Here is a 144,179-nt window from a genome sequence, read left to right on the forward strand (position 1 = left end):
TGTATATAAGAGCATTGAGAAGGGAATAACTTGGGATTCAAGGATGCTGGAAGGTTCAACTGTATAGTTACTGTCACTAAGAGTGTTGGCAGTGAATATGTTGGAAAGAGGGCTGTGCGTGAACTGTGGAAATTTCCCATGGAGGTGAGAGAGGCATGGGCAGATTTGTGAACAAATACAATAGAGCTGATTTGTCCCCAAATATTACTAATCAGATTGTCTATATCAGAAGCATCTGGTGGGTGTTTTAAGAATGCGGATTCCTGGGCCAGAATCTTAGAGGTTCTGTTTCAGCAAGTTTCGAGTGGTTTTGAAGAATGTTTTTGTTTTAAATCTCCCTGTTTTTGAAATCACTTGTACAGATAACATTGGTAAGACTGGAGAGAAGGTGGTCAAGATTTGTCAGGGACTTAAGAGAAGACACGTCGAAGAGAACTGCAGGTGAAGAATAGAGAGATGGCAATGGGGAGCAGAGAGAATGCAGACCCCTCTGTCCCACTCCATTGTTTGGAAGGAGTGGCAGGAGGCTTCCCAAGGCTGAAGGTGAGAATAAAGTGGAAATCAACATGGGAAGACAGGTTTAAAATTTTTGTAAGAGGAAGAAAATAGGCTAAGATAAAAGGAGTTAGTTACTCACATGGAGCCTTCTCACCCAGGACTAATTGAAAGATGACAGTGGAAGGCAGGTAGAGTGTAGGGAAGGTTGAGACTGACCCATCGAGATATTAGTTTATGCAAAGTGAGAGCAGGACAGGATAAGAGGGATAAAGGAGACAGTGGTTTTGCATACTGGTTAGTGACAGCAGATTAGGATTGTTTATTTCTTTGGGGCTGAGTGTGGGGTGTGTGCTGGCAGAGGCTGATACTTATCGGTCGGTAGATCTACGTCCCCCAACAAAGCCCGAGGGGACTGTATGATAGAGTGATGTGGTGTCTTTCTGATCTTCTAAAGGTGATGAAGTCTAGTATTCACAGAAGTTCTAGAAAGACTGGAGGGACAAGGGAAGGGGGTAGGGAAAGAGTGGTTACTGAAGGTAGATAAGGTATACTGCCAACACATGTTTAATATGATAAATTTATAAATAAGAAGCTAGTTTTGAAAGCTGACAAACAATATCAAAACTTGAAAGCAATAGTCCTAATAGGCCAGGACTTCTAGTTTTTGAAATCTCTAATTACTGAGAAGAGGAATCAAGTTTTCCACTAGGAAAGGGTGCTTTGTTTGTTTGCGAATTCATCTTTTGTAGAGTCACAGCCAATTCATTCTTTCTAACATGTACACCACATCTCCTAGGCATGACTGTCATTTACTCATTAAGAAAAACATCCCCTACAAACCTCTCTCTGATGAATACATATTTACATTCCCCAGTCTAGACAACAAAAATGGCTCACTCAAGGACCAGAACCCCACACAACCCCTCGGCCACTGCTCTTCCTTCTCCAGCTCATCACCTCCACAACATAACAAATGTTATTTTCTGGGAACTTGTGTGCCCCTTGAAAAGATAAGGGGTGATTTATGGTAATTTCAGGTTGCATGGTTTGGTTTGTAAAAATGCCATGGGTCACAGCAATCTCAGCTTTTGGCAGCAGAAACCTGTACTTTGTACCCATTCCATTTTGCCATGGTTATCTCTAACAGAAAATCCTGTTACAAAACATCAGACTCCATTTGCAATAGAGCTTGTGACACTGAGTTCCCGTCACAGATCCTAAAACCCAGCCACCTGGATGTGGAGGCAGCGTGGCATAAAAGTTAAGAGCCAGGCCCTGGATTCAGACAGACCTAGTATGACCTCAGCTCTGCCATGCACTGGTACTGTAGAAGAGCACTTGATGACCTGCAGAAGCATACATAATGTCTTAAGGGACAGAGTACAATAGAATATGATCCCGTTATTGTTCAAAGACATGTTTCCATAGTGAAACACCACCTAGGAATTTGTACATCAAATGGTGTCTGTGTTTCTAGGGAGTGGGATGTATTCGTATTATTCTGGGTTTTCAGAATTTCCTGCAATGACATATTCACTCATTTATTCATTCATCAAGTGTTCAGTGCTGCTTTCTATGCAACAGTCACAGCAAGAGATATTGGGCATACAACGGTGGGGGGAACAGGCATAGCCAGATCCCGGTGTGCCTTCATGAAAAATGAGACTTGTAGGGCCGAGCCCGTGGCGCACTTGGTAGAGTGCTGCACTGGGAGCGCAGCTAACGCTCCCGCCGCGGGTTCGGATCCTATATAAGAATGACTGGTGCACTCACTGGCTGAGTGCCGGTCACGGGAAAAAAAAAAAAAAAAAAAAAAATGAGACTTGTAAATGGAAAAAAAAGAATAATTATACATGTAAAGAGAGAAACCTCATACTTATTTGATGACAAATCAGCAAGATTCTAATGAATAAATGGGAAAGGTTACGTGTATAAAAAGTCTGATGAAAGAAAAGAGAAAGCAACGTGTCACTAATCATCCTCAGATCGTTGTCTCCTCCAAAGAACAATCCAAGGGACCAACATCATTGCTCATTCCATCTGTGCCATTAAAATAAACAAAATCAGGAATGGCTCAACTGTAAAATTCTCCTGCCACTTCACTTCCTGTTCTCCAGCCAGCGGGCTGTCACTTACTGCCATTGGGTGAAAGGAGAAAACAATTCCTTCCTGTTTCCTCTACTTAGCAAGCTGATCATCAGGAATGTAAAAGAACCAACTATTTAATTAAGGATAAGGACCCCTAATAGTGTTTGGTGTGTGTCCCTTCTTACAAAGCCTCTACCCCTCATAAGAGGAGAACGCTTTCCTCCTAGCTTGAAGTTTCCAACTTGCATTCTCAGGCACCAGGAAACCCGGAATTCAAGCTTGTCTGCATTTAGTTCTGTATCTCTTCCCCCGAAAGGCTGTTGGCTGAGGCTTCTTGCCTATCATTTACCATCTCTAGGAACTGGCTAGCTCTGGGAGAGGCAGTTTCTGCAGGGTGAACAAGGCCCCAGGAAGTCAAAGCATCTGCAACTTGGAATGAAAAGAGATGATTAATAGAACTTCTGAACGTAACTTGGAATGGCCCAAGCATCCTACTTAGATAAGTCAGGCTTCTTGAGCTCTTGCCTGTCTTAGTGTATGTCGCTGCAACCTCCACTCTCCTACCCTGCTTAGATATGTCAGCCTGTGTGCTCTTGTCCATGCCTGGCTTGCTTTATCTTGTTGAATGTCCCTGCATCTTCCACTCTCTTACCTAAAACATATCCAGTCTCAATTCCTACCTGGTAAGCTGTTCTTCCTCTCTCTACAGAGTGGTCAAGAACCTAGAGATCTTCTCCATGAGAGGTTCCACTATGTCCTATAGCTCTTGGTCAGTCAAGGGCAAGTACATCCTGTTTTCTTGGCTTTTTACAGATTTTTGCCCTCAACCTACCATTCTACAATGACCACCTGGAGAGCAGCACCGTCTAAGCCCTCCATAACCTGCCTGCATCCATCCTGAGACAATTCATTCCTACAATTGTCCTCAATGTGTTCCATCACTGTTCACGTTTCTCTTTTCCTGGTGCCTGCTGCACACCTCATGCAACAGTCCTGTCACCCTGGTGCCACAGAGCACAGGCTGCACTGGGTATTCTGGGGCAAATAGGGTGAGATCTGTTGCCCATCGAGTCTCCACCTCCTCTGCCAGGTTTTTTATGTACCATCAATCCTTCCCTAGCTGCAATCCAACATCATTTAGAAGTTCCCAGTGACATGGGGGGTGCAGTACACACACTTCTCCATGGGCCCCCATTGCCAATCACGGCGCTAACAGCTTTCTATCAAATTGTTTCATTCAGGCCCAGAGTAAGGTGGATCTTCAAAGCAGTGTAGCGCTGCTTTTCTGGTGCCTGTTTTGGACATTAACTGTTGCTGCAAACAACTCTCAGTTCTCCTGCCCTCTGTGAGACGCCCCCTGCCCTAAAAACTGAGGCAGGAGTCACAGAAGTCTCCCACTCATAGGAAAGCCCACGCTTAACACGTCTCAGAGATAGTGTATGTGTCCACCTGGCTCTTACTTTCTTAAATTAACTCAACTTTTTTATTTATACAGAAAGTATTTGTTGCATTCCTTTAAAAAATTCCAGTGGAAAGTATTTTTATGAACACTGCTTTGGAGAGACTTCCAGTCAGAATAGTGGAATAGACAATACCCAGCATCACTTTTCCCCACATTCAATGAATTTACAACTAATAAAAAAGCAACAACTGCCAAGCTGGGGCCTCTAGAGCCCAGAGAAAGAGGAAGAGTCACCTTCATGAACTCCATAGCTGCAATGAGAGAAAGAAAGGACCTCTCTGACCATTTTCAGCCTTGACCACTTCAAGGTTGGCCCTGGTGAGCACACGGAGCAAGAGCTGTGCCTTTTGTATGAAGTTGCTTGGAGGCTGCAGGGGAGAAGAGGGCCTTGGTGTCCCCCAGGCCAGCTAGATAACTAGCAGGGTTCCTGTGGGCCCACATAGGAGCAAGAGGTCACAGACAACTGAAAAAAGGAGCCACTCAGAGGCTGGTAAGTCTTTGCAAGGGACAGACATGTGGCCCATCTTCTGGGAAGTGTTTAAAGTGTGGGCAGTGGGGGAGACGGACCACCAGGGGAACATGGGGCACAGCATGGATGGCTGATTTTCCCTCCAGTTAGCACAGGACCACTTGGTGGAGACTGGTCAGGAATATAGAACTGCAGGGGGTGCAGTTTGCTGAAAAAACTCAGGCCCAGACCAGAGTTTCTATACAACCCACATGTACCAGTCCTCACAAGTCCTGGAAGTACTTACAAAGTCATCAGTTAAAACCCGACCTGCACAAAAAGCCTTCCCCAGAAAATGAGCAGCAAAGCATCAATTTAGCTCAACCACAGGGCTCAAGTGTTGGTCCCCAAAGGAAGTTCTCCCATTTTAGAAGTAAGCAAAGGACAATAAATTAGTTCCAGTGCACAGTTTAAGTAGTGGGAATAGTGAATAATCCAATACAGAACTGAAAAAAAAAACAAAACCCACAGATCAGATACAAAATTTTGATATTAACCAATAACAGTATAACACCACCAAAGAATACCTATAAAACCTAGAAGGACCGGAAGCTCCCCAGGCTCTCAATCTGGGATGGGGAGAGGGCTGATGGACTCAGCCATGCCCCCACAAGGTCTGAATCCAGCCCTTGGATGACCACCAAGCCACCGCCAGAAGTGCCCATGGCTCCCAAGCCAAGGTGGTTTGGGACCAAGGGTCTCAACTACACCTCCCCCTAACGTCCACATCCAGCCCAGCAGTGATCACTGAGTTGCTGCTGTAAGTGCCCCAGGCTCCTGAGACAGGGAGGTGGGGGGCCAAGGGCCTCAACTATGCCCCCAGACATCCACATCCAGCCAACAACGAACTCTGAGCCAGCAACGACCACTGAGCTTCCACCAGAAGCGCCCTGGGCTCCCAAGGTGGCGGAGGAAGGCAAGGGCCTCAGCCACGCCCCTCAACATCTGCATCCAGCCCAGTGAACAATACCGAGCCATTGCTGAAAGCATCCCAGGATCCCAAGCTGTAGTCAAGGGGGCCAAGGGCATCAGCCATGTCTCACCAACATCTGCTTTTAGCCCAGCCACAACCACCAGTCCACTGCCAGAAGCACCCTGGGTTCCCGAGCCAGGATTGTGGGGGCTGAGGGCCTCAGTAACACCCTCTGACATTCACATCCAGCCCAGCAATGACCAACAGGCCATTGCTAGATGTGCCCTGGGCTCTCGAGCTGGGGTGGGGAAGGCCTAAGGCCTCAGCCATGTCCCCCTGACTTCCACATCTAGTCCAGCCACACTGAGCCACTGCCAGAAGCCCCCTGGGCTCCTCTGCTGGAATGAGTGGGGTGCCATAGACTTCAACCATGCCCCCCCACTTTCCTCATCATCCCCCTTCACACCAACTGCTCTGCAACAACATCTTAGAATGCAAAAATAAATAAATAAGTAAATAAACATTGCATTGCATATCATCTCCTAGACAGATGCTTGGACACCAACATGGCTCTCTTCCTACATGGCTACTGTAGATTGAATTGTGTCCTCCAAATTCCATGTATCTGAAACTTAACCCCCAGTGTGACAGTGTGTTAAGAGGGTGGGAAATCCTATTATGCTAATTGAGAGGTGGGGCCTTGAACAGGTCATGATTGTGAGGACTGTGCCCAACTAAATGGATTAATCCATGGATGATTTAATGGTGGTCATGGGCATGTTCTCAAGGCTTCAAAAGGAGAAGTGAGGACTTAGTTCTCTCTCTGTTTCTGCCATTTCACCATGTGATACCCTGCATTTCTACAGAGTTACCACCAAGAAAAAGCCCTCACCAGATGTGTTCCCTGGACTTAGGACTTCCCAGCCTCTGAACTGTAAGCAGTGAATATGGTTTCTTTACAAATTACACAGTTTCAGGTATTTTGTCATAAGCAACAGAAATGGACTAATACAATGGCTCGAGACAGCTCTCTAAACAAGACTCTGTCAACAAATTGTAGGCACAGTCACACCAGATTCACAGAAGATCAATTGAAAATTCTCACCAATGCCTTCAACCAAAACCCTCACCTGAGTTATGCTACCAAACAAAAATTTGATTTAGAAATCAACATTGAAGAGTCAAGTCCAGATTTGGTTTCAGAATCAAAGAGCTAGGCACTGACTTCAGAAAAGACCAGACCTTAGCGACACTTTAGAATCAAGCCAAGGCCATGAGAAAGATCACCTGAAGAATGTACTGAAGGTAGAGAAGCCAGATGGTGTCATACCAATTACACCCCTCTCAACCACGCACCCTCATCAAGGCATTTTTGAACAACTGTTACCCTGGGATTGATTTCAGAAGAAAACTTGCCAAAGAAATTGGAATTCCAGAGTCAAGAGTACAAATATGGTTTCAAAATTAAAGATCCAGAGAAAAAGAAAACCCAATGAGTCCTTAAAGCAAGAGCAGGGACGAGATATCTGAAATAGAGTTCAAGGTACAGAAGGAACACAAAGTGGCACCAACCGCACTAGCAACTCTCTTATTTCTTTGGAGCCAGAACATGGTGGACACAGAGACAAGATCAGTGTATTTGATATCATCAACCTGGGCCCCAAATCTTTCACAGTCTTCCTGAGAATCTGCTCTTCTGCTGAGACTGCAAGTTAAGTTTTCTGGAGATAGTAAACAGGACTTGGGGAGGCAGAGACTGGGACAAGAGGCACCACAGAGCCCTACTCACGCAGCCTGGCTGCAGAGTTCACCAGACCTCGAGACAATGAAAATAAACTCAGTCATAATAATTTTTTAGGCATTACAGTAATGATTATTCAGGCAGAAATCATCAATTGATGTTAAAACCTTACAGTAAAAGTCTGATGATGAAGAAGAAAGATATATATCATGTCAAAGAACCTCCTGACACATACTTATTAATTACAAAAAGAAAATTTGTAATTTTGCAGTTGGGATACCTCGACTCTACCTTAACTGAGTGGCTAAAATTCATTTCGACAGTAATGGCCCAAATCAATGTGAGATGCCACCTGATATGATACACAAAGAAGGATACAATATCTCTTCTGTAGCATTACTGACAAAAAGTAAGTAACCTGAAACTTATGCAGAAGCAGGAAGCAAACCCAAATTGACTGGCAGTCTACTAAGTAGAATCCCTGTACTCTTCAGCAGTGGATTGAATAATAACAATGGGAATGGAGAAAAGGTAGGCTGGCTCATAAAATATTTAAAAACTAAGTCTCCTGAAGAATTCTCTTATATATGTATCATGTGCTACCATTTATGTTAAAAAATAACATATTCAGAGACCTGTTTGTGCCTGACATTATGTCCATTTTCCTTAGAGAAAATAGGATTTTTTATTTATTATTTTTTGTTTGTTTTGTTTTTTGTTTTTGCAAATCACCTTTATTTATAAGTGGCAATAATTGAAGTTAAGGATACAAAGAAACCTGAATTTGTAGCCCAGAGTTTTCAATTGGTCCATAATACAATGTATGGAAATGTTAAAGATAATTTTGTATCTTTGTTACTAACTCAGATTATTAAAGTTAAAATAATTTTTAAAAAAATAAAATCTTTAATCCATTTGATTTTTGTATATGGTGAGCAATATGCATTTAGTTTCATTCTTCTCATATGGATATCCAGTTTTCCCAGCACCATTTATTGAAGAGACTGTCCTTTCTCCAATGAATGTCCTTGGTGCCTTTGTCAAAAATCAGTTTGGACTCCTGTCATCTTCCAGACATTGATGCAGCCTCTATGCTGCTCCTGAGATTCTGTGTCCTTAAAGGTGAACAAAAGCTGGTTCTAGAAGCTCTGCCATTGGGGATCAAGACCAAGATGGTGTCAGGTCTGGCCTGGGGGTGTTTGAAGACAGCATGAGTCTGGGAGGTGCATTATTCTGCCAGTATGCTCTGTGCATTTCCAAGAGCAACAAAAAATGAATAAATCTTGGGGGTTGGTTTCTTTTGAGGATGTTGCTCTGGGCTTCACCTGGGAGGAGTGGCAGGACCTCAATGATGGTCAGAGGACTTTACACAGGAATGTGATGCTGGAGACCTACAGCAACCTGTCATTGGGAGACAGCTGAAACTTCAATGCACAAAATAAAAGCCTTCAGAAGCAGTGAATTATAAAGCAGAGTTGTATGCATCAGAAAATGTGGGGAGAATGCCAGTTGAAAACAGAAGGAGCTAGAAAAAAATTTTCAAAGATTGTGGGCACAGCCTGGGTTGAAAACTGAACATTTTAGGCTTCCAGTCAAGATGGTGGAATAGACAGTCCCCAGCATCAACTCCCCCCCCCCCACACACACACAAAAATCAACCAATCTACAATTATCAAAAAGCAATGACAGCCAAGCTGGGGCTGCCAGAGCCCAGTGGAAGAGGAGGAGAGACCCACGGAGTGCATGAAGGTGGGATAAGCCACGATGAGAGAAAGAAAAAACCGCTCTGACCACTTCAAGCTGTGGCTGCCCCAAGGCTGGAGCTGCTGAGCACACAGAGCAGGAGCTGGCAAAAAACCACAGCTGTGCCCCTCAGACAAAGTAGCCCAGAGACAGCAGGGGAGAAGAGGGCCCTGGTGGCCCCCAGGCGAGCAGCACCACCAACAGGGCTCCGATGGACCCACACAGGACCGAGGAGCCACAACAGCTGAAAAAAAGGAGCCACTTAGAGGCTCAAAAATAGGATTTTTAACATTTCAGTAAAATATACGTAACATAAAATTTTTAATCATTTTAAGTGTGCAGTTAAATACATTCACACTGTTGTGAAACCATCACCACCATCCATCACCAGAGCACTTTACATTTTGCAAAATCAAAACTCTGCCCATTAAACCATAAATCCCCTAGCCACTGGCAATCACCATTCTACTTTTTTTTTCCTGATTCTTTTTTCTTTTTGTGTTTTCTTTTTTTTTTTTTTTTTTTTTTTTTTGCCATTCTACTTTTTGTCTCTGCAAATTTGACTGTTCCAGGTTCTTCATATAAATGGGCTCATACAGTATTTGTCCTCTTGTGTCTGGCTTATTTCACTTAGCATATTGTCTTTAAGGTTCATTGATATTGCAGCATGTGACCGAATTTCCTTCCTTTTCAAGGATGAATAATATTCCATTGTATGAGCATGCAATATATATAATATGTAATATATTTATATGTGCTATATAACGTATGGGTTGTTTCCACCTTTTGGCTATTATGAATAATGCTACCATGAACATTGATATACAAGTATCTTTTTGACTCCTTTCAATTCTTTTGGTTATATTCCCAGAAGTGGAATTGCTGGACCATATATTAAGAAATTTTAAAATAAATAGACATCATGAAGCAGTATGTGGCCAGAGTTTCTTCAAGTAAAATGATGATTTTAATATTTAGTAATTTATCAGTTGACCAAGAAGGAGTCAAGCCTTCAGAAAAAAAACAAAACACACACAAAACAAAACAACAGAATCATCTTTAATCTAACTTTTTATATGATGTCTCAGTTCTCTGTAACTGCACACAGCTTCTGTGTTCAATTGAATCATAACTGCTTTTTGTACTTGGAGAGAGTGCAGCTATTGAGCTTGAAACCTTTTATTCCATGCACCTTGGTAGTTTCTGGTGGGATTAAGCAGGTAAGAGGGAAGGGGTGGTGAGAGTAGTTCCTTCCCTGCAGAATATGGTTTCTCCCACTGCCTCCTCTCAATGGTCTCCCTAGTGCCAGAACTAAAATTTCTTTCTACACTGATCCTCTTTCATTATTTTGACTTCTTCTGGACTCATATATTTTAACAGGATTTTAACAAGTTGCACTTATTAAGAAATGGATTTGCCTTGTTTTGTTTTGTTTTATATTGTTTTCTTTCAGTAAATGACACAGCACGTCCTAGCAGGAAGAAAGAAGGGCTGAAACCCTGAAAAAAAAAGTTAATAATTTAACATTTCTTACCCAGGTAAACAAATAAATGGATTTTGAAAAGTGGTATATTTACACAATGGAATACTATTCAGCTATAAATAATGAATTCAACAGTTAGCTAGGAGGAATAAGTTCTAGTAGTCTATTAAACAGTAGGGTGACTACAGTTAACAATAATGCATTGTATATTTTAAAATAGCAAGACGTGAGGATTTTTTTTTTTTTTTGGTCGTTTCTCGTGACCAGCCCTCAGCCAGTGAGTGCACTGGTCATTCCTATATAGGATCCGAACCCGCGGCGGGAGCGTCGCCACGCTCCCAGCGCCGCACTCTACCGAGTGCGCCACGGGCTCGGCCCAAGACGTGAGGATTTTAAATGCTGTCACCACTAAGAAATAATAAATGTCTGAAGTGATGAATATGTTAATTACTCTAATTGACTATTATATATTGTATACATGTATTGAAACATCACACTGTACCATATAAATATGTACAATTATTATATCAATTAAAAATGAATAAAAAATAAAGTTACATTCTACAAAAATAAAAAAATTTAAAACATTGCATTGACTTTATCAATTAGTTTTAGCAAAATTGATATCTTTACTAAGCTGAAACATCCTCTCCAAGAACATGATATATTGCCATTTTTTAAAATCCCTTAACAGACTTTAAAATGTTCTATGTAGAAGTTTATATATTTTTAAAGTTATTTCATAGATAGTTAATATTTTTGGTACTATTTTGTGTTGCATTTTTTAACTGTGAAAATTTGTTGCAGAGATATCCCGCTGATTTTTAGAATGTTACTGTGAATATAGCAGTCTTACTGCACTCTCTAATAGTTCTAAGAGTTTGCCATTTGATTCTGATGAGTTTTCTATGTAAAAGGTTGTATCATCTTGAAATAATGATAGTTGAGTTTCTTCTCTTCCATTTCTTTTTTTTTTTTATCAGAAATTATCATCTTTAATACCCAGGTTTTGTCCATATTTTTGAAGGAAGTGGGAAATAAGGGGGACAAGAAGAATGTTAACATATTATACTTTTATGGTTATTCTATAAATTCAAGTTCTAGGTCTTCTACAAGATATACATATTTTTAAATTTTTATTGAACCAAAATTGATTATGCATATTTTTGGGATTCAACATTTAGATATGTTGATCAAATCAATATTACTAGCATATATATTGTTACAAATCGTAGTTATTCTTTATGGCCTTTGTCCAATCTCTCCCCATCCCCCTTTCACTCCCCCTCCCCCCTCTAATAACCCTAGATTTCTTCTCTCCTTCTGAAAGAATAATGGTTACTCTGTTCATTTGTTGCCCAAATGATCTGTCCAAAGCTGAGAGGTGTGATCAGGCCCCCCAATATTATCATAGAGCAGATGCTTCTTCTGTCACTCTGAAATGAGCTTTGTGGAGAGAGACATCCTCTTCTTTTCTTTATCTCTTCTGGTGACTCTCCTTGTGTCAATGCATGCCAGTGGCTGGCGGACCATCTGCATGGTGGTTGTGGCATCTAGCCACTTTTGCAGCAGCCACGGTTATTGTGGTGGTTGTGGTGGACCACCCACATGGAGGTGATGTTTTTGACATGATCCTTTGTGCTGGTGGTGTGCCTGGTTGTGGGGAATGTCTGGTTCCCGGATCCATGCCTCAGGCCCCCTGGCAGGCCCTGGGCACTGGCAGTGTGCCTGGTTGTGGGACAGAGGTCTGGTCCCCTTCTCCATGCCTCGGGTCCCCAGGCCAGCCCCAAGGCACTGGCACAGTGTGTCTGGTTGTGAGAGGGGGGTCTGGTCCCCTTCTCCATGCCTCCGGTCCCTGGGTGGGCCCTGAGGCACTGGTGCAGTATGCCTGGTTGTAGGAGGGGGGTCCGGTCCCTGGCTCCATGCCTCAGGTCCCTGTGTGGGCCCCGAGGCACTGGCGTGGTGTGTCTGGTTGTAGGAGGGCGGTGCAGTCCCTGGCTCCAAGCCTCAGGTCCCTGGGTGGGCCCTGAGGCACTGACATAGTGTTTCTGGTTGTTGGAGGGGGCTCCAGTCCTCTTCTCCATGCCTTGAATCCCAAGGCAGGCCCCAAGGTGCTTGCGCAGTGTGCCTGGTTATAGGAGGGGGGTCATGTCCCCGGCTACAAAGCCTCAGGTTCCTGGGCAGGCCCTGAGGTGCTGGCAGTATGCCTGGATGTGGGAGTGGGGTCTGATCCTCAACTCCAAGCCTCGGGTTCCTGGGCAGGCCCCAAGACGCTGGTGGTGTGAGTGGTTGTGGGTGGGGGTCCTCTCCCCAGTTTCATGCCTCATGTCCCCTGGCAGGCCCCAAGGTACTGGTGGTGTGCTGGGCCAGAACTAATTTTTTGTCCTTTGCTAACTTCTAACGTGGGGGAGCGTCCTAACAGTACGTGAGCTGTGTGGTTGTTTAAATTGCTGCTTTGCTGCTATTTCCCTAGGAAAGTCTTCTTGTGCAGCTCAGGGTTTAATGGTTGACCTTATAGGTACTTCCAGCTCTCCAGAGACCAGGTGCACCTGGGTTGTGTAGAAACTCTGATCTGGACCTGAGTCTTTTCATCAAACTGCACCCCATGCAATTCTGCATTCCCGATCAGTCTCCTCTCAGTGGCCCTGTGCTGATTGGGGGTCAGATCATCTGTCCTTGCTATGTCCCAGCATTCTCCTGGTGGGCCCATCTCCCCAACTGCCCATGCTCCACACACTTCCCATGGGACAAGCCCTGTGCCAGTCCCTTGCGATGACTAACTGGCCTCTGAGCAGCTCCATTTTTTCAGTTGTTCTGGCTCCTCACTCCTGCGTGGGTCCATGTGAACCCTATTAGTGGTCTTGCTGTCTTCGGGGCCACCAAAGTCCTCTTCTCCCCTGCCACCTCCAAGTAACTCCATCTGAAGGGCACAGCTGCGGCTTCTGCTGGCTCCTGCTCCATGCGCTCAGCAGCTCCAGCATTAAAGCAGCCGCAGCCTGAAATGCTCAGAGCAGTTTTTTCTTTCTCTCATCATGGTTTCTCCCACCTTCATGAACTCTGTAGGTCTCTCCTCCTCTTCCCCTGAGCTCCAGCAGCCCCAGCTTGGCTGATCTTACATTTTTATAGTTGTAAATCAGTTGATTTGGGGAAGAGAGTGACGCTGGGGACCAAGTATTCTGCCATCTTGACTGGAAGTCCTTCCTTCTATTTCTTACCTTCCACATGTTTTTCGTCTTTAGCATTGGCTGGGCCCTCCAGGAGTATGTGAAACAGCAGCAGTGAGAAGAAAACATCCTTGTACCATTTTTCATCTTCTTGAGTATGCACATGAAGTTGCTTCATTACATACGATGTTAGCTGTAGAACAATCATTCTTAAATTTTTTGGTCTCAAAATCCCACTACACATTTAAAAATTATTGAGGACCCCAAAGAAGTTTTATTTATGAAGACTATCAATATTTACCATATTAGAAAGAAAAAAATTTAGTCATTTATCAGTTCTTTTAAACACAATAATAAATCCATTACAAATTAACATAATAAATATTTTTATGAAAATAACTATTTTTTCAAAATAAAAAATTAATAGGAAGAGTACTATGGTTTTACATTTTTAAAAAAATTTGTAATGCTGCAATTAATAGAAGATAGCCGGATTGTCATGACTGATTCTGCATTCAATCTGTTGCAATACATTACTTAGGTTGACATACATGAAGAAAATTCAGCCTCACACAAATACATAATTGGAAAAGTGGAGAGTATTTTAAGAAAATTATGGCAATCCTTTGATAGTACATCAAAACTCAACAAGTGGTACTTTCTTAAAGTTCGATTGCAATGTGGAAATCCAAATCATATCAGGGCTGACTGGTTAGCTCAGTTGGTTAGAGTGTGGTGCTAATAAATAACACCAAGGTCAAGGGTCCAACTCCTGTACTGCCCAGCAGACAAAAAATATATATACATTTTAAAAATTATATATATTTTTCATATCAATGAACTTTTCTTACCCTGTACACTCATAAGGAAATGAGAATTAAAAAGGAAAGCAGAGGGCTGGCCAGTTAGCTCAGTTGGTTAGAGCGTGGTGTTACAACACCAAGGTCAGTGGTTCCAATCTCCATATGAGCCAGCCACCGAAAAAAAGAAGTTTTAGTATTATTATAAAAAAATTTCTGACCTCACAGATCCCCTGAAAATGACTGGACAGATTTTTTAGGATTCCCTGGAACACAGTGTGAGAACTGATGCTGTAGCCTTTAAGTCAAAAATTCTCCTCTTATTTTGTTACACATTTTTCTTTATCAATAGATGCTGACCATAACAAAATGAACTTTCTGCATTTATCAAAATAGATATGCAACTCTCCTTCAGTTATTGAAACAGTAAGTACAAAGGTATATTTTACTGATGTTAAACTATTCTTGAATCCCTGAAATAAACCTTACTTGATCATGCTGTGTTGTTATTCTCTATACCCCATTAAAGTAATTGAGCTTCTCGCTGTGGTCTCTTTCTCCCTGGGGATGTCAACCACCCTGCCTAGAATGTGAGTGAGTTTGTGTATAGACCGGTTCTAACATGTAACCACTCCCAGTGGTTTAAGGTGGTGGGATGCAGTGAGGGGTGAGGGGTGTCAGTAAGTGAGCTCCAGAACAGAGAGGCTTGAACAACACTGTTCAAATTAGAGCTTAGTATACCCCTACAGAGTGATGGACAGGGCTAGCCTGTCAGTTTTGAAGCTGAGAGACTTTAGACATGAACTCAAAGGGACTTCCTTTCTGACACATCCACCATCTGGCCCAGCAGGGCCCCTCCTGAGGAAATGACCTGTGAAGCAAGGTCCTGGCCTGAAGAGCCGTCCTCCATCCACACCTCCCAGCAGCCCTGTGCCCGCCATCATGGCTCCCAGCCTTCCTCTCCCAGCCTCAGCTCTCCCAACCCTGATGAGCTGAGCCGAGCTCCTGACTGACGGCTGCCAAGGCAGAGCAAACCTACCCTGTTTCCTCAGGTTGCACAATTGGGACAGTGACCTGTGGGTGAAGAAAGCAATGGTTTCCAATAGGTTTTCTTCTGCAGTTTTCTAGGGATATGACCTGCAGGGACTTTCCCCAGGCACCAAGTCTGGCTTTTCTGCCCTCCCCAAGATGCCAGTAGTGGCTCAGTATAAATACCAGCCACTCTCCCTGGCGGGCAGGGACCAGCAGCTCTGCTCCACCAGAAATCAGGTGAGGAACTACTCCAAGGACTGATTTTTTTTTTTTTTTAACTTACTTGTTTTCTCTTTCCCAACAAGATAGTAATATCCTTTCAAAAATAATCATCCCATTCTGTATTAATCCATGTGAGGTCTGTTCTGGACAGAGAGAATGCTTGGCAGAGGGTCAGTGGTGCATTTCAAGCTACTTTAGGGAGTGACAATCTAGCTCTAAGCCTCCTCTTCCTCATTGTTGCCACTTTGGTACTGCCTTATACAGTCTGGGGTTCAGGGCTGGTGGGAGCAGAACTGAGGGCTTGTGGCTCTGAGTGAAGTCACACTGCAAGGTTTCCTGGATGAACCACTGAGATTCTGATAAGAACCAAGGGAATAACAACCAGGCTCTCTTTTATGTCTGAATCCCAAGGGGACGTGCCCGTCTTGTCTGTGTCTCTCTGACCTTCTGCTTTCATTTCAGCAGGACGAAGCTTCTCACAGGCCTGATTTTCTGCTCCTTGGTCCTGGGAGTCAGTATCCAGGGCAGGTTTTCATTCCTTGGTGAGGCTACTCGAAGTAAGACTGCTGGAGAGAGGACAGCACCCATGGGCCACCAGGACTCCGAGTAGAGTCCATGTGCCTAGTGGATGTGGGTGATCACTAGAGAAGCCACAGTGAGGCAGAGCAGGAGCGTGGCTTTCCCATCAGTATTTCTCAGAATGGCCAGGGAGTCCCTGGCGCTTGCTGGTGTCCCCGGACCCTAGGTCAATAGCACTTAAGTGTTCTGAGGTCAGACCAGTAGTTCTGGGTTGGCCTGTGGTGCTGTGCTGCCCCCTGGTGGTTCCGTGGAAAAGCACGCAGCCCTGGGATGTAAGGTCCTGCGAGGCTGACTCAACAGCATGTCTGGGATCGGTGTACAGGATTTCTGAAGAGAAACACCAGCCTGTTTCTGGTAAAATGACAAAATTATGCTTTGAGAAGGCTGTCTGAAACATACAGGGATGTTAGTGTCTGTTACTACAGGACTGTAATTGAACTGAGGGTGGGCTGGATTGCCCACTGAGGTGGCCCTTTAAAGTTGCTGGGAATATCTCCTTTCCCCTCAGACCAGAGTTTCTCAGGGTGTGTTCAGTGGACTTACCAAATGTTCCAGAAACTCCTGCCATGTTAATCAAAAAATGCAGACTCCTGAGCAATAAAGGGGATTGGGGAGTGGGGAGGGGCAGGATCCAGTAACAACACACAACAGAATATTTTGTGCATTTTTTTAAGGTCTGAGCCACTGTTGTGCTGCCCAATGTGGCAGAATGTGCCAGGTGTTTTGAGAGCTGGCAAACAGATTAGGAAGTTTAGGATTTACATCCATCAGTTACTCAGTGAAAGAACAACTGTCATTCCTAGGTGAAGCTAAGGTATCTGTTTTGAGTAGAAGACAAGCAGTAAGTCTTGAAATTGGTGTGAAACGTCCTTCAGAACAAACCACACAAAAGCACGATTAAAGCTATCTATTCACACTTATCTCTTCCTTCTTCCTTCCTTCCATTTCCTGCTGGGATAATATAAAGAGGACTTTAGCTCCTGGTTTAGTCTGTTTCCCACCCTTTTCCAGCCTTCTTGACAGGAAATGGGAAGTAACATACATGAAGTCCTCACAAGGAACTTAGTCTTTTCCCATTTACTTTCAGAATAACTCTGTGAGGCAGGCGTCCTCCCCTACATTGAGGTGAGAAAACAGGCTTACAGCAGCAGGAGGCAGAGCAGAGCATGAGCCCAGCTGTGCATGAGGACGTAGCTCTTCCAGGTCGATGTGTCTGCTCACCGCTTTTAAACCTCTGTGGCTTTCAGTCTCACTCATGCCTGAAACCCCCCTAATAGATAATAGAGGAAAATTGGCCTGGTGTGTGGCCTGGCCATGAGGACTTTCAGTATCTCCCCAAATGATCAGAAATGCAGCCACGAATGGGAACCCTGGCTCTAGCACTTCCTCAACAACTCTCAGAATCAGTACAGCCTATTTAACAAGTTTTTAGGGACACCTATGCCTCTAATGATCAGAGGCTCTCAAGTCACAATTATGTGCATTCAGCTGGCAGGAATCACTTTTTCTCAGGCGTCAAAGCAGAAACACCATTTGTCTGCAGCCTTTCTCAGAATCTGTCTTCCATGTCACCACCTCACTCATGTAAGGTCCTGGATCTTACCACATGTAGCTTCATTCTATAGCAGTGGTTCTTGACCAGGGCAATGAGGTGGTCCAGGGGACATTTTGCAATGTCTGGAGATGTTCTTGGTTGTCTCACTGGGGGAATGTGCTGCCAGCATCCAGTGGGTAGAGACTAGGGACACTGGTAACCATCCTACAGTTCCCAGGACAGCCCTGAGAAGCAAAGCATTATCTGGCCTAGTATGTCAATATTGCTGAAAATGAGAAATCCTGTTCTCTAGTGATATCTCCCTTCTCTGCTTGAATGCATCCCATAGAGCCCTAAGTAAGATGTAGCTCATAGCATCACGTGGGCAGACAACCAGATACAACAGAGAAGTGCCCCCATCTGAATGACTCTCATTCCAGTAACCTATAGAAGCCCACTAGGATTAAGAGTGTTCTTCTCACCCCATGGTACCCAAGGCTGCTGTGATCACAGGCTGAAATCTTAAAGTCCGTGGAAGCTTTTTCATTCTTTGGTTCCTCTCTAGGATGTTGTCAGAGTCTCTGTGTTCAGCTGATTTCATTTTTGCCTTTTCCTTTTCTTATCAGGAGCTGGGGACATGTGGAGAGCCTACTCTGACATGAAGGAAGCCAATTACATAAATTCAGACAAATACTTCCATGCTGGGGGGAACTATGATGCTGCCCAGAGGGGACATGGGGGTGCGTGGGCTGCTGAAGTGATCAGGTAACTTGAGCTCCTGGGGATATCAGGGATGGGTGAGCAGAGCTTGACTGCCTTGGGGGATCAAGAGGTGATAAGCCCCAGAGCAGGTCCCTTTAGGGCTGTGACCCCTCATCTCCATATCCATCCTGTCCACCTTCTTCATCCACACCCGGTGCAGAGCCTGGGCTCTTGGCAGAGCCAGAGTATGGCTGGTGAACATGTGTGAATCTGAGGGCCAAGCAAGCATCCCCAGCCTTCTCTCTCTCTGGGTTGCTGTTCATCTGGCATATAGCTGACCAGCCTGGGCTGAGAAGGGCTGTGCCCAGGCAAGGTCAGTTTTAACCCCTCCTTCCTTTACTTTCCTGGGCTCCTCTCAGAGAAACCCTGGAAAGGGGAGATCCTGGAGGGTGCAGCTGTTGCTCACCTGTCTGGTGATTAATCTCCTCCCTGCCTGCCTCAATTACAGCGATGCCAGAGAGAATATTCAGAGACTCACAGGCCACAGAGCAGAGGATTCACTGGCTGACCAGGCTGCCAACGAGTGGGGCCGGAGTGGCAAAGACCCCAATCACTTCAGACCTGCCAGCGTGCCTGATAAGTACTGAGCTTCCTCTTCACTCTGCTCTCAGGAGACCAGGCTCTGATCCCCTGGGGCAGGGGCATGAAGTTATTGAGTTCTGTGTATACAGAAGCTGGTAGAGGGCAAACAGGTGTCTAATAAAAGCTTAAGAGATTGAATTTGTTGAAACTGATTTTTTTGTGTGTGATAAGGACTGCCTGTTTGGCATGAAAGCGTGATCAATGAACACCAGTGTGGAGGTGGATCCTGGCCTGTGTGTTTGGGTGTAGGGGAGACAATCTCACAGTCACACAGGGTATCCCAAGGCTGGGGCAATTTCATGATGAGTTCAGTAGCACCCCTGGGATTCCGAGGAGGTCAGCAACATCCTAGCCCTTGCTCCCATGTGAGCAGCTTCCAAGTAAGTTTGCAGAAATCCCAGCTGCAGTCCCAGTGAGTTCAACCACATCCCTGGCAAGTTTTGTCAGCACCTCAGTGGAGGGTTTCTTGCTGTCGGCTTTGGCTTGTGGCACCCTGCAGACTTTCTCTGCTATCCAATGGACTACAGCCACATACTCTCCAACAAGATCTAAATCTCAGCCTTGTGAGGGGTCCTTTCCCAGATTTATTCCTTTCTGTATTCTCTACCCCTTAGTAGTGAATGTCCTGTTATTAGTTAATAATTCTTTATGTTAAACCGTCCCTCTTAAAAGAACTGCCTGGTTTCTGTCTCCTGACTGATTTATGACTGACAACAGGGTCTCCAATATGCCAGGCATTTTACGTGTGTTTTCATGCTATATCTGTGGCAACACACATCAAGTGTCTCACACCTCTCACCCACCTACTTCTGATCCTGGTCATGCTGAGGCCTTGCCAGTTATTTTGTTGCTGTCCCCAGATGCCTCAGTGTCCAGATCTCTACACTGCCCAGTCTGTTGTGTCCTTTTCCTTTCTCTGCCTCCAGGACTTGTCCCTCAGTTGCCTCTTTCCAGTAGGCTTCAAGGAGCCTCATCCCAAATTTTCCTGGCACCTGACACATAGGTCTCACCAATACCAGCCCTTATCCCGGATCCCATTTTTAACCTGTTCCTTTTCATTCTACCCAAAGTACAGCTCTCACATTAGTTTCCCTCATCTTTATTCTCACTGACTTTGAATTCAGATCCAGATAAAAATTCTACTTCCTCAAAGAGCCTTCCCAGTAGCCATGCTTCACATTCTGGGGCAGACTTGTGGCTCCCACTTTGTTCATACCCGCTTTACCCCTTCCCCTCAGAGCTGGTTGTACATGTGTCAGTTCCCTGCTGGACTGCAAGCCCCTCTAACATAATTAACATTTGAACAGTAGTTTACGCAGTTCATAAAACACACTGGTGGCAATTGAAACTCTGCTGAAGGGTTGGAGGCTGGTGAGTAGTAATTATAAGAGCTGCCATTTCATTGTAAATGCAAGACTGTGTTCTATATTTACATGCTTTATTTAATTTAAGCTGCAAAGAAGACCTAAGTTCTCAGCTGAAGACACTGTAGTTTAGAGGAACATGCTTGTAACAGGTGCACAGCTGGGATTGCAGGCTGGTTTGTCTGCCTGCACAATGTGTGATGTACTGAACAAGGACTAGAGGTTCAGAGTGGAGACTCCCTCTCTCCTTCTGGGTTCTCTAGAGCTTGGTTTAAATGTCCAGGAGAACACGCATGCCTTTGGGGGATGCCTGACTTGTTCCTCATTGTATGCAGAGCACCTGGCAGGGTCCAGACACTCAGTAAGTGCTTTCTGGATTGGAGGACCACATTGAAAACCATACTTCTATCCACATTAGTCTTCACTCTTGCACATTTTCCTCTTTCTCTTAATAGTCAAGCTTGCTGAAAGAGTTGCCTGTTTACACTTTCTGATTCCTCACTTCTGATTTACACTTAACTTACCCCAGCCTGATTTCTGTCCCCACCACTAAGGCAAAATAGCTCTTGTCATGATCGACCTGCATGTTGCCAACACTCCAGTATGAGTCGGCCTCTAACCAACGCTGAACACAGTTGCCCTCCGTCTCCTTCCTGATGGAGTCTGTCTCTTGGCATCAAAATACTGTCAAAGCAAAACACTTCAGTCTGTGAGGAAATTTAAATGAGGCTTTTATTTAGGTTTGCAAGCCAGGGAGACCACTTCTTAGTCTGAGAAGTAAGTATGCCCAACAAGCAGAAAAAGCAAGAAGGTTGTACAGTGTAAGTTCAGGAGAGTCTAAGCAGTGTTTACTTTCCAAACTCTGTGTGAAGACAAAATGGATAGCTGACTGTGACATTTTGAACAAATGGTTTCTCAGGCCTTTTTACAAAATTTATGTCTACTCTAATCTAGACTATTCAATTTGTAAGTAATTCCCCGTATGTTTAAGAGGTTTGAGACAGGAAGCCAGATAGAGACAAGAGCAGGAGGAGGAAACCTGGTTATTTGCAAGTGGGAAAACTGGTTCCCCAAGAACATAGGCATGCACATGTGCATGCACAAAAGCTGTCACAGGAGAAAAGACAATTCCAGTCAGGGAGCCCCGCCCCCACCTTGGGTGTCATTTGGTTGGACCAATGAGCTCCCACCAGCAAGGGTGCCAATCACTTTAACCAATAGGACAGAGACTATATTCAGGGCTCAACCAATGACCAAATGACACAAATCCAGCTAAGAGGACTTAAACCGCCAGAAATGTAACCATCAGGAGTTTGAGCCACTCTCTCGTTTGATCCTGCTCCATCCTCTCCAGATTTTATTCTCGCTTTGCTAAATAAAACTGTTCTTTGTTTTTCACCTCTGGTGTGTCTCACCCAATTCTTTGTTTGAGACACCAAGAACCCAGATTTTGCCAGCGGAACCTGGAATTTCCTTTAACAGGTTGACATATTCCCTCTTCACAGGATTTCTCTAAATAATGTTATCTGATTTTTTAAATATATACTCCACTTATCTACACAAGAGTCTGTTTGTCAAGCAGTAAATTCTAATGAAGAATCAGCTTCTTGGTCTAGAAGCTTCAGCCTGTGCCATGGAGTTCCAGACTGCTCATGTCTTTCTTTTCGTGCCTGCCTGTCCTTGGGACTTTGCACTCACTTAGCAAGCTCCCACAATTGTGCAAGCCAATTCCTTAAGATAAATCCCTTAACATAGACATATATATCCTATTGCTTTGGCTTCTCTGGTTGAATTCTGTCTGGTATTGTTACCAGAACCCCAAAGTTCCAGGTTCGAGTACCCTATGTTCCTCTAAATCAAACACTGAAACAACGGTGCTTGGAGATAAAGAAAGTTTTCTTCAAATTGACCAAAGTGAGAAGACAGGAGAGCCCAAGTTTCTCTGATCCATCTTACCAAAGAAACAGAAGGCAAGGAGTTTTATAGGGCTAAGAGGTAAGGGACAGGGAGTCTCAGGGAAGTTAAGGGAAAATCTGTGTTTTTGCCAACTCCAGATAAGATCTTAGGGGCTGGGTCATCTAGTGGTTGCAATTTTTTTGAGAGCCTTCCTTCTCTTCTGCAAAATAAATTCATAAATTCTCCTGGTGATCTTTGGGTCATCTCTTCCACTTGATGGTAAACCAGACATCAACTTATAGTTACATTACAGGAACAAGGGGTACTGGGAGGGAAGTTAACAGCTACCAGCAAGCAAAAGTTTAACTCAACTCTCATCTTATTGTTACTTGGAATGTATTGCTACTCCTAGGAATTCAGCCCATCCTGCTTGACCAAACAGATTTTTTTGCTATCTCCCCCTATCCCTAGCTGAGGCCCACTCTGGCAGGGGTCAGGGGTGCAGCCAGGGGAAATCAGGGGGTCTGTTCCCCCAGTTTCAATTCTGACTACAACACACAAGGTCTCCAATGATGATAAGTTCCAAGGGCAATGACCAGCAACTTTAGTGTTAGCTGGGCTCCAGACTTCAAAGCAGAACTCTGATAAGCTGGGCTGCACTGAATGATCTGGGCTAGAAGTCTGTATTAGTTTTCTGTCATTTATAACAGAATACCTGAAACTGGGTAATTTATAATGAAAATAAAATTTATTTCTTGCAGTTTGGGAGGCTGGAAAGTCCAAGGTCAAGGGGGCACATCTGGCAAGGGCCTTCTTCCTGGTTCGGACCCTCTGCAAAGTCCCAAGTTGGCACAGGGCATCACATGGAAAGAGGGGCGCAAGAGCATGTTAACATGCTCACTTGCAATCCTTACAAAACCTCCAGTGCCCCTCCCATGATAACCCATTTATCAACTAACCCATCAGTGGATTAATCCATTCATGAGGGCATAGTCCTCATGATCCAATCACCTCTTAAAGGCCCCACCTTTCAACACTACCACATTGAGAATCAAATTTTCACATGAGCTTTGGAGGAGACAAATATTCAGACCATAGCAAAGTCTAAGAGGTTTTCTTCCTGTTTAATTCCAAACTTAATCTCTTCCAATTTGAATGCCCTTTATTTCTTTCTCTTGCCTGATTGCTCGGGCTAGTACTACCAATATTATGTTAAATAGGAGGGGTGAGAGTGGGCATCCTTGTCTTGTTCCTTTTATTAAGGAAAAAGCTTTCAGGTTTCCCCCATTAAGGATGATACTGATGGTGGATATGGCTTTTATTGTGTTGAGATACTTTCCTTCTATACCTAATTTGCTGAGAATCTTTATCATAAAGGGATGTTTAATTTTGTCAAATGTTTTTCCTGCATCTATCTGAGAGAATCATATGGTTTTTGTCCTTAATTTTGTTGATGTGTTGTATTACATTTATTGACTTGTGTATGTTGAACCATCCTTGCATCCCTGGGATTTATCCCACTTGATCATGGTGTATAATTTTTTTTGATGTGTTGCTGTATTCTGATTGTTAACATTTTGTTAAGGATTTTTGTGTTTATGTTCATCAAAGATATTGGCCTGTAGTTTTCTTTTTTGTTGTATGTATCTTTGTCTGGCTTTTTTTTAATCTTTTTAAATTTTTATTGAATCATAATTGATTACACGTATTTTGGGGGTTCAATGTTGACATATGTTGATCAAATTAATATTACTAGTATATATATTATTACAAATCATACTTATTCTTTATGCCCCTTGTCCAATCTCTCCCCCTCCTCCTCTCCCTGCCCCTTCCCCACTCTAATTACCCTAGATTTCTTCTCTCCTTCTGAAAGAGTAATGGTTACTCTGTTGACTTGTTGCTTAGATGATCTGTCCAATGCTGAGAGATGTGCTCAGGTCCCCCAATATTATCATAGAACAGATGCTTCTTCTGTCACTCTGGAATGGGCTTTGTGGATAGAGACATTCTCTTCTTTTCTTTGGTCTCTGCTAGTGACTCTCCTTGTGTCAATGCACTCCAGTGGCTGGTAGACCATCTGCATGGCAGTTGTGGTGTCTAGCCGCTTTCACAGCAGCCATGGTTATTGTGGTGGCTGTGGTGGGCCACCCTCATGGAGGTGATGTTTTTGGTATGTTCCTTGGCACTAGCAGTGTGCCTGGTTGTGGGGGGGGGGGGTCTTGTCCCCAGCTCCATGCCTCAGGTCTTTGTCTGGTTTTGGTATCAAGGTGATGCTCGCCTCATAGAATGAGTGTGGGAGAATAGCCTCTATTTCAATTTTTTGGAATAGTCTGAAGAGAATTGATATTAATTCCTCTTGAAAGTTTAGGTAGAATTCAGCAGTAAAACTCTCTGGTCCTGGGCTTGTCTTTGTTGGGAGACCACTGATTACTACTTCAGTCTCATTGCTTGTTATTCATCTGTTCAGGTTTTCTATTTCTTCTTGGTTCAATGTTGGTAGTCTGTATGTGTCCAGAAATGTATCCATTTCTTCCAGATTTTCAATTTGTTTAGTGTATATCTGTATATAATAGTCTCTAATGATTCTTTGTATTTCTGTGGTATTGGTTATAACATCTCCTTTTTCATTTCTGATTGGATTGTTCTTGTTTTTCTAGTTCTTTGAGGGGTAGCATTAGGTTGTTTATTTGAAATATTTCTATTCTTTTGATTAAGTGTTTATTGCAATAATCTTCCTTCTTAGCACTGCTTTTGCAATATTCCACAGGTTTTCAATGATGTGTCTTATTTTCATTAGTTTCAAGAAATTTTTTGATTTTATGTTTAACTTTTTCTTGGACCCAAAGGTCATTCAGGAGCATGTTGTTTAATTTCTACATATCTGTATGGTTTCCTGAGTTTGCTTGTTATTGATTTCTAGTTTTAATCTATTGTGGTCTGAAAAGGTATTTGAAATGATTTGTCTGACCTGCCTGTTCACACACCAGGGTTCTGTCCCCTCAGGTTCTATGTGGCATGTGGAGGAATAAGGAGCTGAAATATCCCCTCTTGTTGGAAACAGTAACTTTAGATCTAGATCACAGCTAAAACCAGCTTTTCCCACCTCTTCGTTTAGCAGAAGTCTGAAACCACTGAACTTCCTGAATAACAATGCAGAACAACACAACAGCACTACTGTACTGACATGAGGAGCCTGTAATTTTAAGTCAATCCTGTTCCAGTGGAACAAATAGGAATAGCAAGAGAAGCCTGGAGAATTCCTGCTTGGTAGTTCTTCCCAGAGGGCTCAGCACTACCATGTCCTTAATACAGAGGACGTACTCCCAGATTGTCATTTTCCCATCTTTCCCAGGTAATAATACATCATTTCAGATAGGTGATTCTCCACTTACTATCAATCTGAATATTCAGGTTAATACATTTCTGATATTAGTGGGCAAAGTCCGAGTTCAGTGACATTTTATCAGTGTTTTCAATCCCGTGGCTCTATAGCTTTTCCTAGTAAACTGTCTGGCTGCATGGACGTGAGGCCTGTGCAGTTGTGCAGAGCCCTGAGCCTAAAAGGGCCCTGCTCTTGGTTTAATACTCTGCTTTCACTCTCTTGAAATTCTTAATTTCTGGACAAGGGTCCCCACATTTTTATTTTACACTGGTTCCCACAAATTGAGTAAGTGGTCCTGACTGCCACAGTAGATCTAGGGTGGAGTCTGAGGTTTTGCATTTCTGACAAGATCCCAGGTGATGCTGATGCTTCCAGTCCTTGGATCATGCTTTGAGTAGCAAGATTCAGTCTAAAGTATAGTAGAGCAACAACTTGGAAGGAACATAAAAGACGGTGCCAACCTAAATAGAGAGAGGATCTCTAAAAGAAAATGATATTTATTCAGGAATAGGGCATTGCAATGTGAATACATATGCCATAGTAAACTACGTGTGTATTCAGGGGGGTAAAAGAAGACAAAGGGTTTTAAAGAAAAAATAATGGAGGATTACATAACTGTTTGAGGATAATTATTCTTGGCTACAAAGATCAATAAAAGGGTGATACCAGTCTGAAGCTGGACAGGCAGTTGGTGGGCAGATGTCCTTGCAAAAGTAATTCTAGTTAAGGTTGCGATGACCTTTGAGCAAGGTTGTGGCCTTATACTGTCCTTTGGGATAGTTCTTATTATCAGGAGTAAGTGCATTAGAACTCCTCCCCTTCATGGCCTTTCCTTGGCTCTATTTTTCAGGGTTTTTAACAAAACCAACTCCATTTTGATTCTGAAAACTTTCACAACAGTATGGAGTTGAAGACCCTGGCAGCTGGAATACTCACCACAAACTAAGTAAGACATAAATTTGTATAGTCCTTGAACTTCTGCATTTTGGAATATCTTTGTTACACAGGTTAGCTCTAACAATAGGAAGTGCAATAGAGTGGGTCTCACAGCTTGTTTTGTTCTCACTTAATTATCTTAAACAATTTTGGGAAAAGTCTTCTGTGAGGTGTGCAATGAGGACTTGGCTCCGAGTGGGTCAAACACAAGCTCAGGCTCTCTGGTTCCCTCCTCCATTGCTGGTGGGTGCTGATTGGAATGGACTTTCTGAGGAGCACAGGGACCTCATGAGCCGAGGGTAGCCCCTGCCTACAGACAGCAAGAGGGAAGCGCACCGTTGTGTGGCCCACTGCTGCTACACACACCACTGCTGTGTGGGTGGTCTGCCACAGCCACCACTGCCACAAGGGCAGACTGCCGCCATAGCAGCCATCCCTGCTGTGCACTCAGCCTACCTACCACTCAGCTGCGTTGACACAAGGAAGATCACCAGCAGAGCCTGGGAAAAGAGGCGAGTGAGCACAGACCCATGACCCAGTGGCCCCAAAACAGGGGGAATTAAGCTGTAGTAGTGCACCTGGGGGTGGGAGGTAAAGGTACAGCCCACGCAACTGCCTTGATCTTGTAAGAGACACACACAGAATCCCTGGAGAGTCCAGAAATCCAGGATAGCCAAATAAAGTAAGGAAGAAAATTCCCAACCACCACCAATCCATCCACCAACCAGGGGAAGCAAGGACCCAGGAGGCACCTCTGCCTGCAGGAAAGAGGAAAGAGAAACCCCAAGTAGGGTCACCCATTCAAACTGAGCAGCTCCAGTATATCCCAGTGCCCCCATCAGGGTAATGGGGCACTAGCCAGGGTGCCAACAAGCCTGCCCAGGGTCACCCACCCCAGCCAAAGAGTGATAGAGCACCAGGTGCATCTCCCAAGAACTTGAAAGCTCGCCCATGTCCTCGACAACTTGACACAGTGTCACTAACCTCAGCAAGGAATCACTAAGTGCCCCAGTGCCCAGGCCACAGAGGCACTCACATGCAATTCCAACAACAAATACAGATGAAGTACCCACACAGAGACTACCCTACTGCACCTGTCCAGAACCAATATTAAAATACCCTACTCAACAGTCAATATGAAATACATCTACAGGAGGAAGTCTCTCTCCTCAAAGCCCACTCCAGATGACCAGACATCAACATAGAGATAATAGAAATATAAAAAACCAAGAAAATATTACACCACCAAAAGAATACAATAATTCTCAAGTATCAGACCCCAAAGAGCAGGAAACCCTTGAAATGACTGAAAAGGAATTCTGACCAACAGTCCTAAGGAAACTCAATGAGATACAAGTAGAGTCAGATGACAAAACAAAATGAGAAAAACTAGCCAGGATATGAAGGAGGAAATTTACAGAGAGATTTATAACTTTAAAAAAATGTAGCAAAACTCCTGGAACTGAAGGATTCATACAATGAAATAAAAAACACAACCAAGAACTTAAGCAGCAGGCTAGCGCAACTAGAGAATTTCTGATCTTGAAGACAATCTTTTCTAAATAACCCAAGTGGATAAAAAGAAAAAGAAAAAAATTTTTTAAATGAAGAAAATCTAAGAGAGCTAGCAGAAAACCTTAGGTACACAAACATCCAAATCATGGATATTCTGGAAGAGAAGGAGAAAGGAAAAGGCATTGAAAACATACTCAATGAAATAACAGCAGAAAACTTCCCAGGCATAGGGAATCCAATCCCAAAATTAATAGATGGAAAGAAATAATTAGGATCAGAACAAACTAAATGAAACAGAGACACCAAAAATGTACAAAAGATCAATGAAACAAAAAGTTGGGTTTTTTTGAGAAGATAAACAAAATAGACAAACCATTAGCTAGGCTAGCTAAAAAAAGAAAAGACTCTAACAACAAAAATCAGAAATGAAATGTAGAATTTAAACTGCACTTTAGACCAATTGGACTCGGCAGATATCTATAGAATATTTCATCCAATAACTACAGAATATACATTCTTCTCATCAGCACATGGAATATTTTCCAGGATAGACCACATATTAGATCACAAATCAAGTCCCAACTCAAAAAAAATTTTTTTAAATCCTGTGTTTCTCCAATGACTTGGGTGTTTTAAATATATTTTGTTCCTTCCTTCCAATTTTATTGTGTTTGGTTTTTGCTAGTTTTTTGAGGTGCTAAGATATAGTTTCTCTTTCTCATACGCATTTTTGTTCTACCAGAGGATTTTGTTCTTTCTTGTGTATTCATGGTAGTGATTATAGTTTTTTGGATTCCGGATGCAGGATTCCCTTGAGGAATTATTGTAAGGCTGGTCATGTGGTGTTAAACTACCACAGTTTTTGTTTGTGAAATAGAATATTTCTCCCTCATTTTTGAAGGACATCCTTGCTGGATATAGTATTCTTGTCTGGCAGTTTTTTCTTTTAGTATTTTTAATATATCACCCTCTTGTCTTTTGGCCTTTAGAGTTTCTGCTGAGAAGTCAGCTGTTAGTCTGATGGAGACTCCCTTACAGGTGACTTGGTGTTTTTCTCTTGTTGTTTTTAGGATTCTCTGTCTTTGAGTTTTGCCAGTTTGACTATAATGTGTCTCAGAGAGGACCTTTTTGAGTTGAATCTCTATGCAGATCTTTGAGCCTCCTGGATCTGAAGGTCCTTGTCTCTCCCTATATGTGGATGAAAAGGAATGTCAGGGTTAAGCAGGAACATAACAAGACAGGGTAAAGTGTAGCATGTATTCAAGAAACAGAGGACTCAGGATGGGAGACAAACTTGGGCTCTGAAACTGAGAAAAAGTTTGGAAACAAGTTATAGAGGGCCTTAAATGCCAAGCCCAAAAGTTTGGGCTTTACTGTGAAAGCAGAGGGAGCTGCTGAAAGTTTGTGATTGGGAAGTGGCATGACCAAGGCTGTGCCTCAAGAGGAACAGGATCCTGGCAGTGGATCTGCAATTTCCCATGAGACCAGGACAATAGCTCTTTCTCAGGGGCCTTGGTTTATCTATAAACTAGGATAACTCTATATCTAAACATAGAGCAATGTGGGGCTGGGCAGCAAGTAGAGGGAGGTTAAATTAGTCCCTAGTCTACAGATTCCAGGTTTGGGGCAGAATCCCTGGCATTTGTATTTTTAACAAGCTCCTGTGGTGATTCTGATGTGTATCCAGGTTTATGAATCATTTAACTGGGTAATAACTAAGGTTGTTTACATTTTAATGTGCTGAGACTGATTAGCGGCAGTGGGGATGTCAGTGTTTAGAAGTGAAGAGAGAAAAGTCACTTAAAGACCGTTGTGATGTTGTAGGCAAGAAGTAATGGGAATGTGGGCTTGTGCGTGGCAATAGAGGACGGGGAAACAATGACTAATGGAAAATACCACTGACAGAATTGAGAGGATTTACCTAGTAATTAGAAGTAAGGGTATAATAGGAAGCAGAGGCAAGGATGACTACAAGGTTTAGAACCTTGATCAAGACAGTGACAAATTTCATACATACAAGGAAATCATTAATTTCAATTTTGGTCTTCTTGCTCTCTCTGGTTCATATAAATTCAATTTCTATGGATCTGATCACTACTAGGTGAAGCAATGACAATATTCCAAACCTTTCAAACAACAGCTAAAAACACCTATGCACCATGTCACAGGCACTGTGCTGTACAGTTTGGTCTCATTTAATTCTAATAGGTAGCTCTCTAACCTCACTCTATGTTCCAGGCACTGTGCTACCTGTTTCACATTCATTATCTCATTTAATTCTCAAACTGCCCTAAATGAGTGCTACTATTATCCCTGTTGTCAGATGAGGAAACTAAAACTTAGAGAAACAAAGTAACTTCCCGAAGGTCATTTAGTAAAAGAGCACACATTCAAACCCAGGCAGCCTGCCTCAGAACACAAGTGCTCAGCCACGTGCCACCCTGTTGCCCTGTTAAACAGTAGTCAGATCTGGAAACAAGAAGTGAGGCAACTAAGAACCACAGTCTGCCTAGAATTTTCAGGCTAGTGAAATATACAAGTTGTACTTTAAAAAAACTGCCTTGTATCCAAATAGACTTCAAATTTAAATGTTTAAAGGGGATTTTTGTTGTTCTTGCCTTGGAAAATAAATTCAAGTGATGTGATTTGATTTTGTTTTTGTTTGTTATGCTAGAAATTTCTCTCTGTACCCTTTGGGCAAATGAGGATTGCTGTATGTGCCCTGGGAAGGGCTGTCAGGAAATGACTGCACAATTGAGCAAGTTCTGCAGTCTGCTTGTCACGGGATTTCCCCTGGGCCCTCTTTTAGTCACTGTTGTAATGACTAAAGCTGACAGTGAAGGGAGGGCTTTCACCCTTTACCTCAGTACAGACTCACAGTCAACATAATCCAATACAGCCAAAATCCAACTCATAGTAGTGGGAAGGCTTTCCACACTTACAAAATTCTAAGCAGCTTCGTGAAGTCTCCTTTCTCTGACAATCTCTAAAACTATCTGGTCACATCATATCTAGGTGTCATGTGTAATAAGTATGATAGCAATTTGTGTCTCTGTTCTCTGGTTGTGTTATTTGAATCATTCAATGTGTCCAAAACTTTCCTTAGTTTACCCACACCTTTCTGCAAATTGCTCCACAATGAACCTCATGTTTATATTCTGTTCAGACAAAAATTTTAATCATATTTTATGTTTATTATTAATATAACATGCTATGTAAATGTACAGAAGCCTGACAAATAACAATCTAGTTACACAGCTTAAATAATACAAGCACTCACTGCAGTCTTTATTAGTACTCAGCTTTCTTTTATTTTGGCTTTTTAAAAAATAATTTTTAAAAGTGCATAATTCTTTAAGGCTACTCAGTTTAGGAAAGATTAAAGATAACACATTTCCAGTAATGAGTTAGTCAGTTGTATATATTGCTTCAGATTAGAAAATGTCAAATAAATACTAAGAAAAAAATATTTTAAATTAGCTTAATTTAGATATAGGAACATTTTATTCAAATTTCTAATTTGAATCTTCAGTGTTTCACCTATTTTATGCGTTAATTCCATCATACCAGGTCTTCTTTCAGTAATTTCTAGACTGCCTCAGACAAGATATAAAAAGAATTCAATTCCAGTCAATAACATTATCTGTCTTCTTCTCACCAGGATGAGAAGCTTCTGCTCCTAACATGGGAGCCACGGTAGGAAAAGAACTCCCTTTAATCCACTGGGGACGAGCAAATAATACTGCTGAACTGCAAGAATAAAGACCACACAGCTGTGAACATGCACACTCTGATTCCAGCAAACAAGGACTGACTCCTTACAAAATCTAACTTTGGTTGAGAAATACTGAGGTTGCTAAGCCACAAATGCCAAGGTTATAGACACTGACAAAAGTAGCCCCAATAAAGTGGCAGGGTTTTGGGGTGGGGCCTTTCCTTCAATAACAAATGCATTCAGAAGGTTCAGGATTCAGTTTTTCTCAAAATGTCATAACATCTTGCCAAATCTTCTCCCACTAGGCCTGCTGAGACCAGAGAAACCGATCACACTTTTCAAGCATACTTTGTATCAAGGCTCTGAAATTGCAAAGAAAGAAACAAACAAATTTAGTTGTCATTGTTCATTCTTCACAGAAAACTTAAAACCTACAGAAACTTAGAGGATTTGAAAAGTCAACTAATTCTGTGCATCAAAAGACACAATCAACAGGGTGAAAATGCAACCTATAGAATCGGAAAAAAAAAATATTTGCAAATCATCCATCTGAAGGGGAGTTAACACCTGGAATACGAGAGAACTCCTACAAGAACAAAAAACAAATAACCTGATTTAAAAATGGGCAGAAGACTTGAATAGGTATTTCTCTAAAGATGATATACAAGTCAATAAGCATATTAAAAGATGCTCAACATCACTGATCAGTAGGAAAATACAAATCAAAACCACAATCTCACAGCCAATTAGGATAGCTACTTTAAAAAAAAAAATTGAATATAGTAAGTGTTGTCTAGGATGTCAAGAAATTGGAACCCTTGTGCATTATTGGTAGGAATGTAAAATGGTGCAGTCTCTGTGGAAAATAGTATGGTGGTACCTCAAAAAAATTAAAAGTAGAACTGCCATATATAATCTAGTAATTCCACTTCTGGAAATATACCCAAAAGAATTGAAAGCAGGGTATTGTAGAGCTATCCGTACATCCATGTTCATAGCAGCATTATTCACAACAGCCAAGAAGTGGAAGCAACCCAAGTGTTCATTGACAACATGTGATATATGCATACAATCGAGTATCATTCAGCCTTAAAAAGGAAGGCTAAGCAAAATAAGCCAGTCACAAAAAGACAAATATTGTATGATTCTACTTAGATGAAGTATCTAGAATAGTCAAATTCATAGAAACAGAAAGTAGAATGGTGGTTGCCGGGGCTGGGAGAAAGGGGGGAAATGAGGAGTTGCTGTTTAATGGACATGGAGTTTCAGTTCTGCAAGGTGAAAAAGTTCTGGAAATGGGTTGCACAACAATATGAATATACTTAATACCATTGAACTAAACACTTAAAAATGATTAAGATGGCAAATTTTCTGTCATGCATATTTTACCACAATTAAAAAAAAAAACTTGATTGAGAGTATTAGGTATCTGGTACCAATAATATCCTTAAAGAATTGAGTACACATCAAATTTGAGTATTCACATTAATCCAAATAGTCTCTTGGTCATGATTGTGAATGAAATACTGCTTTAGCCTTTTCCCACAATCACCATATAAATTTCAGTCTCCTCATCTGTTAGTGAGGGGTCAGGACTGGATGATCTCTACAGTCCCATCTACCTCTGAAAGTCTATTCTCCAAGCACCTCTGGCAAGGGCATGACAGACTGGTATTACCTCTGCCTTTTCTCAGCAATCCTCAGGATATCACAGGTTCTGGTAAACTTCTCTGACAACTCAACAGCCAGACCACATTCCTGTAGCAGTGACCAAGCCCGATCAGGGCCCATGGCCTTGGCTAACAGGAGTGCCACATTCTCCACATTGATGGGGGAAGGCCCATCACTGAGGTTCCCATTTAGTGACTCCTGGGGGGCTGGCCTTGTGCTCTTGTTCTGTACAAGACGTAGGAGAAGCTTCCATTCCTCCACAGTCTCTGGGATCCAACCTACACACATACACACAGAAACAATGTTGGCTCTAACCACTCTAAGCACACTACCTACATACAGGAGATGGTCAAAACTGTTTATAAAAACACTCACTACCAAAACATAAAATATTCAAGAACACAATCTCATTACCCTAACACAGAGTTGTTTTCTGAACATTTGTTGCATAAACAGTTCATGATAAAGAAAAACCACAAAATTAGCCTCAAAATTCTTTCAATAACTCAGTAATTACCCAATAGAATACTCTATGCTAGGCACTGGATATGCAATGATGAACAAAACAGATACAATCCTTGCACTCTTGTGGAGCATATCACCTAGTAAAAGAGACAGAACTTAAACCCATAAATAAATATATACTTATAAACTGTGCTAAGTACTATGAATAAAAAGAACAAGGAACCATTAAAGAGAATGGCTGATTTTGTTTGGAGGATCTGAGAAGAGCTCTATGAGGAAGTGACATTTAAACAGCTAAAAGATGCAACAAGCTTAGAGGACATGTGCATGTGGCCCACATAATATACAAACTGAGAGTAGGGGCATCAGGAATGCAGGGGAAAGGAGCCTGCATTTCTGACAAAGAAAACATGGAATACGACATGACATAAGAAAGAACCTGCTGAGTTCAAGGAATTTTTAAAAGTCTAGAGTGCCCAAAGGTAGCAATGAGTAGTGAGGTTGAGATGACAGAGCCAGGCCTTGAGGACCAGCTTAAAAATCCGGATATTATTCTGAGTTAAGTGCAAGGAGTTTCAAGGAAGGAAGCTACATAATCCAATTTCTTTTTTTTTAAGAGAAATCATTCTGGCTGCTGTAAGGAAAATGGATTAAAAGAGGGCACAAATGGAAGCCAGATGACCAGTTATGAGGTTACTGCAGTAGTCTAGACAAGTAGCTAGGATCAGAGTGACGGTGGTGGAGCAAACTAAAGTAGATAGATATATGTGGCAGTGAGATCAACACGCCTTGGAGAGTGACTGACATATGTCACAAGGAGAGAGAAGTGTCAAGAAAAGATCCCTATTTAACACACCAAGAATAAGAATAACTCATTATTATTAGAACTTTTGTCTGAGTGGGGAGGATTTTAGGTGATATTTATTTTCTTTATGCTTCCTGAATTTTCAATTCTTTTTCTATAACAAACATATCATGTTGTAACTTTAAAAACACAAACCATTTATATCTTAACTTTTCTGGTTATTTTTCAGAAGTATATAAATATCTATAATTCTAGTCCTACAAAATAACCTGGCCCTCCTCTTTCATTTCTAAAACAAAGATGATCTCAGTAATCATAACTATAGCTGTTACATCTGAAGCTAAATGTTGCCAGTCAACTGGCTTTTTTGTTCTGGTCTGATTTTCCCTCTCCCAGACATACAGGGCTGAAAAAAGCTGTAGTGAAGGACTCTGGGTTCTTCTGCTGCTGAGGGAAGGACCCTGATGGCATGCCGTTGGTATCTCTGCACTGAGATGAATACAACAGCAATATAAAACAGACCAAGACCACCTCTCCAAGCACAGGAATGGACTCTCAGACTTCAGGTATCAGTGTGTCAAAGTCCTGCCCCTCTGATCGTCATTTTATCAGTGTTGGATTGATAAAAATTTCATTTTATTTTATTTTATTTATTTATTTTTAAAGATGACCGGTAATGGGATCTTAAGCCTTTTGGTGTTGTCAGCACCACGCTCTCCCAAGTGAGCTATCCAGCCATCCCTATATAGGGATCCGAACCCGTGGCCTTGGTGTTATCAGCACCACACTCTCCCAAGTGAGGCACAGGCTGGACCCTAAAAATTTTATTTTAAAAGTATCAAAATATCTCTAAAGGCTTAGGAAGTCTGATTGCTATTCCACTTTAAGTTCATCTTAATGATCTCTAACTTTTGACTGTGTAAAAGGCAACATGATGCACTAAAAAAGAACCTGAGCACAAGTTCTGGAGATAAGCCTGGGTCTGAACACCAGTTCCAGCATTTACTAGTTATCTGACTTTGGGCCAGTTAATTGTCCTTTCTGGGCCTCAGTTGAAACATCTGGAAAGTGGAAATATCAGTAACTATCCCAAGAGTTTATTTTCTCATTTAAAACAGTATACGGAAAGCACACAGTATGATGCCTAATACATACTAGGCATTCGTTATATTAAAAAATTGTTGTAGTTTATTCTTAATTATGATATCATAATATACCAAAGAGTACAGATCAAAAAAACTCCACAAATTTGACAACTAGCTAGAATTATACATGATCATTAAAATGTTCACCAAATTTATTGACCAGTCTGGAGTGACTTCTAAAATAATACAACCATGAGTAATTAGTTGGAATTTACATACCACTGTCCCCTTCCATCAGGCTCATATCATTCAGGTACACAATGTTGGTGAAGGCCTCTCTTCTTCTCTCCAGCTCCAAACAGAGAGTAAGATATCCAGGCCAGAAACTTTAAAGAAACCAAAATTGCAGAAAGAAGTAAAAGGCAGTGAATTTATCTGGATCTGCAATACAGTAGATACTAGCCACATGTGGCTATTTAAATTTAAAGGAAAACAAAATTTAAAAATCCATTTTTCAGTTGACCTATGCATATTTCAAGTACTCAGAGGCCATGTATAGCTAGTGGCTATCATATTGGAAAGTGCAGAATAACATTTCCATTATCACAGAAAGTTCTATTAGACAACCCTGATCTTAATAAAATAAAATAAAATAAAGACAAAACCTAGTGATAAATACTGACATTTGAGGCCAAGCACCAATTATGAGAGGTTTAAGCTTTGTGTACTTTATAAACTTTAAGATTCAATGCAAAACCAGCATATTTCTTCTCTAAATATACAAACCTTGGAAGTCCTCCCTGACTCTTCCCCCTCCTTCACTTGCTATATCCAGTATCAACAAGTCCCACTGCATTCTCCTTTGAAATGTCCCTTGGACATGCTCCTTTTGCTGCCCTACTAATCACCAATCCACTCACACCTGAATTACTGCAACAGCTTCCTACCTAGTCTTTGTCTCCAATCCTTCTCACATATGACACCAGAAATGATCTCTAGAAAGCTCCACTTTCATTATGTAATTTTGTATCAAAAAGTCTAAAAGGGTCTCTACTGATAACTAAGTTAATTCTTCTGACCAGCTTTGAAGGTCCTGCATGATCTCATCACCCACGACTTGGCCAGTCTCATCCCTCATTATCAATGAACAAATGTGTGTCAAGTATTGACCACTGTATGGACGAGACACTATATGGGGGAAAAAAAGACACAAGTCCCTACCTCCAAAAGATTTTAATCCAGGTCACGCCATAAGACAACATCAACAGGCAATAAATAACTAATGTGTGATGTAAATAATAAGCAGTGTCAGTTTTTCACGCCCTTGCTCTTACTGTTTCTCTCACCTGACCCACCCTCCTCCTGGCTCCTATACAAATACAAATCCTACACAGGTTTCAGGGTTTACCTTCAAAGCCTCACCTTCTCCCTGAGTCCTTCACCAGCAATTCTATTTAGCCCATTCTGATCCCTCTCTTCTTGGATATCCCATGTCTATTACAACTGATAACACAGACAACCTGGCACTTAATTAAATACTATCTACATGCCTGAGAACTAGAGCTAGCAACTAAGCAGAGAGGATGGAGAGGAATTAGCAAGAGCCAGTCTTTCCCACACAAAAAATATGCACGAAACTTAAAAGGAAAAAGATGTTTACTTTACTATCACTTAAAACAAAAAGGTACCGTGGGACTGCAAGCAATACTGACTCTATGTTAGGCCCTTACCACTTTGTTATGTCTTTGTGGGAGCTTTGCCCATAAAGTTGTACAGTAACTAGGGAAAAGGCAGTTAGAACAGATAGGAACAACCTGCTGACTGTAAAGGAATGATTAAGTACCAGAGTGATGATAAGTCAGCCTGGCCACCTGCGTCAACATTTGGAACTAGTTACTTAAGTTAAGCTTGCTTAGGAACTGCCTATACAAACCTGAGCTCAGACTTGAGATAGTGTGGAGAAGTTTGGTATATGCCTTTGGGCTGCCATCGGCCTGACACATTACTCTGTAAGTAAGTTACTCTGTAATAAAGTTCTTTGTTTTATCACATAGAATGGCCTGTTACATTGTTTGGCCTCAAGATACCTTTCTGGTTAGGTGGACAATCTGCCCTTGGTCCACTTTTAGACAGACACATTTACTTTTATGTAGCAAAGAGAATTCCCAAATGATGAAACATATCAATTCAGGCCCTTAACTACAAGGTTATTAAACTGAAATAATTCTAATCTTAACTTTAACAAATTCTGAGAAAATTCTCACCCACAAGACCTACAGATGTCCGTCATTTTCTCTTTGGTTGTAAAATCTGCAGGAAGTTTAATTAGATGAAGGATCAGCTGACTGTAACCCCAGGAAAGCAAGTGTGAATGAGGCCTGTGAAATTTTAAAAAATTAATTAATTAAATAGGAAATAAACTCTGGAAAGTGTTTATTAATCATCTAGCAGGTAAGAATAGTTTAATTATATTACATTATTATTATATTTTCAAACATTTCTGTTTGGCTTTTGAAAAATTAAAAATAGCTACTTTTCCTATAACCTATTCATTTTTTTTAAATTAGATATTTTAGGTAATCAAGAGTAAAAGAAAGAAGCCCATAATTCCATCATTCACAGACAGCCATTGTATATCCTTCCAGACCTTTTGTCTAGGCATATAAGACAGGCACTTTGGGGACCTTTAAAAAGCTTCTCTTGGAGGAAAACACAAGGAATATTTCTAATACATTACAAGTATCAGTGTGTATTTTTTGTAAATTCTACTTTTACTAAAAAAACCCTAAATCAGGTTGTGTCTAGAAATCCCTTGACAAATTTTTAGGAAGAAAACATACATACACATGCACTATTTTCTCCCTTTAACACAGGTTTAATCATCAAGGGCTCCTGAGAACTTGTTTGGAGGTTCTAGCTGCAGAGCTATTCATATACCCTTGACAGAGGTCCTCTTCTCTGTCGGGGAAGGTCATCCTCTTCGATGAAGCACACAGCTTCGAGAGGGATGCACATAGAGCAGTGAAGGAGGAAGGGGACACCCACCTAGCCAGCCAGATCAGCCAAATCAACCCTAGTGATCAACAGGGTGAAAGATGTCACAGCCAGATCGCCCTCACATCCATCAAGGGCTCTTAATGTGGGTCCAGGAAAGAGCTGAGGGAATGTTTAATTCTCTGAAGTCATGTGCAAAATTTTGCATGCATATGCATTTTTCTGAAAAGAACCATCAGATTCTTACAGGGTTGGTGACCCAAAAATGTTCAGAACCACTAAGAAGTACATTCAATCTCATTACTACCATGAGTTGGGTCAGTCTCTTCCATAGCTATTCCTAAAGTGAGCCCAAAATGCTATAAGTGAATAATATGGTTCCATTCCAAAGGAACTTTGGAGGTTAGTCCTTAGAAAGGGGACTCCTACCTTACCTGGGGCATCCTTCATCATCCATTGTGCTTGTGCTTGGTGGAGCATCATGAGACACTGCCAAAAGCAGCCAATCCAATCTTAAAGATTCTGGTTGTAGAAAAGACTCAAGGAAGGACGACCTAAGAGAAAGTTTGGCAGAAAAGTCACCAATCTTCATGCTGAGAAAGGAAACATAAAATGTGAGAGTGTAAAGAAACATAAAGTATGGGAGTATTGATTCAGGAATCAACACAATAGATGAATTAACTTGAAAACTTTCTGCTACAAAATGTCTAGAAATGCTGGTGAAAACTTAGTAGTCCTCTAAATGAATAACTGAACCCCAAAATAATAAGAAAAATGCCAAAGGACCAAAAAAAAAAAAAAAAGAGGAGTAATAAAAACCAGTGTGGCAAGTATGAACCAATTAGAGGAAGAAAAAAAAAAAGGAGGAAGTTGCCAGTCTAATAACCAAGGCGCACAGAGCCATGGAGAGATAGAAAATGACACACCAACCTAAAAAGAGAAGAGCTAGAACTGAGATCCACATACAAAAAGCTGGGATATCGTCCATAAAAAGGTAACAGTAAATCCATTCACTGGCAGAGAAAACAAACTTACCTGTCTTAGCCTAGGCCCTGAATCAAGGGTTTAATTTTACACTGATGATCTGAGAATCCCTGAGAGAGAGAGAGAGAGGGAAGGAGGGAGGTACTAGAAGTATGGTACATGCGCACTTGTGATGTATGCTATGAAGTGTGGCAGAATGGTACGAGATTGCCAGAATCCTCATCTTCCATAATAAGTGCCTCAACCCTGTGGTAGTTAACTGTAAAAATGTTACACCTGCTTATAAAAGAGAAACAATGCCCTATCAAAAGAGAGTCTGAAAATATGCTCTCCTTCTTACCGCTGATCTTCGGGCCTTGATTTCACCAGACTGTCTAAATAGGCCAAAAACTGAGCAGGATGATGATGACAAAGTTGCATGATATCCGAAGGCAATATGGATGGATAAAACCTGATTAAGGATCGAAGAGCAGATTCCCCAAACTTCTCATACAACCTGCATTTAAAAACAAAACACTTCAGTCTCCAATTTCAGTGAGATGATATAATTTGTATATTAAGTACTTATTAGAAATGAAAATAAATATACTAACAAGAAGCTGCCTGATATGCAAATGAGTACAATTTTAAAGACTAAGACACAAAAAAACACATGTGCTTCAGTTCATATAAACAACATACAAGACAACCTACCGGGTAGCATAAGCAATCAACAAAGGACTATCAAAAGGAACTGAGTCATCTAATAACTTTAATCTCGTTGGTAGGTCTCCTTCTTCCATCTGCGTACACGTAGGATTGGAACTAGTCATTTCTGAAAGATAAAGCACATCCTTTCCCCTTCATCTCTTAGCTGTAAATATTCAATTCATGAACATATTCTTTCAACAATCATTAATCACGCATCTACCATGTACACCTACTATGTATAAGGCCCAATGTTTGTTAAGCACTATAGGAGACAAAAAAAACCAACATGCAATCTCTACTTTTAAAGGACTTTAAAATCAAATTGGGATGCAAAGCATATTGAAAGTTTTAAACAAGACAAAGGAACAGATAACAAATACTTCGGTGGCTATTACTCTTGAAAAAATAAGTATCTGGGGTTATATATGTCTACCATCTATGTACATACATCACAAGCTATATATATCTACCATCAATATCAAATTGCTCAGTCTTTCCTAGTATCCCCTACTCCATCTTTTAGAATTAAACTAAATTCAATGAAATTAATTGTAAACACATTGTATATTGACAAAATAAAATTAAATTAAAAAAAAAGAAATTAATTGTAAAATATTTGGCCTCTTTTTAAAAACATCAGTGTAGCAAATATTCATCCTCTGAAGGAAGATCTGACTTTTGGGAATAATCAAAAGTCATTTTAAGCCAAGTCCAGTGAATACAGTAAGTGATGATCTAGTTAAAATTATGTTTTTTTTAAAAAAGAAAACAATACTAATCTAAAGTAAAATGTGTTTTTTTCAAGTAGTTTTCAACTGACTCTGAAGATAAATCCCAAAGAATAGTTCCAAATGCTGTTTTCCATAATTACAACACCATTAGAAGGGTGGGGCCTGTTCAACAGACCATTTCTAAAGGCTCAACCTTCAATTTCTGATATATTTGTTGGAAAAAAAGGTCATTTTTTGCCCAGTCCCATTGTTTCTCATTTCACTGTCAGGCAATAAGTACTTAAAAGGAATTCAGAGAAGGAAGCCATCATTTAGAGCTGGAGAAGTAAGGAAAAGCTTTATGACTGGGTGGGAGCTAAGCCAGATGTAACCACCTAAATTCAAGCAGCTACATCATTTCAAATTGCCCACTATGCTTGTCATAGCCAGCACTGGTAGTAACAATCATCACTCTGGCTTACTGAGACTCTTTCTGCTATTCTCCTGTGCCCAGGGTTGGGTATGATCACATAATAAAGATGATACAGAAAATTTCCAATAAGTAATGATGTCAACACACTTGAACCTATTTGAAGAGAAATAACCTGTTTCTTATGCTTTTAAGTGCTATATGCTGCTATATGTAAACTGAAGCACAACTGTAACCATAACTTCCTGAATGCTAAAAGACCTCTAAGTCAGATAATACAAAAATGTATCCCTACCTGTGGCTATTCACTTTTGGTAATGAATCAAGTTTGCTTAAAGTCTCAATCAATTATTAGAAACATGGCATCTGTTATTGGAGCAGAATTTTGAATTAACATTCACCTCTTCAAAAACATGGAACTATGGCAGTAGAAACGGCAATGTTGGTTTTAAGGGTATGAGAGCTGGTTTCTATATCAGGAGGACAAACAGTGTGACCTTTGGTCAAGTCTGAGGTAGACACTACTGGCTATGCACCAAAGTCTCCTGAGGTAGACATGCAAGCCTTTCACCCATATTCGTTCTCTTCATCTTGGACACCAGGATAAGTTACATTTCCCAGTCTACTTTGCAGTTAGGTAGGGCCATGTGATAGAATTCTCACCAATGGAATGTCAACAGAAGATATGTAAGCCATTGCCAGCCAGGCCTATAAAACAAGCATGTTCCACATGCTTTCCCCTGGACATAGCAACCCAGCCTCAACCTCAAGCCCTAAGGAAGGATGGAGCCTAAAATAGTGAAAGGAACTTGGAATGCTGAATTACCACATGGGAGAGAGCTGCCCATTGACTTGGAACACCTGTCTTGACTATTATGAGCAAGAAATAAACTTCTATTAAATATGCATTATTATAAGATATTTATTACAGTACTTTAGCCTACCCAAATAGTAATATCTCTCTGTGTGTCCTTTTCCTCATCTATAAGATGGAATAACACAATCTACTTTAAAAATTGTTATAAGGATGAAATGAGCTGATGCCTGAAAAGTGTTTACCATAATATCTGGTACACAGTAAGTACCCAATATATGATATATATTATTTCTATATTAATAAGTTACATGAGGGATTTTCTTGTTTTTATGTATCTGCATTCATGAACACTTTAACTCCAACTTCTCCAACACTGCCATATAATTCTCTGAATGTGATTGTGAAAGAAATAAATCTAATTTCTTATAATACAGTTTCAAATTAAACCAATGTTTGAAGAACTATTAAAAATTAAAATGAGTGGAAAACAGAATGGAAGTTGACCAGAACAGAGGTGATTTTCTACTTAAATTTTTTTTTAAACCAAAAAATTCAAAAATGCTACTGCCCTCTATACTAATTTCTATATTTGATAAGGCAATCTGATTGTTACCTTGCAATCCTTCAATAAAAGTATCCCAAACACAAGGGCTGTTAGCATAACTAAGCTTGATACTCTCCTTTGCTCTTTTCAAGTCCAGGAGAAAAAAGTACTTCTTTAGGAACCGACAAGCCAGAATTTCAGGAGAGCAGAGTTGAAAAGTGTGGTCCATATGTCTGCTTGTGCTTTTCATCTCAGAATTCAATACATTCAATTCCAAACACAACGTTGTCAATTCAGCCAGGTCCTTCTGAAAACCATTTGCTATGGTACATGGAGAACATACTTGAAAAAGGTCATCTGAGGACTCCTTCAGACTACTTACAGATTCACATGTTGTTTGATCAACAGTTTCTTCATTGCCTAAAGTGTCCCTTTTTTCCTTTTCATTATTTTCATCTAATATTCCCTTTTTTGATTCATTAAGCAATAGCATATCCTGGTTTGATTTCATGGATAAGTTGCCAGTATCTGAAATGCCTGAAAAGTCTTTCGTGGCAAATGTTTTTTCTAACTGTGAAAGCCACTCCTGTAAAACCATTCTCAGAGAGTTGGGTTCAAATAAAACCAGAGGGTCCTGTAGCTTGGTCCTGTACAAGACAGACAAATATAAAATTTACATTTAATGTGATTTTTTTAAAACAAATTATTTCATTTCTAAATAAACCTAACTAATACAGCATATTCATCTGGAATAAATGTTTCTTTTCAGCTCTTTAAATAACTACCATCTCAGCAAGATGACAAAACAGAGAATATCAACTTTGTAGTATTTTACTAATTCTTGAATTTCAATTCCAAATGAGGCTACTTCTGCCCCAGACTGTCTCAGGACCACTACTGATGACCTCAAAAAGTCATTTCCATTCACTGTAAAACTTTCTCATTCATACTCACATTGCTTCTGCTGTTGCTGCTTTGAGCGCTTGGAACCTGTCTTCTTCTAGAGGTTGACTAGTTATCTCTTTTCTCCCCCTAACAAAGTGTGAAAAATAAAATAATATTCACAAGAGTTAGAGGGGATCAGAGCTTTCTTAGACAAATATTTCTAAGCACTTACTCAATAGCAGGTATTGTGCTTCATGTTACCTGAGACAAACAGATGACTATAAAAAGTGATCCACAGCACTCAAACAACCTTACAAGAAGAAAACAAGCAACCCAATTAAAAAATGGGCAAAAGAGCTAAGTAGGCATTTCTCTAAGGAAGATATACAAACGGCCAACAGACATATGAAAAAATGCTCAACATCACTCAGCATCCGGGAAATGCAAATCAAAACCACATTGAGATACCATCTAATCCCAGTTAGGATGGCTAAAATCCAAAAGACTCTGAACGATAAATGCTGGTGAGGTTGCGGAGAAAAAGGAACTCTCATACATTGTTGGTGGGACTGCAAAATGGTGCAGCCTCTATGGAAAATGGTATGGAGGTTCCTCAAACAATTGCAGATAGATCTACCATATGACCCAGCTATCCCACTGTTGGGAATATACCCAGAGGAATGGAAATCATCAAGTAGAAGGTATACCTGTTCCCCAATGTTCATTGCAGCACTCTTTACAATAGCCAAGAGTTGGAACCAGCCCAAATGTCCATCATCAGATGAGTGGATACGGAAAATGTGGTATATCTACACAATGGAATACTACTCAGCTATAAAAACGAATGAAATACTGCCATTGGCAACAACATGGATGGACCTTGAGAGAATTATATTAAGTGAAACAAGTCAGGCACAGAAGAGAAATACCACATGTTCTCACTTACTGGTGGGAGCTAAAAATTAATATATAAATTCACACACACACACACACACAAAACCGGGGGGGGGGGGAAGAAGATATAACAACCACAATTATTTGAAGTTGATACGACAAGCAAACAGAAAGGACATTGTTGGGGGGGAGGGGGGAGGGAGAAGGGAGGGAGGTTTTGGTGATGGGGAGCAATAATCAGCCACAATGTATATCGACAAAATAAAATTTAAAAAAAATAAAATAAAATAAATTAATGTCAAAAAATAAAAAAAAAAAAAAAAGTGATCCACAGCCTCGAGTCAGAGTAAGTTTAAGTCAGAGTAAGCTCTAATTAGGAAGAAAGGCATGCAAACAATTAAGTATAATATAAAAAAGAATAAAATAAATGCTAAAGAGCAGCACTTTAAAGAGCATTGTGCTATGGAAACACAGAAGAAGGAATAATTATTCTGACCAGGCAATCAAGAAAAGCATTCCTGAGGAGGTAATATTTGTTACAAAAAAATGGTGGAACTATACTACACATGGAAGACACAGAATGAAGAAAGGTGGTGAGATGTCAGAGTACACACCCAATTCTCTAACAGGACTAGAAGTTAGAATGATTAGCGGGATGTGACTGGAAATGAGGCTAGAAAGGTAGGCTAAGGTCAGGCTGAGGGCTGCCTTAAATGCCATGTCAAAAAATCTGTACTTTTTTTCTACAAACATGGATTCACTAAGTTATCCAGAGAATAATGCACCTTTTTTGTCCTCTGACTGCCCAGATACACTGGACCTATGAGTCTCTCTCTCAATTCCTGGGTAAGTACTGAGCTTGCTTGCCTCTAATGTCCAGATCCCCTGAACTATGAGATAAGGCAGAAACCAGAGAGACAAAAAACTTCACACTATGCTAGACTAAGGTCTCTGCTACAGCTCTACTACAGAAGGACTATGCTACCAGCATATCATAGAAAGGCACCTGACAAGACATCAATGCCAACTATTTGATCAACAGTTTCTTCACTGCGTAAAGAGTCTCTTTTTTTTTCTTTATTATCTTCATCTAATATTCCCTTATTTTTGACTGATCCAACAACAGCACATCCTTGATCTTACATGCCAGAGAGCTTTAGTCAACTAACTAAGGTCACATGCTAGTCAGAAGCAGAGCTAGGATAAGGCCTAGAACCCTGGTCATTTTACTCTTAATCTAACACTCCTCTGACATCCCAGAAGTTTGAGGAGACTGTGGGGGAAGAAAGGGGTTGTACAGGGGAAAGATGGAAGAGGTACAAAATTAAAACTATGTCTCAATAGATTTGCTACAGGTTGATGTAATTTTTCAACACATGTGGAATTCACAATTTTTATGAGTATACAAACAATCCTCAATGAATGTATGTCATATAAGTGCCTTCTCCAACAGGACACAGTCTACGGCTTTCTTCAAACTGACAGCTGGCTCCCTAGGCTTTACACAGATTTATATGTGAGAGCTTACTCAGTGTCTTCCTCCTTTGGGCAGGTAACTGAACTCACATCCTCTTCACATGATTGTTCATCATCCCTGGGTTCTGGTCTCACTTTCATATCAGGGCTTGTGTGAAGGGTGCCAATCTTCTCAGTGGTTTTACGCACAAAGCTAGAAACGCTGGAAGTCAAATGCCGAAAAACTAACATGAAAAAAATCTTGTTACTGCCAAGAATGAAAAATTTGGTACCTGAGTTTTCTAAATTCCTATTAGTCCTAAGAAGGCAACTTGGTCTTAATAAAGCCTCTGTTTATAGCACCTTCTCTAATCAACTATATATTTCACACGAGGCCCATGTAAAACTTATGATTCATTTCATTTACTAAACTGCCCTGAGAAACCAATGATTCAGTGCTAAAGAAAGAGGTCTTTAATTCTTGCTATGTCTGTAATGTTCTTGTCAACAGAGGCAAAGTAAGCCATGTGATCATCAGCCCTATCCTGATCAGAGAATAACAAAGAATTTCTTCATGAAACTCAGCTGCTAACTAGTCACAACATACCCTTATTAACAAGCAAAATTTGTATCCAGTAAGACTCAGATAAGCAATTAAGTAACTGCACAAAGTCTTCTCTCTCAAACTCAAATGCCAATCCTGGTTTCACGGAGAAAGAATTCTGAAAAGTCTCCAATTCCAAGGCCAAACTGAGAATGGATCAAGACATGACTAATGATACATGGAAACTGTTCCCATCAGGGATGAGGAGAAAAATTTTTTAATTTTCGCTCTGGCTGGGTGAGGGAAACCCACATCTGTTAACAACTAAAATACCCAGTTACTAAAAGAGGAAAGCTAAATTCCCCAAGGTTGAAATGAGAACAGCCTCATGTAAGAGGTTATATAAGAAATAACTTTCTCTCATTTATAATGTCTTTCTATTCTCAGCACAAAGTACATAATGCGACAACTGAAGTAAAATCAGAAATGGAATTAAATCACAAGACTAATTGGTTTACCTTTCTTTGACAGCTTGAAGAGACACAAGAGGAGATGGGGAACGAAATGATAATGGAATGCCGAAGGGGAGAAAAGTTTCATTCTTATCTGTCTCAAACGTCACTGGAACATGAGAAACATTGTCTAATGAATAGAATTGGGGGGGGAAGGGACAAAATCTAGTCACATTGGAGTTTTTTTAATCTTTAAAGAAATTCTAAAATGAATAAACCAAAGGAAATGAAGGATTCAATATTAAAATCACAACTGACCCAGATACAAATGAGCAGAACATGGGTTTACGAGATGCATGGGATGGTCCACATGAAACACTTAAGGCAGGTACCTTCATTTGCCTACTAACCCTGAATCCCCATAAGTCAAAAAGGAAGTTTAGAGTCTCTATTAATCTCGTCTCAACAGTTCAGTCACAGGAATACTCGAACATCAAAAAGGGAAGGTAATGACCCCCAAAACTGTAGTAATTTTTCATTCCTGATGGAAAATAATTTGGTTAGTCAGGATAAAATCTTTCCACTCTTTCGGTTAATGAACTTCTTCCTTAACCTTTCCAGCATTTTGACGCATGATCAAAATTAGGCACTTTACCAACGTTAGCCTAAACATGAGGGGGAAAAAAACTAAGCATAACCTGCTCTTCTAGTGGCAAGCAGATACACAGGTCTGGATGGAAAATCAACATGCTAAAAATTAACACATCATAGGAATTCTATGCACAAGATAATCCTGGTAATGAGAACTCAAAGAAAATAACTGCTTCATATCAGCAACCAACAACAGACACATTCATCACCTTCATCACCTTCATTCCCAGGTGAGCCACAACACTGATCTGGCTGGTCCTCTTCCTGATGTGAGGTGAATTCTTTAAGTCTCTCATCTTCTGAGAGGGTTTGGCTGTGAAGGGAGCAAGAGTCTTCATCCGACTGACTGCCTCTTCTACTACTAATGATACGATAAATACCAGAGTCCAAAATACTGAAACTTTCCTAAAAATGAAAAGAATTCCGAAAAAACAAAGTAAATTTTTTCCTATAATACAGCTTTTTCAGAGAAATACCAACACTAACTAATATAGAAAGTCAATAATAACAATTATGGCTTATTAGAACAAACTGGTGCAAGGCTTGGGCAGCTAGCACCAGGGTCACTCACATGTGCTAGTGGCATCATGCTGCCGTATTTCTCTAGCTTGTCTTCATAAAGCGTGGTAGTGAGAATGGGGATTAAATGAGACAATCCCAAGCTGCACTGACACTCAAATTAGCATAAAGCATCTGAAATCACATATTAGGAGCAACGTAACTTGTTCTAGAGGCTATATGAGGTACACTTGGGAAGAGACAATAATAAACAATAATAAAACAAACAGTGGCTCCACACACACCTAAAAGGAGGCTTCATATAACTGTCCAATAAATAAAAGAAACCTGGAACCCCCTCCTCCAAAATCTACTACATGGAAAGGAAAAAGACAAGTTTTGCGATCCTAGTGGTAAATAAGTATAACGGAAGGTGGAGAAGTCTTACTCTACAACAAAACCCTTTTAAAAGTAAGAATACTTACATGTGATGAAATGGAGCTTCTTCTACTGCTGCAAGCTGAATCCAAAGGTTCAAATTTTAAGATCAATTCTTCAAGTTGAGAAATTAAATCACTATACGTTGCAAGGTCCAGCTGAGATTTCAAATGCTCCAATTTTTCTATAGTCAGCGTTTTTCTTGCCTAGTAAAAGAATAAGTAAAAACCTAATGGAATAGCTCAGTTTGTAACTAAATCTATATTCAAATGGCCAATATACTGAAAGACATCTAACACAGAACATAAAATTTCAAAGGTTTTTTTTTTTTTTTTGTCTTTTTCGTGACCGGCACTCAGCCAGTGAGTGCACCGGCCATTCCTATATAGGATCCGAACCCACAGCGGGAGCGTCGCTGCGCTTCCAGCGCCGCACTCTCCCGAGTGCGCCACGGGCTCAGCCCTCAAAGGTGTTTTAAAAAGGCTTAGCAAGCTAGTGAAAGACTTAATAAGAATTATCTTAGCAATTATAGTGTTTAAGAGTTACCATACACACAATCATTCCCGTTAAAAATAAGTTCTAAAATTAAGATAAATTTGTGGATAAATTTGATATTTTCTTTTAAATGGAAATTGTACCCTCTTTCTTATCCTCCACCCATCCCTAGATATATCTGTCATGCTTTCTTTGGGGATTTATTGCAATATTTGATAAGTCATATACGAAGAGCTAATAAAGACAAGCAACTTCGTAACCCAATCCCATAAGTTAGGATGGTTTTACCAACACATGATGCACACGTCTAAGTTAGCTCTGACTCACTCTGCTACCAATGATAGAATTTTGGAAAAGACAGCATGTGCGAGCAGCCAGGTTCCATAGGCCTCTCCTCAGCAGGCGTTCCACACAGCGCTCCACAGATAACAGGGAAAGATGTAAGACTTTCCCATTTACGTGCAAACAGAACAGTTCATTCTTACAGACAGCTACATCCTGAATATCTACAAGAAAACACAGGATGTTAACCAAATACCCATCTTCCATTTTTGCAAGGGCTGAAATTATTCTATTAAATTCACTTCTCACATAGAGTTTGGCTTGACTGAATTTCATCTCTACTTTTATACTTGCATTTCAGTGAAGAAATCATATTTTAGACACTATTCTAAAAAGATCAAGAATAAAAGATATGGAGAAAGAACCACATCTCTGTGATCTAAAATCCTATGTTTAAAATGGAGGGGGATGGGGGTAAGGGAGAAATTGATAAAGGGCCACAAAAAACAATTACACTGTATATTGTTTAATTTACTAATTACCCTGATTTGAGCACCACGTATTGCACACAGGTATATTCAACTCTGTACCCCACAGATATGTACAATCAACTATGTTAAAATTAAATTTTTAAAAAATTAATAAATGAAGCCTTCTAAATAAATAAATAAAATGCTATTTTCTGTGAAAAGGAATAAAAATTTTAAAAGAGGGTAATCCACATTAAAGGGCAAAATACAATATTCATGAGAGCTACAAACTGATGCTCAATGAATGGATTTACACAGTATGTAAATCAATAAATAGTTCATCAGAAAATATCTATCTCGGCAGAACATCTTGAAAGGACTTAAAAAACTAGTTTTCAAGGGACATCCTTAAGGAACTTAATCCATAAGAAATAAATGTTGATCAGACCAGTAATGGTTTCTCTTTTTTGTGTTGTTTTTACAAAGTAGAAAAAGACCCCCCAAAAATCAATATAGATTCTCTACTGAGCAGCAGTGATAAAAAAAGCTAGATTTCCCCCACTACTGCTTTTAACCAAAAGAATACAGAGATTGAATTTCTCTCAGTCATGTACAATAGCTGTTGTTCCCACAATGACTTTTTGAACCCCAGATTACTAAGATACAAAATGGGAGTCAAAGCAAGACTTCTAGCAGGGATAAAGATTCAGAGCAAATAGAGGGGAAAAATTAACCCATTTGTCCCTTAGCAGTAGTTAATAATATTTAAGAATAAATAAAAATTGTATTTAAAATTACCCATGAAAAAACACATAGCTGAATACAAATTCACAAACGCATGTTTGGGAAGTACCTTACATTGGGAAACATCTATCGTCTCATTTTTTAAAAGAAATGTTACCCCATTCTATTTTTCAACTTCTTACACTGCAAGAGAATCCTCCTACAAGAACCAAACCTTTCACAAGCATAAAATTAAAAATTATAAAAGGAAGAAAATATAATTACCTTTGACTTCACTCCAAAGAAGAACTTGAACATTCTGAGGAATGAAAATATAAATTCCTCTTTCTGTCCAAGTCAGCACACAATGCTCACTGCAAAAGAAAATGGAAGAAGTCAAGAGAATTCAAGTTTGCTAGGATACAGAAGTTTATGATATAATTCCCTGAATTTGGATCCTCACATTAGCTATTAAAGTAAAATCAGACTGTGCAAAGAAAACACAACAGTGATCCAGCTAATCAAGTCTTAACACCTCCTTTCTGTCTATAACAACAACCAAAAAAAAAAAAAAAAACACACATAAAATGATGCCAATTGGAAAAATTCAGATTAATACACTAAATATCTTCTAGAAAAAGAAAAGACTGGTATGTGGAAAAAGAAAAGCTGAGGGATGACTTACCTGATGTTTGTTAAAGCAATTAAACTTCCCATATTTGATATGATTTAAAACAAAGACTCAGGGCCGGCCCATGGCTCACTTGGGAGAGAGTGGTGCTGATAATGCCAAGGCCATGGGTTCAGATCCCTATATAGGGATGGCCAGTTCGCTCACTTGGGAGAGCGTGGTGCTGACAACACGAAGTCAAGGGTTAAGATCCCCTTACTGGTCATCTTTAAAAAATAAAATAAAATAAAACAAAGACTCATCTTACCTCCTATCACTGTTGAGAACTCCTGGTCAAGTATGTGCCAGGAGTTTTATTAAGGGCTCTACCTATACTACCTAACTTTATAGCAGCCCATCAAGGTAGATGTATTATCCTTATTTTATAAAAAAGAAAACTGAAGATCAGAGAAATGAAATAATATGCCCAAGGCCATCAGCACAAATGCAGAAGAGTCAAAATTTATACTAAGGATGGTCTGGCTCTAAAACCTGGATGTTTTTCCTCTGTACCTCATAGAATCTACTTCCTCCCTCATTTATTCTCACTAACCCACCCACCACTATCTGGAATCCTGATTATCCTACTTAACTGAATTCTCAAAAAGTTGAAAAGATTTCCTAACTGCCAAACCCACTAACCCTTCATCATTTCCCATTTTCTTGACCTCCAAGCAGAGACCAATCGAGCTGACTGTTCCTTCCTTCCTGATTCTCCCCTCCCCATACTCTGGGACACGGCAGTTTCTTCGTTCTCTACTTTTCTCTCCAGTCCTCTGGTATACTCTATCTCTGCTCATCTTTTTCTATACTTATTTACTCATATAAATGAGTGTACCCTATTTATTCTCTCAAGGCTGCTATTTTTTACATACCACTGGTAATCTCTTCTTACCCCTAGTCAAAACATTTCCCAACTTACAATATTCTTTTTCTAGCACCTCTCAAGGATCAGGAGAAGTTCTACTCCCCTCTGAAATCTTCCCCTACAGCCCATAACAATTATTCCTCTTCCTGCACTCAACCTTTTTCTCATCAACTCTGCTCATATGGCACCTAATCATGTACTAAACTGTCACAATTCTTATTTTTTATTGTTGTTAAATTTTTGTAGAAATAAACCATATCTCTCCAACAAACTATAATCTTGAGGACAGGGACCCTATTTTTTTTTCTGTATGTCCCCAGGAATACTAAAAATGGTTCTATGTGGCTATAAAACTAAGGATAATACTTGACAGGAATTGGGTCCTCATGCAAAAAATAAACATTTTGTCAATATGAAAGAACAGATCGCTACCCCTAAAGGAAAGTAATCTTAGTCACAAAGATGGAAGAAATGGTCAGAATTCTAGTCCAAAGTAACAAATATAGGAAAGGCTGCCTTCAGAGCCAGATAACAAAAAAAAGGGAGGTCAGAGGATCCCAGAGCAAAGAGACACAGCATCATGATTTTGATACTGAACTTGATACTCAACTTGGAAAATTCCTTAGGAATAGCAACCTATGTTAAATGGGGGAAATAAACTTAGATAAGAACTGATACTTGTAATTTATACTTTCCTTATCCCCCGTCCCTTCGCTGATAATAAAAAGACTGGGACACAAACCTAACAGCATTGTTTAAAAAGTCAAGGAAAGGAAAATGATCTCACTGTACAAAAGGAAACAAAGTACCTAAGGATGCCCCTTTGTGGGATTTGTGGATTTGACAGTAAAGGTACCACAGGACACAAGTTTACAAATGGAGAAAAAAGGTAAATAAATAGGAACAAACAGAAGCCCACCTACTCACATTTTTCAAAAAAACCTTTGTTGAATTGGCTATTTTTTGAGAGCCTTCTCTGTGCCTAGCACTGTGCCCATAGTAAAGGAGTTGACAATCTGATGCTGGATGAATATTCATAATATAATGAGATAGCAGCGATGATGGAGAAGTGAGTACGTTTGACAACTGTATTTGGGAACAAGTGTCTAATCTAATCTAAATCTGTTGGAGGAGTCAGCAAAGGTTTCAAAGTGGCATTAATTACTGCTAAAGCTGAGGGGAAGGCAGAGCTAGATCATGAAAGGCTTTGTTTGCCACAGCAGGGACTGTGTAACAGCTTTAAATAGCTAAATTCAAAGGAATAACTCTACCAGGAGAACCAAGCACACTGTTGCCTAGCTATTTCAAAACCTCTCCAAACCCCACATTGTCACATCACAGTCAACAAATATTTATTGTCTATCATGTGCCAGGAACTAGGCCAAGCACTGAAAATACAATAGTAAACAAAACAGATACAAAGCCCTCATGGAGCTTACTGTTTATGCATAAGACAGGTATAAATATTGTATGACTATGTAATTATAAGCGATGGTAAGTGCCATAAAGGAAGAGTGCTAAAGGAGGAAGAGTTTTTAATATGCGTTATCTAACTGTGGGCAAATAAACAGCTGCCTTTCTCTAGTAACTTCCAGAATGAATTATGGATTTACTAAAGTGTTATACTGTCTATAATTCACTTTTAAATATTTCAGTGTAGGCAGCATGACATATACATAAATTAGTTTTTATTCTTACTCTTAGAGGCAATTAGTTAACATATCAACTGTTTTTTAAAAATCACATTTAATATTATTATTATTTTTTTTTTTTTTAAAGATGACCGGTAAGAGGATCTTAACCCTTGACTTGGTGTTGTCAGCACCACGCTCTCCCAAGTAAGCTAACCAACCATCCCTATACAGGGATGCGAACCTATGGCCTTGGTGTTATCAGCACCACACTCTCCCAAGTGAGCCACAGGCCAGCCCTCACATTTAAGATTAAGTGGTTCATTAGCCTCTGAAAGAACTCAATCAAGAGTCCACACTCCATGCACCCTGTAACAACCTCTAAATGACATTCTCTGAATCTGTATCAGAGATCTTATTAATTAGCCTAAGGGATATAAGAAATAATTTTTTTATTGATAAAGTAAGTAGAGTTCAAGACACACAGATTGGTTGGAAATCGTACAGCTGCACTTCTACCCCTCCAGAACAAGGGATAAGAATTGGCAAGCCCAGCAGTAAAAAACCTTTAGAGTAGCACTCTGTGCTGCCACTTAATAGTAGATTCTGCACCTAATCCAACTGGAAGGCTTGCTGAACCGTGACATTAGAATATAGCTAAGTCTGCCTTGAACAGATCTTTCAGGTAAGGTAATTGTGAGAGTACCTAAACGGCAGAGAGCTGAAATTTCACTAAGCTCACAAGAACAAGTTTTACAATTATTTTTGGCCTTTCTTGCTGGTAAACATATATCTGCGTGGCAGATTTCAGTCTGGGACCTCATTTCATATAGCATGCCACCAGGCAGGAGAGGTTATGAGGAAGTGAGTGCCTTTAGCTCTTGGCTCTAATTGTCAGAAGTTCCCTGACAATTATAAACTCTCCAATTGGTTTGGAAAGGGAAGCATATTTCTAGGATCTTTTCATTCCTCTTACACATAGAACACTTCATTTAACACAGTCATTTCCTAACTTTCCAAAAATAATTTAGTTCAAAAACCACCTTAAAAAGCTAACTGCCTCTGAACCAGAAACACAGAGAAAAAGCTATGTGTTCTTTTTTTTTAAGGATCAAAGAGAGAAACTTACCTAAGATACAAGAGTTTGGGGAAAGACAAAGACTGGGAGGATCCAACTGTATGATCATACTGAGGGTCCGATCTAGAAAGTAAACACATCTGTTAATGATTTAATCACAACATAAAATTATACTTTTCCCAAATAGGAAAATTTTTGCCTCCAAAACAAACTCAAAAGCCTAACTGCAACTGCCCTTATTCAATTCACTCTGATCACAGAAAATATAATTGATTGAAGACTTTCTTAGTTTCTCTGATCATTTAATAAAAATTCTGCTTTACTTTAAAAGACGTAATAAAATCTTTAACACATATAGAATATCAGAGACTTGAATCCAACCCCTCCATATAAATTCCTCAAATCCCAACCAGCCATGTAAATCATTACCTTTGAGAAATCACAGGGAGAGGTGGCAATGAAAGGAGTTTCTTGAACTGATGTGTACTTATAACTTCACCATCAAAGTTCACCTCCCACATCCTGGAGCCAGGGCGAGCACAATATAACAGAGGTTGCTGGCCCCCAGAACATCTTCCAGGAAAGAAACAAGCTCCATATTCCCCATCTCTTTCCTTGTTTCCAATTTTCCAAAACTTTTCTCTAATATCCAGAAAGGAACAGAAAGCATGTTTAGTCACAAAAAAGTAAAAAACAATGGCACTACAAATCAGCATGGCCGTAATAACCTCATACACAATGTCCTCTCCCTCATTCATATTAGCAATATACTAGAAAGAACAATAGAATGGAAAAGCCAAAATAGGGTTCTGGTTGATCTGCCATTAGCTATTTCTGTCACAGGAGGCAAACCACTTCATGATAGTACTCAGTTTATTATCCATAGAATGAGGGGCTCAGAATTAATGTGAAGGCACCTTTCAAAGAGTGAGTGCTACCAAACCATTTCATGCATCTTTGAATCCTGACTGCTTCCCAAGTCACTTTCTCTGTGGATGCTACTAATCTACCACTCCAACCCTGTCTTCAAGTCACTCTCTCACCACAAACACCCAACAAACTCCTTACTCTTTCCTCAAAATGCCAGGTCTTTCTGAAACTGTGCCTTGGAACATTCTGTCTTCTTAGGGTTACATGAGTTACAAATATAAAAGAGTTTGGCATACTGCCCAGGAACATGGAAAGTGATAACGAAGAGGATGTCTCTTCCTAAAAACTCCTGTTTCTTATTCTTCATGACTTAGCTCCATTATTCTTCCTGTGAAAAACTTGACTCCCATGAGCTGAATTACATGCTTCCTATGCTATGCTTTCATAGCACTTGCCATATTATGTATGGCAATTATGTCTATTTAAACAGTAGATTATGACTTTTCAGGACAAAAGCCATCTCTTATTCCTCTTTAGTTGAATTCCCAGGGAATAGCACAGTGTCTAGCCCACAAAAAAAAACTCAATACATTGTAGTGCTCCATAAACTCAATTTCTTTTATTGGACAATGATCTAATATGCTCTCTGGCATGAATTTATTATATGGCCCTGGATAATTCAATAAATATTCCTGTATTTATCTGCTTTATGAATAAAATATAACATCTGTTTTACTATAACAACATGGATGTAAAAGTGCTTTGAAACATATACAGAGCAATATGAGAAGTTATGGTTTTATTACTTAGATTCCTTCTTTGGGAAATAAAATATATTTCTTGCTTATTTTATATCTTTTCAGAGCCCAATACAGTGCTAAGGGTCTGGGGCAGTACAATAAATGCCTGCTAAATGAAAACTGCAGTCAACTCATTCTCATTTGGTATATTCATTAATTTCACTTTCTGCATTTTCAAACAAGCAATATGTGACAGGCACAAAATTAAGTATTTTCATATACAGAAGCTTAGTTAATCCTTAAAACTATCTCTATATTCTGCATGCAGAAACTGACACTCAGTAAACTTTAAATAGTGGACAGAGAGCCGGAGAGGCCCAAGATCTGCGGAGAGCACGGCACTGTGCAGTGCCAGCACGTGACCCAGCAGGTAGGCCTCGCCACCACCACCCAACTCCATCCCCAGTGCGGCCAAGTGCACACCGATCAGAGAGGCACCCAGCCAGAGAGGCCCAAGATCCACAGAGACCACACGCCCTGAGGTGCCAGCACGCAACCCAGCAGGTAGACCTCGCCGCCGCCACCCGACTCCATCCCCAGCCCAGCCGAGTGCACGCCGCCGATCAGAGAGGCACCCAGACGCACCCAGCCGGAGAGGCCCAAGATCCTCGGAGACCATGCGCCCGTCGGTGCCAGCACGTGACCCAGCAGGCAGGCCTCACTGCCGCCACCTGACTCCATCCCCAGCCCTGCCGAGTGTGCGCCGACCAGACAGGCGCCTCCCTGGAGAGGCCCAAGACCAACAGCGACCACGCACCTGAGACACCAGTGAGCAACTGAGCAGACGCTAAAGCAGCCGCGCCAAATTGGCAGCCCCAGCAGCATCCTAGCCAGACAATAGTGGTGAACCAGTAGACCGTGAAATCCCCTGCCACAATGACTAAACATAAAAGGAAAGATACCAGAAATATGAAAAATCAAGAAAGTACACCACCAAAAGGTAATAACTCTAAAGCTCTAGATCCCATAGAGCAAGAACCCCTTGAAATGTGTGACAAGGAAGTTCTAGTGATAACTCTAAGGAAACTAAATGAGAGACAAGAAAACTCAGCTAGACAACATGATGAAATGAAGGAAAATATACCGGACCTGAAAGAAGAAATGTACAAGGAAATCAATGCCCTGAAAAAGAATGTAGCAGAGCTTGCCAAGCTGAAGAATTCACTCAACGAAATAAACACAACAGAGACTTTAACCAGCAGGCTTGCAGGAGCAGAAGAGAGAACTTCAGACCTTGAAGATGGGCTGTTTGAAATAACACGGGCAGACAAAAAAAAAAGAAAAAAGAATTAAACACATTGAAGAAAATCTAAGATATCAGACAACCATAAGCACTGAAATATCCAAGTCACGGGTATTCCAGAAGGGGAGGAAAAAGGAGATTGCATTGAAAACATATTCAACAAAATAGTGGCAGAAAACTTCCCAGATATAGGAAAAGACACAGATCTTCAGATTCAGGAAGTTCAAAGATCCCCAAACGTATTCAACCCAAAGAGGTCTTCTCCAAGACATGTTATATTCAAATTGGCAAAACTTAAAGACAAAGAGAGAATCTTAAAAGCTGAAAGAGAGAAGCATCAAATCACTTATAAGGGAGCCCCAATCAGACTAATATCAGACTTTCCATCACAAACCCTAAAAGCCAGAAAGTAATGGGATGATATATTCAAAATACTACAAGACAGAGATTGCCAGCCAAGAATACTGTACCCCACAAAGCTATCCTTCCGAAATGAAGGGCAAATAGTATATTTCTGAGACAAACAAAAACTGCGGGAGTTCACTACTACACGACAACCCTTACAAGAAATTCTCAAGGGAGTACTGGGTTTGGTACCTGAAAAATAAATACCACTGCCATAAAAACTCAAGTAAAATCAAAACCCACTAGTAAAATAAAAATGCCAACAATGAAGAGAGAGAGAAAAAGTTATCTACAACCTAAGAAACCAACAAATACAGAAGACAAACAGTAAATCAGAAAGAAAGGAACAAAAGACACTTAAGACATCCAAACAAAAATCAATAAAATGCTAGGAGTAAAAACACTTTTCAGTAACAACACTTAATGTAAAAGGATTAAATTCCCCAATCAAAAGACACAGACTGGCTGACTGTATTAAAAAGGAGGACCCAACTATATGCTGCCTTCAAGAGACCCACCTCACCCATCAAGACTCACATAGACTAAGAGTGAAAGGATGGAAAAAGATTTACCATGCAAACAGAAATGAAAAACGAGCTGGAGTAGCTATTCTTATATCTGATAAAATAGACTTTAAACTAAAACCATAAAAAGAGATAATGAGGGCCACTACATAATGATAAAAGGATTGATCCATGAAGAAGACGTAACAATCATAAATATACATGCACCCAATGTCAGAGCAGCCAGATTTATAAAGCAAACTCTATTAGACCTAAAGAAGGAAGTAGACATAAATACCATAATAGCAGGGGACCTGAACACCCCACTATCAATATTAGACAGATCATCTAGGCAAAGAATCAGCCAAGAAACACAAGATCTAAACAACACTCTAGACCAATTAGACGTGGCAGATATCTACAGAACATTCCATCCAACAACCTCAGAATATGCACTCCTCTCATCAGCACATGGATCATTCTCCAGGATAGATCATATGTTAAGTCACAAATCAAGTCTCAACAAGTTCAAGAAAATTTGTATTAGCCCATGTATTTTTTCAGACCACAATGGATTAAAATTAGACATCAATAACAAACGAAATTCTGGAAACTATATAAACCCATGGAAATTAAACAGCATTCTACTTAAAGACATATGGGTCCAAGAAGAAATCAAACAGGAAATCAAAAATTTTTTTGAAACTAATGAAAACAATGATACATCATACCAAAACCTGTGGGATACTGCAAAAGCAGTACTAAGGGGAAAATTTATCGCATTAAATGCTTACTTCAGGAGAAGGGAAAGATGGCAAGTAAACAACCTAATACTTCACCTTAAAGAACTAGAAAAACAAGAACAACCCAAACCCAAAGTTAGCAGACAGAAAAAAAGCATTAAGATCAGAGCAGAACTTAATGAAATTGAAACCCAAAAAACAATACAAGAGATCAATGAAGCAGAAAGTTGGTTTTTTGAAAAGATAAATAAAATTGACAAACCATTAACATGGCTAACTAAAGAAAGAAGAGAGAAGACCCAAATAACAAAAATTAGAAATGAAAAAGGGGACATTAAAACTGATACATCTGAAATACAAGGAATCATTCGAGACTACTATAAACAACTATATGCCAACAAATTTGAAAATCTGGAAGAAATGGATAAATTTCTGGACACACACAAGCTACCAAAACTGAGCCAAGAAGAAAATCTGAACAGACCAATAACAATAAAAGAGATTGAAGCTGTTATCAGAAGGCTCCCAACAAAGAAAAGCCCAGGACCAGATGGATTCACAGCAGAATTCTAACAAACATTGAAAGAAGAATTGACACCTGTTCTCTACAAACTATTCCAAAGGACTGAAACAGAGGCAATTCTCCCAAACTCATTCTATGAAGCAAACATCACCCTGATACAAAAACCAGTTAAAGATACAACTATAAAAGAAAACTACAGACCGATATCTTGATGAATATAGATGCAAAATCCTCAATAAAATACTAGCAAACAGAATACAGCTACACATATGCAAAATTATACACCACAATCAAGTGGGATGCATCCCAGGGATGCAAGGTTGGTTCAACATACACAAATCAATAAATGTGATACACCATATCGATAAAATCAAACACAAGGACCCTATGATCATCTCTGTAGATGCTGAAAAAGCATTTGATAAAATTCAACATTCATTCATGACAAAGACTCTCTATAAGTTAGGTATAGATGGAAAGTATCTCAACAGAATTAAAGCCATATATGATAAGCCCACTGCCAATATCATCTTGAATGGGGAAAAGCTGAAAGCTTTTCCTTTAAGAACAGGAACTAGACAAGGATGCCCACTCTCACCACTCCTATTCAACAAAGTGTTGGAAGTACTAGCCTGAGCAATCAGAGAAGAGAAGGAAATAAAGAGCATCCAGATTGGAAAAGATGAAGTCAAACTGTCCCTGTTTGCAGATGACATGATCCTATATATCAAACAGCCTAAAGCCTCTACAAAAACACTCTTGGAGTTGATAAATGATTTCAGCAAAATAGCAGGATACAAAATCAACACACAAAAATCAGTAGCATTTCTATTCTCCAAGAATGAACATGCAGAAAGAGAAATCAAGAAATCTTGCCCATTTGCATTAGCCACCAAAAAAATAAAATACTTAGGAATAGAGTTAACCAAGGATGTGAAAAATCTCTATGAAGAGAACTACAAACCACTGCTGAGAGAAATTAAAGAGGACACAAGAAGGTGGAAAGATATCCCATGCTCTTGGATTGGAAGAATCAACATTGTGAAAATGTCCATACTACCCAAAGTGATCTACAAATTCCATGCAATCCCAATCAAAATTCCAATGACATTTTTCTCAGAAATGGAAAAAACCATCCAGACATTTATATGGAATAACAAAAGACCATGCATAGCCAAAGCAATTCTGAGCAAAAAAAATGAAGCTGGAGGCATAACACTACCTGGCTTTATACTATACTACAAAGCTATAATAACCAAAACAGCATGGTACTGGCACAAAAACAGAAACACTGATCAATGGAATAGAACAGAGAATCCAGAAATCAACCCACACACCTACAGCCTTCTGATCTTTGACAAAGGCACCCAGCCTATACACTGGGGAAGAGACTGCCTCTTTAGCAAATGGTGCTGGGAGAACTGGATATCAATATGCTGGAGAATAAAACTAGACCCATATCTCTCACCATATACTAAAGTCAACTAAAAATAGATTAAAGAATTAAATATATACCCTGAAACAATAAAACTTCTTAAAGAAAACATAGGAGAAACACCTCAGGAAGTAGGACTGGGCACAGACTTCATGAATACGACTCCAAAGGCACGGGCAACCAAAGGAAAAATAAACAAATGAGATTATGTCAAACGAAAAAGCTTCTGCACAGCAAAAGAAACAACAGAGTTAAAAGACAACCAACACAGTGGGAGAAAATATTTGCAAAATATTCATCTGACAAAGGATTATTATCCAGAATATACAAGGAACTCAAACAACTTTACAACAACAAAAAAAGTAACCCAATTAAAAAATGGGCAAAAGAGCTAAATAGGCATTTCTCTAAGGAAGATATATGAATGGCCAACAGACACATGAAAAAATGCTCAACACCACAAATGAATTGGGAAATGCAAACCAAAACCACACTGAGATACCATCTCACCCCAGTTAAGACGGCTAATAGCCAAAAGACTGTGAATGATAAATGCTGGCGAGGTTGCAGAGAAAAAGGAACTCTCATACATTGTTGGTGGGACTGCAAAATGGTGCAGCCTCTATGGAAAATGGTATGGAGGTTCCTCAAACAATTGCAGATAGATCTACCATATGACCCAGTTATCCCACTGTTGGGAATATGTCGAAGGTATACCTGTTCCCCAATGTTCATTGCAGCACTCTTTACAATAGCTAAGAATTGGAACCAGCCCAAATGTCCATCATTAGATGAGTGGATATGGAAAATGTGGTATATCTACACAATGGAATACGACTCTGCTATAAAAAAAGAATGAAATACTGCTATTTGCAATGACATGGATGGACCTAGAGAGAATTATATTAAGTGAAACAAGTCAGGAACAGAAGGAGAAATATCACATGTTCTCACTTATTTGTGGGAGCTAAAAATAAATAAATAAATACACAAATAACCTGGGTCGGGGGGGAGGGAAGAAGACACAACAATCACATTCCTTGAAGTTGATACGACAAGCGAGCAGAAAGGAGGTTGTTGGGAGGGAGTGGAAAGAGGGAGGAGGGAGGGAGGTTTTGGTAATGGGCCACAATAATCAACCACATTGTACATTGACAAAATAAAATTAAGAAATAAAATAAATATAAATAAATAAATAAATATAAATAAATAGTGGATAGAACCAGGACTTGAAATCATATTTGGCTCCATTATGTAATGTTCTTTCCACTATATCATAATTCTTTGTTTCTGTTTGTTCTATTCCCTTCTGAGATCTACCTCGTTCATTAACCGTTACTGACAGAAAGTAGACAGTGGCTGGCAGGAGAAGCAAATTCATATCTATTATGTCATTTAGTCAGTAGGACTCTTGGTTTTTAAAAAAAAAAAAAATTGTTGGCTGGGAAGAAACAGGTTGAAACAAAAAAAATCGTTTAACATAAATGAATTTTTAAATTATTGTCCTATCCATGTCCCATAAAATTGAATTTTAGCTAACAGAAAGTGAGCATTTCTAAAACATGTTACATTGGCAGCAGGTTCTATGTTACTTTCATCCAATTCTATCTACACCCCTGTGAGATTGGTGCATGGGGGTTCATTATACAATTTTCTCTTCTTTTGTGTATGCTCAAAATTCTCCAAAATAAATTTTTAAAAGAGGGGATGGTCTTAAGGAATATGGTAGTCAGCCATGCACTGTAGGAGAAAAAATGGGCAGTGAAAATTTCCCTGCAGTGAGAATGACACAGTGATATATAACATTCATATCAAGCTATTTTCTATTCTCTTCTGCTATTTCACAGCTACCTTTAATACATTCCTTAGCCATTTGTTGTACCTCTGACTCCACCCCTGAGATGTTGGTGAAATATTCATTAGCTTCACAAAGCTCTTACCTATTGTTCATCCAAATTTACCCTAGTGGTGGATTAATGGATACAAAGCTATGCTACCTACCCTAAGTGAATCAATGTACAGTACATGCATGTATTAAAAAAACACACTGTACCCCACAAATATGTACAAATAAATGTTAAAATTAAACGACATGAAAAAAAAAACCAAAACAAATTTTAAAAACAACAACAAAACTCAGTCAAGAAAGCCGCCCTGATTCCCCATACTGAAACAGGCCTTTGGCCTTCTCTCATAGCACTTAGATCATGTTTCATGGTAGGATTCATTGAACACTTGTCTTAATCACCCACTGGACTGTCTAAGTCTCCTTTACCTGCTCTCTACTCTCTAACATCAGCTTGCGTACAACTGGTTCCTTATTAATATCTGCATAATTAATTAAGCAGTTATGGCTAGATGACTTCTAAGTCCCTTCCACTTCTAAAATTTTATATTTCTGATAACTCATGGTTGGTCAGTATACCTTTCAGTGTCACACAAGAAAGATCGAGTAAGTGAAGATATAAGTAGTCTTCCATCCATATAATCTAACTGGACAATACAGGAGTCAACTGTTGTTATTGTTTGAACAGGAAACATCACAAAGGCAGCAGTTGCCTAAAAGGAACATGAGAAGGAAATAAGTTTATTTCATTGTAACACATATACATAATCTCCTCCTCTTTACCTTTTAAATGAAAATAACTTGGATAGCAAAATAAAATTTTAAAAATTTGCCTGTAAGGATATCAAAATTTCACTCATTTAAAAGTTTTGTGAAATAATTTGATACATAACTGCTGAAGAGAATTTTTAAGGCTCTGTTAGTGATTATCTAATCCTAGAAGTTAGACCTAAGAAAATGAAGCAAGTTTATACTATGTGCAGGGTTTCAATTGTACTTTGGATCAAAAATATATAAGAAATCAAATGATCACTTTTGGGTCATGATGGCCAAACCAGAAGAATGTACTGGTGTATTTATGAAAATAAAGTAATTCAGCCAACAGCAGTTAGATCTCTTCTATTCCAGCAGGATCCTACACAGAAATAACCTGGAGCATTCTTTTTTTTTGTGACCGGTAAGGGGATCGCAACCCTTGGTGTGGTGTCGCCCGCACCTGGCCATCCCTATATAGGATCCGAACCCGCAGCGGGAGCACCGCCACACTCCCAGCGCCGCACTCTCCCGAGTGCGCCACGGGGTCGGCCCAACCTGGAGCATTCTGTTAGAGTAATCTAAGTCTCAACACTTCTATTCCAGCAATAAATGTGGCAGGAAGCCTGGGTAACTGCAGAGCAGAGCACAAGCCAGGAGGTGCCTTTAAGATTCCACTCACTATAAGTTACATCTATCCTGACAGAAAATGTTCCTAGACCTGGGAGTTTCTCCTACACTGAGACCAAGGGAAGAACAGGAGCTTGGGAAACTGGCGCCGTCTGTAAGTTTATCATTTTATTCATACAACTAGTAAATAAACATCTTTTCTTTCTTAATAGTCAAGTATTAAAGAATACTTTGTTCAAATGAGCCATGTAGGTGAATTAGGGAGTACTACAATATACAATATGCAAATTATTTAAGTTAGCTCACAGAAGCCTTCTGCAACAGTATCAAGCTAAAACAGGCTACCATATGTACTACATACAAACAAGCCTCCTCAAAATCTCCAAGTCTGGGCTCCTTATCAGTCCCCCAAGAAATACAGTAGATAAAATTGCATCCTTTAATTGAAAGTTCTGTAAGACAACATCTTAAATCTCAACACGCACACAAAGAACTGGGGTGGTTCTCACCTTTGCTTGTTTAGAAGTGTTGAGTTTGATGGCAGAAACTTTCCCTACATGATCACCTACAAAAACTCTAAGAATAGCTGTATCCCAACAGAGAGCTGTAACTTTTCGGCCTTTGTGTTCTGAAGACACATAAATTCGTTCTGGTTTCCCACGACGCTCTTGATTTAATTCCCAAACAATTACAAGACCTTGACTGCAAGAATTAGTCACAGAAGCAAATTTTTGGCAATGGTGAAAAAGGAACAATTTAATTGCATCACAGTAACAACTATATCAAATATATATGCAAACTTTTGTTCTTCAGAAAAGAGGAAGTAAAAAGTCAAGGTATTAATTTCTTTGCTTTAGTCACCAAACCAGTAATAATAGAAGAACTTAAATGTTCTAAAATTATCTCTGTTCCCTTTCTCTTTTAAGGCCTTTGAAATGTTGTGGCCTCAAATCAGCATTTTCCACAAACACTAGGGTGACCAATGGTCTATCCTGGTTTGCTGGGTACTGAGAGGTTTCCCAAACACAGGAGTTTCAGTGCTAAAACCGGCACAGTCCTAGGCAAACCAGACGGTTGGTCATCCTAACAAACATACCTGTCAATTCAAGATGTATTTAGAAAAGGTCAGATAGTTTTTAAACAGTTTCTCACCTGGTAGCTACAGCAACATAATCATCATCATGTAAACAACAGGCGACCTGAGAAATTGCACCTTCCTAGAGCATAAAGGGAAATTTAAATTTCAAGTGTTACATTCTTCTTTTATTCCAAATTATTATTAATATTGGAGAAATGCACATTTATGAAAGATACTCCAAATAGTACATGACAGGGCTGCCCTTAATCTTACCCTGTGTGAAAGAAAAAGCCTGTGCTTCCAGCCTTCTTTCTGAATGAGATTGAGTCCTCCTCCTGAACTGCCCAAAGCCAACCATTTCCGAGACACAGCTATGCTCGTGCACTAAAAACATGTGAAGAAACAGCATGAGATAATTACAGCCACTTAACCAAACAGATTATCCACTGGAAACAAATACTGAAGATTTATGTAGCAGATTCCACCCCCTGCCCAGATGGACACAATATAATGGCACTTACTCTCTAATTCTAGAATAGTGAAAAATACTGAAGAAAGAATATTTTGTTTTTAAACTTTTAATTGAATCTCAAAAAGGGGGAATAGGCTCAATTGTATAAATGAGTAATATTCCCTTGGCAAAAGCTGGTTATAAGACCATTCGTATTTTATGTAGCTTGGCTAGGTCATTCCAATGCTGACCACATTTAGATAATTTCTAGTCTACATAATCATCACAAAACACCCACAGCTCTTACAGCAAGTGAGACTTCAGAGGGCACAGATGCAGGTCACTGTACTGTCATGTCTCCCCACACCCTCAGCCTGCTGATTTCTCTCATTATCTACCAGAGAAAGCAGTAACCATGCTGTGGCCAGTACCCTATGACAAAAGTTATTGGTTGGCTGACTAAGAGACATTCCCAACACTCTTCAACCTTGTTGCTTTCTTCATAGAAGCTGCAAAACTTAAATATTCACTTTCTCAGTTTCCCTTGCTGCCAGGGGTGGTCTTGTGACTCTATTCCAGCTAATGAGACTAAGCCTGCTGGGAGCTTCTTGGAAAGCTTTACCTTCTCTGAAAAAAAAGGCAGAGTCTGAAGAGAAGAAAGTCTTTGCCCCTGGCCCCCTCTTTCTAGCTTGAGATACTAATGGGAACAGTAAGACAAGAGCCAGGACACTAATACTACAAATGTGACTAAAAGCCAACATATGGATGATGTTAGAACAGGAAAAATGGAAAGCCTGTGTCCTCAGTGACATCATTGGGCCACTGCACTAAACCCAGAAACACTAATCTCCAATGAGATTATAGACATTTTTATTGCTTAAACCACTATAAGTAATATATTCTGTAACTTGCAACTGAAAAAAAAATTCTAATTGATATTGACCCTCATAATTACTTTGCCTATCACTTCTTACTCTCCCTTTTCTCAGAGGCTAGCCCGATGTTTTGGGGCAGCAGCAAGCATTAGAATGAAATTATTTTGGAATTAGTTATAATGTTACTCCTGGGTTTAATCAAAAGAACTCAGGGTTTGAAGGAAGCATGTACATCTTCCCACAGAGCTAACTAACTTTTGCTTTGCTCCCTAAAACAGGGGATACATCAAACTTCCTGTTTTGGAATGAGCTTAGTACAACTGCAATGGTTCATATTACTCAAAAGGTAATGGGGTATACTCATTTATACTATCTTATTGTCAATCAAATACATTACTTTGTGAGAGAAGACAGCAAGATTACTGAGGTGGGAAAAATTAAGTAATCAGTATCATGTTTTCCAGGAGTGGGAAAGAATAATTAAAAATATAGCACAAAAAATGAATCAAGAAAGAGTTATGAACATGCTACTTCTACATAAGGTATGACTAGGACAGGTAAGGACACTCATGATTACACAAAACATAAGGAACAAGAATGCAGGAGCACATATAACTGAATGAACATAAAAATAAGAACATGAAAATGAAACTAATTCAAGGATCAAGAAATTTACCTTTAGACGACTGGAGTCCAGCCGTAGGGCTGAGAGTAATGGATCCAGAGACTCAAACTCTGCGAGAACATGGCTGTAGGACTCTGGTATTACTGGCACAAAAGTCATTTAGACAGAAGGGTGAAACTTGTTGAGTGATAGGCACAGTATTCCTCACCTGAATAAAACCTGCAAAAATATAATTTTAAGAAGCTCAACATTCATCCACCATGCATTTAATAAATATGTGGGGAACACAGGGAAACATGAGAAAGGGCGGACAATCCCAGTTCTGGAGGTACTTAACATCTAAGTGGAAAGAAAACTCATATAGGCAACATTGTACATAACGGTCTGCTTACATTGTGTCATTCCCCGACTCTAACAGCCCTCCTCCCCATCCCCACCCCCACCCCACCCACAAGTATCAGGTCTACATTCTCAAGACCCTCCATAATCCTATCCCACTGTATTATCTAACAGTGTGAGTAGGTAAAATGGACACAGTAGGACTTAAAAGGAAAACTGGTCAAGCTCCTCTGAGGTAAAATAGCAACACTGCTGCATTTCTTTGAATTGTAAATCTTCTGTCCTTAGGAGTTTCTTGTTAAAACTCAATCTACTGTAAAGGCCTCAAATTATAAACCCTTAAATAGCAAACACTATAGTTATCAACTAACAACGTAACAGTACTTAATTAGGTACAGGCCCCTAGATTTCTCTCTCCAGCCTAGCAGGGGCTCAATAAGTATAGTGAATGAATGAATGCACCTAGTAAGTAAGAAGTACAGAGCACAAAAAAGAATAAGAGCTTCAATAAAAGAGACTATATAGGAATGAACAGAAATAAGAGTACAAGGTAACAAATGCCAAATACCCAATGAGGACTTTGTAAACTAACAGAAGAGTTCTTGCCTATTCATCTACTCTGAAGTTCACATTTTTGTCAAATGGCACTAATTTCCAGAAAAAATAGAACACTTAAGAAAATTTTACCCATTAATTTTAAATTTATTCAATTCTTTGCTGTCATATTAATAAAAAACAAATACCACAGAAAAGTTCAGAAACTGTTCATACCTGTTTTGTTTATACTTTTTGTGTTTTTGACTATTTTTCAGAAACAAATGGATCCATTCATTCAACAAATATGTACCAAGCACCAGCTACGTGCCCAGCATTGTTCTAGGTCCTGGAGATAAAACAACAGAGGACAAAACAAAGTCCTAACCCTCCATGGGCATACTTTCTAGTGGCAAAATATGTAGAAGCCTATGATATTATTCATTGCATACACATAACATAGTGTTCTTCTCTGCTAGTAATACTGTTCTTAATACAGCTTGACCTCTGAAAGGAGAATGGTGTTCTAAAAAAAACTAAAAATCTTTAGTGTGCCCATACTCATAATATTTGAGAATTCCTGAGCTAAGAAAAATTTTCCCTCATTCTTCTCATTCATTCATTTTATTGAGCACCTAGTAAAACGCCAAGCACAATCATGGGAACAAGACAAATAACATAATCCCAGAAATCAGTCAGTTTATAATGAAATAGAAAAAGACAAATAACTCACACATACATGTCTCATAAGGGAAGCATAAGTAAAATGCTTTATTAGAACTTAGAAGAGAGAGAGCATACTGAGCTAAAGAGAACCATAGAAAACTTCCTAAGGGAAGTAACACTGACACCAAGCAGGCATTTATCAGAAGGGAAAAGGAAAGGGTAGCAGGTAGGACAGCAATAAGCAAAGATATCAAGATGGAAATATTCAGAATATATTTAGAGAATACAAGTTTATTCTTTCATTGAAATATAGAATACAAGCAATGAAATAATGAAAGATAAAGCTGGAACAGTAATTGGGGCCCAAATTACAAAACATTTTGAATCTTAAAGCAAGGAACCTGAAGAACTTAACTTGGTAAGCAACAGAAAGGTCTTGAAGGATTTAGTGCTGGGAGGTCACATAATTTCTGTAAAGTGCTGTGGGCAGATGCTAGAATACAAAGATTTGAGAAAAGGGGTGGGTGATGAGTAAGTGAAGATAAGGCATTTCAATTACTCAAAAAGTCAGGTGGAAGAGAAGAAAACCTCTTTCTTGACTTCCTTAATAGGGGAGACAAACAGATTTGTAGGTAGTAGCTAAAAGCAGACAAGTCTTTAGAACAAAAGAGACTGAAATACAGGAAAAAGAAGATAATACTACCATGGTACAAGATCCAAAAGAGATTAGAAAGGAATGATATCAAGACCATAATGTCTCTTCCACTTGTAATTTTGATACAGAGAAACTCTGAGGTGAACAGTACATTCTACCTCGATCTCAGTGAAGAAAGAATGTCCTGGGAAAATGTCCTTAAGTAAGTATAGCAGGATCAGAACAGAATAGGGTAGAAACACTAACTTTCTCAGATTGGACACTGAGTTTCTATATTACAACCTAAAATAGCATCAGCTGTGTCTTTAAAGTGGCCATGTTACACTGTTGATTCAAGAAAGCAAGCAGTCAGCTAAAACCCAAAGAAATTTTTCACATAACATAAATATAATCTTCCTAGCCAGTAACAGATACAGTAGGATTGAGCTCAAATTGAAAGCTGCTACAGGGCTACTTCAAAAAAATCGTGAAAAAATAGAATTAATAGATGACATGACTTTTCCCGTGAACTTTTTGAAGTACTCTCATATTAATCAAATGTAACAATGAATATAAAAAAAATACCTAGAAATTTAAAAGCTCAGTACAAAAAACAGCAGAATGTTGATCATTTTAAAAGTTGGGCTACACATACATGAGGGATCACTATATTATCCTGTCTGATTTTGTCTCTAAGTTTGAAATTTTCCATAACAAGAAGTTTTAAAAGTATCCACTTAAAACAAGACAAAACAAAAAAACACAAGGGGCTGGCCCGTTAGCTAACACCAAGGTCACAGGTTCAGACCCCACGTACACGCGAGCTGCCAAAAAAAAAAAAAAAAAAAAAAATCTGTACAACCCTTCAATAACTCCTCTTCTTATTCTTATATACCCTGATCTCATTTTTACTTTTTCTGGCCTCATCTCCCATTTTACCCTGTTATTTATTCTACAACCATAATGGACGACCTTTTGTTACTCTTTCATTTATAAACTTGTTGGGATTGATTGGTTGATTGATTGATTGACTCTTCCCCCGTGTTCCAAAGCTCAGTTTATGTTTTGGCGGCTGGCCGGTATGAGGATCCGCACCCTTGACCTTGGTTTATCAGCACCACGCTCTATGCAAAGCTGAGTTTAAATGTGACTTCTGTGAAGTCTATCACAGTTCCAGCCTAGCAAAAAACTAAGCACATAGAAGGTGGCGACAAATGCTTACCAAAGTCAGTGAAAAGACTTGAGAGGTTGGCTTGCCTCTCAAGAAGCACTTGAGAAGTTAGAGCTGAGACTAGAATCTACGCCTTCTGAATCCACATCTAATTGTCCATTTCCTTACATTACTTGATGGTAACATGAAAGAATGGTAGACAGTGTTTGCTACTCACACACCAAATGCAAATCACAGTGTTCTCTTTTGCTCCATTACGTGCGTGGAAGGAAGGGGAGGAAAAAGAGATGAGGAAGGGAACAAATATTTTTTAAATGATGCAAAAGGGAAGTTGCGGGTTTCCTCAATTCCGTGATGGGATCTTTCTACCCAAGAAGTAATGATCAGAGAACAACTCTCCGCCTCAAACACAGAAATGGCAACTCACTCATTCGTACATTCATTCAGCATCCTGAGTGCTTACTATGTTCCAGGCCCTGTACGCACCGCTGGAGACACCGGGATGAACTAAATACAGTCCCTGTCCACGAGAAGCTCCTCGCCTAGCGGAACCACTAACAGCGATAACTTTAATAGTGTTCAGATGGCTGGAGGAAAGGAGCCCGGTAGCCAAGTTTTACAAGCCAGGTTCACAAACCAGCTCCCAGCCCCGCTCCAACACATTCAGGTAGCAGCTCCCAATCCTCAGCGGGCCGGACTCTCTCTCCCGGCTGCGTGCCTGTACACTCACCACATACAAGCAGCGGAACCTGAACTTCAGTCGCCCCTCCCGCTTCTCCCTTCCCTGGCTTTCGTCATCCAGGAGCGCCGGGACGCGCGGAAAACGCTAATAACGGCACTTCCTCGTCACGTGAGGGGTTACGCCCCTCCCTGCACGTGGTCCCTCCCCCCTCAGTCCGCCGTGGCAATTACGCTCTCTACGGCCTGCACTCGGCGGGCCATCGTGGGCTGAAAACACTGTTCCGACAGGAACCGGAGGAGCTCTAGGCCAAATGGGTGGGCCAGCCAGAACCCCAGGACCCTTCACAGCTCGAGGCCGGAGAGAGGGAACGAAACAGGCGGGATCCGGTTGGGGAGGGAGGGTTCATAGCGGAAGGTGTCATGGCGGCCGCGCTCTGGAGTCACGTGCCCCCGCAAGCCCGCCTTCGTAGTTCCGGTCACGTGCCCTCAGACTCTTCGCCGCCAGCGATGGAGGCGAGACCCCTCAGTAACAGAAGCGGTGGCGACGGCTGCAGCCACTGGGTTTCCGCCTCTTCCCAGCGGCGGCTCTAAGAAGCGCAGCGGAAGTCGACCGACACAGCCCAGTCACTTAATCCGTACCCAGAGCTGTAGCTTCCACCTGGTAAGTTTAGACCGAAGAATGGGGGTGGGTGGGTGAGGAGCTGACAGGCCCGGGGGCCGCAGGAATGCGCGGATTCTGACCCTTTTTTCTGCGTTAGTGTCGCCACAACGCCCAATCCTCCCGTTTCGATTGCCATTATTACGCCGAAGCGGGGAAGAGGCGACCCCTAATTTCCTTGCCTAAAAGATGCCTGCCCTTTCACTGAGAGCAGGGACTTGAAGTTTTATCCAAAGCCAGGATCAGACTTGGCTCATGAGAGTGAAGTAAGTGGGGGCCTCTCCTGAGCAGAAAAGCTCTTCCCGTTAGGAAATATGCTGTTCGGTCTTTCAGTTTCTGTAAGCAAAAAGCTTTCACCTCGGTGTCCACATACCTTTTGCTTCCACCTGTCATCCCTGCCGCTCGTAAAAACCTTTTTCACACATGTGCCAATCCACACCCACCCCCAACCCCAGTTTTGGTCATGTCCGGTTTGATTGTTATGTAATGATGAAAAATAGATCAATACATGGAAATATATAATTATTTTCTACATTCTCTAATGTGCTCAGAAGCTAAATTGACTGAAGAGGTGTATCCGATCGATTCTTAAGCTTCCGTTTGAGCTCTGTAAAATGGGAGTGGGAGAAGGAGATATAAAAACTTACCCTCTGTCATTCGAAGACACAGTTTAAAAAACATAAATTGAGTGGTTTGAAATATACCTTGCATTAAGTATTGGCTCTTACAAATCAATATTCTCATTATTTAAACTTGAGATTTTTGAAAGTTTTAAAGGATTGAAACAGTTTCTCCCCATGAATTCTTACCTGGAACACAAATATATATAGCAGCATGCTGTGGTGGAACTGAGTTTAGGAGAGCCAGGCCCCGTGGGCTCAGCCTCCCCTCTACCCTAGAGGCATCTCCAGTTGGCAAACCACTGATCTGGACTTTGGTGATTAAGTCAAACTTGCCAACCCAAAGATTTTGCTCTTTGCCAAGCAAAACAGAGCAGTTGAGATGGAAAGGTCACAACAGAATGGAAGATAACCTCTAGTAGCAGGCCTATAGGTTATAGGAGGACTAGACTCCATAGAGAACTATGTACCTATTAGCAGGCCTAAATCCCTGAGATGGTCTGCTACCCCCACTCAGCCAACCTTTTAACAGTGTAGCAGCTTGATAGGTTTGAGTCTATCCTAGGTGATATTAAATACACATCGTTGTGCAAATGCAAAGAAATAATCCAAGCAGATGCAGACAGGGCTTTTTAAAAATACCATGAAGATTGGTGCAGTCAAAGCAAGAAGAATCAGTTAAAAGTAGTGAAGCAAATGATCAGCTCTGGTCAGTTGTGAATGCTTCCTGTGTGTACTGCCCTCAAGGCTCATCTTCTCCCTGCTGAAACCTGTATATCTTTCCATCTTACATCTTACTTCTCTGTGCTATTTTTTTTTCTTACCATCAGAATGTTGTCTAGTGTACCATGAGCTTTCCTAGCATTTTGGCCACCATTTCTACCTTATGGATTCTGCTGCTAGAAGTGTCTTTGTGCCCTTCCTCCTTTCTCTCCTTCCTGCCTTCAGTGTGGCAGTGTCAGGCATTGATCTCATAGTCCCTCTTTCCCCCACTTTGATTACCAACTGATTACACTTCTCTCCATCTTGGTAATGTACTCTTGACAGCATGCAGTATTTATTAGTGGATACGAACACATTTCCTTCTATTATGCATCTCTGTGTCGTGTTTTCTTCCTTCTCTCTCTCCCTGAACTACTGTAAAATGAAAAGTGAAAAAGTGCTCAGTCTTAAAATTGCCACATCAGTTACTCTTTGATATCTTCCTTGTCTGTGAAACTATCTTAAGGATAGTACATTTTGGTCATTCTTTACATATTTCCAGGGTCTTATTTCCTGTAATGCTGAATTGTTAAAATGTTTTGGATTGCCTGATGGCACGCAACATTCCAAATCGCCATTTTTTATGTCGGCATATACAACAGTTTTATAGCTTTATCTATAGTAATCCTACTTTTAGAGAGTGATAAGGAGTATATATTTCACTGGTTGTCTTTTTTCCCCCTACTTATCTCTGCATGTTGGAAAAGGGTGTAGATAATAGAAATGCGGAGATGAAGTAATTTAAAGATATCTTACTCAACTGTTTCAAATTCTTCCTATTACTGTTTTTTTTCATAAGAGCAAATCCAGTTATTGGTATCTTTGTGAGAAATGAAACACTGATCTGTGAATTGAGAGCTATAGTGCTTCTTGGAATTTAGCTGAGGATATATGTGCAAAGGTTTCTTGTGTCTTACCAAGATTGTGTTAATAACAAAGATCTTAAATGAAGTTACAGATATTCGTTGGATTCTTCCTATGGTGCAAATACTATGCTGCTGGATGCTATATTCAGTGAACACATACGTGTGGCTTCTGACCCCCCCCCCCCCCATTAAGCTTGCAGTCTGTAGGAGACATACGTTAAAAGAATTAAATTTTAAAAAATTACAGTTGTGGTAAGTGCTATGAAGGGAATAATAGGAGACCTTAGGTTGTAGCTTTGAAGCTTAGAGTAGGATGAAAAAAAAAATAAGTGAAAGCCAATTGATGGGAAGGGAGGAGAATGTGCAGAGGTTCAGAGCAAGGTATATACATGTAGCTTCAGACAAATAAATTTTTAACTGCAAGTGAATTAATGCCTTTACTAGAGGATCTTGCTATTTAAAGAAGTCATGTGACAGATTATTTGATAAAGTAAATAATCTTTCAAGTAATGTTAAATCTTATACAGTTCTACTGGAAGGAAGTGTTTGCTACCCAGGAATCCCCTTCAAGAAAAATCTGGAAGTCACAGAAGCCATTGTAGGATAGCCCAATGGTCTATTAAACTTTCTAAAATTGGTCCTTGTAAAATTAATACAGGTGCTACAGATGACCAGGGAAATTTTGCAAAGCAAATTAGCTATGAAGCAATTGACCAGTTGGGCCCAATGTTAAATAATTTATTTCTGATTTATTTTTGAAGTTCCTCAAAATGAATTTTAATATGAATGGTTTTACACATTAAGTATAGGAAGTTATGTTTTTCCCACTTGACTTAAAGTAGCTGATTCAAAGTCAGTTTTTATCAATCTAGTATATTCTCCACTCTACACTTTCTTTGTCTTCACCCATCTTTTCTTCTTTACCTTTCCAACTCAGAAAAGTTTTCTGTTCTTTTCCAAAGCTAACACTTTTCATTTGTGCCTGTAAGCCCAGTTAATTGGGGGCTTGTGCTATCAGCTATTCTTGCTCACTGCTTTTCTTCCAACTGTTGGCATACTGAAAATTATCCCACAGTTATCTTCTAACTTCTCCCTCCAAACTTTCCCTCCCATCTTTCTCAGATTTTACTTCGTGTTTCTTAAAATGTGATTTGTATGGTATACAGTACAGTTTTACATTCTAGGGATAGGATGGGCTTTTTAAAATTTAATAGTTGTATTATAATGAGTGTTTTTAGAAAGTTAATTTTAAAGTATTTAACAGTTCATAGATGTTATAAAACTTCATTTTATAATTTTTTTTATTTTTTCTATTTTTTTAATTTTTTTTTATTTTTGTCTTTTTCGTGACCGGCACTCAGCCAGTGAGTGCACCGGCCATTCCTATATAGGATCCGAACCCACGGCGGCAGGAGTGTTGCTGCGCTCCTAGCGCTGCAGTCTCCTGAGTGCGCCACGGGCTCGGCCCTTATAATTTTTTTTAAAAAGTAAGTTGATTCACACATATTTCAGAAATTGAAAATAGGAAACACTTAATTCTTATCCATAGTAATGCCTCTTATAGTTTACCGTGTTACCTTATAAACATTTGGTTTGATAGGGAATAAACTATTGGGAAGATAGTTTTAATAACTACTTTTCTCATTACAAAATACATACTTATTGTAGATAGTCCAGAAAACAAAAAGAGCATTCAAATTATCTGAATTTTTATCATCTGTAGATAATCGCTATTATTTGGTGTTTCTCCTTCCAGTCAGATATATTTGCAAAAGAGCGTAGTGGGCTCTGAAATCAGACTGACCCAGATTCAAACCTAGTTCTGCTGCTTCCTTAATGCTTTGGGAAAGTGTCTTGCTTTCTCAGTCCCAGTTTCCTTATCTGCAGAATGGAACTAATAATAAACCTGCCTCATAGCATTGTTAAATGGGGACTGAATGAGAAAATGCCTATAAAGAATTTAGTCTAGTGCCTGGCACATATTATTAAGCATTCAGTCAATTTTAGATAGACTTTTTAAAATTTAAAAATATGGAATCAAACTACGTGCTTTTTTTTTTTTTTTTGCTTGCTTTGATCACTTAACAATTTATCTTTTCACGTCATTAAATCGTTTCAAAACAGAGGTTTTCAAACTTTTTAAGCAGTTATAACCCTCTATTCAAAATCTTAGGGGGACATCAAATAAGTAAGTCAGTTAAAAGATGGTATCATATATTAAGAATTTTGACCCTTTATCACATTTGGTATGTGGATATCAAAACTGGAGATTGTAAAAGAACATGGGGAAATATTTACAGTGGCAAGTGAAAAACACAAGATAATTAACTTGGATGTACTTCATAATTGCATTTGTAAGGTGGGTACAGATAAGATAAACACAATTTAAAATGAAGAAAATTGATGTTAGGATTGTGGGATTGTGGATTTTTAAAAATCCCTTTATTGTTATTTGTTCATTAAAAATAGTCATCTAATTAGGTTTCATTCCGACATTTACAAATGCCCACATAATGCAGATTACCCCCACCTGCATGACTCAGCAGTGCCTCACACTCATCATGCGTAGAACTGAATTCTTTGTCTTCACGTTCAAACCTGCTCTTCCTTCTCATTTATTTCTGTAAATGGCACCACCATATTCATGTCAGTAGAGCCTAGAAATGGAGTCTGGGCAAGCAACCATGACATCTCTGTTAGCAATTACAATGTCTGTTCATCCTGCTTCCTCAGTGGTCCTCCTTGTCCCTTCCTCTTCATTCTCACTTCCACCATCCTGGTTCAGAAACCCCTTCTGGTCTCTCTCCAGTCTCTTATGCTGCCCACAGATTAATTTTCTGAAATACAAATCACTGCCTAGTTCAAAAGTCTTTAGAGGTTTTCTGTTGTTTACCACATAAGGTGGCATTCTTTACTGTCTGCTTCCCTCTCAACCATCCAGCTTCATATCCCGCTGATCTCCATCATGAACCTTATGCTGCATCCAGAGCAGACTACTTGCCATTCCTAGAGAGTTTCAGTCCTTTGCTCCAGACCATTTCCTTTGCCTATAATGCCTATTTCCTTTTACTTTCTCTTTCAAAATCCTCTCTTCCAGACCCAGTTTATAACTAACTTATGTATAAAAAAGAACGAACTACTGATACATGCAACAATATGGTGAATTTTTTAAAACACGTTAAGTAAAAAGCCAGAGACAAAAGAGTACGTACTGTGTTATTTTGTTTTCATGAAATCTTAGAACACACAAAAACTAAACTGTGGTGTTAGAAATTGGAAAATATTGCTGAAGGGTGGAGGGAAGAGAATTGACTGGAAAGAAACATAAGGGAACTTTTAGGAATGATGAAATTTTCTATGTCTTGTTTGGGGTATGCATTTTGTTGGTTTGTTAATTATACCTCCGTTTTTTAAAATTGCTGTTAAAAAATTTTATAGCAAACCTTTTGTAAGATTTTCCAAGTAAAGAAATTGCCAGATTCCTAACTCTGAACATTTTTTGTGTCCCTTTTGGGACTTCATACATTCTAATTTGTATGTACTAAGAAATAGCACACATATGCATGCATCTTGCTTACTACACTGGAGGCTCTTTGAAAGCAGAAATCACTATTGACAGACATTCATCTTTGGGTAGCCCCTAGGCTCCTTGGTTTGGTACAACTTTATTGAATAAATGTATTCACACTGACCCTTTTCCTGTTCATTCTTGAGGTGGAATAGCCTATAAAGACTTCTAAAAAAAGAGACCTATAAAAGGGGAGATATGACCACTCAAAATAAATCAGTGATATTTTTCATTAATCCTAAGAGGTGGTAGTTTCAGAAGTAATGTGTTTTTATTTTATTTTACTTTTTTTTTTCTTTTTTTTAAATAGATGACCAGTAAGGGGATCTTAACCCTTGATTTTGGTGTTGTCAGCACCACGCTCACCCAAGTGAGCTAACCGGCCATCTCTATATAGGGATCCAAACTCATGGCCTTGGTGTTATCAGCACCGCACTCTCCCAAGTGAGCCACGGGCCGGCCCTTTTATTTTATTTTTGTCTTTATATAAGAATAGCTGTTTTTCATTGTTTTTAATGCCTGCCACTGTTCTCTTCCTAATGCTTATTTTTCCATATGTCCCAATAGAAGTTCTCCTCGATTATTCGAATGACTAAAGGCAGAGCCAATATTTCATTATTCCCATTTGTTTTAACCTCCAGGAAAATTGTTTCACTAAAGCTTTACTTGTTTGCTCAGGGCAAACTTAATTTTTATAACACCTAGAAATGCTAACTTCTCCAAAATTATACTTGAAACTGTGCTTGAAGAAGTAAATTTTTTCAAATTATATTTTAAACCGTTTCTTAGGGAATGAAAACTAAAGTCATAACTTCATCAGAAATGACATATGTGCGGGTACTTCAAAAAGTTCATGGAAAGATTCATATTATCTTTTAATTCAATTTTTCCTCCAACTTCTTGAAATACATTCATATGTGGCTTTTGTGCCACAACTTTCTCCATCCTGGCCCATGTCAAACATCATCAGCAGTCATGGCATCTTTCCCGCTGAGCCCAGACCCCAAAGTCCTTTTCAGCCTCACGTTCCAGACAGCCACACTCAAGCCTCAAGGATTTGGGTTGGGCATTGAAGATTCCCAGAAAAGGGATGATAAAGGGGGCTCCAGGCTATTTTCTAGGTAACTGGTTAACCATATGCAAATGAATCCTTGGCCAAGACGTGGTAGAGAACAGGTGAAGATGTGTGATTGTTGAAAGATGGGAAACTAGCATCTGAAGTGCTAGGTATCAAATTCTCTCAGTCTTATTTTCTGGTACACAGAAGAAACTTAAGCCAGAAATTAGGAAACTTTGGTGTGCTTTTAGCTCCAGGAATGATTCTGGGAAGGTCACACAAGTTCTGTGGCCATTGTTGTTTCAGTTGAAAGAAATTTGAACTAAACATTCAGTAGGGCTCTGTGTAATTATGAAGTTCTACGGTTCTAAGTATAGACAAGACCACATATTTGCAGTTCAGTGGTGTTTATGATTTAAGAATGTAACTGAAGAAAATAAAAGTAAATTGAAAATATCCTCATTAGCATATGTGGAAATGGTTTGAAAAACTGCCAAGTTTTGTAAACTATTGAGTATTGTATAAATTTGCACCTGTAGTATGAGCAAAATGAAATTTGATTGTAGAGGAATAATGCTGTGCCACTTTATCTTCAACTCTGAATAAGAGAGGAGATTTTTCCTCGTTAATTTCTTGCAGTTTAGGTTTTAGATTTGGAAGGGTCTCTAAAAGTCGACAAATCCAACTCTAATTGATGTGTGGAATTTTTTTTCCCCCTCTTATTAGCACATTTTAGCCATCATGGCAACTTCATCTGAAGAAGTTTTGCTGATTGTGAAGAAGGTGCGTCAAAAAAAGCAGGATGGAGCTCTGTACCTCATGGCAGAAAGAATTGCTTGGGCACCTGAAGGCAAAGATAGATTTACAATCAGCCATTTGTATGCGGATATTAAATGTAAGTCAGCTATACTAAGGCCTGATGTATATGTGTCATATTTAAAGGAAAGTGAGCTGAGATGCCAGGTACAGTTCAAGCTTTATTAAAGGAAAAGATTCTGCTGGGCTGCGCTCAAAGTGGGGAACAGCCCGGGGCTGCCCTGAAAATGGGGGACAGCTGCTAACCTAGGGTGGTGGGAGCTTATATTGGTATGTTGGTGCCAAGAGCTGGGTGATGTAATTCCAGGATAGAGATTGAGTTAGGTCATGGGAATGGAGAGTTCCACGCATGCAGAAATGCCGAAAGTTTCATTTTCTCCACAATCATGAGGCTTCTTGTAAAAGAGAACAGGGGAGGGGAGAAGGTGGGTGGTACCATTTTGTACTTGGGCTTGTCTAAAATGGTGCTGATCATGTTGCAGATCTATTATTCCTGCCTTTTAAGCATAGGAAAAAGGGCAGAGGTCTCATTCTTCTGAAGCTGCTTCCTGCTGGAGATGGGTGAAGATACGGAAAAAATAAAAGATTTATGTTGGCGAGTAAAACAATTAGGTAGCAGGGTATTGATTTCTTGTGGGGAGGCTGTATTCCTCCAGGGAAGGGTCGCTGATTCTGAGGGGCTGATATCCTCCTCGCAGGAACAATTCAGCAACCTTTTGATCAGTGAAAGCCTGTATTCATTCCTGCAAGAAATTAGAGAAACACCGAAAAAGACAGGGACCAAAGAGTAGGATGAGGCACAGTTAGGGGTCCTAGTAGGGGCATAAGCCAGGGTATTCAAGGGTTCAGTGACTGGAGCCACCCCCCCAGGTGTGTTTGTGTTTTGTAACCCTTTGTGTCAGTGATCAATGCTTGCCTTTAATGGTATAAGTTCTTTCGGATCACCCTGAACTCATTTACGTAGTAACAGCATTACTCCCCCAAGAAGAGGCAAGTGCCTTCCTTCTCGGCTGTAAGGAAGTAAAGGGCCCGATGGTTCTGTAAAGCGACGGTTCTGTAAAGCGACTGTTGCGAGTGAGGTGACCTGTCACTGGAGGGAGGAGATGCTGTCTACACTTAGTTCTTCTGAGAGTTTTTGATACAATTGAGAGGCAGTAGCAGGGCCCTCTATGCCAGTTCCAGTTGCAGGAAGGATCCCTGCCCCAATTAAAGGGTACAGTTAGTACCCTATGGGAGCCAGGGCACTTCCTGAGAGGGAGGGGCCAAAGTTAGTCCCAGTCCTGTCTGTCTGGACAGTGATGTGAGGGATGAGCCAAACGAATACGCATGAAATCGAGTCGGGGGCAGGCAACAGGATAATGTAATTTTACAAAGGAAATATTCCGGTTTTAGGGCATGGATGAGGAGGGCGTAAGTGAGTGGTAGCATTTGGTGGTGTTAGTAAGGCAGAGTGTGGGTAGGCCCTGCGCAACGCTGACAGGCCCCACTGAAGTGAGTTTAGAGGAAAGTGAAGAGACATTTGTGGAAACATTGCAGGCTGTGTCAACGGAGAGAGGGTGACTACAAAAAGTTTTTCACGAAGTAGGTGACAGATGAGTCACTCGGGGCCCAGTCTGATTTGTTGAGGACTACATCGTCCCTGTGGACCTGGAACCTCCATGTTCTAGGTAAGGGGGAGCATTGAAATAGGAGGAAAAACATGAGAAGGATGCGAAGGTTTAGGGAGCCAAAAGAACTTAAAGGGCACATTGCCACAATGAAATTGCTAAGAAGCATCCTACCGGTAGGTGGTAAAGGAGTGCCAGGAAAAATCTTCCTGTAATTTTAAAATCTTTTGGGGCAGCACTGATCAGTTCTGTAGCAAGTACTAGAACAGGTAGTATAATAAAGGTTAGGGACACAGAGTGGCATATACTTATCATGTCCCACGATGGCAAGAATGAGAGGATAATCGCCAGGGGAAAGATCATCCTTCTTTTGGGATTGGGAAAAGAGTGGAGGTCCTGGAGTTTTTCAGTTTTATGAGTCCTAAAATGGACGAAGTGTGAGGAGATGTTGGGTTGGGGGTTGAGTAGAGGGACCCCTCTGGGTTGGTGTTAACAGATTCTTTGGGTAAAGTCTCAGGTGCTCATTTTACCAAGTATAAGTAATACCAAGGGGCCTTTCCTAGTACTCTTACTGCTGTGGGAGTGGTGAGAAGTACTGTATAAGGCCCTTCCCAACATGGCGAGAGAGGCTTTGGGATTCAGGTTTTAATATACACTTGCTGTCCTAGGCTCAGTTTAAAGTCTCAGGGGGTGGTGGGGAAAGGATGAGGTAATAAAAGGTTGGCCCGCTTCTTAAGGAGATCTGTAGTGCGCAAAAGAGTAGGGAGAGACTGGCCTAAAGGCGATAAGCTGGAAGGGAGAGGTGTGAGAGTGAAGGGTCTACCGTACATTAGTTCAAAGGGGCTGAGGCCTGTGGGCTTGCGGGGGGCAGCCCATAGGCGAGTGAGTGACTGGGGCGTAGGCCAAAACGAGGGATGATTTCTGAGGTGAGAGCATGCGTTACTGCTGTAGCATCCTCTGAAGTGCAGGGAAAAGCCTCAACCCAACCTGAAAAGGTATCTACTAAGGTTAGAAGATAGCGTGTCCTTTTGTGTTGAGGCATGTGAGCAAAGTCAATTTGCCAATTCTGGCCAGGAGTGTACCTTCTGGCCTGGTGGGTGGGAAAGGATTGGAGCAACGAGTACGCAAATAACAGTTTTGGGTGATTTGTTTTAGTAACTTGGCCATGTGGGGAGAGTAATATAAGGGCTAAGGAGAACATAGTAGGATTTCATAGCTTATGTGAACTGAATTATGGAAATCTAAAAGGATTTGCTCAGCTTGTGTGGAAGGGAGGGCATAGCAACTGGAGAGAGTATACCAGTTGTCCTTTCTCTGTGTCCCCAGCTGTTGGAGGTGTTGTATTTCTTGAGGTGTGTATTGGGGTAAGGGTGTAGGGGCCATGAGAAGGACCTGAGCAGGAGAGGAAGAGTGGGACCTGGTGATTGAGCATCCTGTTTTGCAGTTAGATCCACCAGTTTGCTTCCCTGGGCTATGGGGTTGTTGGAGGTTTGGTGTCCTCTGCAGTGTATAAGCCCAACCTCCTTTGGAAGTTGTGCAGCCTCAATAGCTTGTGTTAGGTTTACTATGGCATAACCCACCCGGGGGCGGGCGTGGAGGTGGCGCTTCCATCTGTGAACCATGTAATTGGATACGAGGAGATGTGTGGAAAGAGATTGAGAAAGGGGTCTAAAGCCTCCATGCAATTATGTTCTAAGGATCGTGAGTGTTTTGGGATGAGAGTGGCTGGATTTAAGGGAGGGCGAGGTTTAAAGGAGAACTGGGAGTTTTCAGTGGAGTAAAGTGAGTAAGTTGTAGGCAGGGAGGGAAGAGAATTGACTTGGCCTTGTGGCTGAGAAGGTCTTGACTGTTGTTCAAAAGTTAGTTTAGAGCTTTCTTGTGCTAAAAGGATGGCTGCCACCAAGGCCCATAAACAGCGGGGGGGGTCCGTCTTCAAACTGTGGTATCTAGTTGTATAGAGAGGTATGCAACAGGGGAGAAAATATCTCCTGCCTCTTGTTTCAAAACCTTGACTACCAATCCTTGGGTTTCGGTGACATATAGGATAAAAGGATGAGATAGGTTTGAGGGAAATAGAGCTGGGGCTGCTAGGAGAGCGGCTTTTAATCGCTGGGAGGGAGAATCAATGGGCTTTGTGGGATCTAAGGGAATGGCAGGATCCCCTTTGGCTGCCCCATAAAGTGGCTTTGCTAGCACATCAAAGTTAGGAATCCATAGGCAAAGATACTCTGCAAGCCCCTAGAAAGAAAGGATTTCACCCTTTGTGGTAGGAGTAGGGAGTTCAGAAATTAAACTTTTGTGATCCACCCTTATATCTTTGGTATTGGGGGTGAGGTGAACTCCCAAATAGGCAACTGAAGGAGAAGAAATTTAGGCCTTGCTGGGGGACACTCGATATCCCCTGGAGGCCAGCAGGAAAGTAAGGAGAGCAACAGTGTGGGCCTGTGAATCCTCATAGGAGGGACTACAAAGGAGGAGGTCATCTACGTATTGTATTAAAGTGCTAAAGGTTGGGGGAAGTTCAGATAAGTCTTGAGCTAAAGCGTGGCTGTAAAGTGTGGCTATCCCGAAACCCCTGAGGTAGTACTGTCCAGTTGTTGGGAACGACACATGTCAGGATTAGTCCTGTACCAAACGGTATGAGCTGTTAGGCTTTATAACCAGAAGGATGGGTGTATTGAAAGGCGAGTGGGTAAGCTGTGAGCGATGAGAAGAAAGGAGTTTGTGTATGATGGGTTTTAAGCCTATTAGGTGTTTGTTAGCAATGGAGTACTGAGAGACATTAGGGAACAAAGGGGTTCCACAATTTAACAGGGATAGGGGAATGGTGTGTAGCAGTGGAGGGAGAAGTGTCTCCTACTATGGGATTAACCTTGTCCAAGGGGCAGGGGAAGGTGGAAGCCCCAGGGGCCAGGTCTGGGTGTGGCCTGTAACAGAAGTATTGTAGCTGGAGTTAAAGCGTTTAGGGTAAGAATAGCTTTGAATTTGAAAAGGATGTCTCATCCCAGTAAGGGGGTTGGGCATTGAGGCATTATTAAGAAATTGTGTGTGAATTGGGTGTGATGTAGGGTTCAGGAAAGGGTTCAAGGCAGTATGCTGATCCTGTGACCCCTACTATTGTGACAAAGGATGGGCTTGTTGGTCCTGCATATTCAGGAAGGATAGAGTAAATGACCCCTGTATTGATGACAAAAGAGATCAGCTTACCTGCCACAAGGTGAGGTACCCTGGGCTCATGCATGGTGATCACTGTGGGAGCCTCAGGCCCTGGGCATCATCAGTCCTCCTCCTGGGCAAAGCCTAGAAACTCATGTAGAGATGGCCGTGAAGCCAAAGGCTGTAGGTTGGGGGCTGGGCCACTCCCTCTCTGGCAAGTGGGACAGTCAATCCCGCAGTGATCTGGCCATTTGCCGTGAGGACAGGGCCCCAGAGGGAGCTGTGGATTGGGACATGCTTGTGCCCAGTGGCCCGGTTGACCACATCTGAAGCAGTTCCCAGGTGGCTTGCCTCTTGAGTCAGCTGGCTTTGGAGTATGTGAGCCATGGATGGCATTAGCCAGGAGCTAGTATTTGGCCTGATCTCTTTTACAGTTTTTTGAATATCAGGGGCTGATTGGGTAATGAAATGAGAGTGTAAGAGGGCCATGCCTGCAGGGGAGTTTGGATCTATACATGTGTATTCATGTAAAGCCTCAGAGAGGCAGTTTAGGAACATCGCGATTTTCAGTGGATCTCTGTGTGATTTCTCTAAGCTTGTCATAATCGACTGACTTGTGAGTAGCCTTTTGGAGGCTGTAAATCAAGTGTGTGATCATGTTATCCTGGAAATCCCGATCCCCATGGCCAGCCTGGTAGTTCCAATTTGGGTCCATGCAAGGAACAGCAACAGCTCCCACAGGCCACCTATTATTTTGACCATGTACCTGAGCCACCATCCAGACCTGCTCCCTGTACATGGACTTAGACAATTCCTTCTGTCCCAGCCACTTCACAGAAGGATTATAAAAAGCTGGAGCTGAGGCGGGGTTGTTACCTGATGAAGGGGGAGAAGGAGTGGGGTTGAGTGGCTGAGGACGAGCGTATCGAGACCAGGTAGAGGGAAGAGAGGGGAAAGGTGAAGGCTGACGGATCAGAAGATTGATCCGAGTCTGAAAGGAGAGGTCGAGCATGAGCTAGGAGAATTTGAGACATAGGACAGTTTTGTCATAGAGAAGAATGTGTTCAGAGATAGGAGAAGGCTTGAACATAAAAGAATCTCTCCAGTTTTTGCCGTTTCAGTGAGTATCTAAATCGAATACCATCTTGTGGCCACCGGAATCCATTGTAACCATGTGTTTGAGTTGTTTTGTTTTTTTTTAAGATGACCAGTAAGGGGATCTTAACCCTTGACTTGATGTTGTCAGCACCACACTCTCCCAAGTGAGCTAACCGGCCATCCCTATATAGGGATCCAAACCCCTGGCCTTGGTGTTATCAGCAACACACTCTCCCAAATGAGCCACAGGCTGGCCCTAGGTGTTTGAGTTTTAATGTCTCCCTGGAGGCAGAGAGGCTGTGCAGGAGACAGCCTGGAGGCGTAGAGCACAGAGTACAGTAGAAAACAAGACGTTTAGGTTTGGGTTGTGAGGATCCCATTTAGAGGGTGAGAAAGGGCAGTCAGTCCTGGTAGAAGAAGCGTGCCAACAAAGAGCTTCCTTTCTGCTGTCCACCTTCCTTTCGAAAGAACAGCCATGACCGGCTAATGAAGCATCCTTCAATAGCTGGGGGGCACAAGAAGAGTTCCCTTGGCCAGGCACCTGAGCTTCATAGAGACTGGAGTCATAGAGAGTAGTTGGGGGAACTCGACAGACCCACTGACTCAGCCTGAATTGGGGCTGGTGTTGGATGCGTTGGTCTGAAACGGCAAAAGTAGAGAGCCCCAGAGGCACCCAGGTTCGGGAAGGGCATCCAGGGGCCAATCACCCCAAGACAGAGGGGATCATCCACAACATTGGCCAAAACCTTTCCCAGGTTTCAGCGCCATAATGAAAGAAAGTGAGCCGAGATGCCGGGTACTGTTCAAGCTTTATTAAAGGAAAAGAATCTGGCGGGCTGCGCTCAAAGTGGGGAACAGCCTGGGGCTGCCCTGAAAATGGGGGACAGCAGCTAACCTAGGGTGGTGGGAGCTTATATTGGTATGTTGGCACCAAGAGCTGGGTGATGTAATTCCGGGGTGGGGATTGAGCTAGGTCACGGGAATGGAGAGTTCTGCACATGCGGAAACACCGAAAGTTTCATGTTCTCCAAAACCATGAGGCTTCTTGTAAAAGAGAACAGGGGAGAGGAGGGGAGGAGGTGGCCAGCGCCATTTTGTACTTGGGCTTGTCTAAAATGGTGCTGGTTATGTTGCAGATCTATTAATATTTGCTGGTAACTTTATTAAAAATTTGTTTATACCATCTTTGCAAGTTTTTTTATTTTATATGTATAAAAAAATCAACCATGTAGAAATTACGAAGTGGGATCACTAAATATATACTATTCTATATCCTGATCTTTTCACTCAATAATAGAGTGTGTACAGGTTTACATATGTAAATCTACCTCAAATGAAGAGCTCCACACAAACTTTTGAGAGTTGCATAATACTCTACTGAATGGATTTACAGTCATGTTTTTAACCAGTCCTCTGTTAAAAGACATTTAGGAAGTTTCAAGAATTTTCTTATTGCAAACAATGTTGCACTGTAGATCTGTGCACTAATATTTCTTCAAGGTTCTGTGTGTAGAATACATCCCTGCAACAGTTTTACTGGTTCAAATAGTTCATGCATTTAAAATGTTGATAAAGGATGTTAGGTTGCCCTTCAATAAACTTGTACCATTTAGCCAAGTTGTCTAATTAGTCTTTGATAATGTAGCCATTGTCTTTTGAGAAGATAGACTCAACTTTATACTGATTGTAGATGGGAGAAATACTGAGCTTAATATTTTTATATCCTTTTATTTTCATAATTTTCAAGTATGAAGGCTAAAAATCAAAACTGCTTTTGTTTCCAAATTAGTAAGGTTAACTTCAAATTTATTACCCAGAGCGTATGATACTTTGTAGATTGGCAATAATTAGATTTAAAAGCACCAGGTGAATCCTGGGAACACCATTCCTCTGAAAGGGATTCTGCAACTCACCTAAATAAAGATCTGGAATAGGAGAGCTCTGGGAGAGTCTGGGCAACCGACCTCTTAACGAGTTATGGTGCCTTAACTGTGATCATTAATATGGATTCATTTATTTCCCTGGATATAAGATTCTTCTCCTAGATAAAATCCTGTGTAGATGTCAAGCAACATGATACCTCCAAAAACAGACAACCCTTAACTTGCAAGTGCTCAGTTTACAAAATGTTTTTTGTGTATGAACAGCTGCCCTAGTCCAAGGTCTTAACCTGTACCTTACTGCTGGAAATGACCAAGATACCTATCTTTCTTCACTGGAATAACTTAGAATCTGAATTCTCATGAGAAATTACTGTTTAAAATTCTTCATAGTTCAATACTGCCTAAACTATATGGTCTTTTGTCCATTATCCTGGTAATAGTACCTCCTTTTAAAACTTTGTGTGGAAAAATGCCCTGGAAATTCCTGATAATAGTTCTACAAACTAACATTTGTACAACAATAGGCTAATAAATTAGGAACTGCCTGTATTGGCAATTCTCTTAAATGGGAAGCTAGCCCTATAGTTTTGTAAAACACACGTTCATTTTGATATCCACAGCATGCATTAAAGAATATGCCCATCTCACATTTCTCCACAATTCTTCTTAGCTATTGGGGAAGGGTGTGCATACCCAAATCTACATCTGCACCAGAACAGTTTTTGTTTTAAGTCAAATATTTGAAAGAATATTGTGAAAGGAGCCATTGAGAGTTATCATTAATAAATTACTAAGTTGAAAATCAGCAGTAGTTCTTATCATAGCTGAAGTTAGCTAGTTAAAAAACTTAAGAAGGTGGCCTCCCTGAGACAGGAGCTAACATAGAGCAAGGATGAAACATTGACTAGAAAGGATGATTGTTCTAGAAGAATGGCTTAATGGAACATGCTAACTGACAGTGTAAATTACTTAATTATTGCTGCTTTTAGCAGAAAGGTATTTCATTTAAACTATCTGGAAACATGATCTTCATTGTCAGGTTTCTGTTTAAGGTTTAGTAGATCAGTTTATGCTAAGATGTAAGCTCTAGGCATTGTTTCACATCACCATGAGTCACCCATTAATGGGACAAGGCCCTCCATCTCTGTTTCCCTTATGAAGAAGAGAAGCACTACTGTTGCCATGAGGGCCACTCTTTCAGAACAATTTCTCCATTATATAGGCACACTTTGGTGTTTTCAGTCCCACTTTTTTATTATGAAAATCTTCAGAGTTACAGAAAAATGTAAAGAATGATACAGTGAAAACCTATGAAATATATCCCACCCACATACTACAGTTGTTATTTTGCCATGTTTGCTTTATTATTTATGTGTATACTTTTATTGCTTATAATGTCATTATCTGGACAAGTACATGCTAATAATAAATATCCAGACCATTTTTGTATTTCCTTAGTTGTCCCAATAATGTCTTTCATAGCCATGATTCTTTTTTTTAACCGGTATCAATTTAGGTTCGTATACTTGTGGTCTTTTTAGACTTTTTCAGAGTATAGTCTAATAGAATATCATACATTCTGAAAATGTCTGATTGTCTCTTTAAGGTTTTAATTTATTCCTGTATGCCTATATTTTTTATAAACCGAAAATCAGTTTTAAGGGCTTGATTATACAACATTTTGGGCAAGAAAATGGTGGGTGGTGATCACTTCCTATTTCATCCCCTCAGAAAGTACATAGTGTCAGATTGTCCCACTTTTAATAAAGCTAAATTTGATCACTTGGTTAAAGTGGTCACATCAGATCTCTGAAAAGTAAAAGTACATATTTTCCTTTACAATTAGTAAGCAAGCCATGGCTGTGCTTTGCTGTCTTTTAGATCATGACAAGTCATTTTTATTAATGATAATGTTTAAAAGCTCTAAAGAGGTCTGCCCCAGTTGAATAGAAACAAAAGCCTGTTAGTATCTGGAGGCAGAAGCCGTGAGTGAGAAGTGCTGCACAGAAAGGATACTGAAAAGAAGCGGAGTATTAGTAGTGAATTTGTTGAACCATTCTCTGGTTATATGGCAATTTCCACAGTGTGAGTATCCTCATTAATTAGCTTCTTGTTTTTTTTTAAAGGCCAGAAAATCAGTCCAGAAGGAAAAGCTAAAATTCAACTTCAGCTGGTCCTGCATGCAGGGGACACAACTAACTTCCACTTTTCCAATGAAAGCACAGCAGTGAAAGAGCGAGATGCAGTAAAGGACCTTCTTCAGCAGCTGCTGCCCAAATTCAAGAGGAAAGCAAATAAAGAACTAGAAGAGAAAAACAGGTGAAGGAGAAAACAAAAAGCCTTTTGAAGAGATAACAGTTTTTCTCTAGTCTCCTAGTACAGTAATAGCTTGTTACCTCTTCCCCCTTTTGCTGTGATATTGTAATATAGGAAAATATGGGCTTTGGTATCTTTGTGTTTTTGATTTTCAACTTCAGCATCTTATTAGCTGTGTGACTTTGGGCAAATGAGAATTTGCAAACCCAGAGTTAAATTAACTGCATCAAGCCTAACATCTGCTTAGAAGCAGAACTGAGATTAGAAGGTGCTACAGTTGCTTAATTTTTTTTCCCAGTTCTCTGTCACAGAGAAGATGCTAAACTGTTAGAAGTGTGCTTGTGAACAAGAAACCTGAAAGAATTCATACTGTTAAAAAGTGAGACAGCATGTAAAATGAGAATTTCTGATGAGAAGTATTTCATCACCAGTATCTTTCAGGCCATCAAGGCTTACAGCTCCAGGTGCTTAACACCGTAAAAAATTAATTGCTGGAAAATCTCAAGCATACCATTTCTCTTACTCATTCACCTTTAAATGTGAAAGAGAATACAATTGGCCCTCCATATCCTTGTGTTCCACATGTGCAGATTCAACCAAGAGCAAATTGACAATATTCAGGAAAAAAACAATAAAAAATAACAATACGACTAAAAAATAATACAAGTAAGCAATGCAGTACAATGATTATTTACATAGCACTTACACTGTATTAAGTATTATAAATAATCTGGATATGATTTAAATTATACAAGTGGATGTGTATATATCATATGCAAATACTGAACCATTTTATGTAAGGGATATGAACATCTGTGTATTTTGGTATCTGCTGGGAGGTCTTAGAACCAATCCCCCAAGGATACCAGGATACCGAGGGATGATGGTACAGTACAGTACAGTACAAGTACAGACACAGTGATCTTTGTATCGCTGGCATACAGAGATGAACAAGATCAAATCCATGCCCTCAAAGAGATTAGTCTTTGCTTCTTCAGACTTACCTCCATTTATCTCCACTTCATTTTTTCCTCCAAAAATGTTTTTTTGCTCTTAATTACTAAAAAACGAACTAAATGACCTCTGCTGCTCAATCATCATAAAAGTGTTTAAATTTTCATGTCACTGAAGTCTTTTAAAAATGTTACTTACATAAATGGTGTTTTATTCTAGAAGTTCAATAATATTCAATATATTCTATCACCAGAATGCTGCAAGAAGATCCTGTTTTGTTTCAGCTTTACAAAGACCTTGTTGTGAGTCAAGTGATCAGTGCTGAGGAATTCTGGGCCAATCGTTTAAATGTGAATGGGGCAGATAGTTCTTCCACATCCAATCATAAGCAGGATGTTGGCATTTCTGCAGCATTTCTGGTATGTGACCCTTCTAGATTTTTCTGAAGGAAAAAAAGAGAAAAAAACCCAATATGTGTGTTGATGATACCGTTTCTTTTGTAAAATTTAGCATTTCCTTACATTAATATGAAATTCAGTATCCATGGTATTCTAAAATGTTTTTAAAATACATACAGTATTTTTAAAATTTATATATTTTTTTACCAATTGTATATTCTTGGTTTTTGGACTTGACTCTAGCATGTTGGAAGTCAAATGGACTTTGAAAGGGGCTCTTTTAGAAATTGGACTAATACTTATTTCTCTTAATACTTTTAAATTTAGGGCTTTGTGGTACCTTTTTTTTTTATTGCTCTGTTTTACTTATAATGCAAAGTTAAATGTATAATAACCATATCATAGAAAAAGTTAGATTGATAAAGTGTACGTGATAGAAAAATTGGGAATACTATGCTGTGGAATTAGAAAATGGAATTCAATTAGTCTGTACTCCAGTGGAACCAGAGCAGTATTTACACATTCAACAAAAATTTGAGTACCTGTTGTATGTTTGATATCTTTCTGGGTGCTTAGTAGTACATTGAATTAATAAGGCCTTTCCCAAGGAAACCAGTCAATTAATGTTAGTTTAATTTTTTAATAACCAAGGTTTATAGTGATTTTGGTAACTATACAAGTTTTATATAAAAGCTCCACTAGCTCTCTGCCTTCAGCCACACTTAAATATGCCTATTTCACTATATTGGACTTTCAAAGAAGCAGATTTTATATGTCACTAAGACTATGAGAAACCATCCTGGCTTCTTTGATCCCTGTCTCTATGCCAAAAATGAAGATGAGGGACTTACTCTGTCTCTGCAGTTTATTTAGACATCTTCCCTGATGTTCTAACTAATATGTGTGTGTATGGTCTCTGTTTTAGGCTGATGTCCGGCCCCAAACTGATGGCTGTAATGGTCTGAGATATAATTTAACCTCTGATATCATTGAGTCCATATTTAGGACCTATCCAGCAGGTAAGAAGAATCTATTCTTCCAGATGGTTAAAATGTTTGTTTGGAAGAATTGTGTACTATAGCAATGAAAAACAAAAAGCTTCACCTTTATTCCTGATTAAGTACAATAAAATACATGAAATATTTTACCCAGTGTCTGACATATGGTAGATAGTAAGGGATTTATAAGCCCTCAGTATACCTGAGTAAATGACATGCTACAGAGGCATCAATAAATGAGTCTCTCTACAGCACTAACACAGATCATCCAGATGCATCCAGGGTGGACCTTTCTAACCTACAAATTATTTCCCATCCAGAAACCATCCTGAAAGTATAGATGCTTTGACCCCAGCCCTAGTGATTTATGATGTGCTGCCAAGGGTGAGAGCCACTGCTTAGTCATTGTTCTGACTAAACAGTACTCTCTTAAGCCTTATATTGTTATCTATTGTCACTTCTTCACTCCTGCTCTCTTTAGTCCTTAGGAAATATACCTCTCACTCAGGACTCAGCTAAAGCATTGGGTCAGGGGTGTGGTAAATAAATAAATAAATAAAATAAAATAAAGCATTGCCTCATTGCCACCTCTGTGAAATCCTGACTTCCTCTGGCAGATATGAGCCTCCTCCCATTTCCTTCTATAGTGTCTTATGTCTGCTTCAAAGAATTATCACAATGTAATATAGTTCTTTTAATATCTTTCTGGTAAGAATAACCATCATACAGTTTTTAGTATGACACTATTCTAAGGCATTTTTCCACATTAACTCATTTAATCAGCATAAATAGCTATGAAGTGGGTACTTTTATGACCCTTATTTTGCAGTTGAGGAAACCAAGGTACAGAGAGATTAAGTAACTTGCCCAAGGTCACACAGATAGTAAGTGGCAGACCTAGCATTTTAAATTCAGACTCTAGCTCAAGAAACCATGCACTTGTCAACTGACTATAAGCTTCTGGAATGCCAAGTTGATAGTACAGTGGTTATTGAGATCTTTATTTTCCCACCACCTAACACAGTGCCTTGGACTGAATGTGTGCACATATAAATAAAAAAACAGCCAAACTCATGTCTGATCCCAAGATTTTTGGTGTGTCTACTAAAACTTCAAAACTTAATTCTCTTGGTGCAAAGTAAGGTTTTGTTTATAATTTGTTAAGATTCTTAGAGATAGCACCTTGCCTAATATCCCAAGTTATATTTCATGTTTACAATTAGATTAATAGTATATAGTATATAAAGTTGAGAGCTTCATAATCTAATTTCTGCTATTAATCTATATTTCAGTTATCTAATTTGAAAGGTTTGAAGAAATTGAAATTCAGCATGTAACATTTCTTATGGTTTTTATCCACAGTAAAAATGAAATATGTAGAAAATGTTCCCCACAACATGACAGAAAAGGAATTCTGGACACGTTTTTTCCAGTCCCATTATTTTCACAGGGACCGGCTGAATACAGGGTCAAAGGATCTCTTTGCAGAATGTGCCAAAATAGATGAAAAAGGTAACTGCTTATCCCTGACACACTCTAATACAAAGATACTTCAGAAAGTTCTAGAAAAATAGAATTAAAAGATATGAATCTTTCCATGAATTTTTTGAATTACCTTCATATTTACCTTGTCACTCTCCTAAGTCATTAGAGATATTAATGGATTTCTTTTTTAATTTCTGAGAAAGAATAAGATGTGATGAACTTTTTATTTCATTGACTTTTCCAGGGTTAAAAACAATGGTTTCATTAGGAGTGAAAAACCCACTGCTAGATTTGACTGCTTTGGAAGATAAACCATTAGATGAGGTAAGAAACAATAAAAGGAGTGTGAGAGAAAACACTCTTTTTCTAGTCTTCACTCTTTATAATTTTAAAATTGCCTGAAGTGTAGATACATTCTACTTATGAAAATGTAAGACAAGCGCAATACTGTTGTTTGAAGTGATTTATCAGAAGTGCTTTTCAGTAGCACTGTTTGCTGTTAAAATTGCCTTGAAAAACTTGAAATTCCTGTATGAGTTGCTAAAACCTTTTTTGACTAACTTTCTAACTTTCCTGTCAATAATTCTGTTAGGTAATAATCAAGGCTTGACATAAGTCCAGATTTATGCTCCATCTACCATTTAGTCTAAAGAAATGTGGATGTATATTAGTAAAAACAAGGAAGATAAACGTTTGTTGATTGCCTACTTTCTGCCTAGCCTTGAGCACTCTAATGAACCTTACCCACACCAGTCCCAATATGTTTCAGCAGCTAAACCATCAAGTATGAGCTCCCTACCTCAACATTATGCCTCCAGATGTACAAATTTACCCAGTCACAGAGAAAGAGGTGGTTCCTTTGATCAAGGTTAATTCCATCCCCACCTCTATATTCTAGGCCTAGAGCCTGTCTTCCTCAGTTATTCTGTTCAGTGTATTTTTATTTTCTTGCCCTTTTTTTCCTTACTTTTTCACCTTATTTTAGTACATGTACTCACCAGATGAGAAAAAACGTTAAAATTTTGTGCTACAATCTAATTATAAGCTAACAAAATAATCGTTGGTGCTCAGGTTAGTCACTTCCTTGATGAAAGTCAGTCATTTTCTTGGTAGTTCTCAAAACTCAGTTATTTCCTTGGTGAACCACAACACATTACAGATGGCCCCCAACTCAATGATGGTTCGAATTAATGATATTTTTACTTTACAGTGATGTGAAAGCAATACACATTCAGTAGAAATAACTCTTCGAATTTTGATTCAAAATTCTTCATAGTAACTTTATTATCAAATAGGGTTCGTGTTAGATGATTTTGCCCAATTATAAGCTACTGTAAGTGTTCAGAGCTCATTTAAGGTAAGCTAGGCTAAGCTATGATGTTTGGTAGGTTAGGTGTATTAAAAGCATTTTCAACTTAAGATATTTTCAACATACAGTGGGTTTGTTGGGACATAAGCCCACTGTAAGCCAATGAGCATCTGCACAAACATGGCCCTCTTTAATCATTTTGAAAAAAATGAAGCTTTGTGAAGCTTAGAGCTAGAGCTTAAGGGCTGGCCAGTTAGCTCAGTTGGTTAGAGTGCAGTGTTATATCACCAAGGTTAATGATTAGAGCTATGTGCTAGTTCCTGAAGGTTAATGATTTGGATCCCCATACCAGCCAGCCACCAAAAAAAAAGAGAGCGAGAGAAAGATAGAACTTAGTATGATGAAAAAAAAAAAATTTAGTGCTTTTTTTTTAACGAAGATGACATATTGTGCATGCACTTTTGTAACTTTCTTTTTCACTTAGCTTATTATTAATATCAGTCCAAACTAAGACATAACAATTAAAATTCCTTGAAGTTGATATGACAAGCAAACAGAAAGGACATTGTTGGGAGGGACAGGTGAGAGGAGGGAGGCAGGGAGGTTTCAGTAATTGTCCACAATAATCAACCACATTGTATATTGACAAAATTTTAAAAAAGGAAGAAAGAAAGAATAAAAAAGAAAAAAAAATATCAGTTCGAACTAAATATGGTTGTTAAATACATAGACTTTAAAACCAAACTACCTGACTTAGACTCCAACGTTCTAAGCCTGGTTTCTTATTTTTTGTTTTGTTTTTGTTTTTGTTTTTTTAAATAATATGAAGCTGATAGTACTAGCCTTATAGGATTGCTATAAGAGTTAAAAGAGCCTGGTACATAGTAAGTACTAAATAAATAATAGGTGTGACTATTATTATCCATGTTTTTAAATGCCTGCAAAGTATTTCATTGGTATGGATATATCAACATTTATATAACCAGTTCCTTTAATAGAAATGTGGTTGATTCCATTTTTCATTTTTTCCTTTGTTTTTGTTTATTTGTTTGTTTGGTGGCTGGGTGGTACAGGGATCCAAACCCTTGACTTTGGCAGTATAACACCATTCTCTAACCAATTGAGCTAATCAGCCACCCCTCCCTTTTTTCTTTGGTGCCTCTTCTTCCTCTATCAACCTCTGATTATTGTAGCTGTCACAGGATATTGTCTCGGGTCTCATTCTGAGTACCATTCTCTTTATTCCATTGATATAAATACTAATTATGTAGTGATGAATCCCAAATAGCTTTTGTTTTTAAATCCAGAGCTCCAAAATCATATATCCAACTGTCTACTTAATATCTCCACTTAGATACCTCACGGCATCTCAACTTAATACATCCGGAATAAAAACTTTGATTCACATCCTCAAAAAGCTATTTTTTCCTGGGTCTTTCCTAAAAACCTGGGTCTCCTTGATACTTCCCTTCATTTGCATCCAGCATTGAATTCATCAGCAGGTCCTCTATGATACATCTGTGATCTGTCTGCATCTTTCTATTTCCACAGACATTTATACCCTCTTATTTTAAGCTGTCACCATCGTTGGTTTGATTGCTTGCATTGGCCTCCTGAATAATCTTCCTGTTTTGCACTCTTGTCCCTTACAGTTCATTCTACCCTAGCAATAGGAGTTATAATATAAATCCAGCCATAATACTCCCCTATGTGAAACTCTTGATTGGCTTCTCATTGAACTTAGGATAACATTGAAGCTCTTACAAGTCTCTGCTTGATTTGGCCCGTCTACTTCTTCTAACTCATTTTGGGCCATTTCCGCTTGTTCATGGTCCAAATATAATGACCTTTCAGTTCCATGCTGTCTGAAGGTGGAGCAAAGGCAAAATGCCCACCAAACTGAGAAGGTATCTTAAGATCAAAAAATGAGGCAAACAGTTCCATGAAAGCAGAATTTCATTAAAGAGGGTAACTTACTTACAGGATGATGGATTGGGCAGGTAAAGACACAGAGGCATAAGCAGTTTTTCTGCGCCACCTCCTGGTTGAGCCCAAGTTTATTTAGACAGTTTATACAAAGCAGTGGAAAAAGCCAAGAAGCAATTTTTTTTTTCTTTTTTTAAATTTTATTTTATTTTATTTTACTTTTCAAAATACGTTGTACTTGACTTTCATGCCCCTTTACCCGTTCCTCTCCACCCCCTTCGCTCCCCCACCCAACATCATATCTGTGCACTTGGCTTAAATAGTTCAAGGAATTTTTGTTGTTATTCTGTCTTCTTTCCCCACCCTTTGTGTGTTTTTTATTAATTTTTAGCTCCCACAAATAAGTGAGAATATGTGGTATTTCTCTTTCTGTGCCTGACTTGTTTCACTTAATATAATTTTCTCTAAGTCCGTCCATGTTGTTGCAAATGGTAGTATTTCATTCTTTTTTATAGCAGAGTAAATTGTGTAGATGCACCATAGTTTTCTTATCCACTCATCAGATGATGGACATTTCAGCAGGTTCCAGCTCTTGGCTATTTTATATAGAGCTGCAATAAACATTGGAGTACAGGTATCCCTTTGGAATGATGATTTCCATTCTTCTAGGTATATTCCCAGCAGTGGGATCGCTGGGTAATGTGGTTGATCTATCTGTAATTGTTTGAGGAACCTCCATATCATTTTCCATAAAGGCTGCACCATTTTGCAGCCCCACCAACAGTGGATAAGAGTTCCTTTTTCTCCAGAACCTTTCCAGCACTTATTGTTCTCAGTGTTTTGGATGTTAGCTATCCTAACTGGAATGAGATGGTATCTCAGCGTGGTTTTGATTTGCATTTCCTGGATGCTGAGTGTTATTGAGCACTTTTTCATGTGTTTGTTGGCCTTTCGTATATCTTCCATTGAGATATGTCTGTTCTGCTCCTTTGCTCATTTTTTAATTGGGTTATTTGGGTTTTTTTGTTGTAAAGATGTTTAAGTTCCTTGTATATTCTGGATATGAATCCTTTGTCAGATGTATATTTAGCAAATCTTTTCTCCCACTCTGTTGGTTGTTTTTTTACTCTGTTGATTGTTTCTTTTGCTGTGCAGAAGCTTTTTAGTTTGATATAATCCCATTTGTTTATTTTACCTTTAGTTGCCTGTGCTTTTTGTGTTCTATTCATGAATTCTGTACCCACTCTTATTTCCTGGAGTGTTTCCCTTATGTTTTCTTTAAGGAGTTTTATTGTTGCAGGGTGTATATTTAATTCTTTAATCCATTTTGAATTGATTTTGATATACAGTGAAAGATATGGGTCTAGTTTCATTCTCCTACATATGATTATCCAGCTTTCCCTGCACCATTTGTTGAAAAGGCATCTCTTCCCCAGTATGTAGACTTGCTGCCTTTCTCAAAGATCAAGTGGCTGTAGGCATATGGGTTAATTTCTGGGTTCTCTATTCTATTCCATTGATCTGTGTGTCTGTTTTTATGCCAGTACCATGCTGTTTTGGTTATTATAGCTTTGTAATATAGTTTAAAGTCAGGTTGTGTTATGCTACCAGCTTTATTTTTTTTTTGCTCAGGATTGCTTTGGCTATGTGTGGTCTTTTGTTGTTCCATATAAATGTCTGGATAGCTTTTTCCATCTCAGAGAAAAGTATCTTTGGAATTTTGATGGGGATTACATTGAATTTGTAGATCACTTTGGGTAATATGGGCATTTTTTTTTTTTTTTTTTTTTTTTTTTAAGAGCTGGGGTTTATTTTATTTTATTTATTTTATTTTTTTGTGTGTGTGACCGGCCACACGTCACTGCACCGGCCCATCCTTATATGGGATCCGAACCCGCGGTGGGAGCACTGCTGCGCTCCCAGCGCCGCGCACTCCCAAGTGCGCCACGGGGTCGGCCCTAATATGGGCATTTTCATAATGTTTATTCTTCCAATCCAAGAGCATGGGATATCTTTCCATCTTCTTGTGTCCTCTTTAATTTCTCTCAACAGTGGTTTGTAGTTCTCTTCATAGAGATTTTTTTACATCCTTGGTCAGCTTTATTCCTAAATATTTTATTTTTTTGGTGGCTATTGTAAATGGACTAGCTTTCTTGATTTCTTTTTCTGCATGTTCACTGGTGGAGTATAGAAATGCTACTGATTTTTGTGTGTTGATTTTGTACCCTAAAACTTTGCTGAAATCGTTTGTCACCTCTAGGAGTTTTTTTATAGAAGCTTTAGGCTGTCCAATATAAAGGATCATGTCATCTACAGAGAGGGACAGCTTGACTTCATCTTTCCAATCTGGATGCCCTTTATTTCCTTCTCTTCTCTGATTGCTCTGGCTAGTACTTCCAACACTATGTTGAATAGGAGTGGTGAGAGTGGGCATCCTTGTCTAGTTCCTGTTTTTATTTCCCCATTCAGGATGATATTGGCAGTGGACTTATCATATATGGCTTTAATTATGTTGAGATACTTTCCATCTATGCCTAACTTGTAAAGAGTCTTTATCATGAAAGGATGTTGAATTTTGTCGAATGCTTTTTCAGCATCAATTGAGATGATCATGTGGTTTTTGTCTTTGCTTTTATTAACGTGGTGTATCACATTTATTGATTTGCGTATGTTGAACCAACCTTGCATCCCTGGGATGAATCCCACTTGATCATGGTGTATAATTTTCTATATGTGTTGCTGTACTCTGTTAGCTAGTATTTTATTGAGGATTTTTGCATCTATATTCATCAAGGATATTGGCCTGTAGTTTTCTATTTTTGATGCATCCTTGTCTGGTTTTGGTATGGGGGTGATTTTTCCCTCATAGAATGAGTTTAGGAGAATGGCCTCTGTTTCAATCTTTTGGAGCAGTTTGTAGAGAATTGGTATCAGTTCCTCTTTGAAGATTTTGTAGAACTCTGCAGTGAACCCGTCTGGTCCTGGGCTTTTCTTTGTTGGGAGCCTTCTGATAATAGCCAAGAAGCAATTTCTAAGAAACAAGCTAACGTCGCTAACTCCAAATGTCTTATAACAATGATTATTATCTTTGGTGGTCTTGTAGTGCAGGTAGCCAGACCAGCTATTGCAGTACCAGTGCTTAATCATTAAGTTTCTTCTTTGTAGTCAGCAAGGTGTTTTTACCTATTCTAACCTACCTTACCCCTAGTTAGTATACAATGTCTGTGGTCAGGGTTCACACAAAGGATACAGTAAGTGTTAAGGGCTTCAAGATGGAATAAGTTATATTCACAGTCTCACACATGCCAAGTTTTTTTCAACCTCAGGACCTTTGCACTTGCTGTTCTACCTGCTCTTTTCCCTAAGTAGCTTCTACATGTGTTTAGACATCTGTTCTAATGTTCCTTATTCAGAGAGACCTTCACTAACCACCCTGTCTAAAGTAGCTCCCTCCCCCATTCATTATGTTACCCTCTATTTTCTTCACTTCATCGTGTTACCCTCTATTTTCTTCATAATGTTTGTCACTTTGAAAAGAGATCTTACAAATAAAAATAAATTAATTAAATTAAATTTAAAAAGAAGATCTTGTTTTTACTTCTTTTGCTTGATATTTGCCAGTCAGTCTCCTCAGTAGGGTGTAAGCTTCATGTGAGTGACTTTGTTCTTGTTTACTTAACTATCTCCAGCACATGGTATATATCAAACACTTAGTAATGTTTGATAAATGGATGAATGGCATATGAGCCTTTCTGTGATATTTCACTTTTTTAGCCTCACCAATCCCTAGACCACCCTTCATTCTAGGTGTACCAGAGTACATACAAACCCATGACACAATATACACTACATTTTATATCTTTGTTTAAGCAGTTTCCTCTCCCTGAAGTGTTGTCTCCCATGCTGCTTAGCAAGTACCTATTTATCTGATGGTGTCCCATGTTCAAACCTTATCCCTCTTCTCCAGTAAGATTGATCTCTTCCTGTCTCATAGCACCTGTAACTCTTCATTGTGTGTGCTGGCTTATAGCGCAGCTTCCCACTAACTAGAATGTTGGCTGCTATGCACAGGGTCTTACCAATTTTGTATCTGCAGGGCCTAGCACATAGCATGCATACAATACATGTTTGAAAATATTCTCTCATTTAATTCTCCAATATCTTATTTTATAGAACTTGGAAAAGTTGATTACCTTGACTAAACTAATTTTGAAGAAGTGATAAAGCCAGAATTTGAATCCATATTTTTCTGACTCCATAGTCCATGCTGTTTTTCCACTGTTTTCCTTTGTTTAATGTTTTGCTTATTAGATCCAAAATTACTCTTTAAAAAACAAATGCAAAGTCGAAGAGTAAGATTTTTTTGTGATGCTAAAAGAAGTTGGTTTTTTAATATTTTTGTGTACAATATCACTTGTTTTTAAATGTTCACTTGTATGTATTTAATAATGTTCATGAGGATTAATAGACCCATCATCCAGCAAATTTTTTCAACTAAGTGTGTCTTTTACAATAGTGAAGAAAATGAGAACCTTATTTTGATTCTTAATCTATTGAATTATTTCTTATAGGGCTATGGCATTTCCTCTGTGCCATCTACTTCCAATTCTAAATCCATAAAAGAGAATAGTAATGCTGCCATCATCAAGAGGTTTAACCATCACAGCGCCATGGTCCTGGCAGCAGGTCTCAGGAAACAGTTAAGTATACATGTAAAAGTGCAATAACTGAGCTTTTCAGGATATTCCAGATGGAGTTGTGGTGTTTTGCTTGTGGTTTTCATTATTAATTTTTTTTTCCTTTGTTTTAAGAGAAGCACAAAATGAACAAAATGGTGAGCCCAGTGGCATGGATGGAGACTCGGGAGATGCAGATTGCTTTCAACCAGCAGTCAAAAGGGTATGGGCAAAAAATTGGGACCATTTAGAGCTTGGGTTTCTCCAGATATCTTCTATAATTGCGAGTACTTTATGTTGCTTGATTACTTCATATGTCTCAGTTCTTCTAACCACGACATTAAGCGTTTGGCTTAAAGTGTAGAACATTGTAAAGAATACTTCCTTTGACTTGACAGCCAACTTTCCATTGACTCTAGCCTGTAAACCCTTTCTGTTGACTTTTTTCCTTCACATGTACATATGCACACAGATTGGTTTTTGTGTGTGATTTTGTTTTCTGGGAAAGAGTATTCAACAGAGGCAGTATGACAGAAAGAAAAACTAAAGTTTTCTGTATATGACTTAAAAAGAAAGTGGATTGGCCCTCATGTTAAACCTAGCATTTCAGAGCTGGAGATGTCTTCTCATTAAATACTGAAGAAATAATTTGAGGATATAGAATATGACAAAGTTAGCTACTTGCATATTCCTTCTTTTCCTGCAACTTTACTAAGCTACTCTGTCCCTCTGTAAAGCTTTCTTAGAGGACAATCAGGCAATATGTAGTAAAATTTTAAAGGTTTTTGCCCTTTATTTTACTTCTGGGCAATATTCCACTCTGGACATTTATTTTAAGAAAATAAATGTATGCAAAGATTTAGATACAAATACTCATCACAATATTGTAATAGAGGCAGTAGCAAACATCCTGGTATCTGTTGTATATCCATGCGATGGACATTGATGCAACCATTAATGACTTTTAAAGGATTAATGATGTATTGCATCAAAGAGAGTTCACAGAACAGACTTTGATAACAGTTTTACATGTTAAGAAAAAAAAGTTATGAACTTTAAAAAGGCCTTCAAAAGAATATGCTAAACAGTTTTTGGTAAAGGTATATGGATAAATCTTACTTATTTCATATATCTCAGTAATATGTTTCTACAGGCACCTTTAAAATTAATAAAGCCAACGAGATATTTCTTTTCTGAATTAAGAAAAGCAAAGCTAGGGCTGGCCTCAGTTAGCTTACTTGATTAGAGCATGGTATTGATAACATTAAGGTCAAGGGTTTGAATCCCCTTACTGGTCAGCTGCCCAAAAAAAAGGAAAAAAAAATCTAAAATATAAGTTTTAGAGAGGTTAAAGAAGACATGTAGGAAGTGATACTTTTTTTGCAGTGCTGTTTCACTGAGTACCCTTAATTCTTGGTAGTGAACAAGTTGTAAAAAATCTTTGTTTCTCCATGTGAATTTTCACAAAACAGATGCTCCTCAACCTACGATGGAGTTAGGTCCTGATAAAACCATTGTAAGTTGAAAATGCTATTAAGTCAAAAATGCATTTAGTAAACCTAACCTACTGAACATCATAGCATAGCCTAGCCTACCTTAAACATGCTCAGAACACTTACATTAGCCTACAGTTGGACAAAATCATCTAACACAAAGCCTATTTTACAATAAAGTATTGAATATCTTAGGTAATTTACTGAAAACTAAAAACAGAATGGTTGTATGACTACTCAACGTGTAGTTTCCACTGAATGCATATCACTTTTGCACTACCACAAAGTCATGCACCATCTGTATTCAGTAATAAGTGCTGGCTCTAAATATTCTTCCAAGTCAATAATTGACTGCTGTGTATTCTACAAAGGGTTTTATAGATTGAGAGATTTAGAAGTAATATTAGGCTAAGTACCTACATTTATGGAGCTTTCACTTAAGTATGAAGGTTAGGTGACCTAACTAGACTTTCATGGAAGTTTAGGATTTGCATTATTATTGGAGCTTGGGTAGGGACATGGCTTAGGTAAGGCAACAGCAGGGGTAGAAATGAGCTTGACGTCTATGAAAAATATTGAAGACATCAGTATGCCTTGAAGTTAGCTGAAAAGTGTAGAGTTAAGAAAATAGTAAAAAATTAGGCTGAGTCTAGTTAAGGTGGGACTGATTGATGTGTTACTCTGAGTTTCATGCTGAAGAGGGAACTATTTATATTATTCAGATTTAAAATAAGGGCAATTTAAAATACTAAGTTTTCAAGTTGACCTTATCTGAGATTTATTTAATAACGTAAATGTTCTGATTCTAGTCTTGGTAGCTACAGATGAGCGTTGACCAAATGAATTTCATAGCTGTGTAGAGGATGAAATAATATATAAGTGATATTCACAGTGCTTACATAGATTACCTATGTGGTTTTTTTGGTAAGTAATGTGTTTTTATTTTAAGGCTGTAGGTATTTAAGCAATTTGTTACTAGCACAGGAGAAAACAGATTAGCAACCAAAATTGGGAATCCAGAAGTAAACCCAAAAATACATTCAGGAAATAAGTATATGTATGATACACATGGCATTTCAAAATCCGTGGGAAAAGACTGATATTCCACAAATGATGTTAGAAGGACACCACTGGTTAATAATTTAGTGAAATTTAGATTTCCTACCTTACTCCAAAATAAATTCTGAGTGGATCCAAGTTTTAAGCAAAAAGTATACCACAGAAATATAAGCCAAAAAGGGAAGAGGTAGATTTTTTTTATAGTTAAAATCAAAAAGTACCAAACTGGAAGAGAAAGTATTTGCAACACATATAATAAAAGACTATTTCCTTAATATTCAAAAAAAGAAATTCTATTAACAGAAAAGTGCTCAATGGGGGAAAAAAGGTGAAAATGTGAACAAATAATTTATTTGGAAAAAAATAAAATACAAACTTTCACCTACCAGATTGGCAAAAATTAAAAGTTCAATAATACTTGGTATAGTCAGAGTATAGGGGAACAAGTACTTTATGTAAGTGGCTGGCAAGAAAATTGGTTCAACCATTTGTAGGACAATCATCTCTAGGAAGTGAAGCTCATAGTGGGAAGAAATCTTTTTTTATCCTCTGTACAGTTTTATTTTTTCAGTCTTATTTGTTATTCCTATAAGAGAAAGTTACTGCAAAATAAAAAAGTACTGTGTTAATGATTATAGGCGAAGTTACAAGAGTCCATTGAATATGAAGACTTGGGGAAAAATAATTCTATAAAAACGATTGCACTAAACCTCAAGAAGTCAGATAGGTAAGTTTGGTTAATATTAAGCAGAATAGTTAAGTTACACAATTCAGTGCAGAATATCCTGTATTCTGCAAGTATAGCCCTCATGTTTTAATCAGTTTGTTACTAAAAAACGTACAATATCCTTTTTCCTTAAAAATTTACTTTGTGCATCACAGGAAAGCATCTTACGTGACCAAAGCCAAGAAAATAAGTTTTGGATCTTGGTGCTGTTTCTTTCTTACAGCCCTTAAGGGAATTAAATTACTTTATTGAAATTTCTTCATACTGTCATTTTTGTCTTGAGGGGGCACATCGTATAGTCTGCTAAAATGTTTGAAAGGCAAATGTTGAGCACCTTTACTCTGTGATTAATGATTTCTTATGTGCTCACCTTCAGGTATTATCATGGTCCAACTCCAATCCAGTCACTGCAATATGCAACGAGTCAGGACATTATTAATTCTTTTCAAAGTATTAGACAAGAAATGGAAGCTTATACACCCAAGTTAACTCAGGTAGGTGATTCGTACTGTTTGAAGATCAGAATTCCCATAGTTTCTTCCTCAGTTTATGAGCACAACCAGATTGAACTATATAGCTAATATTTTAGTTGGTTTTAAAGATATATTTCTGCTAAATTTAAAAATCAAGAGGTAGAGAGAAAAGGTGTTGGATATATTCAAGAAGCATCTAAAGATAAAATGATAATATAAAATAAGATAATAAGTTTTTGTGATTGCTAAGTTTTTGCTTTCATATACTCAGTTTTATTGGGGAAATTCCTAGATTTCCAAATTTCTTCTAGACATCACTGTCTGGATATTCTGCATGACCGCAAACTCAGAATATATAAAGTAGAGCTCATCACCTCTTCTTCATTTTTCCCACCCTTCATACTTCATTTGATCAGCAAGTTCTGTCAGTTCTTCCTTCATTAATATTTCTTGACTCTGTCACCTTGGTTTAGGTAAGCCTGATTAATTTTCCACAATGCTACTGTGAGTTCTCTCTCCAAAAATATATATTGTTTCATTACTCTGCAGCTTAAAAACCTTCACTGCCTCCCTTTATTGCCATAGTAATAGGCTGAGAGCCTTTGTCTAGCATGCAAGACCTTTTACAGTCTGGCTCTAGCCCATTTCTCCTGTCCCATCTTCAGCCAGTCTCCACCACTCCCTTTTCACACATACCCAAGAGTTCTGTACTCCAGCTTAACACCCTAAGCTATCATCTCTTTCACATTTCCTGTGCTTTCACTCATGCTTTATCTCTTCCTGGAATGCCCTTATCCCTGTTTATGCCCCAGGAAAAATAATCATTATTTGACTCAGCTCCAATTTCATTGCCTCTGAAAACAATCCTCAACATAAACAGGGAGGAATTAGTTTTTTCCTTTTCTCTATTTTCGTGAGTACATATCTATATTATAGTGCTTATCACACATCAGGACTCATTTTTTTTTTTACTTTTTATTTTTAAATAATCTCAGATTTACAGAAAGTTGCAAAAAATATATGTTTTCCAATCCATTTTGAGAGTAGGTTATGGGCTTGATTTCCCTTTACCCCTAAATATTTCAATGTATATTTCCAAAAAAGTAAGACATTCTCTTAAATAACACGGTACAATTATAGAATTAATAAGTTAACATTGACATATTATCTAACCTACAGGTCTTAACTGAAATCTTGCATTTATACCACTGATGTCCTTTATAGCAAAAGAAAACTATTCTTGGTCCAGCAGCCAAGCCTGTTTATGAGTTATATTTAGTTCTGTCTCTTTAGTCTCCTGTAAAATAGAATCATTTTTCAATCTATCTTTGTCTCTCATGACCTTGGCCAGTTTTTTATAGAATACCTTCAACTTAAGTTTCTCTAATGTTTCCTAATGACCAGATTCATGTTATGCAGTTTTGACAGGAATACCGCAGAAGCAATGTGTCCTCCTCAGTGCATATCAAGAGGCACTCAATTTATATATGTCCTAACTTGTGATAATTAGCTTTGATCCCTTTGGTTAAGGTAGTTGTCTGCCTGGTTTCTCCACCAAAAAGTTACTATTTTCCCCTTTGTAATTAATGAGTATCTTGTGAACAGGTACTTTGAGACTGTGTAAATACCTCATTTCGCATCAAATTTTCATCTACTAGTTTTTTAGAATCCATGGATGATTCTTGCCTGAAACAGTGGTGGCCATTAAATGGTGATTTTCTAATTGCATGATCCCTTTTACATTTATCAATTGACTGTCTACTGAAAGGAAGAGCTTTTCCTTCTGTATTTATATCATCAGCATTGATTCATAAATTCTTATTCTATGGGTTATAAATTGTTGCTATTATTTTTTCTTTTTTCTTTTTTTTTTTGGCTGCTGGTGGGTATGGGGATTCAAACCCTTGACTTTGGTGTTATCAACACTGCGTTTTAACGCAACTGAGCTAACCAGCCTGCCCATTTTTTCTCTTTTTAAACTAAGGTATAATTTACATACAATAAAATTTATCTTTTTAAAAAAATTTTTTTACAAAAAAGATGACTGGCAAGGGGATCTTAACCCTTGACTTGGTGTTGTCAGCACCACACTCTCCCAAGTGAGCCATGGGCTGGCCCTTAAAATTTACCTTTTTTTTTTTTTTTTTTTTTTAAAGATGACTGGTAAGGGGATCTCAACCCTTGGCTTGGTGTTGTCAGCACCATGCTCAGCCAGTGAGCAAACCGGCCATCCCTATATAGGATCCGAACCCGTGGCCTTGGTGTTATCAGCACCACACTCTACCTAGTGAGCCATGGGCGGACCTAAAATTACCTTTTTTAAGTCTACTGTTCTTTGAGTTTGATAAACACATACATTTGTGTAACCACTAACGCAATTAAGGTGATAAACAGTTCTGTCAGCCCAGAAAATGTACCTATGCCCCTTTGTAGTCAAACCCTTCCCACACCCTTTATACCAGTTCCTCTGTCTTTCTGACAATGTCCCCATCATTCTTGGAGCCCTTATTTTATGGCACAATAAGATAGATGTTCAGACTCATCTTATACTTTCCCTGCCCCAGCCAGAATCATCTTTTAGTGCTGAGTGGATTTAGAAAACAAGATATGGTCACTAATTGCCTAACATCTGTCCCTCAAGCTGTGGTCAGTCTTAAATATTTAGCTTCTTCTCTCCTTTTTCCTCCCACCAAAAAATAAAAGTTATTTTATTATCTGAAATATATGAATTGAGTCAGGAAGGCCCAATGGAGTGCGGCTGGTGGCTAGTCATGAAAGTCAGCAATCATTGAAGCTGCCGATTACAGTGCATTATAAAATTTCTGACAAAAGGAAAATAGGAATAAAGTGAGCTCCTTATTCCCTTGATTCCTGGTTGTCCCATGCTGTATTCTTACACCAAGTTAAAAAAAAAATTTTTTTTTTCATCCAGTCCGTGTACACATGGATTTCTGCTTATAAAAACTGCATTGGAAAAATCTTAGACATACTAACCCTTCACTTGAGCTATTCCACAAATGATTTGTCCCTCCCTATAGCCACAGTGCCTAGCACTTGTTAAGTGCTCATTTGTCCCTAAACATTGATACTGATACAGTGGGGAATATATTTTCCCTTTTTGCTATGTTTATTCACTTCCTTGAAAATTAAGTGGCAAACAATAAATGTCTACTCTTGATTTTTGTTTTTCCCAGCTGCTGTCAAGAATGCATGTTAACATGTTGTTTTATTTGACTTATTTTCTTTCATTAAACTCAATTCTACCTTCAGTGGTAAGTTTTCCCAAATTAAATTGAGTTGGTGTTTAAGAAAAGGCTTAACTAGGCAAAAATGTGTGAGTTTTGAGGTCCCTGTTGACTTGCCTGGTATTCCTAGAAGATTGGTTAGGTATTCTTTTTCTACACAGACTGTGTTTCTGGCCTCAATGAAAGTAGTTCATTCTGGTTGTTATAAATGATGTATTTATACAGGAATGAACACTTTACTTGACCTTTTGCTATAAAACTAAAATGTTAAGAAAGAAAGATGGCAAAAAGGAGGAAAACTAGTTTCTATGACTTTATTTCTTTCAGGTTCTCTCAAGTAGTGCTGCCAGTAGTACTATCACAGCGCTGTCACCTGGAGGAGCACTTATGCAGGGAGGGACACAGCAAGCCATAAACCGTATGTGCTGGGCTGCCTTCTACTCTTATGCCTTTGCTTAAATAAGTTCTAAATAGCAAGCTGAGAAGAATGCTAAAATTTTATTAGTTTTTCTTTGGAACTTCTCTGGGATTTTTGTTTTGTAGATTTGTTTTTATGCACTCAGATTCTGAAACATACCTGGATGAGAGCTTAAGTTTCAGAATAGTCTTAGTATTAGAAATAGTGGCACATTGCTTATCTCCCTAATACCATATTGAAAGCTTCTTTCTTCTCCTCTACTTCTTAGAGTTAAGGGAAAATCTGAAAATTCCCCCAAAATCTGAAGAGATTTTAAATTTTGTGATCTCTCAGCCACATCAGTAACTTATTTCAAATAGCACATTCCTGATTTGGCATTGGCAAAGAGTATATGTTCACGTTGATTCTCTGAGTAGCCATTTTTCAAAGACCATACATGTGTGAAAATAGCTTTTATCCTGTGGACCTTTTCTTTTGCAGAGATGGTGCCAAATGATATTCAGTCTGAATTGAAACACCTGTATGTAGCTGTTGGAGAACTTCTGCGGCATTTCTGGTCCTGCTTTCCCGTTAATACACCATTCCTAGAAGAAAAGGTTAGAACCAATTCTAACAGAGCCAGCTATATACGGTAGACTTAGTGACATACTATTTTTTTTTTTAAAAGATGACCGGTAAGAGGATCTTAACCCTTGACTTGGTGTTGTCAGCACCATGCTCAGCCAGTGAGCTAATCGGCCATCCCTATATGGGATCCGAACCCGGGGCCTTGGTGTTATCAGCACCGCACTCTCCCAGGTGAGCCACGGGCCGGCCTGTGACATACTATTTTGAAACTGCAAAATTTTATTGAGTGTTTACCATGTGCCAGAAACTGGGATAACTACTTTGCATACATTACTTAATTTAAGCATCACAGCATCTTTTTGTGGAGTAGGTATTGATTATACTAATTTTATAGATGAGAAAATTAAGATCCAGATCAATTCCATAGCCTAGTGATCATACACCTTAAAACATGTATCTACCTCCAAGCTGCTATAAATAATTGAAGAACAGAGACTCAAAACAAATCACATAAGTAAAATTATTTGATACATTTTTTTAAGGATAATCAAATCCAAAATGAGGACTGATAGCAAATATAGCACTAGCTATTTAACACTAAAATCCTTTTAACCAATTAAAGGATAGTTGCCAAATGAAAAATATGTATAACATTGATAGTAATAATAGCTTTACTATATAGATCACTCTTATAAACAGTCATTAAGAAAAAGAAAAATAACCTCACTAAAAACAATAGGCAAAAGACTTATTAGGCAACTCACTAAAGAATGCAAGTGGCCCAGTAAGCCTAAGAGGAAATTTTCCGACTCACTGATATTCAAATAAATTAAAGTTACAGTAAAAGAATATTTTTCACCTGTTGATCTGCAAAAGAACAAAAAACTTAAAATGATAACTGTTGGCCAAGTTGCTAGGAGAAGAGTTCTTCTGGAGTCCTTCTACGCTAGTATTACCTTTTTTTTTTTTTTTTTAAGTTGACTTAGAAATTCAACATTTAGAAATTTACCCTAAGAAAATAAAATTAAGAATATGTATAAATATTTAGCCACAGAGATGTTCCTCTACCATTATCCAAAATAGAAAAAGTGGAAATAGCCTAAATATCTACCAGAAGAGGATTGGTTAAAGAAGTATTTTGTATGTTCATACATTTAAATAATGACTTAGATGGGTATTTGTGACTGAAAGATAATTCATTCACATTAAACCAAATAAAATTTTAAAACACTTTTTCTACATATTTATACTTTTGCACACATGCTTGAAAAATATCTAGAAGGACATGAATTATAAATGAAAATGTTAACAATGATCTCTGAGTGGTAGGATGTAATAGGTATATATTTTATTTTCTTTCTTTTACATTTTTAAAAATTTTCTGCAACAAAATAACCTTCCTTTGGGGGAGGTAGTGTTATTCTCTTGATCCATACAGGTTCTTTGAGATTTCTCTGTAATTCATTGTTTCTCATGTTTTTTAGGTAGTGAAAATGAAAAGTAATCTGGAACGATTCCAAGTTACAAAGCTCTACCCATTCCAAGAAAAAATTCGGAGACAGTATTTAAGCACAAATGTAAGGCAACAATCTGATTTTGGCATCGTTTTCTTTGTCTTTGTGATAAAGTGATGATGAAGTTAATTTTGTTTTCATGTAAATGAGTAGATACTTTGTTCTTTTCTGTTGCTTGGAATACCGGTTTTTAATTATAAGATGTATCATGTATTCAGAAGAGTATGTAAAATACATATATATTTTTTAAATGATAAAACAAGTATCTATATACTCACCCATCAGGGAAAGTAGTAGAATATTATCATAACCCATAGATATTCTCAGCACCTGTCCAGTTGCACACCACCCCTTCCTACCCTTCAGAGGTCATGAGTACCCAGGCACTTGTAATAGACATCCCCAGGCTTTTCTTTATAGGTTTACAAGCAGTTTGGAAAAACTGAGTAGCAAGCACAAACCTAGTCACATAAAGGAAGCATTGCCACTGTCTGACAATAAAGTGAACAGTTCCTGGTTATATCTGGCTTCAGGTTCCCTGATTGTTTACTGCAGGGAATGTCCATGGGTGAGGTCATGAGTGAGAAGTGCCACTTTGTGCCCAGGATTTTTTTTTTTTTTTTTTTAATTTAAATTTTATTTTGTCGATATACATTGTGGCTGATTATTGTTCCCCATCAACAAAACCTCCCTCCCTCCCCCCCAACAATGTCCTTTCTGTTTGCTTGTCGTATCAACTTCAAGTAATTGTGGTTGTTATATCTTCATCCCCACCCCCGGTTTGTGTGTGTGTGTGTGTGTGTGTGTGTGTGTGTGAATTATATATTAATTTTTAGCTCCCACCAATAAGTGAGAACATGTGGTATTTCTCTTTCTGTGCCTGACTTGTTTCACTGAATATAATTCTCTCAAGGTCCATCCATGTTGTTGCAAATGGCAGTATTTCATTCGTTTTTATAGCTGAGTAGTATTCCATTGTGTAGATGTACCACATTTCCCATATCCACTCATCTGATGATGGACATTTGGGCTAGTTCCAACTCTTGGCTATTGTAAAGAGTGCTGCGATGAACATTGGGGAACAGGTATACCTTCTACTTGATGATTTCCATTCCTCTGGGTATATTCCCAACAGTGGGATAGCTGGGTCATATGGTAGATCTATCTGCAATTGTTTGAGGAACCTCCATACCATTTTCCATAGAGGCTGCACCATTTTGCAGTCCCACCAACAATGTATGAGAGTTCCTTTTTCTCCACAACCTCGCCAGCATTTATCGTTCAGAGTCTTTTGGATTTTAGCCATCCTATGGGGTTAGAGAGTATCTCAGTGTGGTTTTGATTTGCATTTCCCGGATGCTGAGTGATGTTGAGCATTTCTTCATATGTCTGTTGGCCATTTGTATATCTTCCTTAGAGAAATGCCTACTTAGCTCTTTTGCCCATTTTTTAATTGGGTTGCTTGTTTTTTTCTTGTAAAGTTGTTTGAGTTCCTTATATATTCTGGATATTAATCCTTGGTCAGATGTATATTTTGCAAATATTTTCTCCCACTCTGTTGGTTGTCTTTTAACTCTGTTAATTGTTTTTTTTTGCTGTGCAGAAGCTCTTTAGTTTGACATAAACCCATTTGTTTATTTTTCCTTTCGTTGCCCGTGCTTTTGGGGTCGTATTCATGAAGTCTGTGTCCAGTCCTATTTCCTGAAGTGTTTCTCCTATGTTTTCTTTAAGAAGTTTTATTGTTTCAGGGTGTATATTTAAATCCTTAATCCATTTTGAGTTGATTTTAGTATACGCTGAGAGGTATGGATCTAGTTTCATTCTCCTGCATATGGATATCCAGTTATCCCTGCACCATTTGCTGAAGAGGCAGTCCCTTCCCCAGTGAATAGGCTTGGTGCCTTTGTCAAAGATCAGCTGGCAGTAAGTGTGTGGGTTGATTTCTGGATTCTCTATTCTATTCCATTGATCAGTGTGTCTGTTTTTATGCCAGTACCATACTGTTTTGGTTATTATAGCTTTGTAGTATAGCTTAAAGTCAGGTAGTGTTATGCCTCCAGCTTTATTTTTTTTTGCTCAGCATTGCTTTGGCTATGAGTGGTCTTTTATTATTCCATATAAATGTCTGGATAGTTCTTTCCATTTCTGAGAAAAATGCCTTTGGAATTTTGATGGAGATTGCATTGAATTTGTATATCACTTTGGGTAGTATGGACATTTTCACTATGTTGATTCTTCCAATCCAAGAGCATGGGATATCTTTCCATCTTCTTGTATCCTCTCTAATTTCTCTCAGCAGTGGTTTGTAGTTCTCATTATAGAGATTTTTCACCTCCTTGGTTAACTCAATTCCTAAGTATTTTATTTTTTTGGTGGCTATTGTAAATGGGCAGGCTTTCTTGATTTCTCGTTCTGCATGTTCACTATTGGAGAAAAGAAATGCTACTGATTTTTGTGTGTTGATTTTGTATCCTGCTACTGTGCTGAAATCATTTATCAACTCCAAGAGTGTTTTTGTAGAGGTTTCAGGCTGTTCGATATATAGCATCATGTCATCTGCAAACAGGGACAGTTTGACTTCATCTTTTCCAATCTGGATGCTCTTTATTTCCTTCTCTTCTCTGATTGCTCTGGCTAGTACTTCCAACACTATGTTGAATAGGAGTGGTGAGAGTGGGCATCCTTGTCTAGTTCCTGTTCTTAGCTTTTCCCCATTCAGGATGATATTGGCAGTGGGTTTGTCATATATGGCTTTAATTATGTTGAGATACTTTCCCTCTATACCTAACTTATAGAGGGTCTTTGTCATGAATGAGTGTTGAATTTTATCAAATGCTTTTTCAGCATCTATAAAGATGATCATATGGTCCTTGTGTTTGAGTTTATTAATATGGTGTATCACATTTATTGATTTGCGTATGTTGAACCAACCTTGCATCCCTGGGATGAATCCCACTTGATCGTGGTGAATAATTTTACATATGTGCTGCTGTATTCTGTTTGCTAGTATTTTAGTGAGGATTTTTGCATCTATATTCATCAAGGATATCGGCCTGTAGTTTTCTTTTTTGGTTATATCTTTACCTGGTTTTGGGATCAGGATGGTGTTTGCTTCATAGAATGAGTTGGGAGATTTGCGTCTGTTTCAATCTTTTGGAATAATTTGTAAAGAATCGGTGTCAATTCCTCTTTGAATGTTTGGTAAAATTCTGCTGTGAATCCATCTGGTCCTGGGCTTTTCTTTGTTGGGAGCTTTCTGATAACAGCTTCAATCTCCTTTATTGTTATTGGTCAGTTCAAATTTTCTGCGTCTTCATGGTTCAGTTTTGGGAGCTTGTGTGTGTCCAAAAATTTATCCATTTCCTCCAGATTTTCAAATTTGTTGGCATATAGTTGTTTGTAGTAGTCTCGAATGATTCCTTGTATTTCAGATGAATCAGTTGTAATATCGCCTTTTTCATTTCTAATTTTTGTTATTTGAGTCTTCTCTCTTCTTTTTTTAGTTAGCCATGCTAATGGTTTGTCAATTTTATTTATCTTTTCAAAAAACCAACTTTTTGATTCATTGATCTTTTGAATTGTTCTTTGGGTTTCAATTTCATTCAGTTCTGCTCTGATCTTAATGATTTCTTTCCATCTGCTAACTTTAGGTTTGGATTGTTCTTGTTTTTCTAGTTCTTTAAGGTGAAGTGTTAAGTTGTTCACTTGCCATCTTTCCATTCTTCTGAGGTGAACATTTAATGCAATAAATTTCCCCCTCAATACTGCTTTTGCAGTATCCCACAGGTTTTGGTATGATGTATCATTATTTTCATTAGTTTCAGTAAACTTTTTGATTTCCTGCTTGATTTCTTCTTGGACCCATATGTCATTAAGTAGAATGCTGTTTAATTTCCATGTGTTTGTATAGTTTCCAGAGTTTCGTTTGTTATTAATTTCTAGTTTTAATCCATTGTGGTCTGAGAAGATACATGGGATAATTCCAATTTTTTTGAATTTATTGAGACTTGATTTGTGACCGAATATGTGATCTATCCTGGAGAATGATCCATGTGCTGATGAGAAGAATGAATATTCTGAGGTTGTTGGATGGAATGTTCTGTAGCTATCTGCCAATTCCAATTGGTCTAGAGTATTGTTTAGATCTTGTGTTTCTCTACTGATTCTTTGCCCAGATGATCTGTCTAATATTGATAGTGGGGTGTTCAGGTCTCCTGCTATTATGGTATTGGTGTCTATTTCCTTCTTTAGGTCTAATAGACTTTGTTTTATAAATCTGGCTGCTCTAACATTGGGTGCGTACATATTTATGATTGTTATGTCTTCTTGATGGATCAGTCCTTTTATCATTAAGTAGTGTCCCTCATTGTCTCTTTTTATGGTTTTTAGTTTAAAGTCTATTTTGTCAGATATAAGAATAGCTACTCCAGCTCGTTTTTCTTTTCTGTTTGCATGGTAAATCTTTTTCCATCCTTTCACTCTTGTCTATGTGAATCTTTATGGGTGAGGTGGGTCTCTTGTAGGCAGCATATAGTTGGGTCCTCCTTTTTGATCCAGTCAGCCAGTCTGTGTCTTTTGATTGGGGAATTTAAGCCTTTTACATTAAGAGTTGTTATTGAAAGGTGTTGATTTATTCCTAGCATTTTATTGGTTGTTTGGTTGTCTTAGGTGTCTTTTGTTCCTTGCTTTCTGATTTACTGTTTGGTTTCTGTGTTTGTTGGTTCCTTAGGTTGTAGATAGCATTTTTGTTTGTTTTCTCTTCATGAATGCCATTTTTATTATACTAGTGGGTTTTGATTTTTCTTGGGTTTTTATGGCAGTGGTAGTTATTTTTCAGGAACCAAACCCAGTACTCCCTTGAGGATTTCTTGTAAGGGTGGTCGTGTGGTAGTGAACTCCCGCAGTTTTTGTTTGTCTGAGAAATATACTATTTGCCCTTCATTTCGGAAGGATAGCCTTGCAGGGTAGAGTATTCTTGGCTGGCAGTCTTTGTCTTTTAGTATTTTGAATATATCATCCATTCCTTTCTAGCTTTTAGGGTTTGTGATGAAAAGTCTGATGTTAGCCTGATTGGGGCTCCCTTATAGGTGATTTGACGCTTCTCTCTTGCAGCTTTTAAGATTCTCTCTTTGTCTCTGAGTTTTGCCAGCTTGACTATAACATGTCTTGGAGATGGCCTTTTTGGGTTGAATATGCTTGGAGATCGTTGAGCTTCCTGGATCTGAAGATCTGTGATTTTTCCTATACCTGGGAAGTTTTCTGCCACTATTTTGTTCAATATGTTTTCAATGCAATCTCCATTTTCCTCCCCTTCTGGAATACCCATGACTCAGACATTTGAGTGCTTACGGTTGTCTGATATCTCTCTCAGATTTTCTTCAATGTCTTTGATTCTTTTTTCTTTCTTTTTGTCTGCTTGTGTTATTTCAAACAGCCCATCTTCAAGTTCAGAGGTTCTCTCTTCAACTTCGACAAGCCTGCTGGTTAAACTCTCCGTTGTGTTTTTTATTTCACTGAATGACTTCTTCAGTTCAGCAAGTTCTGCTACATTTTTTTTTCAGGACATTGATTTCCTTGTACATTTCCTCTTTCAGGTCCTGTATACTTTTCCTCATTTCATCATGATGTCTAGCTGAGTTTTCTTGTATCTCATTCAGTTTCCTTAGAATTATCACTCGAGGGGCCGGCCCGTGGCTCACTCGGGAGAGTGCGGTGCTGATAACACCAAGGCCCCGGGTTCGGATCCCATATACGGATGGCCGGTTAGCTCACTGGCTGAGCGTGGTGCTGACAACACCAAGTCAAGGGTTAAGATCCCCTTACCGGTCATCTTTTAAAAAAAAAAAAAAAAAAAAAAAAAGAATTATCACTCGAAATTCCTTGTCAGTCATTTCAAGGGCTTCTTGTTCTATAGGATCTAGAGTTTGAGATTTATTAACTTTTGGTGGTGTACTTTCTTGATTTTTTGTATTTCTGGTATCTTTTTTTTTGATGTTTATTCATTGTGGCAGGGGGTTTCACAGTCCACCGGTTTGAGACTATTGACTAACTAAGATGTTGCTGTGGTTGCCAATTTGGTATGGCTACCTCCGTGACTGCTCAGTTGGCCTCTAGTGCCTTGTGTGTATGGTTGCCTCGGGTCTTGGGCCTCTCTGGGGAGCCACCTCTCTGGTCAGCTTGGACTCTGATGGGCTGCTGGATCACGTACCACAGGGTGTGTGATCTCTGCTGAGCTTTCACTTCCTGTGCAGGACTTCTCCCTGTTCCGTGTGCTCTGGCCCGGGCTGTTGGATCGGGCAGTGGCGACCCCACAGGGTGTGTGGTTTCTGTCTAGTCTCTGCCTCCCTGGCCAGACGTCTCCCCGCTCTGTGCGCAGTGGGCTGGGCTGGGGCGTGTCTTCTGCAACCCTCGTCTATCAGCTGGGCCTTCAAGACCCTGCTTGGCACCGCCTCGCCCAGGAAGTCTACCAGGTTTCTGCTAGGCACAGACGACCGGTCACTCTGGGTGCCTTTGTAGCACTGTGTAGATCTTTCTTGGGACTTATCACCTTCCTCCTGGTATCGCGGTTATTTGTGTACTTGTCTTATCTTCCACACCAGAGCGTGAGCTCCTGGGGGGAGGAGCCCGCAGCACACGGTTCACCTTTGTATCCCCCCGGCACGGACCGAGTCCAGTACCCGCCTGCAGTCAGCTCTCCAGCAGGTGTGCCCAGCATTTTTTAACATTGTTTTTAAAGCAAGGCTAGAGCAACCACACTAGGTAATTTTTCCGTGTGTTATGCAAGTCCTGACAGAGATGACCTGGGAAGAATATTATACTGTAGTCACCCCTTATCTATAGAACATAACATTCCAAGATCCCTAATGGATTCCTGAAACCATGGATAGTACCAAACCCTGTGTACACTAACAGGCGGGCAGCTTATACAACATGGATATGCTGGACAAAGGGATGATTCACGTCCAAGGTGGGACAGAACAGGGCAGCATGAAATTTCATCACGCTACTCAGAATGGCATGCAGTTTAAAACTTATGAATTATTTATTCCTGGAATTTTCCATTTAATATTTTTGGACCATAGTTAACCACAGGTAACTGAAACCTCAGAAAGCAAAACCACAGATAAAGGACGAATACTGTATACAAACATAACATTTGGTATTTCAATAACTAGTGTAATTGAAAGGGGAGTTTTACAATTGAAAGCTGAAAAATCTTCATCAGTAAGACTTTTAGTGTTTATTCCTTAAATGTTCTAAGCAGGTTTTCTCAAAATATAAAGCAGTATTACTTAGAAAAGAAGCTTGGAGTGTCTTCCCACATCAGGGCAGAGATGACAAACAAGTTTCAGGTATTGTGCCTTCCGAGTTGATTATAACTACCTGAGCACTGTGTTGAAAGGGACTCTTAGGCTGTGTACAGCCTTATATAAGGATATGGTATTCCTCTCTTTCAATTGGTACTGTAGAGCCAGTGCTGCCCATCAAGCAAAATAAGTAATTTTAAAAAATAAGCAAATAAAGTTTATAGTTTGCAGACAGAGCTAAATAACATAGCTCTCCCCCGCCCTTCAGTAGCAACAGGTGTGGCAAATAAGGGGGATTTTTTTTTTTTTTTAAACTCTGTACCTCTTGGGTTTAAGTCATTGACATGCCAAATTTATGACTGCCTCATATCCATCACATCCTCCCAGAACTGACTTACAAACTTTACAAGACTGTACTTCCAACCAGTAAACACTGTCTACTTCCTAGGAAACATAATCTAGAGATATTCTACCTCAAGAGTCAGTATGATCTTGTTGGCTTCTAGTTATGTCAGAATGAAGGTAAAATTCTTCTCCACTCAGAGATCTATAGTCTGGGCTGACCAATTAGCTCAGTTGGTTAGAGTGTGCTGTTGTAACACCAAGGTCAAGTGTTCGGATCCCCATACCAGCCAGCTGCCGAAACGAGGGCTGGCCCATTAACTCAGTTAGGTAGAGTGTGGTGGTGTTAACACCAAGGTCAAGGGTTCAGATCCCCATACTGGCCAGCTGCCAAAATAATAATAATGATAATAGGAAAGTGTTTCACAAAATTTTGCGGAAGAGTTAACTGCAAGAGCTTTTGAAAATCAAAGATTCCTGGGTTTCATCCCAGGTCAGCTGAATCAAAATCTTCAGGGGACTGAGGCATTTTTCAGATATTCTATAAAGATAATATTGTTACCATGACCTTAGTTGGCATACCAATATTTAAATCTAGAATTTGCCGATTTAGTTCAGATCCCTCATTTGACAGAAGAAACTAGAGCTTAGAACAGTTACAACTTTCATTTCATTCTACTGTTGGTTAATGACAGGACAGACATTATAACCCAGACAGAGCAGGTGAGTTTCCAGCCTCCTCACTGCACCTCACTGTCTCTTTTACCTTCCCATACAAAATGTGTATGATAACACCTTCACAGAGGGTTTGCACAGTGCCTCATTGACTGGAGAAATACGATGAGCTTGGAAACCACACTCTATAGTATGTACTAGATTTGGGTCAGAAGCATTAACTTCCCCTGCCTTTTCCCAGTTGTCATTAAGTGTCTTGTTATATGTTTTTCAGTTGGTAAGTCACATAGAAGAGATGCTCCAGACAGCCTACAACAAGCTCCACACGTGGCAGTCACGTCGTCTGATGAAGAAAACGTGAGGTATCCATGGTGCTCACAGGTTTTGTGAGATTGGGAGAACTGTTACCTGCCGTGACTCTGGAAACCTGGCCTGTCAGACATGCAGATGACCACACAGGAGTGATAAGAAACATCTGCACCATGCCAACTCCCAGAGCTGATGCTGTTGTACTTGCACATTGGGAACTGAAAGGAAGGAAGGGACTGTGATTCACCTAAATGCTGGGGAGGTAAATTAAGGCAGAACCAAATGAGCTAAGTTGCAAATATATACATACACACATACATATATATATATATTTTAAAAGACTGTTTACTGCAGTTACTCAGGAACTGCTTTTGATTCACATTAAGCTGCTTTCAGAAATTTGAAAAAAAAAAAAAAAAACTTTTTTAAAGGGTGCATTGATAAAATCTGAGGTTTTTTTCTGTGTAAATTTTTTTCCTAAGTTTATGGCACAGGGTAGACCTTAAGTATTTCTCCTTCATCTTTGAACCTCCACTTGGATCCTCAAGTTTTACTGAATTCTAGTTATACATAAAGTCAGCAAGTTAAAAAGCTTACTTTAAATAAAGCAGAGGGATACTGTTGCTCAACCATCAGGAAACAGTTATAGTCAGAAGACATCATTGGTCCTGTGTTTCCTAAGGAAATAAGAAACTAAATATTGCACTGAATGTTTGTGGTATGGAGTCCCTAAATAATAAAGAGGGAACATATTTGCAGAAAGTTGTGTGGGGTTTTTTACGCAGAATTTTGTCAGAAGACAATGGCACTGCATGTTTTTCTTTGAGTGCAAATGTACATTGCTAAGATTTTTTTTAAAGATGGCATGTGCTTTGAAAAGAGGAAGTTGCATTTTTAAGAGTTTAAAAATCTTATCAGTGAGAAATATAAGAAATCTTACTTATTTTCACCTCTTTAGAAGAAATAAAAGATGTTTCTCATATCTCTTTTTCTCTAGTATCTGTTACTGTCCTTGGCGAATTGATAATCATTGCATAGTGACTGAAAAGCCTAAATGCAAAAAAAAAAAGAAAAAATGTTGTTTCTGGAATTTGTGCCATAATTTGTTCCTAATAGGATCAACTCACTGTTTATCTAAGACTTTAGATGTCTTGTATTAAAAATTACACAAACAAGTAAAACTTTTTATAAATACTCTTTCAACTGTAACACATCTTGTGGTTTGTCATTATGTGTGATGTTTATTCAGGACTGCTCAAAGACTACTCATTCTTTTTTAAGCCATATTGCAATCTGGTTATCCTTCACATAATGACTGTAATAGATGAAAATCTATTCAGATGAACTGGTACAAGGAAAGAGAGTCTACATCATTTTCTGCCTTCAGACTTCCCATTTCTCCTTCAGATCAGTACAGTAATCCCTTACTGCTTATAGTTTCACTAAGTGCTTTTCAAATGTGTTATCACCACAGTTAACTGAGCAGTAGCAATGGAGCAGATAGAAAAATGTTTGAAATAGGAAAGAATGTCTTTCGGGAAAGGCAGAAATAAATAAAATGCTCTGTTGAGCACTGCGTTAAAGATTTACCTGATATATGTGTAATGGAACCTGAAGGAAGAAAAGACAATTTGGGGAAATTGGGGTAGGCTTCATTAAAAAGGTGACATTTTAGCTAAGCCCTGAAGGTTGAATAGGATTTTGCAGGATAGTGAAGAAAGTCATTTGTTCTAGACTGAAGGAAGAGCATGATGAAGGTATGAAAGATGCCAGTGTGTTAGGGGAACAAGAAGAATTTTAGATTGGAGGTTTGAGAGTGACAAGTGAGAGGTCAAGGAAATTGGTTTAATTCAGGTTGTGAATAACTTTAGATGCCAAGGTATGAAATTCACATGGGGGACCCAGAAGAAAGTTTTGACCAAGTAAGTTATAGGTTGTGTGGTGTTGTTTTAAATAAAAGTTTCTGAGTGGCTAGATGTCACAACCACCATACAGTTGGTCTGCCAGCCACTGGAGTGCATTGAGACAACGAGAGTCACCAGTAGAGACCAAAGAAAAGAAGAGGATGTCTCTCTCCACAAAGCCCATTCCAGAGTGACAGAAGAAGAATCTGCTCTATGATTATATTGGGGGACCGGAACCCAGCTTTCAGCATTGGACAGATCATCTAGGCAACGAATCAACAGAGTAACCGTTACTCTTTCAGAAGGAGAGAAGAAATTTAGGGTTATCAGAGGTGGGAGGTGGGAGGGAGAAAGGAATAGGGAGAAAGTGGACAAGGGGCATAAAGAATAAGTACAATTTGTAGCACATACTAGTAATATTGATTTGATCAACGTATGTCAACATTGAATCCCCAAAATATGTATAATCAATTATGATTCAATAAAAATAAAGTTTCTGGCAGTTAGGGAGGCCAGAACCTAGAAGGCTTTTGGAATAATCTAGACTGGAAACTAGGTCCAATTTTTTTTTTTTTTTCTCCCCCCGTGACCGGTTCTCAGCCAGTGAGTGCACCAGCCAGTCCTATGTAGGATCCGAACCCGCAGCGGGAGCGTCGCTGCGCTCCCAGCGCTGCACTCTCCCGAGTGCGCCACCGGCTCGGCCCTAGGTCCAATTTAATGTGGAGTCCTGGTAAATAGAAAGGAGGGGACTGAGTAAAGACATTCTGTGATGAAGTCTCAGAGTGAAGGAATCAAGGGTGATTTCACCAGAGGTAGGAGGTCTCAATTTCATGTCTAGCTTGCATTTGAAATATCTGAGCCTTGGAGCTCTTTAAAAATGAACTATAACAGTCATAGGCCTGCTGAAAAGAAGCCTACCTTTCCGTTATGGAAAATAGCCACCACTGGTGAGTGAGGGCTGCCATAAACCAGCGCTGTGCCAAGAACTTTTCCTGCCGTGTCTCACTTCATTTTCACAGTAACGGATGAAGCAGGTAGATACTACAGATGATTTTATGGATTAGAAATGGCTTTAGAGGTTAAATAATTTATACTAATTCACACAGCCAGTGAGTGGGGCAGAGCTGGGATTTACCTTAAACTGCTAAATCTTCTTCAGTCACCTAGAGATGAGATATCTGTGAAGTTAGAAGCTTTTATTCCCTGGGCTTCCATTGCCTAGCTTTTCCTTCGACTCCTCTTTCATTCCTGCCTCTGATTCTATTCTGTGCTTCCTTTGTGGCAAATCACATTATGGGGTTAATTTACCTAATAGGTTCCATTAGCCCAGAGTGCTGCAAAATGTAATATAATGAAAGCATGTCGCCTTCTGAGTTTCTTCTAGAAAGAAGCATAAAGTTAGTAGTGTTAGTCAGCTTTGGACTTATTCAAAATGAATAGGGTACTTTGTGATACCAATTCAGTCTGGAAAAAAGAATGTTTTAACAAGAAGGGCAACCCAGTCATCCAGGCTGAGTGTTTAATCCAGACAGTGATTTCCTGTTGGTGCATACACCATCTCTAGAGCTGACAGTGCCCTGGATGAAAAGCTGCCCGTTTTAAACTTAGATTCACTTTCTCCAGTGTCAAGACTTGCACAAAATTCCTCAGGATTACCTCTGCCCTTTCCCAGTTTAGCTCCTTCAAGACTCAGCTGTTCTCCCAGTTCTTGAGCCAGGGGAGTCTTAGTTATTTTCAGCTCTTAGATTGTTCAGAGCTGGAACATTGCCTAGAACCTGCTTCAAGAGCGATCAGCTTTAGTTTGTAGTTCATCTCTTTGTTTGGATGTGTAGTCACAGAAGAAACTTTGGAAATGTTGTTTAATGTGGTTTTCAAATTTTGTAACTGCAGAATCCTGTTTTCATCGTCTTTCATACATTCCCTAATATGTATGGCAGATTTGGAATTGTACCTGTTGAGGTGGAACCAGAGATGCAGCTCCTCCCACCCCTCACCTCCCCAAAAGAATGCAAAATGAAAAACCAATACCATCTCTGGGCACCTGGCAACCTGCTGAGTGTGTTGGGATGGCTGAAACCAGGAGTGGGCTGAAGTTGAAGTGTAAGATAACTTCTGCCTTAAGTGGTACTTACCTGTGGTCACAGAAATAAATAGCAAGATGGTAGACTTAAATCCAACTCTATCAGCAATTACATTAAATGTAAACAGACTGAATCCTTGGATTAAAAAACAAGACTCAGGGCCGGCCCGTGGCTCACTCGGGAGAGTGTGGTGCTGACAACACCAAGTCAAGGATTAAGATCCCCTTACCGGTCATCTTTTTTAAAAAATATATATATATGATATTACTATCTACTAATGTCCATTTTAAAAATTATTATGGGGCTGGCCTGCGGCTCACTTGGGAGAGTGTGGTGCTGGTAACACCAAGGTCTTGGGTTAAGATTCCCTTATCGGTCATCTTTTTAAAAAACAAAATAAATTATTATAAAAGCATAATTCATGGGGCTTTTTTTTAAGGTTTGAGTAGTACTGAAGTATATAAAATAGAAAGTGTCTGTACCCTTACCCCCAAGTCTCACTCTCCCAAGTTAATGCTCAGTGCGTTTCTTGTGGACATTTTTCTGTGCACTTAAATTCTTTTTCTCTCTTGCAATCTGAGAATTTTTTGACAAAGATGTACCTGTGCACATGGTCATACCCTTTAGGATTCTTGACAAAGGGGCTCATCTCCTTAGAGAAGAATCCATTAGTGGTCCTGTTGCTGTAAGCCAGATTCTGGTGAATTTTTTTCCTTTCCATTAGTATCCTATTTCTGGCATCTGGTTATTTGTGAGAACAGGTTATACCTGGGCTGAATACAAATCCTCAGAATTTTAAATGAACCAAGAACCTTAACACCATAGAATATTTAGACCCACAGAAAAGGAATAGAGAGAATGTAGATTGTTCCAGTGGACCTTCCTAGGATTTATTGACACCTCAGCAGCAGTAGAGATTGTATAGCAGAGCTACTAAACAGAGCACAGAATTTGGACCTAAGTTGTTTGAGTTCAAATCCCACCTGCAAAACTCACTAGTTATGTGACCTTGAACAACTTATCTTTCTGTGCCTCTGTTTCTTCATCTACAAAAGGAGCCAAGTAGTAGCACTTATAGTTAAGGTTATTGTGAGAATAACAGAGATATAAAGTCTATAAGGCTCTTGGAACAAAGTCCAGCACATGATGAGTGCTATGTGAGTGCCGTAATTAATGCTGCTAACAGGCTTCCCCTGAGCCACATGGTGAAAGGCTGCAGCAATTTCTTGATTTCACTGTTTAACCTTAGAAACCTAAGTGGAAAAAAATTCCCTCAAACAACAGTAAAAGTACTTTTTTCCGTACTTTTGTTTTTCAAAAAAAAAACTGCCCAAATCTGATTTTCTTGGATCATCTTTAATAGATTTATTATTAGTGGCTTTTTTGTGGTGTCATGCATTCTCCAAATTAGGGGGGTTTTCTGTTTTAGTAAAATTGCTTATGACTGATTTTACAACTTCCGTTGCAGTATTTACAAAATAAATTCTCTCTACTTATTTGGGAACACAAGGAGGTTTTTGTGTTCTTGCCTGGAATGCAATGTGTAAAATACAGGTCAAATGTTAGCTGCAAGTGGAAAGGATACTGTAAATTAGAATCCAGAATCCTTTTGGAGTTAGTATTTTATTTCGTATTTTATGTTTGATATTGAGGGGGAAAAGTTTCCATTTTTTGGTGGGAGTGGGAGGAAAGCATGTCCTATATTCTTTTAACTAGAACAAAATAGAGGTTGGGATCAAACGCGAAGTAGAAGAAAAAGCTTTTGAGAATAGGCTGAGTTAGGAGAGCAACCTTGAAACTTGATTCAGTAGGTGCAAAGAGCTTATCTTCAAAATGAGTTCACTGACAGGCTTCAGTTTACATATTCTTAGACCTAAATATGGTGGTTTGACATCACGACAGTTGCATATCACAATTATAACTTGATTAGGCAAGAAGGAACTTCTTTAAAAATGTAACAGTGATCCATTTTCTGCATCACATGAGTAGATTAGTAACAGTCTAACTTGTTGTGAAGTAAGGAAAATTATAACTAAAGCTAAAATCTTTCATTATTTTAGTTATTTTAGTTATACTCAGTTTCCATTTTTATTGTTAGAGCCAGGGCTCAGACCCTCCAAACCCATTGTACAGACTGGGTCACCAGGTAATTGGTCGCTGCTAGGTAATTGGGAAAGATTCCAGGAGCTGTTGGCAGACGACACGAGCTCAGTCCTCAGCTTTCTCAGTGGCAGCAGCTTACAGGTCCAGTAGCTTACAGGTCTGGCAGTGGCAGTGGCCTTGTGGAGGGTCCCAGGAGCACTAGCAGCAGCACCGTCCAGCAGTAGAAGACGGTAACCAAGGAACACCTGAGTGCATGTGCCTATTTACATCAAATGCTCGGCAAGATTCTGAACGTCTGAGGGGCCCTGACCATTTTCCTATATTTTCCCAGCACTTGTAGATTTTAATTAAGCATGCAAGCTCTATAGTTGAGCTGTCTAGGTTCAAATCCCAGTGCTGCCACTTACTAGCTGTGTAATTACTTAATCCTCTATGCTTCAATTTCTTAATTTATAAAATGGGCATAATAGTAGTACTTACAGATTTATTGTGAAGGTTGAATGAGCTAATGTGAATGCTAAAATAGTGCCTGGCACAAAATGAGTATTCAATAAATGTTTTTCCTGTCATTATTACTATTATTATTATTTACCATTACCAGGGTTCAGTTCAAACCTTATTGACTCAGGCTGGCATATAATATCAACATTGATAGAGAACTGAGACAGAGAGTAAGGGAAAGGAACTAATATCTATTCGATCTGTTTGCCAAATATTTGCCATACTACATGACCAATCATATTTAATGCTTAGGATTTATTCAAAAAAAAGTTTTGTTTTGTTTTGTTTTGTTTTGTTTTGTTTTGGCAGCTGGCCAGTACAGGGATCCAATCCAGGACTTTGATGTTATCAGCACCATGCTCTAACCGTTATTTGACAGCTTCTCTTTATTAAGTCTCAGGTTACTCAAAAGCACTGTCCTAGATGATGGGTAGAATAGACAGTCTGGCCTTCATGGAACTTACTTAAGAATAAACTGAGACTCAGGTGAAATAACTTGTCGAAAGGCTCTGACTCCAACTCAGGAGTGGAGAGCTAAGATTCAAACTCAGCTCTTGAATGCAAAATCTGTGCAAAATCTGGAAACTATTGACCTCTACCTACCTTCATCGCTGTCTTCCTACCCTGCTCATGCAGGCTGGAACTTTTTCTTCTACCTGCTATAAATAATGGAGAGCAGGAGAGCTATTTTATCTCTATCAGGCCACACACTGACAAGCACAGATGGCTCTGAGGCTGAGAGACTGCTTTTTTCTCCTGAAGTGCTGTGAAGGAGCTAGATCCTTGGATCTGAAGCTGCTAGGGAGACGATACGGGCTCTACTTCTGCTGTCGGTACCATTAAACATTCATTATGCACTAGGACCTCAAAAGAATTTGAAGGGCCTTTGCTGTTTTGCTTTCCCTGGCATTTGATTTTTTAAAAATTAATTTTGTCTTTTAGCAAAGTTATACATGCTCATAACTTTAAAAGTCAAAAGCACTAAAAGGTGCCATGATATTATGAAAAAATATATTTGGTCTTCCTCCCGTCTCCTGGCCCACAACTCCTAAAATCCTTAGAATCCCCAAAATGGTGTCTTTTCTCATGCTAATCAGTTGACTGATGCGTGGCAGCCCCTAGGTAGCTTCAGGAGTGGGGCTGTTGCCAGGGGAACCAACTCTATGATTAGAGGGTTGGGACTTTCGCTCCAGCCCCAAATTCAGGGGAGGGGAGAGAAGCTGAAGGTTAAGTTGATCACCAAAGCCCAGTGATTTAATCAGTCATGCCTATGTAATGAAGCCTCCATAAAAACCCCAAAGAAATTAAAAAATAAGAATAAAACAGACACACACACACAAAATCCAGAAGAACTGGGTTTGGAGAACTCCTGGATAGCTGAACACATGGCGGTTCTTGGAGGGTGGTGCACACAGGGAGGGCATGGAAGCTCCACGCCCCTTCTGCCATACATGGCCCTATGCAACTCCTCATCTGTGTCTTTTGTACTACCCTTTGTAATAAACCAGTAAATGTAAGTAGGTGTTTTCCTGAGTTCTTGTGAGGTGCTCAGCAAATTAATCAAACCCAAGAAGGGGGTTGTGGGAAACCCTGCTTGGAGCCAGTCAGTAGGTCAGAAAACCACATAAAACAACCTGTAGCTTGCAATTGGCATCAAAAGTCTTGGGGACTGAGGCCTCAATCTGTGAGATCTGATGCTATCTCCAGGTAGATAATGATGGAATTGAATTGGAGAACACCCAACTGGTGTCCACTCTAGAATTAGTTGCTTGCTTGTTGGTAGAGAGAAATCCTCACACATTTGGTCACAGAAGTCTATCTTCTGTGTTGATGATTGTTCTGTGAGAGCAGAGGAAAAATGGTTTGTGTTTGTTTTTTCCACTCAGACGTGTATCAAAACATCATGTCTACCAACCCACTGCCTCCTACCCCTTGTTCCCTCTTCACAGAATCAATCACTTTCAACTCTTAACAGAATCACTTTCATCCCTGTACCATTCTTTCTTAACTTATCGATGTGGTTATTATCAACTGACTTTATATTATGGCAGTTGGAGATTTAGCATTCTTATACCATTACTCCCTTTCCCCCCCTCTCTTCAGCCTACCAATATAAGTTATTTCACAGTTCTTTTTGGTAATAATCAGTGTTTACATTTTGATTATGTAAATATGGTTTAGTGCTTCAGTCAGGGTCCTGGCAGGAAACAAATGGCATCCTCAAACTGGGCAGCTTGAGGAGATGATTAGAGGAAATTATTAAAGTCTTCGTAAGGACTATTTACGAAAGTGTGGGCAGCATGCAGAGAAATCATAAGGTACAGTGCATACCCCAAGTTACCAAGCCTAGGCCTGATGAAGTGATGGGAAGAAGTGGTTACCAGGAGAGAAAAGAGACCCCTGAGAAGAATTAAGGGTCACAGTCTGCCCAGTCCCACAGGGAGAACGTGATCTCTCCTCCTTCCCTCCCAGTCTCCCCCAGTGAAGGCATGGGACACTGCTGCTGTGTGGTTCATTCAGGTCAGTCCCCCAGAGCAGTGTGGAGAAGGAGAGTGGACTGCAAGGCAAATAGAAGATGTTCAGCACTACAGCCAGGCAGGGTAAACTATAAAAACCCTTCAGCTGGCCCTTTATATTTGAAAGAGATACTTTAAAGCTGATTAGAAGCTCAACGTGCAAGAGCAGCTCTGTCAGCTAGAGGGTTTCACTAGAGAATGACAGGATGACAGCTTCTCTTCCACCCAAGACTCTCAAATGTCAGTATTTAAGGGACTTCTCTCTATTGGTGGGAGCTAAAAATAAATAAATAAATTCACACACACACACACACACACACACACACACACACACACACCCACACACACACATACACACCAAAAAAAAAAAAAACCGGGGTGGGGGAGGAAGAAGACATAACAACTACAATTCCTTGAAGTTGATACGACAAGCAAACAGAAAGGACATTGTTGGGTGGGAGAGGGGAGAGGGAGGAGGGAGGGAGGTTTCGGTAATGGGCCACAATAATCAACCACATTGTATATCGACAAAATAAAATTAAGAAAAAAATAAAAAATTTTTAAAAAATAAACTTTAAGGGACTTCTCTCTGAAGTCAGTCTCTCCAGAGAAGGGGCCTCCAGGTTTCTATGTGGAAATATAAGCCTGGATGCTAGCTTTCTGGAAATCACCTGGGGAAGGGGGTTCTCTATATGTGGACATGGTCTTATGCCCCTGTCTTCAGTCAGCACCTCCCACCATTGTGCTTGGGCCCTGATTGCATTTGCTCAAAGAATAGACCTATTTGCAGTGAGGGTGGAGATAGCAGGTGGTGCTTTTATTTCTTGGTGGGCCTCCAGTTCCTCAGCCTTCAGTTCTTGTAGAGCAAATCAGCTTCCATCTCTTTATTTCCTCTCTCTGTGGGCACTTGTATTTCACTCTGGTGTCAGTCACCACTGAATTCAACTTTCCAAACATTGGCAGACCTCATTGCTGTTGTCTCCTCTTCCAGTCTCTTCGTTTTTGTGTGGTTATACTTTTCTGTGTTTTTTTCCTATCTCTTTAGAGTTGGGGAAGGAGCTAAGATAAACATATAAATTTCATCCACCATGATTAACCAGAGGTCCACTAGCATTGAATTTTAGTGATGTTTTAGAGTTTAGTCGAATGCTCACCATTTCATGACTGGAGGCCCCACAAGGTGGGTGCTCTAAACCGGTATTATAGCCCAAACCCTTATTAGCTAGCCACAGTTCCTTGTGATACAGCAAGTCAAAGTTAATGATCTCACACTTTCTTCCCTGGGCTTGAGTGTGTCCCTATGGTTCTACAGTGTTTTTTCTTTTCTTCTTCTTCTTTTTTTTGGTGGCTGGCTAGTGTCTGGATCCGAACCCCTGACCTTGCTGTTGCAACACTATGCTCTAACCAACTAGCTAACTGGACAGCCCTCCCAATGTTTTCTAAAGCATAGTTGGCACACTTCCAGGGGGTTGAGAGAGTAAATGTCAGATGAATGAACATTTTTAGTTGTAAAAGTATATATTTTGAGATTATATATATGTATTAGTCCTTTTCGTGTTGCTATAACAAAATATATGGAACTGGATAATTTATAAGAAAATAAAATTTGGGCCGAGCCCGTGGCGCACTCGGTAGCGTGCGGCGCTGGGAGCGCAGGGAGCACAGGGACACTCCTGCCGCAGGTTCGGATCCTATATAGGAATGACCAGTGCACTCACTGGCTGAGTGCCAGTCACGAAAACGACACAAAAAAAAAAAAAGAAAGAAAGAAAAGAAAATTTATTGCTTACAGTTTCTGAGGCTAGGAAGTCCAAAGTCCATCTGGTGGTGGCAACAGTGACCCAGAGGTCTCACATTGCAAGATGGTGGAAGCAGAGAGAACAAAAGGCAGACTGTCCTTTTCTTTTAAAGCCCTCAGATCCATGCCCCCAACCACCATTCTTAATCCATTCACTACTGCACGGTCCTACAATCCAATCTCCTCTTCAAGGCTCCACCTTTCAGTTACCATAATAGGATTTCCCACCCTCTTAACAGTCACAGTGGGGGCTAAGTTTCTAATACATAAAACTTGGGGGACACAATTCAAGCTTCAGGGAGTTTTGGGGGGACATGATTCAATCCACTGCAATATACAGTTATTAATTATTATTATTATTGTTTAATATAACTGGCGTATCATGCCCATATTTTCTAAGGATGAGTCTAAGTAAAACAGTAATTCAGTTTAAAGAAAACCGTTAAATAATAGTACAGGTGCTATTCAGGAATTGCAAACATTGTGACAATGCCTACAATGGTAGACACTAATCCTGCTGGGAAGCAGCTAGTTAGTGCTACATGATCAGGAAAAAAGACTTTAGAAACACATTTCTTTCCAAAATAGCCTTGGAACTTGTGCTCTTCCCTGCCTCCTGGTCCCTAAGCTGAGCTGGAATGGAACCGGTAAGGATTGTACAGAAAGCACTGTTTGTTTCTGTGGAATGAATGTAGAAATGCTTCTGCCCTCATTTGAACTAGCTGATTGCAAGAGGCTACCAGCAGAATATGTGGAATAGAATAGCCATGCCACCTCCTTAGAGTATTTATGCTCTCCAGGGACCTCCCTTTCTTTGAACCTGCTCCTGTTGCTCTGAAATGCAGGCTGAGGACATGGGAGGGGCTGGAACTCAACAGTTACATGGACTGTTCATGTCTTAGCCCCAAGGAGAGCAGCTGGCTCCTTACCTGTCCCAGAACAGCCCCTGGTAAGCTCCAGCCTAGACAAGGCAGCAGCAGGTTGGGAAGCAGGTGGTGTCAAAGGTCTCTCCTGGCTCCTCTGGACCATCCCTATTCTGAGAGCTGAAGTTCCTTCAGTTCAACATTCCAAATTGCTACAAAGGGATAGAAAAGGGAATTGACATTTAGTGGTCACTTACTAGGTCCCTGAGCTTTACATTTTTTTTAATTAAAAAAAAAATGTTTATATTTTGTGGCTGGCTGATAACAGGGATCGACCCCTGTACCTCAATATTATCAACACCATGCTATAATCAGCTGAGCTAACTGGCCAGTCCCTGGAGCTTTACATTTAAACCTTACAAACACCTATGAAAATGGTATTGTCCCCATTCTACAGAGGCCCCACTGGATCAAGTAACTTGCCCAAGTTCTCACAGTGAGTGGCAGAGCCAGGAATTAAATCCAGGGCAGTGTGAGGCCAAGCAAAGAGCCATCATGGGGGAAAGACACAAAGCAGGCCTATTGCCTGGAGATGTGTGCCTCACTGTGCTGCTGTCTGAACATTATAAGACTGCCTCTTTGCAAACTGTGAGGAAAATAAAACTGAGGAAAGCTGTGGCTTCCTGGCCAGGGGCTGCCTTTCTGAATCTATGCAAGGGGAAGAGACAGCTAGTGTGTAGCAATGGCCAGAAACACCCATGTATTTTGCAGCATAGACTAGAGATACCAAAAAAAAAAAAAAAAACTGAGAAACTGGCAGCCCAACCCTCTGTATACAACTGACTGCAGTATTAATTCATGAGGCATTCCTCTTTTTTTTTAAAAAAAAAAAGGGATAGGGAACAGGTTCAAAGCACCCCTCACCTAAACAAGGGGTCAAAGCTAGGACTGGGTGCAAGGCCAAGAAGAATTCTGAGAATCAACTACAGCCCAAAGTAGATGAAACAAACTGACCACGAACGCCTCTTCTCTCCAACTCATTTCCTGCAATAGGAATATATGTTTTTCTGAGCAATTACCCTGTGCCATGACCTTTTGTTGACATTAAACCCATGAAGTAGGGGCTGTTTTTCCTATTTCACAGATGCTTAAGGTTTCAAAAGGTTAAGTGACTTGCCTAGAAGCATATAGGCAGTAGGAACAGAGTCAGGATTTGAACCCAAGTCTGTCTGGCTACCAGACCTGAGGTTCCCACTGTGTGATAATTACTGCCTGGACAGGCAATTCAGTACAGCTGGAGGCCTGCTGTCTTGTCCCTTAAAGATGTGAAGAGCACCTCTCCAAGTGGTACGAGCCAGAGGGAGACATTTATATTCTGAAAGACCTAAGCAGAAAGATAGAAACATAGGGCCTCCTATGAGTAACTTCCTCAGAGCTCTGTGTTTCCCCACCCCCCACCCCTGGGACTGGACAAAGTTGCACAGAAACAGACTGGCAGGAGCTGCTCCCGATGGTCACATGGGCCCCAGCACATTCCTGGTGCTCAGATCAGTGAGAGAGCAGCCTCGGAGCAGTGATACCTCATGAAAACCTCATTGATTTTCTGCTTCATTAGATTAGTGAGAGCCCTCTTCAGCAAGGCCTGGCAGTTTTCTCAGGAGCCTACTCAGAGGAACTCCTCATTGTCCCTGCTATTAGAGGCAGTAGCTGCCCCTGGTTGCCACACAGACAGCCTACTCAGATGCTACCTGGATTTCGTGTCTTTGAAGCCTGGCTCCAGCACATCTGACAGTGTGACTTTAAGCATGTGACTTTACTTCACCAAGACTCAGTTCCCGTTTCTGTAAATGGGGATGATGACATTCCCTACTCCACAGGGTAGTTATAAGGATTAAATTAGACAATGCATTTAAAGGGTTTAGCACATATTAAGTGTTCAATAAATATGGGAGTGATGACTGGACCCATGAGGTGTGGTCTCCCCGCACTGTCTTAAAAGCACCCTTTAGCAATCAAAAGTAATTCTAAAAGCTCAAATCGTTGGCTTGCCCTTTGTGAGAGTGGAGATTCCAGTGACATCCACAGCAGCACTTTTAACAAGAATAACGAGAGTTCTCATTCCTCTCCAATCCACGTTCATCACAATCCACAAAAGTTAAGGCATCTCTTCAAATCTCCCACCACTACTGCCCTCCAAATTTCTTTGAGGCATTTTTTCCTCTCTTTGTTACATGGATTAGCAGCATGTAGATCCAAATCCTTTTCATCCTACTATTCTAGATAGTCTTCCCCAATCTAATATTCTTGATTCTGCATCTCAAAAGCCCAAAGAACAAGTTGAGCAAAGACTGAACTCCCTCTGAGGAGACTGGGAAAAGAAGCTGAACAGGAAAAGAGGGAATACCAGGGAGCAGGGAAGGCTGTGAACTCCCTCCTGGTACACGATTTATATAATTGAGTTTCAGGCTCATTCTCATGTCCTCTGTCGTTGGAAGCATAGGAGATATGGTTAGAGGGCTGAGAAGAGGAGCAGGAGGAGCCAGCAGCAGAGAGGTCAGCTCCATCTCTGTTCCTGGGAGGCCTACCAGGCCTCCCGCCCCTCCTACCAGTTCTAAAGAAATAAGAGGGGTGCAAGTCAGCCCTCTCTCTTGCTGGCTCTTGCTCTGGAGTCTTTGACTTCATATTGATAAATTGTCCCCTACTTAAGAGCCTGCCAGCTCTTAAACTGCCCCAGGGGACATTGTGGGGGGGCAAGGAACTAGGATTGTTGCCTGATTGCAATCTATCTCCTGCACCCCCACCCCCAACCCCCAGAGAGAGTAAAGTCTAAAGCCAACTTAACAAACTAGAATTTTCAACTTTCACCCATTACCCTGAAAAGGTTTTAACATTGGAGCCCCACAGCCTACACTGAGCAATCAATTCCACATAAAAGGGAGAAACTCCCCAGCCTGCCCCCTTGTCTGACCTCCCTCAATGCACTCTTATTGGGTCTGAAGTCTTCTAGGGCAACCCAGCCGTTCTGCCTCCCTAAGCTGTCCCCAAGTGCAGGGATGACAGTGGGTGTGATGAGCCTGCTGTAACAGCCAGTCCTGGGCTCTGCAAGGGAGCCCTGCCAAGGTGCAGGCTCTGGATCAAGTCAGGAAGCTGCGGCCCCTGTTTACCATGGAGATGCTGGCACAGCCTGTACCCATCTGTGGTTGATAGGCAGTCTCCCTTAGGAAAGGGAGAGAAGGAATTTGGTGCCTGAGAACTAGCTAAACTTGGGGGCTGGTGGGGGAAGGGCAGTTTGTGACATCATAGCTTGCAGCCAAGAGGGCTGGAGAGGAAACTGAGGCCGGGACCTCTCCACCGAGGTGGCCTCCCACTGATCTGGGGGAGGTGGGTGTGGTGTGGGTGGGGTGTGGCTTCCTGCAGAGTGAGGCCTCACTGCCAAGCTGTTCACCCCAAGCAAGGGCTGTTGTAAGAGGCTCTGGTACAGTGGAAAAACCCCAGAAGTTGGAGGCTGGAGGGAAGACACACTCACAGTTCCAGGGAAAAGCCTAGGCTTGCTGCAAAGGCCCATCATACGTGGTGCAGAGGAGGAAGCACTAGACTGGTTGGGAGGTTCTAGTTCCTTGGTCACCACCACTGAACACTGTTGGGCACCACAAGCACTTCACTTTCCTTCTCCAAGCCCTAGGTCCTCACTGTGTGAATAATGTCTGCCCTGTGGGCCGGGTGGGGTTACTGGGGTTATTGAGATGCCCTGCAGTGTAAGTGAAGCGGGGGCAGGTGTGAGGGACTGGTAGTCTCTCTCTAATTCAGTGCGCGAAGGAGGGCTAAGGCTGTGTGGACCTCTCCTAGGCTTCTCTACCTTCTGTGGCTAAAACTGGAGAATGAGCTAAGTTGAAATGTCCTTTGGGGCCAGCTGGTTAGCTTAGTTGGTTAGAGCATGGTGTTAGAACACCAAGGTCAAGGGTTCAGATCCCCATACCGGCCAGCTGCCAAAAACAAACAACAACAACAAAAAAAAACACCCTTTGAAAGGGCCTGACACTGTGAGTGTGTTTGTACAAAAGTCAGAGGTTGACCCTGTACACACACAGGCCACACAAGGCTTACACAGCATCAAAGAGAGAAAGGCTGATTAGATAGGGCCCTGCAGAGGGCCGGCCCGTGGCTCACTTGGGAGAGTGTGGTGCTGATAACACCAAGGCCACGGGTTTGGATCCCATATAGGGATGGCTGCTTAGCTCACTGGGTGAGCATGGTGCTGACTACACCAAGCCAAGGGTTGAGATCCCCTTACTGGTCATCTTTAAAAAAAAAAGAAGAAGAAGATAGGGCCCTGCAGCACCTCTGTGGCCCAGGAGAGCTTCCTGGACCTTCCTGGAGCCCTGGGTGAGGGGATTGGGGAGGATTTATCACATTTGCCCTTTGATATCCAGGAAGCAAAGGGCTAACTGCTTTCTAACTATCCTGGCTGTGAGGCAGGAAAGACAGAGAGGCAGGAGTTTGAAATCCACCTAGCCACTTTTCAGTTGTGTGGCCTGGGACAATTAAATTTTTTGTGCTTTTGCAGTCTCACCAGTAAAATGTAAACAGTCCAGCACCACCTTATAATACCAAGGCCAAGGGTTTGGATCCCTGTACTGGCCAGCTGCCAAAAAAAAAAAAAAATTCCTGCTCTGCCTTCCTCTGGGGTAAAAATGCCATGAGAGAATGGATGTGTAAGCTGCCATAAGCCATACACAAATGAAGGACCCAATGAACCTTATCTGACTACAGAAGGAACTTTCTCCATGTTTGCAGGGACTCCACCACAGCCCAAGGTCCCTCTTGGGAGTACTCTCCTTTGCTCCTCTTAGCAGAATCCCAGGCCTCCCAGTGGAGCCAGAACCCCTTCTGGCATCCTAGAGAAATGAGGTAGGACTGCCTTTTCAGGGTCTCCTGAGCAGGCTCAAAGAATGGGGCAGAGAGACTCCTTCACCAGCAGAACCTGCTTTCTGAGATGCAGCTAGGTGAGTGGCTGTCTACAGCAGTTTAAACAAAACCCAGGGCCCACAAGACGACATTTCAGTGAGGGTGCCCTGCAGTCAGCAGCTGCACAGCTAAAACCTTGTCCATTCCTTTCCCACACCCCAGCCTCAGGGAATCATAATAGACCTCTGTGACTGTATTCAGAGAATTTGATCCTCTTGGAATTTCTTAGGAAATTACCCTTCCTTTTTTGAGCTAGGGCTTGAAATGTAATTTCCTCCCCATTTGGTGAGGGAAGGTTTAAAACTATCTACACCAGATTCAAAGAATGATGGGCTCCTGTTTTTGGTAATCTACTTTCGAAGCCCTGTGAGATAATTTTTATTAGCTAACTTAACGCTCACCAGTGTCTTAGGAATTTTGGACCCCCTTTTGGAACCACTATGGGGGACAAGAGGATAGCAGGCATAGATTTCCTGTTGCTATAGGTGGGGCCAGGCCCCTTGAATGTCTTTCTCCACCTCAGGAGCAGCCCTAATCTCTTTCCAAAATAGGGGACAACTTTGCCTCTGAGCCCTGAACAAAGTGAAAATGAAGGTGTGTGTGATTTGACTCAGGAATTTAGAGCCTCCTTGGATTTAGAACTGGGATAGACCCTTCTATGTTAACATCAAGTGTGCTGAGCCTACAGAGGGAATGTGCTGCCACAATGTCACCCAGGGGTCCATGACAAAAACTGAGCAAGAACCCAGGTCTCCTGACCCCCTTGTCATTGTCCCCTCTCCACCAGGCTGCCTACTCATCTCTATCAAGCCATGCCCATCACAGTCCTTGATAACCAAGGTGTCAGAGGGAAAGGCTGTCACAGCCTGCCATGGTCTTCCCCTGCTGTGATTGGACAAGTGACACTTTCTACTTGTGGGTGGCCACACTGGGGATTGTCTGGCTTGGAGGGGCTTTGGGACTCCCTTTGCAGCACTGATTTTGGAAGCCCTCAGTTGGGAAGTCAGTTATATTCTCGTGACAGTCTTTACCTTGGAATTTGTCAATTTGGCTTGAGGCCCAGCTCCCTGCTGGGGACTATAGGGAGAAAAGGGCACAGCAGCTGCTTCTTTCCTGGGGTAGGAAGTGGCCGAGAAGAAGTCTAGAGTCTCTAATAGGGATCGTGTTGGGGAATCGTGTGAGGAATGAACTCTGGAGGGGATGACAGTCCAAGCCAAAAAGGGAAACAGAGGCAGTACCTAGCACCTGATGATCACCCTGGCCTGGAGGAGGAGAGGGGGAGGTGGGGGAAAAGGCATCAGGGTACCAGGAAATGTCACCCGGCAGAACTTAAGCAGTTGGGGCGGCATCTTCCAGCTTCCATTCCCAGCATCTGAGAGGTGGGTGGGGCTGGGGTGGTGACACAAAACAGTTTTTCAGGGGCAGGTTCCTGTTCTCTTGCCAGAGAGAGGCGCCTCTACTTTTGCATATACACGACAGGCTCTGGTCTGTCAGGGACAGAAACCAATGAGGTTGTGTGCATCGTGGGCTGTGCAACTCAGGAAAGCCATCAGCTTTGCAACTACGGAAAAGGTGAAAAATATCAGGCTGTCAGTGGGTGTGCCGATGGGCTGTGGGGCTGTAGGGTTGTGTCAGAGAAGTGTGTGTGCTGAACAGATGTGGATGAGCTGTATACGAGGGTACTCAATAAATTTGTGGAAAAATAGAATTAAAAGATAATATGAGCGCTGGCCAGTTAACTCAGTTGTTTAGATCGTTGCCTTGCAAGGTCTAGGGCTCAGATCCCTGTACCAGCCAGCTGCCAAAAAAAAAAAAAAAGATAATATGAATTATGAATCTTTCCATGAACTTTTTGAAGTACCCTCGTATGTTCTGTACATGTTGTGTATTATTACAAAACAAAGTGCCCTCCTTTCCAAAACCTCTCAGCCACCTTGCTTTGATCTTATTTCTCCCATTCTTTAAAAACTTTAGTGACTTTCACCGACCACCAAAAACAAAAAGTATATTTCTTAGCCTGGCATTCAAGACTAAAGATTTACCAGACACACCTTGCCTCTGTGCATTTACTTATTCTATGTTCTCTGCTTTCTCAACATCTGATCTTCACCAACTGAAATCTTTTTCTAGCCCCAACTCAGATGCTACCTGTTCCAGGAAACCCTCCGGTATCCTGCCCAAATGACCTCTCTTTCTTCTGAATGCTAGAGCACTTTTCTCTACCTCTTTTGTGGCAGGGTTACATTCTATCTTACATTGTAACTATTGAGGAGGATGCTGTTGGGCTCCCCAGTAAATGACAAAGCTTCGAAGGCTTATACATTTGTCTTACTCATTTTTGTACCCTCAGCACCTAGCATAGTCCCTTTACATAGCAGGCATTTCCCTTCAAACCACGAAATCCACACTTATCGATCTTTCTCAGAGCTGGCACTGAGATGGTGCCACAGGGGCAGAGTAGTTGACCCATCTGTGCCCTCGAGTGTCTCACTGTCTGGTAGGGGAGCAGAGCTGTACACACACCTCTGTTGCAAGCCAGTCTGAAGGATGTTACAATGTGGTGGGAGCAGAAAAGAGGGGAGTACCACCTCGGTGGATGTATGGGTGGGTGGATGTAAAGGAAAAAGCAAACCTTTTCCCCTCTACTCTCACATTCAACACAGCACACTTCTGTGATCAGATGTGTGGGATTTTTCCCACACCAAGCAGTTCCCCAGCAGACATTAATTGGGTGTCCTCTAATTCAATTCAATTCTGACACTATCTACCTGGAGATAGTGTCAGATCCCACAGGTTTAAGGGCTTAGTCCCACAAGACTGCCCCCATTTCAGACACCCATAACAAGTAGTATGTTGCCACCTATGATTCTGACCAACTAGCTGTAAATTGGTGTTCCCATGACCCTTCTGCTTAGGTTTGATAATTTGATAGGACAGCTCACAGAACTCAGTGAAACACTTAACATTTACTGGTTTATTATAAAAGATATTACAAAGGACACAGGTGAACGGCCAGATGGAAGAGATACACGGGGCAAGGAATGGGGGAGTGTGTGCAGAGCTTCCCCGCGCTGGAAGCTCCACCTTCCCGAGTAACTCCAGTGTTTAACAATCTGGAAGCTCATTAAATCTTGAGAGTTTTTATAAAGCTTACTCTCCAGCCCCCACCTCTTTCCTGGAGGTTGGTGATCGGGCCGAAAGTTCCCACTCTCTAATCCTCTAATCACTTATTCTTTCCAAGGAATGGCCCCATCTTGAGGTTATCTAGAGGGTCCATTGTTAACCACCTTATTATGGTAAACTCAGGTGTTAAGGAAAGGGGCTCATTATGAATAACAAAAGACATTCCTAAAAAACAATAACAACAACAAAACACTCCTATCACTCACGAAATTCAGGAACTTTTGGTAAACTCAAAGGCTTACCAAATATATTTCATATTATATCACCACAGTGGTAGATGGATAAGATTTAAAGAGACGGGGGGGGGTGGGGGTGGGCGGGGCGGGAGCTTGGCCAGGAAAATGAACCAGCATGAATAAAGGCCCAGAGGTAAAAATAACGTGTTTGAAAAATGAAAAATTGAACTCATAAAAGTAGAGAGAATGGTGGTTACCAGAGGCTGGGGAAGTGGGGTGGGGCGGGGCAGGCCAGGTAAGGGGAGATTTTAAAACAAAGCAAAACACCGACAGTTCTTGGGTATGGCTGGGACAGGAGATGTCGGTGGGGTGGGGCAGTAGGGAGTGCAGACGTGGATGTAAATTTGACCTGAGTCACCCTGCAAGGCCTGAGAGGCCGAGGCTTCTTTACGAGTCGTGGTACTGGAAAGGCTTAGCAGTTTGGGGAAAAGCAGCGTCAAATTTTGCAGAGCACTCGATTTAGATAAGGACGCACTGAAGCTGTGCAAGGCATTTTCTTCCATTCAACAAATATTTGTCGATTGCTTGCTACATGCCAGAAGCTGTTCTGGGCACTGGGAAACAGCGATGAAGAAACAAATCATCCGTTCCTGAGAGTAACCTCCACATTTTACACGAGGAAACTGTGGGTCTGCCTGATTCATGGCTCCGACTCCGGCTTCTGTGACTGGAGGGTAGCGTTGCATTAGGCAGCTCCTTAGAAGTCCCGGCGCACATGGGTCGGTCGCGGGTCGGTCGTCTGGCTGCGCGCGCCGCCTGGCCCTCTCCGGTGCCCCGCCCAGCTCGGCGCCCGCCCCCAGCCCAATCCACACGTGGGTTCCCGCACGTCCGCCTGGCTCCCCCCTGACGTCAGCCTAGCTGTTCCACTTAAAGGTCCCTCCCGCGCGCCAGTGCTGGAGCCGCTGCCGCCGAGTCCAGACCTCACTGCTGTGCGCCGCTGACGCCCGCCCGACGTGCACCACCGGTACGGTTGGGCCCAGCGAGCACTACTCCTGAGCGGGTGGGAGAGCGAGCTGGCTCTGGCTCTGCTGGCCGGGCGCTGCTCGCCAAGGGGTCCCTGCTCCCGGGGGGTGTAGGCGCCGCTTCCCATATAGAGTTCGGAGACCTACGCGGTGGCCCACGCCACACGTAGGCTCAGAGCCCGCCGCGCTCTGCTTTTGTTCTAAACGGGGACCGTGGCCTCTGGCCTCGCTGGGGAACCGAGGAGGTGGCCGCACCCAACTTGAGGTCGATAGCTTGTTGGGTGGATGCGGAAGGACAGGAGATGATGGGTCTAAAGGGTTTGTGGAGGTTGTGGGGGTGGTGTGGGGTGGATACCTCCCAGCTAGAAGTTCGCTAATAGCTCAAAACTCGAGGTCCGGTTTCCCCAGCCCATGGAGCCGAAAAAGCCTCAGCATGTCCGAGGTGTGTGCCTGGAAGCCAGAAAGCCGCTGAGCGCCGCGCGGTTTGCATTTTTCCCCTGGGACAATCGAGAGGTGGACTTCATGGGGGTGGCTGCTGCCTGCAGATTTATAGGGTGCTCTTTGTACAAATGACGTTTATTAAGCAGCTGCTGGTGTATCGAGGGCTGTGCTAAGCGCGGTGCATGCTAAGATGAAACGGGCAGAGTCCCAGCCCTCCCGCACCTCAAACGTTCTATTGAGGGTAGGATCATCCGGTACCATCCCCTCCTTTTGAAAAATGAGGAAATCTAAAGTTGGGAGAGGGTTAGGGCTCTCGCCACTAGACTCACCCCCCCACCCCCACGTCCTCCAACCCGCGCCCCTACGTTGTAGGTAGCGTTGGAGCCTAGAGCTAAGGTTCCAAAGGAAGAAATTCTCCCTTCCCCCTGCCAGGCTGCAGAAACCTTACAAGGCTGTCTAGAAATAGCAGTGATTTGTAAAGAGAGATCCGATTCCAGCTTGCTGACTCTGGGCTGCCAGCCTGGAGGTCCTCTTGGATATTTTTGCCCTCTGGAGCGGTGTCAAAACTAGACATGGTGCTTTGGGCATGCAACCTGTGCTGTTCCCTTCAATGAATGCAGTGCAGGTTGGATTAACAGAGTGAAAGACCCCTCCTCCGTCTCTTGGAATAAGAGGGTTCCACACCAATTATCTATTCACTTTAGGCCTCCACGCTTCCAGGCCCTATGCAGCTATTTCTGCATTTCCCGTACTGACAAAATTTCTTCATACTGGGCCTCACATCTTCTAAAGAAGGATCACGACAGAAGCCACACGAGGCACCTTTCTCCCTATTGGTTAACAGCCCCTGGTTCCTGGTATTGCGATTTTAAGTCGGCCTCTGGCTGCGCGCCAGGCCAGGGAGGCTGCCAGGCGGGCTTCACGTTGCTTGCGTATGCTTCAGGGCACTAGTTAAGTCTAAAGTCTGACTCCGAGCTCGCTCTCTCTGATCTACAGAGCAGGATGGCTCCCGATAGTCTCTGCTCACGGGCGGGGCTCCTTAGGCGTCTGCCATCCGGCCCTGTGCCCACCTCAATGACCAGCGGCAACTAGACGTGCCCGTCTCCGCCCGGGCGCTTTGGAAAGCGCATGCGCACAAGTTGCCCCGGCCCGCCAGTCTTCCGGATGTAGGTGGGGCGTGAAACCCGCTGGCGCCTGCGGAGTGAACTGTTCGTTTGATTTCCGCCCCTTCTGCGGAAGAGAGTGGAAGAAGGGGAAAAAAAAAAAAAGAAAAGAAAAGGCGAATGGTCGCGCATGCGCAGAGCTCGTAGAGCGTTCCTCCACGTGGGGGGGTACCTGGTGGCGGTTAATGACCGTCTCGCACGTATTTCTGGTCCTCAGGCGAGGGGCTTGGCAGTGCACTTGCTATAGGAGTCTGAATGCCTGGAGAGGAGCTGGGTGGGCAGCTCACAGTGATTTTGTCTGAAGAAAGGCTGCCCCCCCTTGGGGTTAATAAACCAAGATGAGCGAGCCCTCAGGAGGCTATACGTACACCGAAACGTCGATATTATTTTTCCACGCCAAGGTGAAGTCCTCCACACCAGGATCCCGGCCAGACCACATCCCGGCATTAGGCCTTTCAACTACTCTTCGGCCACCTTTGGATTTTTTTCTCCCCGCCCCCACTTTTATTTCTTTTCTTTTCTTTTTTGGTGGCTGGCCGGTATGGGGATCTGAACCTTTGACCTTGGTGTTATCAGCACCACGCTCTCCCAATTGAGCTAACCGGCCATCCCTATATAGGGATCCGAACCCATGGCCTTGGTGTTCTTAGCACCACATTCTCCCAAGTGAGCCACGGGCTGGCCCTCTACTCCCCCCTTTTAGCCATTCTTGTGATTTTTAGTGGCAAGTACCCCAAAAGGACATAAAAATAATCTTTTTTCAGAACAGCTCTTGATTAATTAAACACTAAAGAGGATGCAGTGACACTAAATGTTTTGCTCCCTGTAGGTTCCCTTTGGTCCCAAGTCCAGTATGGCAACTCTCAAGGATCAGCTGATTCATAATCTTCTTAAGGAGGAACAGATTCCCCAGAATAAGATTACAGTTGTTGGGGTTGGTGCTGTTGGCATGGCCTGTGCCATCAGCATTTTAGTGAAGGTAAGTGAGAGTCCACAACTCTGGAAGCCCGTACTTTGACCCCACTCTCTTCCCCCTTCCCCAAGAATTGCATTATCACAGTGTATATAAAAATATTTAGGTTCATGCACTCATTCAAACAACTTTATGTGAAACAAACTTTTGAAACATGATATACCAAAAGGGTATCTGAAGTAAAAAGTATCAAATATTATCAGCCTGGAGACCCAGTTCCTAAAATTTACTGTTCTGTATTAACATGCATGG

At 40.3% G+C, this 144,179-nt stretch overlaps 4 protein-coding genes and 1 pseudogene across 10 annotated transcripts in view; 4 read left to right on the forward strand and 1 right to left on the reverse strand.

The window, feature by feature from the left end:
* The first annotated feature begins 6,482 nt into the window (after positions 1-6,482).
* LOC134376404 (double homeobox protein A-like) lies at positions 6,483-15,413 on the forward strand (annotated as a pseudogene).
* Positions 15,414-15,588: 175 nt separating this feature from the next.
* On the forward strand, positions 15,589-19,116 carry LOC134376405 (serum amyloid A-2 protein-like). The gene is made up of 5 exons (XM_063094974.1): positions 15,589-15,669; positions 15,919-15,935; positions 16,117-16,211; positions 18,394-18,532; positions 18,978-19,116. Exons 1-5 carry the CDS (start codon positions 15,589-15,591, stop codon positions 19,114-19,116), a joined length of 471 nt encoding a protein of 156 aa, XP_062951044.1.
* A 12,394-nt stretch (positions 19,117-31,510) lies between these two features.
* Positions 31,511-72,337, reverse strand: HPS5 (HPS5 biogenesis of lysosomal organelles complex 2 subunit 2). Of its 7 annotated transcripts, none has more exons than XM_063093172.1 (23): positions 72,188-72,337; positions 67,983-68,150; positions 66,254-66,364; positions 66,055-66,119; positions 65,412-65,604; positions 64,099-64,232; positions 55,581-55,793; positions 55,203-55,274; positions 51,190-51,278; positions 49,757-49,935; positions 48,982-49,140; positions 48,208-48,403; positions 47,414-47,537; positions 46,425-46,574; positions 44,072-44,149; positions 43,187-43,764; positions 40,620-40,740; positions 40,267-40,422; positions 39,377-39,535; positions 38,213-38,326; positions 36,228-36,334; positions 33,601-33,871; positions 31,511-32,284 (listed from the first exon to the last, which is right to left on the reverse strand). In XM_063093172.1, the coding sequence occupies exons 2-23, from the start codon at positions 68,088-68,090 to the stop codon at positions 32,224-32,226; spliced, it is 3,438 nt and encodes a 1,145-aa protein (XP_062949242.1). In that variant the 5' UTR covers positions 68,091-68,150; positions 72,188-72,337; the 3' UTR covers positions 31,511-32,223. The 7 variants fall into 7 exon arrangements, with proteins under 7 accessions (XP_062949242.1, XP_062949247.1, XP_062949243.1 ...); XM_063093177.1 differs by lacking the exon at positions 72,188-72,337 and adding an exon at positions 72,006-72,150 and having other exon boundaries at positions 39,377-39,496; positions 48,217-48,403; XM_063093173.1 differs by lacking the exon at positions 72,188-72,337 and adding an exon at positions 72,006-72,150 and having other exon boundaries at positions 48,217-48,403.
* Positions 72,338-72,442: 105 nt separating this feature from the next.
* GTF2H1 (general transcription factor IIH subunit 1) lies at positions 72,443-121,408 on the forward strand. The gene is made up of 15 exons (XM_063093719.1): positions 72,443-72,617; positions 80,214-80,382; positions 90,174-90,366; positions 91,571-91,736; positions 92,641-92,734; positions 94,076-94,225; positions 94,443-94,522; positions 102,005-102,132; positions 102,245-102,332; positions 105,300-105,388; positions 105,765-105,882; positions 109,434-109,524; positions 110,005-110,120; positions 111,576-111,668; positions 120,204-121,408. Exons 2-15 carry the CDS (start codon positions 80,229-80,231, stop codon positions 120,288-120,290), a joined length of 1,647 nt encoding a protein of 548 aa, XP_062949789.1. The 5' UTR covers positions 72,443-72,617; positions 80,214-80,228; the 3' UTR covers positions 120,291-121,408.
* Positions 121,409-141,249: 19,841 nt separating this feature from the next.
* Positions 141,250-144,179, forward strand: part of LDHA (lactate dehydrogenase A) — a 10,670-nt gene continuing 7,740 nt past the window's right edge. Inside the window, exons 1-2 of the mRNA XM_063092632.1 lie at positions 141,250-141,352; positions 143,784-143,933. Coding sequence (XP_062948702.1) covers positions 143,808-143,933 — 126 coding nt within the window. The 5' untranslated portion in view covers positions 141,250-141,352; positions 143,784-143,807. The remainder of the gene's footprint in view (positions 141,353-143,783; positions 143,934-144,179) is intronic.

Source organism: Cynocephalus volans, chromosome 4 (genome assembly GCF_027409185.1).
Source record: "Cynocephalus volans isolate mCynVol1 chromosome 4, mCynVol1.pri, whole genome shotgun sequence".
Taxonomy (NCBI): domain Eukaryota; kingdom Metazoa; phylum Chordata; class Mammalia; order Dermoptera; family Cynocephalidae; genus Cynocephalus; species Cynocephalus volans.

What these genes read in the sequence shown, in the direction of transcription:
- LOC134376405 (XM_063094974.1), top strand. Translation starts at nt 15,589, where the DNA reads ATGCCAGTAGTGGCTCAGTATAAATACCAGCCACTCTCCCTGGCGGGC. An exon ending in CCTTGGTGAGGCTACTCGAA is followed by an intron (nt 16,212 to 18,393) that starts GTAAGACTGCTG and finishes TTTTCTTATCAG; the next exon opens with GAGCTGGGGACATGTGGAGA. An exon ending in TGGGCTGCTGAAGTGATCAG is followed by an intron (nt 18,533 to 18,977) that starts GTAACTTGAGCT and finishes CCTCAATTACAG; the next exon opens with CGATGCCAGAGAGAATATTC.
- HPS5 (XM_063093172.1), bottom strand. Translation starts at nt 68,090, where the DNA reads ATGACTTTTGTGCCAGTAATACCAGAGTCCTACAGCCATGTTCTCGCA. An exon ending in CTCCCTGTGATTTCTCAAAG is followed by an intron (nt 55,275 to 55,580) that starts GTAATGATTTAC and finishes TTTACTTTCTAG; the next exon opens with ATCGGACCCTCAGTATGATC. An exon ending in ATTCTATCATTGGTAGCAGA is followed by an intron (nt 49,141 to 49,756) that starts GTGAGTCAGAGC and finishes TTCTTTTACTAG; the next exon opens with GCAAGAAAAACGCTGACTAT.
- GTF2H1 (XM_063093719.1), top strand. Translation starts at nt 80,229, where the DNA reads ATGGCAACTTCATCTGAAGAAGTTTTGCTGATTGTGAAGAAGGTGCGT. An exon ending in TTCAACCAGCAGTCAAAAGG is followed by an intron (nt 102,333 to 105,299) that starts GTATGGGCAAAA and finishes TAATGATTATAG; the next exon opens with GCGAAGTTACAAGAGTCCAT. An exon ending in GACAGTATTTAAGCACAAAT is followed by an intron (nt 111,669 to 120,203) that starts GTAAGGCAACAA and finishes TATGTTTTTCAG; the next exon opens with TTGGTAAGTCACATAGAAGA.